This window comes from Peromyscus eremicus, chromosome 2 (assembly GCF_949786415.1).
Source record: "Peromyscus eremicus chromosome 2, PerEre_H2_v1, whole genome shotgun sequence".
NCBI classification, from domain to species: domain Eukaryota; kingdom Metazoa; phylum Chordata; class Mammalia; order Rodentia; family Cricetidae; genus Peromyscus; species Peromyscus eremicus.
In genome coordinates, this window is record NC_081417.1 from 133,498,883 (window position 1) to 133,606,499 (window position 107,617).

The window sequence follows — 107,617 nt, forward strand, 5'->3', positions numbered from 1 at the left end:
GCTACACAAAGAAATCCTGTCTTGAAAAACAAACAACAACAAAAAAGAAAGAAAGACCGTCTTAGCAGAGAACAAAGTCCCTGAGATGGGAGCTAGTGTAGTAGTCAGAGGCAAGACTTGAGTATGGTTTGAGGCAAACCATGGTAGAAACATTGTGACAATTCTGAAAGAAATGGGATGCCACTGCAAAGTTCGGAACCGAGAGTCAACACGATCCAACTTCTACTTTTAGTACACATACACAGCATGCATATGGAAGTCAGGATAACTTGCAGGAATTGGTTCTCTCCTTTAACCTCGTGAGTCCTGGGAATCAAACTCAGGTCACCAGGCTTGGCAGCAAGTGCCTTCACTCCCTAGCCCATCTTTCCAGCCCCAAACTTCTGTGTTAGTATAATCAGACCTCTGCTCTCTCTAACCTGTAGTAAATGCAAGGCTGCAGTAAATCAAGTGAGAAATGATACTAGCAAATCGTTGGTAGGTGACAGCACAAGTGCTAACGAGTAAAAGTCTGTTTTAAGCTAAGCTAAAACACTCTCGTGTGACTCCATACTAGTGCATGTGTGTAGAGGTCAGAGGGTCAGCCTCAGACATCATTCCTCAGGATTCATCCACCTTTTTGCTTAGGACAGGGTCTCCCAGTGAGCCCCAGAAACTGGTCTATCTCAGCCTCCTCCAGCCATTGAAATTACAAGCATAGGTACCATTGGGTTTTTGTTTTGTTTGTTTGAGATGGGGTCTTACTATGTAGCCCTGGCTGGCTTGAAATTTGATATACAGACCAGGCTGGCCTTGAACTCAGACACCCACCTGCCTCTGCCTCCCAAATGCTGGGATTAAAGGCATGTGCTACTACTCTGGGCTGTGCCTAGCTTTTTTACATGTATTCTGGGGACTCTATCTCATGTCCACATGCTTGTACGGCAAATTATATACTGACTGAACCCTATCTTCAGGCCAAAACACTATCTTAATAACTTAATATAGTTTATTAGTGTTAATTATATCCATATTGTTATGATGCAGGTCATATAATATGTGGTGGAATTGATGGTCCAAAATTCAATGTAAAATTTTGACATCTGTTAGTACTAGTTTATTCTACCATAACAATGCAAAATAATATATTTATTTGAAACAGCATTTCTAGAAATGAGCCAACTAACATTTTTATTAAACCTCTTCTCTGTAAACAAAGGGCTACAGTGAAAGCTTGCGTTGCATTCCCTTCTAATTCATTAAAGACAATTTAGAACAGTAATTCTGAGAAATTAATCCTCAGAAACAACCCAGATCCATCATCAGCATCACCCATTCAGCAAGGAATAGTTGCTGATACCAGGGACCAGGTCCAGGGGATCTGAGAGCCCAAAAGCAGCTCCCCCCATCCCCTGGGGGTTGGGCAGCTCTTTGAAGTCCGGGGGAGGGGAGGGGAGGGGAGGGGAAGATGAATGACTGAGTGTCCAAAGAGACCAGAGCTGGTAGAAACAGCCCCAATACGTAAAAAGTCTCTTTACTAAGTGCAGAAACTTAAAAACACTTTAAGTCGGCTAGTTGACTCAAAGTGTTTTTAATTTTTATGTATTTGTGCAGATCAGCTTCAGCTCTGTAAAAGGGTTGGAAGGAAAGGAAAGGGAAAAAAGTCATCAGTGGGGAAAATGGGCAAAAGATCTGATTAGCCATGGCCTAGGAGGGGAATCAAAAGGGCAAAGAATGAGGTGTGTACTGTACCCAGACTGGCTGCTGTGGCAAGTGGGAGTTAGAGAACTCCTACACATCCCTAATAGAAGTGAGCACCCCCGTGTGTGTGTGTGTGTGTGTGTGTGTGTCTGTCTGTCTGTCTGTCTGTCCTCCCACACACATTGTTTTTTGGGGTTTTTGTTTGTTTTTTGTTTTGTTTTTTGAGACAGGGTTTCTCTGTGTAGTTTTGGTGCCTGTCCTGGATCTCGCTCTACAGACCAGGCTGGCCTCAAACTCACAGAGATCCACCTGCCTCTGCCTCCCAAGTGCTGGGATTGAAGGCATGCGCCACCACCGCCCGGCTTCAGCTTTTTAATAAAACAATTAATAGTAAATCTCGTCACTTGACATATCTCCAATGACCTTTTCTCAGTGAGGAGACTGGAATTGCTTCTCAGTTTTAAGGGGGTGTTATCTGCAGGTAGAAGAAACTGGTTTTCACAGATGTTCTGCTGTGGTACAGGCCCCACTGTGAGATACAAGTCACCTGCCAGGTACAAGTCACCGTGCTGCCTGCGTCCTGTGTGATGGCCTCGGCGTGCACTTCATACTCTCCTCCCATCTCCGAGTCTCCCTGTTGCTTAACTGCGTATTGTTTTGACATAATACAGAAACAAAGACTTAAATGTCTATATAAAGTATTTCTATAGTCTTAAAATGATGTAAAAATTTTTTAATGTTAAAAGGTTCATTAAAAAAATTAACCTAAAAATAATAAAACAGTTCCACTAAGTAAAGTGATCCCTTTGAAAATCTGTAATTTGGGGCTAAAGAGCTGTCCCAGTGGTCAAGCCGACAACATGCAGGCAAAATACCCACACACAAAAAGCTTTTTAAAATGAAAAATACAATGTGTAGAGTCCCTTCTTAGCAAGGCGGTGGCCCTGGGTTTGGTCTAGCCACTACCACTAGAGGGAAAAGAAGGTTATGACCAAAAGTTCAGCTTCCACCAGGCATGGTTGCAAAGGCCTATTATCCCAGCAGCGAGACGGGAGTTTAAGGATAGCCTGGGCTACATAGTAAGGTGGTTTCAAAGAAAGAAAGAAAAAAGAAAGAGGGATGAAGGCATCTGACTCGGTGTCATACAAAACAAGTTACAAAATAACCTCCCCTTACTCACGGTCTTCCTTTCCTGTCTCCTTTCCTCCACTTCCCACCGGTGTTTCCTGAGTTTCACAAATAAACGACTTGTGTGCTCTTCTTTATCTCAGGGTCTGCTTCTGAGATAACCCAGATCAGTCCCTGAATGTGTGAACAATGAGCTGGAAGTCACCCTCTCCTGTGAAGTGAGCTATCATGTCTAACCAGCCTGCATACCCTCCCCAAATAATAGTGTCCTTGAAATCTTGTATTTAAGGGGCCTGAGATAAGGATAGCACACCCTGGAAAGACAATTCGCCAAGCTATCCATGGAACAATTTGTAGTTTCCTAGACACAGGACATACTTCAGTTAACATTTGAAAGGGTAAGTTCCTAACACTTAAAATCGTCCTTTAGAGTCAGTTTACACCGGGTCTGAGCTTCTGATGCCAGTGAATTCGCTCGGTTCATTTTTACTTATTTTTGACACAAGACCTTGTCATTGAGCCTACATTGACTTCAAACTCACAGCAACCCTCCTGCCTCAGACTCTGAAGTGCGGGGATTTCAGACATGCCTACTTTCCATTCAGCTTATAGATCAACCTTCCACCTCACTTGAAGACTCCACAGTTTTTATGGGAGCCTTTTGTCTTGCAAGGAACAGTGTTCACTAGCACACGAGGGCAAGCAGGGTTACCCCTCTTCATCTTCTCTGGACAGGGGTTTTATTCACAGACATAAATCGACAGGACAAGTTGAATGAGAAAGGAGAAAAGTGACATTTTAGAAACTGGCAAACAGGGAGGTGGGTGCTAAATAGACTTGAGCCCTGAAAAGGCTGAAGAAGCATCGAGAAGATCCGGAAGGGGCTTCCCTTGCAGGATCCCAAGAGGCGGATTGCCTGGGGGCACACTGGAAATGGGAGAGAAAGTGAGGCTAAGAGCGGAATTCTCATGAGACACTGTTGAAGCAGTGCTGATTCCCAGCATCCCTGTGCTCTGGGGTCAGATTGCAATCCTCTGTATCTTTTCCAGAGACTGGAGATGTCATCTCAGAGGGGACTCAGAACTAATGGGCACCAGGCACAGAGGAGGACGACTTTTGTGTTGAACATGGAGGATAGGATGGGGTGAGGATAAATGAAAATATACACAAAGAACTTAGGACTCTCAGCCTTCTTTCCAGAATGTTCCATCTGGTCTACACTTTATAGATATATCTGAAAACCCTCTCTGGTGAATCGAATGCGCCTGAGGGAAGAGATCTAAAGATACCAACTAGACGCCACTCAGGACTTGAGGTTCTGTCAGAGAGGCTGAAAGTCCTGTTGCGTGAGGCTTTCTTAGGGCAAACCTTTCATTACCTGGGCTCCATACTGTCTCTGAGATAACTGGGCAAGGGAATTACATACACCCAGGAAGTGGCAACAGCTAACAGCTGGAATGCACCTTGCACAGTCACCTTTGGAGAAGATCAGGAGGGAGATGCATACACACACCAGGAGTACTTTAAGTCCCCCTCTCAGGATGGCAGCCTTGCCTTCTCAAGGAGGCTCAGAATCTGCCCACTAGCTCAGGTCCAGCAGCAGACTGCAAGGCTTCATTTCTACCTCAGTACTGTCTGTCTCCAAAGCTGGGGACATTTTAGCTACATGAATAAAGTGGGACTTTAGTAATCTGCCATTTATTTGGGACCCTATTCCCAATTATCTATCTCCAAAGATCTTGGTATTTATTCTGGTTACCATGGGTTTCAGGCAGATGATGATTGTTGTTAAAGGCAACTATTGGGAATTTCACAACTCCATTGAAAACAGGAAATAAATTTCATCAGCATTATTTTTTTAAAATTTAATGTGCATGCATGTATGCCTGTGGACCACATGCATACAGAGGTCAGAAGAGGGGGTTGAGTTCTCTGGAACTGGAGTTACAGTTTTAAGTCACCCTGTGGATGCTGGGAACCGAGCCTAGGTCCTTTACAAGAGCAAGTGCTTGAACCGCTGAGGCATCTCTCCACCACTTCATCAGCATTCTTGCTCTATAGGGGAATGGCTACTAAATGATGCTTAAAGATTCTATGTGGACTGGGTCTCACATAACCTAGAATGGCCTCAAACAATATATAGCCAACAATGACCTTGAACATTGGATCCTTCTGCCCCACTTTTTGATTATAGTGATGGGACTATAGGTGTGCACCACCATGACCAGTTCATGCAGTGCTGGGGATTGAACTCAGGGTTGCATGCATGCTAGGCAAACACTCTATCAACTGAACTATCCTTCTTTTTCTTTTTTCCTTCTTTGAAACCACCTTACTATGTAGCCTGGCTATCCTTAAACTCCCGTCTCGCTGCTGGGATAATAGGCCTTTGCAACCATGCCTGGTGGAAGCTGAACTTTTGGTCATAACCTTCTTTTCCCTCTAGTGGCAGTGGCTAGACCAAACCCAGGGCTGTAGCCTTGCTAGCACTTTTACAACTAAGTGGGACTCAAGACTTTAGTAAACAAAATGTCTTTGGGTTCCTACCAGTGGCAGGTGACAGAGGAATGACATGTTTAGTCATTCATCCCATGCTTTTCTTTGATATATTTTCCTGTATATACAAAGCGAAGTCTGTTATCTCGGCTTCCAGGGCAAGCCAATTTATGTTGGGCCTTGTCTATTAAAAATATGCCCGCTGGGAGAGAAACCCTGTCTCAAAACACCAATAGAAAAAAAAAAAAAAAAAAGCCCATTTGCAGGAAGAAAAGGGGAGAAATGCTGTAATTACATTATATTTTTTAAAACTTCCCAGCTGGCTCGAAAAAACAAAAACAAAAAAAAAACAAAAAACAAAAAACAAAAAAATTTCCCAGCTGGGGCTGGAGAAATTGCTGGTCTTCCAGGGGCCCCAGATTCAAGTCCTAGCATCCATCTTATTTATGTCTTTAACGACCATTTTTAACTCGTCCCAGGGAATCCAATGTCCTCTTTTGGCCTCCATGGTACCACATATAATGCACACAGACATACATGCAGACAAAACACCCAAACAATAAAATAAATAAAAATTTATTTTTAAAAATAGGTCCAGCTACTGGCTCTAGTACATTAAACCACAAATCTGTGGTGTGTCCATGTGAATATCACCAGACTGTGGATACATGTTTCTCCTGAGTGAACAGCCTCAGTATTTTATATAAATTCCTCACCATTTCCCCCACAATGGCAGAACACACCTCCTTCAAGTCTCAACACTTAACTACCAGTTTCTTTTTTCTCTTTATAAACACCTTGTTCTGTGTGTGCGCACGTGTGTGTGTGTGTGTGTGTGTGTGTGTGTGTGTGTGTGTGTGTGTGTGTTGGTGTACACGGGCCAGCAGCACACATGTGGAGGTCAGAGGACAATTCGCAGGAGTAGATTTTGTGCTTCCACCATTCGGGTCCTGTGGGTTGGACTCTGGTCACCAGGCTTGGCAGCAAGTGCCTTAACTCACCCAACCATCTCACCAGCCTAACTTACAGTTTCTTAAACAGCTAAAAAAAAAAAAAGTTGAAATTCAGGGCTGGAAGATTGGCTCAGTGGTTAGGAGCACTTGTTCTTGCAAAGGACCCAGGTTTGATTCCTAGCACCCACATGGAGGTTCACCACCTCCTCATACACCAGACATGCATTCGGTGCACAGATGTACATGCATGCATAAAAAAAAAACACTCATACACATAAAATAATAAAAATAAATCTATTTTTTTCTTTTCAAGGTAGGGTTTCTCTGTGTTACAGCTCTGGCTGTCTCAGAATTCACTTTGTAGACCAAGTTGGCCTTGAACTCACAGAGATACTCCTGCCTCTGCCTCCCAAGTGCTGGGATTAAAGGTGTGTGCCAGCATACCCAGCTAAAATTTTTTTAAAAATTGAAATTCCTACCAAAAATTAGCTGAGCCATTCAAGAAGTCAATGTACTGGAGGGAAAAGCTGGAGCCACTATTCCAAACTAAAAGCAAACAAAAAATAAATAAATAAAAACAAAAACCAGGTATCATAACAAAATGCAGTTCATAAACTCAGGATTAGGTCCTGGTTTGAAAGGAAACGCAACCCTGTGCTGTGCTGGCTCACCCTTGCAGCCACAGCACGCTGGAGGCTGAGGCAGGAGGACTTCAAGTTCAAGGCCAGCCTGGGCTTCATAGCAAGACCTGGTCTCGAAATCAACAAATCCCAGAACACGAGACATTTTTGGAATAACTTGTAGCAATGGAGAATAGGCTGACCTTAGGTGGCATGAAATTATTTGCACAGGATATCATTCTGAGGAGGAATATACTCAAATACCTAGGGGTACAGCACACTTTGAGATGACACAGTGAAAAATGTGTTCAGCATTAAGCTCGTGAACTCCCTTCATGTAGTTACATGTAACCACGCTCTAATAAGATAATTTCCATTCTCTCCAGTAATCTATAGCATGAATATACCATGATTTAGTTATCCATTTTTCTGCGGATGGACCTTTGGATTGTTTATGGTTTGGGTGAGATTATGAATAATGCTCTCTCCTAAACACTTTTATGTTTCTAATGCTCAGAAACAGGCATTTCTATTTATATACACCTAGGGGCAGAATTGTTGCCTATTAGTAATCTTAAACTAAAGCATTCTTCCAAGAACTTGGATCAGTATACATCCCCACCTGCTCTAGTTGCTCCACATTCTTTCTAACACTTGGATTTGTATTCTTTCTCTTAGTCATTCTGGCACATGCACGCACACACACACGTGTGTGTGTGTGTGTGTGTGTGTGTGTGTGTGTGTGTGTGTGTGTGCGCGTGTGCGTGTGTGTGTGTGTGTGTGTGTGTGTGTGTGTGTGTGTGTGTGTGTATTTGGGACAGGGTCTCACTATGTAGTCCTGCCTTGTGTGGAACTATTTAGAAAGGACTAGCTTTGAATTCACAGATATTTCCTTGCCTCTTCCTCCCTAGTGTTGGGATTAAAGACTTGTGCCCTATTTAGAGATACCTTGCGGCTCTCATTTCTACTTCCCCAACTTCTAGTAATACTGGACACTTCTTCAAATGGATATGCTGGTAATTTGGTTATCCCTTTAAAGTGCCCATGCAGAGGTGTGTGTGTGCATGTGTGCGTACTTTTCTCTCCTTTTTTGGTATTGGGGCTGGACCCCAGGGTCTCATGCATACTAAGTAAGCACTCTGTCACTAAGCTAAATCCCCATTCCTCTGGCCTTGAACTCACTCTGCAGCTAAAACAGGCCCTGACCATGCAATCCTTCTGCCTCAGCCTCTGGAGTAGCTGCAATTAAAGGCCTGTGCCACCAGATTTGCTTAACTTTTTCCTGTTTGAAATGATTTCTTCACGTATTCATTGCCTTTAGCACATGCTCAGAGCATCTTTTCCTGTGTTCTGGCAAGCCACACACACACACACACACACACACACACACACACACACACACACACACACGTTTATTGAGAGAAACTACTCCTTAGAAGCCTGGAGGAAGGCATATGGCATGCTCTAGCTAAGCTACCAGCAAGGTTGAGAAACTTGGAAACCTAATGGCCTACTGCTGTTGAGGTCCAGCTTCTTCATGTCAAGGACAGCAGGGTCCTCCTACATGAAATTTTAAAGTTGCAAGTAAAAAAAGCAAAGCAAATTTTTTTTTTTTTTTAAAACAGGATCTCAGTGTGTAGCCTTGGCTGTCCTAGAACTTGTTCTGTAGACCAGGCTGGCCTGGAACTCACAGAGATCCACCTGCCTTTGCCTCCTGAGTGCTGAAATTAAAGGCGTGTGCCACCACTGCCCAGCACGAGAAATAACCTCATTTGTTCCTGAGTGAGGCAGACAGTTGTTATTTGCTTTTTCCCCATTGGTTTGGAACTTATACTCTATTTCTTACAAGCAACCCTTGAAATCCACTGTGTACATTTAACTTCACACGGCCTTTTTCTCTACTTTCAAACTTATTTCAGTTTAGTCTTTGGCCCACATTAGTAGGTTTCTGGCCCTACCATCCCTACGAAGATGCTGGTGCACGCTGTCACACGCTGAGTCCAACAGTCCCTTCCCATCCTTATCTGCACTAGCTTCCAGGGTTGCCTGTGTCTTTTTTCCCCCAGGATGCTCTGATTTTACATCTTTACCTCCACCCCATCTTCTCTCCTTCTTGGGTGTTTCCACTTCAACCTCTACTCAAACTGAATTGTTTCCCCAAGGTTCTCTTCCTAGCCCACTTTTCATTTTACTAATACAGTTTCTGATCCCATCCTCTCCTTCCATGGGGCTAACTCTCAAATTAGTATCTCCAGTCCAACCTCTTCTTTGAACCTCAGACTCAAACCCAATTTCCAACTGTCCAACCAACCTGGAGACAAGACAGGCAGCCCAAATACAGCATGCCTGTAGTCAGTGATTACCTGCTTCTCCCACCAATTCATGCCTGGAAGCTCAGGTCCTTTCACTCCTTTCTCTCCCTCTGTCCCACTTCCTAGACATTGTTATGATCTTCCAGCTCTACCTCCTGGCGTATTTTTCTGGTTGCTTTTCCCAAGTGGTATTCTATGGATATTAGATATTTTAGAAAAAAAAATGGATTCTACTGTAAAGTTAGGCTGCTAAGTACTAGGAAGCTATGACAAACTTGTTTCCACAGGACTTTCTGGAGGCACTCTGTGGCTATTAGATTCTAGATACATAGGAGGTGTGCAATCTTTCCCAAGATTATTTTAGGATTTCTACAGGACACTGGGTAGCATCTCAGGTGCCTCATCAGGCATGAAACTGCTGCCTTGAACCAGTCCATTCTTCCTCAGCCCCATGCCAGGACCCTAGCACGGCTTTGCCATCTTTCTGGCCCCATGGCTCTCATCTTGCTTCCTTAGACATGCTATTCACAGTGGTACAAGAGCAAGCTATTTAAACTCAAATGGGAAAATGACATCTATTGTTCACCTGGAGTATGGGAAGCACTCCTGTGACCTGGTCAACTCTACCTGTCTCATCTCACACCACAGACCCACTTATACCTTAGGAATCTCCACCTGCTCTCCTCTCTCCAAATGGTCTTTGTTCACATTGTGCTATCTGGAATATTCCTCCTCTTTCATCTACCCATTGGCTAACTGCTACCTCTCTAAGACTCAGCTCGGATGCTACTATTCTCCAACCCTGCTCATGATGCACCATCAGCAATTATAAATGTATTGTGCAAAGCTTAAGACCAGGGACAATATTAATTTCTTTTTTTGTTTTCTTTGCTTTTCAAAGCAGGATTTCTCTATGTAGACCAGGCTGGCCTTGAACTCAGAGCTCTACCTGCCTCTGCCTCCCAAATGCTGAGATTAAAGGCATGTGCAACCACTGCCTGGATAATTTTTTTTTCTTCTTCTTAAATCCTAAAACCTAGTGGGTCCCAAGGCTCAGCCCTCGTCTCTTGATACCACCTGCAAGATTAATCCATCCATACCGACACCCCCCAACTCATCCAGCCAGCTCATTTCCAGTACACACGTTTGCTTTATTCTTCTCCCAGATCTCCACCACACTGGTGGCTCACTCAGGTCTATTAGGACATAACCTCCTCTGTTACACTTCATCCAAATCCTCATGCTCACGATCCTCTTCCTTTAATACTCTCAGAAATTAATTTGATTGTCCATCTTCCCTACTGAATCAGCCCAGACAACTGGAGCAGCTACTTACTGTGCTGTCTCTGATGCCTCAGACAGCGTCTGCACAATGTTTACACATTCAATCTGTGTTGGATGAATTAATGTCTTACATGTCTGGCACATAATTCTTACTGACATTTGAATGTTTGCTAACTGCCCTATATTGTATTAAATGAACCACAGGAATTACTTTGTCTTAAGGCTACAATTAGCTCTTTTATACTGAGACCCTTGGGAATGGTAGTTTGCTGGAATTCTGGTTTAAAAGGATATGGGTAGCAATGGTCTCACTGTGAGTGGCTACTGTGCTACCCTCATACTTACACAGGTAACACTCAACTGTGTGCTCTGCTCAAAAGGATGGTGGAGGTGGGAGATGGAGATACAGGAGGAAACACACTGCAGACCGTTGTCCAAGCAGAGCATCATCCCATTTCACGGTGGAGAAGTCAAGTTCCTCCTAGTTTTCACTGCCTAGAGGGCTGGGGCACCTTTAACCCGGCAACCAAAGGGAGCTACTGCTCCCTTGCTAGGGAAGAGTTTAAACTACCTATTTTCTCCTCTGGGCACAGGGAAAGAACAAAGCGTTCACAAATCAGAGTCTCAGAGTCTCAGGGCTCTGCCAAGGAAGGGTTGACGCCTGAGAACCGCATTCCTTCTCTGAGTCTCAGCTTTCCACCGATAGGGAAACCACTCCAGATTTGAATGTTCCACGACCCTTACAGTACAGAGCCCCAGACCCTTCTGCTCACTGCTCCGGATACCACTGGAGAAAGGCCTCCTTCCTGTCTTCTGGACTGGGCCAGCCCTTGGCATACCAAGAACAGAACTCTTTAAAATGCGAGTGAAGGTAGCAGGATGCTCTTGGAAAGCAAAAGTCCTGGGTGTGTCTTACTGTCTTCCAAGAGTGACACAGTGACAGCCGAGCGAAACGGTCCTTCCCTGCAATATTTATTAAGGAATTTACACATACACAGGAGAAAGGCAACCAGGCGCTGTGGTTCCCACACATGAGATCTTTGAAGCAAAGTTTTCTTGTTTGAGTTTTCAAGTGGGGTGAACAATGGCCGAGAGGAAGCTGCCCAGGCTCTCTGCCTCTTACACCTGGAAAAGGTGGGCAAACAGCACTCAGACACGAGGACCTTGGAGATGGTGGATGGGAGAAGGGAAAGGAGGAGGAGCTATCGATGAGATGGCAAGTTCTAAACTGTACGGTAACCTGGCAACAGTTTTAGCTATTGAGAAATTAATTCCTCTCTGCTGCAAACCTAGAACTAGAAAACAAAACGCCCAGAGCAGATGGGGAGGTGGCAGGTGGGTCCACACATCCACACGCACACAAGCAGCGCACACGCTAAGCTCTGCACTTCCTTGTAGGGGCTGGTCTTTCAGCCACAGGGCTGGATCCTGCTCAAGGCAGGCAGAAGGTGGGCAAGGGATGTGTGTTTGTGTGTGGGACCTTCATGGAGTCTTTGGTGCTAATAAAGGCAGACTGAAGCAGCAAGTCCTGAAGCTCCAGATCCTGACAGCACTCAGAGTCAAGTGGAATGATATTTTTGCTCATCCTCATAGGAAGGGGCTTGCTTCACTCTAGGGCCAGGACCAACTTGATCCAAGACCCAAGGATTATCTGACTACACAACTTCCTTCATTCCCACAAAGCTGGGAACAATGCCTTCCTCTTCAAGCAGAACTCCCAACACTTAAAAAAAGCTTAAAACAAAGGACCGCTCCACTTCCCTCTGCCAAGCACTCAGCCTCTACAGACCTTTCTGGGGGCCTGAGAGGAGGCTCAGCCTCAAGGGAAGGTACTGAGCAGCTCATGTACCCTCTTCTGCCAATAATTTCTAAGGTGCTGGTGCCGGGAGAAGGTGGGGTGGGAGGAAATCAGGAAGTCAGGGGACATGACCAACACAAGGCAACAGAGAGGTCTGTGAGTGGGGGAAGGGACTGGGTTGGGCAGGACGCCAAACCCCAGATGACTTATGAGCAATTTCTAAACCAAACAGAGAGAGGTAGGAAAAAGAGGAGGAGGAGAGGACTGGGAAAGAAGAGAAAAGGGAAAGCAAGGGATGAAGAAGAGTGGCAGCCATACAGGCGCTTTGCTTTTATTTCCACATCTGAGGGCTGAGAGTCTGATTGGCTGCCTGGCCATTTCCACCGCCCATTGACTGTCCATAGTTCATCATGCCGTTGGCTCCGTAGAAGTTCATCCCAGCCATCTGCTGGGTCATCTGAAAAGGACAGAGATTTTCAGATCAGGCCTTGGGCACTCAGCCAGTTAGTACACAGAGCAGGGGAAGCAGGACTCCTGAGTCTAGTCAGCAGAGAGGCCTCCAATGAGTGTCTCCTCTTCTTTCCTAGGCCCTCTCCTCACACTCTCACTGTTGAAGCCTCTTGTCAGCTGGTCCAGTCTGCTCTGAGGAGTCTAAAAACAGGCCCCTGCTGCAGTGCTCCGCCTCCCCCCACCCACCTCCCAGGCAGTGCCAATATCAGCTGTGCGTGCTTGCTTGGACAAGTCGGGTGATGGGGGCCTCCCACTGGACGGCCAAAGGAAGAAATGGGAGAAACAACCTACGTGTCTGTCACCTATGACAACCAGAGAAGCTGGGCGAAGAGTCAGTGGAAGGCAGCCTGGGTGGGACAGTCTTCTTCTTGTTGTTCGGTTCTGAGAGCGGGTCTCACTGTGTAACCCGACTGGCCCGGAACTCACTATAGAGACCAGGCTGGCCTCAGACTTGCAGTGATTATCCAGCCTCTGCCGCAGGCCCACAAGTACTAGGATTAGGGTCATGTGCTACTAGGCTGGGCCAGTAAGGACTTCTCCGTAATTAGATTAAAAGACAGACTTTTTCAAAGAACTTCAGTTTTCCTGAGAACTGAAATTTAGGGGAAAACTGGAAGAAGAATGCAACAAAACCCACGTTTCATCTTTAAATTCACGAGCTGTTACATTTTAGCCTGCTTTTTTCTGTGTACACATACATACATAGACATGTATACGTATAAATTTGAGGTGCAGGTATCATACCTCTGCACCCCGTGGAGGTCAGGAGGCATCTCATGAGGATGAACACTTTCTCAGAACCACACCCCAGCACACCCGAGAAATGTCACGCTGCTACAGTCGTCTATACTGCCTCACTGTCTCCACTCTTTCCTCTCTAATCTGAAGCCCGACGTCAGCCTGGGTGTTCACTCTGTCTAATGTGTGACTGACAGACTTGTGTGGGGAGTGACGGACAGAGGCAGCCTCAGCCCAGAGAATTTTCTTGTTCTTTGGTGCACTCCTTTAATCCCAGCACTTGGGAAGCAGAGTCAAGTGGATCCCTGTGAGTTTGAGGCCAGCCTGGGCTACATAGTGAGTTTCAGGGACGCTAGGACTACACAGAGAAACCCTGTCTTGTGGGTCAGTTTCCCCAAATACAATAAAAGGGATCTTCTTGCTGGACAGTGGGGGTGCACGCCTTTGATCCCAGCACTCAGGAGGCAGAGGCAGGCGGATCTTTGAGTTCAAGGCCAGCCTGTTCTAGGATAGCCAGAGCTACACAGAGAAACCTTGTCTCAAAAAACAAACAAAAAAGGGATCCTCCTTTTATATACTATGTATTATTATATCATTATAATATATTATATAATAATTTCCAGAACTATTCATTTATTTGTTTTGTTTGTTTGTTTTTTGAGACAGGGTATCACTATGTAGTTCTGGCTGTCCTGGAAGTCAGGATGTGCTCACACTCAGAGGTCCACCTGCCTCCTGAGTTCTGGGATTGCAGGTGCTGGCTGCCACGCCTGGCTTCAAGCAGTTTTTCCTATCTGAAAATGTTTGTTTGAGGAGACTTTATTCAGGCTGGTGAACTGTGTAACAGTTTTTTTCTGCTTCATGAATGGGGCAGGGGTTGGTTACCTGAAATCCTTTTAAAAATTAGTTCTTTGGGTGGTTCGTGTAGCCTGTTTTGATCATATTTACCCCTCACTCACTCCAACACTTCCCCAATTCACCCAGCTTCCCTACCCTCTCGACTACGTGTCTTCTTCTTTTAATTCTTCAAGAACCGTTTGTGCTACCCGGATATTCTTAACGCGGTCTTCTACTGGAGAGCGGTCAGCTTACCAAGTCAACGCTAACTCGGTCTTCTACTAGAGAGTGGTCAGCTTACCTACCAGGGCAACGCTAACTCGGTCTTCTATTGGAGAGTGGTCAGCTTACCTACCAGGGCAATGCTAACTCGGTCTTCTAGTGGAGAGTGGTCAGCTTACCTACCAGGGCAATGCTAACTCGGTCTTCTACTGGAGAGTGGTCAGCTTACCTACCAGGGCAACGCTCTCAGAAAGCTCTCTCCTCCCCAGCTCCATGCCGAGAGCTCCATAGTTTGGGGTGGGGGCATGTGCTCTGACTTCTGTTTTCTAGTTTCTCCTCATAGGTTTTAAGAATGCCTGCCACCACATTCTGCTTCCTTAGTAGCGCCTCATTCTTCTGAGGCAGCAATAAGGCAGACAGATAGGAGGGTTTGGGAACATTACGAGACAGGCGTTAAAGGAGCGCCCTCTCTTGTTAGTGGAATAAGGCAGACAGATAGGAGAGTCTGGGGACATGACAGGCGTTAAAAGAGTGCCCTCTCCTGTTAGTGGAATGACTGCATAGACGAATGGATGGTGTGTCCTCTGATTTATGTGTCTCTATTCCATTCCTCACTTGTTTCCTTCCCATCACTTTCAGATTTTCAAAGACTTTCCTCTTCCTATGTCACGCTCGCCTCCCCGCACACAATGTCTTTCCAAGCTACCAACCTAGATGCCTGCGTGTTCCAGCTCCCATGTTTGTGAGGCCCCCGGTAACCAGAGCTCTCCTCTGCCATGCCTTCTGCCTGTTCTCAGGATGCCTTCACCAGGATGGGCCTTTCTTCTTCTGGCTTTGTCACCTCAGGCCTCTGCTCCTCCTCTCTGGGGACTTGGGGCCCCTATGCCTAATGCCGTGACATGTGGAGCCATGCGAACAGTTTTGCTTGTGCCCCTTGCTTGTCTGTAGAGGTTTGGTTTTCTTTTTAGAAGGTGTGGAGGGACTCAGACTTAGTCTACAGGTCTTATTCTATAGGCACTCAGGAACCCTCAAAAAGTCTGACTTCAGCCAGGCCTTCTACGGAAATAAAACGAGGTATATCTCTGGCATAACTTGTCCACATGGAAAGGATTTGGGGGATCAGGAGGTGGCACCAGGAGCGACACCGAGCAAGGCTCTGAAGTCCCACCGCAGGTACAGTGAGGCTGCTTACCTGAGTAAGGTTCCACTGCAGCTGCTGAGCTGGCTGAACCCCATACACAGTCTGGGGCATGGCTGCCATGCTTGCCATGTAGCCGGCCTGCTGAGTGGTCATCATCCCGTTGGGCACACCCATCATGGAAGCCTGCACACCCCCCATATAGCCTGCAGGCATGGCCATGGGGGCAACCATTCCAGAGGCTCCTGGCTGAGCTACCATGCCTACTGGTGGGGGCATCATGCTGCCCATGATGCTGTTAGGTGGTGTAACGCCGGGGAAACCGGGGTAAGCTGTGGGATATGCCATCTGAGCAGGGGCCATGAACATTGCTGCCAAGAAAACACACATAAGGATCTGATAAACAGGGAAAGACACAGTTAGCCCAAACACACACCAGCTAGTCCTTTCCTGGAAGGAGTTCTCCAATTACTCAACCTGGAATCCTGTTCTCCAGCAAATCAGCAGCGTGAGCTCTCTACAAGTCTCTCTGGTTACCACTGGGCCTCACTCTGACCTAGTCATTCCTCTTTCCAGGGCAGACCCTGACCTTGAGTCAGACTCCACGGAAGTATAGCTCTGATGACAGTGTATCTATTTGCTGACACTTTGTGGCTTCCCCAGCAATGACATGTTCAAGTTTGTTGTATACATCATGTCCCTGGCCTCAGAGTTACTATTCCTTGTCACAACAAAGTAATTCTCTTTATAGATTAGCATACAATGGAGCAGGTTTCTCTGTGGCATTTTTCATATACACTCACTTTTGGTTGATTTCCCCGTACACACTCCTCTCCCAGGACCCATCCCTGCTCTTCTCTCTCCATGACTCCTCCTTCCTCCTTCCATTTTCTATCCCATGGCTCAGCAGAGACTCTCCTCTCGTGGGGCCTTCCTAGTTTCCTGGACTCTAGCCACAATTACTCTCCCCTATGTGGATTCCAGCACATAATTGTTGTACATGTTTACTTATGTGAGAGTAAAATTAAACACGTGGTATCCGTATTTCTAAGCCTGGGTTATCTCACTTAACATAATATTTTCCAGTTCTGTCCATTGCTTACAAATTTCATTTTCTTTATGGCCAAACACAATCCTAATACATCCTTGCGTGTTTGTTCTCGGTCTTGCCCTGGAGCACCTCCATGGCTTCACGGACTTTACCTTGGGCAGGCATTTGAGGAGTCTGGGATCCATACAGTGAGAGGATGGAGTCCTTGGAGAGCTGCTTCTTGCCTGTTTCTTCTGATTTGCTCCCTGGCTCAGGAAACAGGTTCAGGTTTTCAGGAACAGAACCAGCACTGCCTGCAGTCGGCATGGAACCTACAGCCTGGAGCACAGAGGACAGTGGGAAAATCAGTCACATGGAACCTCCAGCCTGGAGCACAGAGGACAGTGGGAAAATCAGTCACATGGAACCTCCAGCCTGGAGCACAGAGGACAGTGGGAAAATCAGTCACATGGAACCTCCAGCCTAGAGCACAGAGGACAGTGGGAAAATCAGTCGGCATGGAACCTCCAGCCTGGAGCACAGAGGACAGTGGGAAAATTAGAATGGTCTTCTGTGTAAGAACCCTTACACTTTCTGCTGCTTCTAGCATTCTTATAAGAATTAATGGCTCATGAGCCAGGTGTGATAACTCACACCTATAATCCCAGAATTTAAGAGACTGAGGCAGGAGGTTGGCTGAAAGTCTGAGGCTACCTGGGCTACACAGTGAGTTTTAGGTCAGCCTGGACAACATTGTTAAAGTGTGAGACAACAGGGGATAGGCACGTAGAGAAAGAAAGAGAAGAATTTATGGCTCATGTTAAGTTAGCATCTTCCTGAAAATTTTACCATAAAAATACCCGACAAACCCTGCAAGTTAAGCTCTGGTACAAGCCTTTGTTCTTCAACAAAATATGACTTGATAAGAAAGAAATAAAAACAACCCCAAAATGATGCAGCACAGAACTAAGTTTAGTTCAATGTACAGGCTCAAGATAGCTCAGTGGCAAAGTGTTTGCCTAGCATGAATAAGGTCCTGAGTTCAATTCCCAGCCACTCTCACACATACAAAGATCCCAGAGTAGCTATTTCTCATAATACAACCAGAAGCAACTTCCACAACTAAGTGTTTTCATCTGCAAAATATACATTTTAGAGAATTCTTGTGGGGAAATGAAAGTGAACAAAACACACAAAGTGACACTGTGGTAATTTGAATGTAACTGGCCCCCACAAGTTCATAGAGCATTATTAGGAGGTATGGCTTTGTTGGAGTAGGTATTGGAATAGGCCTTGTTGGAGGAAGTGTGTCACTGTGGAGGCGGGCTTTGAGGTCTCACATATGCTCAAGCCACACCCAGTATCTCAGTTCATTTCCTGTTGTACTTCCTGTGCAAGATTTAGAATTCTCAGCTACCTCTCCAGCACCATGTCTGCCTGCTTGCCACCATGTCCCACCATTACGATAATGGACTGAACTTCTGAACTGTAAGCCAACTAATGAAATGTTTTCCTTCATAAGAGCTGCCGTGGTCTTGTTGTCTTTTCACAGCAAGAGAAACACCTAAGACAGAAGTTGGTACCAGGGACTAGGGTATTGCTGTGATAGGCCTGACCATGTTTTTGTTTGGAGTAATATGGACTTTGGGAGTTTGGGTTAGGGAAGCAGTTGAATAATTTAAGTATGGCTTAATGGGCCTTATTAGTAGGAATATGGAAGACAGAGGTGCTAAGAGTGATTTGAACTGTGGGGGTCTGGCTCAAGAGGTTTCAGAGAAGAATATTAATATGTGACCTAGAGATCATTCTTGTGATATTTTGGTGAAGAATGTGGCTGTTTTTTCCCTTGTCCAGAAAGTCTGATTGAGGATAAAGTCAAGAGTTGGATTAATTCCGTTGGCTGAGGAAATCTCAAAACAGCCTAGAAGAGACTTGGTTGTGTGGTTATTAGTGTTAACTCTAATGAAGATTTATAATGAAAAGGAGCAACTGAGCAAGGTAAAATACAAAACGTAAAAATTTGAGAAGAAAAATAGCACCAGGAAGTAGAATGGAGCTAAGTCCTATGTTCAAGAAGATAAACAGATTAAGAAATGAAATAAAGGGAGAGGTGACCTTAGGGCAAGATCTCATTCAGTTAAGTTTCCAACTTGTGAAAAGGAATTAAAGAAAAGCTTAGAGCCAGGTGTAGTAGTGCACGCCTTTAATCCTAGCACTCCAGAGGCAGAGGCAGGGGGATCTCTGAATTTGAGGCCAATCTACAGAGCAAATTCCAGAACAGCCAAGCTTAGGCAATGAAGGAAACCATGGAAAACAGAAAGCTGATGAAGATGTAATTGAACAAGGAGCCATGTTCTAGCCCCAGAACGCAGGAGAACCTGGCAGGTTTGGCCACATGGTTCTGGCTTTACAGTCAAGGGTAGAAGGAAGGCATTATGAAATCTCCTTCTGTGACTAAGGAAGCTGGTGATGCCAGGCATGTCAGGGTGTCCCTGCATGGATGCCTAGAGAGGCCATCGCATGAAGCTGTGAAGTTGAAGCCTGGATTGCCTTGGAGACCCCAAAGTCATGAGATACCTGCTGAGGAGAGCTGCTAACACAGTGGACCCAGCCCAAGAGAAACAAGTGTGTTTCCATCAACAAAACTGAACAAATTTGAGATCTGAAGAGCATTTTGACATCAGACACAGAGAATCAGAGTTTGGAGTTTGTCCAGGTGGTTTTCAGTCTTGCTTTGGTTCAGTATTTCCTCTCTATGTTCCCTTTCCTGAGTTTTGGAATGATAATGTATATCCTGTGCCATTATGTGTTAGAAGTATGTGATCTGCTTTTTTATTTTGATTTTACAGGGTATTACAGTTAAGAAAGTGCAAGAATCTCAGAAGAGCTTTTGAACTTTGGACTTTAAAACATTGTTGAGACTGTGATGGACTATGCAGACTTTTGAAGTTGGACTAAATGCATTTTTAACTATGATATTGTTACAATCTTATGGGGGCCAGGGAGTGGAATATGGTAGTTTGAATGTAATTGGCCCCCATAAGCTCATAGGGGGTGGCATTATTAGGCAGTGTGGCTTTGTTGGAGTAGGTGTGGCCTTGTTGGAGGAAGCATGCCACTGTGGAGGCAGGCTTTGAGGTCTCATACATGCTCAAGTCACACTCAGTATCTCAGTTCACTTCTTGTTGCTTTCTTATCAAGATGTAGACCTCTCAGCTACCTCTCTAGCACCATGGCTGCCTGCACACTGCCATGTCCCACCATGATGATAATGGACTGAACCTCTGAGCTGTAAGCCATCCAATTAAATGTTTTCCTGTATAAGAGTTGCTGAGGTCGCCGGGCGGTGGTGGCGCACGCCTTTAATCCCAGCACTCGGGAGGCAGAGGCAGGTGGATCTTTGTGAGTTCAAGGCCAGCCTGGTCTCCAAAGCGAGATCCAGGAAAAGGCGCAAAGCTACACAGAGAAACCCTGTCTCAAAAAACAAAACAAAACAAAAAAAAAAAAAAAAAAGAATTGCTGAGGTCATGGTGTCTCTTCACAGCAATAGAAACCCTAACTAAGACAGACACAGACATCATTTCTGGGACATAGTAGCAAGCACTCCACAAATTAGAGCTGCTGAAGTTCAAGTCTTTCATTCCCACACACATTGATAGGGGTTCAGGCCGAGGGGCTCACCTCAAGTATCAGCATTTAAAATACGACATCCCTGTGACATAGACCCACTCAACTAGTCACTCTTTTGGGGCAAAAGACAAAATACTATGAAATAGTATCTTGGATAACATAATACCAAAGAGAAAATGAAGAGAAACAAAAGTTTAGCCTTACCAAGGAAGCATGACTCAACTCCATGTCATGTTTCCAACTTTTCCAGAACGTTCTTTAATCCTGAGAAGTACAGAAGACTCACCTTTCTGGAAACGGAGGAAGGGGATGGAACAGAGGCCAAGAGATCTAAGTCCTTTTCTAGGGCGTTGCTGGTCTTACTGTTCGCAATTGAGCAAGCCACCGGGGCATCTGAAAGGAAGGACAGAGTCAAACACAGATCAGCTACGAAGACGACACGTCCTCTACGTGAGACAGGAAGCAGACACAGGGAGACCACAGGGTTCAGCCCAGGGAGCCTGGACAGGGTTTTCAAAAGAGGCCTTGCCCCACATTCCCACAAGTGCTCTGGAGTAGGCTACAGCCCACTGTCAGTCAGAGGGCAGCAGAAACTCAGAGCTGAAGGCTGTATCAGCGCCACAGCTGAGAAGCTGGCTTCCTCCTGCCTACTGGAAGGACAGGTGTGTAGGACTCTTTTTCAGAGAGAAATGAGGTATGGAAATCAGAGCCATGGTAGTTAATGACCTGAGTCGGCAGCAGAGACCTGATGGCACAAGGCCCATGAGAATGTAGAACAGCTTTCTCTTTGAAAACGGCAAAATCAGCAAAGAGAAAACTGACTATAAGGTAGCAGGCCGTCTCAGAAAAGGGTCCACAGGAATCGTGGCTGGCAGGAGAGTACAGGAAAGTGGCAGAAGGCTCAAAGGTGTCTTCAGTGACACTGCCAACATTTATTTAGGGCTTGCTATGAAGCAGGAGAAGGGCCGGGAGCCTCAGAGGTAATCCTTCAGCAGCATCGGAAGTAGACACTGACCTGCCACACCACATGGCTATGAAAGTAGCATTCAAAGGTTAAGTAAACTATTCAAAATCCCAGACAGTAGTGGTCGCACTTCGGGGACAAAGGTCGTATCTCAGCCACTACACTGAGCTGCTGCTCTGAAAAAGGCCTAGGGAACACTTTCTTAGAGTAACTGTTCAGAACTCAAAAGAGAGCAACAGAGGACAATCTTAGTCAAGTAGACACAAATGTAAGCCCTGATTCCCTGTCTTCCTACAGTGGCTGCGAATTCACCAAATCTGCAAGAACACAGGAGTTGAAAAGCCTAATTCTTACCAAGGCCCAACAAGTCCATGACAGGGGCTGCAGATTTTGGGGAGCTTTTCCGAGGTAGCTGTGCATCTTCTTTTTTCTGTGGCTAAGGTGAAAAAAACGGTATAAGAAAGAGCAAGCAGTTGTTTTTACATACACCCCATCACTGTAAAGCCACAGGTATTCTTGTGGTATGGTTGCTTGTCAAAGAAACAAGACTCAGGAAGTGCCTGGAAGCATGAGTGCATGAACTGGACCTGAAGTGAAAAACAGCCCCGGGCAGCTTGTTTTAGCGTTCTGGAGACGCTTATCTTTCTGAAACCAGTCTCCACCAGCAGGCACCAACAGAAACAGTTTTCGGTCCCAGGGGAAAAGAACCCTGAAGGGACAATACAGCAGATAAAGGCAAATCTGACAGGCTGAGTTCAACTCCCAGGACCCTCAGGGTGGAAGGTGAAGATGGGCTCTCATTAGTCTTCCTACTTCTACATACATGTTACAGCACATGCACCCCACAAACAAACAAATACATTGGGTTTTTGTTGTGTTTTGTTTTTTGAGACAGGGTTTCTTTGTGTAGCCTCAGCTGTCCTGGAACTCACCATGTAGACCAGGCTGGCTTTGAACTCATAGAGAGCCACCTGTCTCAGGTGCTAGGATTAAGTTTTATTTTTCAATTAAAGAAAAAGTCAGGAACCAAAAAGTTTCTCATTTTGTTTAGAAAACCTTTTACTTTATGCTAAAGGAGATCACTTTAAAGAGTCCCAATCTACTCTACCATAGTCACCTTGGACAGAGTCTACAGACCAGCTTCACAATGATGTAAAGAACTTCTCCTTAGCAATAGTAAAAACAGAAAAAAAAAAGAAAGAAAGAAAAGAAAGAAAAGAAAAGAGGCTGGAGAGATGGCTCAGTGGTTAAGAGCACAGGCTGCTCTTGCAGAGGACCCAGGTTTAGTTTCCAGCACCCACATAGCAGCTCTAGTTCTGAAGGACACAATGCCTTCTTCTGGTCTCTGCAAGCATCAGGCATACATGTGGCATACACATATATACATGCAGGTAAACATTCACATATATAAGATAAAAACAAATGATCCTTTAAAAAATAAAAAATAGACCAGGAGGTGGTGGTGTACACCTTTGATCCCAGCACTTAGGAGGCAGACATAGGTGGATCTCTGTGAGTTCAAGGCTAGCCTGGTCTACAGAGTTAGTTCTAGGACAGCCAAGGCTACACAAAGAAACCCTGCCTCAAAAAACCATAAATAAATAAATAAATAAATAAATAAATAAATAAATAAATAGAATTTATTGGCCATCTTTTCTCTTAAGACTATATGCTCCCAGAAGATCTGCTACACAGCCAGTGTCCTACGGAAATGAAGTGGGTATGACCTCACTTCTGGACTGCTTCATGCTGCAGCAGGGGAAGGAGGTAAGAACTTTAACAAAGTCTAACACAGAGGGAACATCTGCTTAGAAGGCATCGCGTTGCCATCCCACATTGGCAGGAACATGTGCCTTGCTCAGAAGAGAAAGCTGCAGTTCCCAAGCTTCCATCTAGCCTCCTCCTCTCCTAGAGAAGAGCTATAAGCTAGATGCAGTGCAGCACACCACTAATCTCAGCACGTGGGAAGCAGGTCTACAGAGTGAGTTCCAGGACTACATAGTGGGACCTTCTCTCAAAAAGTGGAGGAGGAGGAAGGATAAAGGGAGAAGGAGATGGGGGTGGGGGAAGGAAAGAGGGTAGGGGTGCTAGAGAGAATGAGAGAGAAGCTACAGAGCACATCAGACAGTATTAGGCAATAGGCAAGCTCTGCTCCACATGTGGGCCGTTAGTCCCAGTGCAACTGTGCAATATGGTTGCAAACCCACTCACAGCCATGAGGTCTCCCACCTACCTCCTCCTCCATATATGTGAACATGAGACCACCCACATGGTGAGAGGTTCCCACTTACCATTTTCACTTTCTCAAAAACAACAGGTTCCATCTTTTTCTCTGGGGCGGGTTCACTCCCTCGCTTCCACTTGTCGTCCTTCTCTTTCTAAAGTGATTTAACAGGACAGGGATGTCTTAGTGTTAGCACAATTAGTGTTTCAGGAGCTACAGTCCAAAGCAAGCAGGACATCAGAGGTCCCTAAGATTCTGATGCAGCAATTCAACCGACTGGGTGTGGGTGTGAGCACTGACCTTCTCATTAGTCTCCACACTGCAGGGGCACACTACATATTTTAAGTAGTCACTCTTCTAATCAGCGTGATCCATTCATCACCCTTGACATTTATTTTTTTTTTAAACATTTTTTTTTTAAAGATTTATTTATTATGTATACAGTGTTCTGTCTGCACGTATCCCTGCAGGCCAGAAGAGGGCACCAGATCTCATTACAGATGGTTGTGAGCCACCATGTGGTTGCTGGGAATTGAACTCAGGACCTTTGGAAGAACAAGCAGTGCTCTTAACCTCTGAGCCATCCCTCCAGCCCCACCTTTGACATTTATAATACAGGCTATCTATGGAGGTTTAAAAGTTGCCACCCATTTATGCCCTTTTAGGATCTCTTATGTGTTCTAAATAACTATACTAAGCCAAAGGAATATTAAAAAATAAATATTAAAGACAGGCATGGTGGTAAATGCCTATAATCCCATCATTTGGAAGGCTGCGGCAGGAGGATTTTGAGTTTGAGACTAGTCTAGACTATACAACAAAGACCCTCAAAACAACAACAATCCCAAAACAAAAATATCTTTTCATGGGGGCTGGGGAGGTGGCTCAGAGGTTAAGAGCACTGGCTGCTCTTTCAGAGGTCCTGAGTTCAATTTCCAGCAACCACATGGTGGCTCATGACCATCTATAATGTGTTCCGGTGCCCTCTTCTGGCGGGCAGTACAGATAAACATGCAGGCAGAACACCGTATAATTAATAGATAGATAGATAGATAGATAGAATCTTTAAAACAAAAATATCCTTTCAGTGTTTGCTGCTCTTTTGAACTCTGGTCCTCTGTAAAAGCATCAAGTGCTCTTAACCACTGGGCCATGTCTCCAGCCTTTTCATCTCTATTTTTAAAAATCAGGAAACGAGACTAGAGGCTGGGCATAGTGACACAACTTGCCTGTGCTTAAGAAGTTTTCGGGCAGCCTTGGCTACATATCAAGTTTGAGGCCAGCCTGAGTTATAGGAGACCTTGTCTTAAAAAAACAGAGGGAGGGAGGGAGGGAGGGAGGGAGGGAGGGAGGGAGGGAGGGAGAGAGGGAGAGAGGGAGGGAGAGAGGAAGGGAGGGAGGGAGGGAGAGAGGAAGGGAGGGAGGGAGGGAGGCAGGACCAGGCATAGTAGCTGACACCTGTAATCCTAGCAGTTATGAAATTGGTGCAGGAAGCTCACTCAGAGTTTGAGGCCACCCTGGGCTACAGTGAGATCTTGCCTCAAACAAAACAAAGAAAAGCCTTAGTTTCAAGATTAACAATTAGAGAAACAAAACTTTATAAAGCCTATTGGTCACATTTTAACATCAAATAAACATCTCAATGAAAAACACAATCACAAAATAACTTTTAGAACAGAGGCACATGGGGGCTAACGGGGGGAGGCCTCAGTGGAGCACTTGCTGCTCTTGTAGAGGACCTAGGTTCTGTTCCCAGTACCCACAACGGGCAGCTCACAGCCACCTGTAACTCTAGTTCCAGGGGATCCAATGCCCTCTTCTGATCTCCATAGATACCTGTATGTACATGGTGCACACATATATAAGCATACAAGCAGGCACACCCATATACACATAAATAAATGAATAAAAATGTGAAGGACACAGGCATACATAAAGTGTTCAGTCTTGCTAGTGACCAAAGGCCTCAATTTAAAATGCGTTTACAGAGAAGATACAGTAATAACCTACTGCTTGTAGGAATGAAATAAAACGCCAGTTTTTATACAATGCTAAGAAAACAGCATAAAATGCTTTAACTTCTAGAAAGCATGTTCGCAAAGAGAGAAGTACTGGGTTTGACTTTCATAAAATCATAACCTACAATTAATCTTAAGGAACAATAATCGGGGCACGTGGCGTACACCTTTAATCCCAGCACTGGGGAGGCAAAAGTAGTCAGATCTCTGAGGCAGTCAGATCTCCCCAGAACTGGGGAGGCAGAGGCAGTCTGAGCAGTCATCTGAGCAGTCCAGCTTGGTCTAGAGAGAAAATTTCAGGGCAGCCAGAGCTACACAGATGCTACAATGATGTCTCAAAAAGAAAAGAAAAGAAAAGAAAAGAAAAGAAAAGAAAAGAAAAGAAAAGAAAAGAAAAGAAAAGAAAAGAAAAGAAAAGAAAAGAAGGGAGGAGGGAGGGAGGGAGGAAGGATCAATCTAGCAGGGCTTGGTGGTGTAGGCCTGAGATCCCAACACTCGGATGCCGAGGCAGAGGATCGCCAACTCAAGGACAACCTGTGCTACAGCGTCAGTTCCAGACCAGTCTGGGCCATAGCAAGATCCTATCTCAATAAATAGCCTCCCAAAAGAATCTAAAACATGCAAAAAGTTGTATGTACCAAGTTGTCCATTCCAGAAATGCTAACAAAAACCTAAATGACAACAGTCTTGTGACTGAGGGGAAGAAATGGACTCGTCTGCTCACCAGGAGATGCAACAACTACCACAGTAATAATAATAAAGGTCTTGCACGGATGACCTATTAGGTGGGATACAAGGAGACATTCTTTTTTTTTTTTTTTCCGGAGCTGAGGACCGAACCCAGGGCCTTGGGCTTGCTAGGCAAGCGCTCTCTACCACTGAGCTAAATCCCCAACCCCCCAAGGAGACATTCTTTATAACTAGATTTTGTTTATGCCTCTGAAGAAGGAACACACCCAGATGAGTCATTGGGGGAAGAGACAGTGGAGTAGGCATGAGATCCTCCTCTTAATTTTCATATTTCCTGTAAAATAATTTTATCATCACAATGCTTTCTTTTTGTGTATAGAGTGGCACTGGGATTCAGAAACACTATTCCTTTCTGTCTCTGGTTTTGGAAATAAGAGTCTAATGTAGTCCAGGCTGCTTTTAAACTCACTATAGCTGAGTTTGATCTTAAACTCCTGATCCTTCTGCATGTACATCCAAAGTGCTAGGATCACAGATGGGCACCATTATGCTCAGCAGAACACTATTTACATACTGAAGTTGAAAACGGTTTGTCTATTTTTAAAATGGACCTTTGAAGGGAGTAGTGTACATGCCTTTAATCCCAGCTCTAAAGAGGCAGAGGCCCATGGATCTCTATGAGATTGAGGTTAGCCTAGTCTAGGTAGTAAATTCAGGCTAGCCAGGGCTATCTAGTGAGACCCTGTCTCAACTACAACAACAAAACCAAACAAAACCCAAACAAACAAAAACAAAAAGCAGACATTTGAACTCAGGCTGTTGCTCAGCAGAACATGTACCTAATGTGCACATGACTGTGGTTAGACCCTTAGCACTGCACACTAACAAAATGATCTCTTTAACCAAGCCAGTTGCTTTTTGTTTAAAATTAAATGTTTTCACTTAGCAAATGTTTTTTGTTTTGTTTTTATTGTTTTTTTATTTTCCTTTTTTAGAGACTGACTATATAGTTCGTGTTGGTGTACACCTTGTGGCAATCCTCCTGCTTCTGTCTCTAGGGCTGGTATTATAGGTGTGTGCCATCATCCTGGCTGCTGAAAATATTCTTTTTCTTTATGGTGCCAGAGGCTAAAGTAACTATTGATTCTTGTTATAACAAGAATATGAAAACATCTAAGCACAGTAAATAGAAAAACTGAAAGCTTCAGTTAAAAGGAAGTGTTTCCTTCCCAAACGGAAACACTGTTTTGTGGGGGCAGTGTGGCAGCAATGTATGACGAGTGCTGAGTGTCTCCCTGCCACAGCCCTACCTCCCCCATCTTCTGGATCACTCTACAGACTCTCTCGTTTAGTTTACACTTCAACACAGTGAACACAGCTTTTACTTTCTATAAATAAAAGAAAATGTATGTGCTTGGGTTTAAACTCTTTTTGAAAAGATTTATTTTATTTTAAAATTATGTGTGTGTGGAGACAGGTATGTTGTGCACACAAGTGCAAAGCACCCACAGAAGCCAAAAGCAGGTGTTGGATCCCATGGAACTGGAGTTACAGACAATTGTGAGCTATCTGGAGTGGACTAGAACTGAGCTCTCATCCTCTGCTATGGAGCACATGCTACTGACTGCTGAGCTCTCTCTCTCTTGCCCTATGAAATTCTTTTGGATGGTGCTCTCTGGGGTGTAGCTGGACAAGCGGTTAATTCTTTCTTGGAACAGTTATTCTAACTGACAAGCCTTATTTTTCCAGATGACTGTGAGGAGTCCTTTGCATTAGGTTGGGAAGGAATTCCTCGTCCCTTACTGCCTGCACTACCTTGCATTTACCTGCCTGTCGAGACTCACCAGGTAAGGCCCTTCCCATACACTGCCAAGCATCCTCCTATTGCTGATTCCAATGAGCCTAACTTAACTATCTGGGAAAGCTTTTACATGAGATGGCTTAGGGAGCCCCATGCAAACATGATTTCACTGGCTAGCTATCATGTCATCCACTAGAATGAACAAGTAAAGACTGGGAAATGGAGCTCAGTGGTAGAGTGCTTGTCTGGCATACACAAGGCCTGGATTCAATCCCTAGCAATGCAAACAAGAAAGAGAGCAGTTGAATGAAAACTAGAAGACAGACAGATGATGGGTGAATGTGACCTGTGCTAGGGCTACAGAATTTCATACTCCCTGTAATTCTATGGCTAGGAAAAAAATATCAATTATTCTAAAGAATCTTGCCAAAAGTTGACTGAGGATCTAGAGTGTCATCTTTACTGCTTCTTAGTCATCATTATCGGGCACTCTTATCTAGAAACTATGTTGCATTCCCTCCTGTGAGCTGTAATTGTGCCAGTTATACACATGGCAATTGGTACCCATCCATCTCCCTCTGAAACTCTTCTTGGGAAAAAGGAAGTGTCCCATTGGCAATTAGTTCAATGACACAGACCATTATCACATCACAGTGGAAGAATATGCTGGTCAGACTGAAGGAAACCCTAATGATTTAACTAGGACTGCTTCTTCTGGCTTCATTTATGTGCATATGTGCATGCTATTAATATATACATATAAATACAATATCATTCTACTTGACCTATTACCCTTAACATGACCATCTATAAAAAATAATCTGGGTCCAGCCAGACGCTCAGTGGGTCAGGGCCTTGCTAACGATCTTTCTGAGTGAGTATACTCTCTGGGACCCGCATGGTAGCGGGAGAGAAGTGACTCCAGTAAGTTGTCCTCTGACTTCCACATTTGCAAACCTTGTTTGTTTTTCGAGACAGGGTTTTTCTGTGTAGTTTTGGTGCCTGTCCTGAATTTTGCTCTGTAGACCAGGCTGGCCTCGAACTCACAGAGATCCACCTGGCTCTGCCTCCTGAGTGCTGAGATTAAAGGTGTGTACCCAGCTAAATAAACAGTTTTTTAAGGAAGGAATTTGGAGTCAGACATAGAGGAGATTTATAATCTCAGGACTTAGAAGGTACAGGCAGGAGTTTGAGGCCAGGCTAAGCTGCATAGTGAGACCCTGTCCCAAATATTCAAAGAGGGAGGGAGGGAGGGAGGGAGGGAGGGAGGGAAGAATTTGGAACTGGGAACCAGTAGCACTTCTCAGTGTAGATCAAGGCAGAGAATCCACTGGTAACTGTCCTACCTGCCCACAACTTAATCTCTAAGCAGGGTCCACATCATGGCCTTGACTCAGCACCTGGCTTTCTCCCACTTTTACATTTATTTATTTGTTTATTTATTGTAGCCTTAGTTTGTTCATTTGTTACAGGGTATGACTATGTAGCCCTGGCTGGCCTGGAATCACCATGTAAACCAGGCTGTCCTCAAATTCACAAAGACTGCCTGACTCAGCTGGGATTAAAAGTGTACACTGTCGTGACAGGCTACTTTCACATTTATGAACTGACCATTTGGGACCATTTTGCTGTTTCACTGGTATTTCCTTTATTAAGTGAAAGTCTTTCAAATTCTTTCCTGGCCTGATTAAAAAGTAAACCACTAGTAGAAATCAAATGAAAGATTTACGACCAACCCTAAGGGCGTTGATGTCCAGACTTCGGTCCATATATTTCTTCTTCTCATATTTATCTCGAATAAATCCTTCAACAGCTCTACAAATGCTTATTAAGGACTGATCAAAAGAGTGTCTCCAACAGTGGGAATGTGAGAGAGCAATTGTCCCCATGGCAACACTCTTCCTTTCCCCTGCCTGGTTCCCCACAGGACTCCGGGCTCCTTATATGCAGCTTCCTTCCCTGACCAGACCCTGAAGCCCCTCCTTCAAGTGACTCCCCTTGGACTGATGGCAAGAGCGAGGGAACCAACCTTCACTGAGGGCAGCGGCAGCTGTAGCCGCTGCAGGATGCGGGGAAGGCAGTCGGGGATCAACAGACTTCAAAGGCACTAAAAGCCTCCCCCAAACAAGCTTAGGCCCTGCTGCCAGGTTCTGAGGATGGGTCTCTTTCACCTAACAGGCTCCACCAGCACCCACCAAAGTCAAACCCAGAGAGGTAGTCTGCAAAGCACCCCTTGAGAAACACCACCTTCAGATGGGCTTGCTCTGTGTCTGTCAGCCCTGCTGAGGGAATGGAGGAAGAACAATATTGATAAGCTGGGCAAAAACAGTCAATACTTTCTACAAGCTATTTTAAAAAAAGCTTTAAAAATGAGTGCCAGTTTTGTGATTGCCAAGGTTCAACAGAGCACAGTAAACCATTCTTTTCATCAAACAATAGTTTCAGAGATTCAGAAACTACTGGAGCTGTCACTCTATGGAAGAATTCACAGTGAAATCACTGCAGCTCTAATTACCGAGCTTTCCCTACATGACACTACATGACATCCCATCAGCACACAAGCGCCTTTTCTGTCTCACTTGAAGGAGAAAGAAAAGCCAAAGTCTTTGACTAATCCACACAGAGATAGATCCCCAGTCCTGTCACAGCCCTTGAAGGTCGCCTGGCTCTCCCCAAATATCAAAACTGCATTCAGCTATTGCTCCAGAAAAGATACGGGTCTATCTGAGGCCGCCGGAAGGTCTCAGGAAGGTAGGCTTCGTAGAGTCGGTTTGCCTTTCCATTCCCCATCTCTTGCATGCACTGCAATAGAAGAGAAGGAAGAGCAGGTCAGCCCAGAGTGCATCGTCTCACCCAGTTCTCCCGCCATGCGGAGGAAGAGCTAACTTCAGAAGGTGGCAAGTGGCAGATCCAGGACTGAAACTTGTGGGGTCCGTTTTCCCGACACGCGGTTGCTTTAATTGGTTTCTGTTTTCTTTCTGTGTATGGGTATTTTTCTAGCACCACATGTGTGTCTGGGTAGGCCAGAAGAGGGCATCTGATCCCCTGGAACTGGAGTAACAGACAGTTGTGAGTCCTCTGGAAGAGCAGCCAGTGCTCACAGTCTCTCAGCCTCTCAACAGTTTTTGTTGCTGTTTTTAACTGAAAGATGTGTCCAATAAGGGACAAATAATTCTATAAAAATGCATCTGAAAACCCACGCTATATAGCTACCCATCAAATTTCTATAGGGCCCTCACTAATGGGTGCTATAATTCTAAGTTAATACAGGTTTCTTTTGGCAGTGCTAAGAATTGAACTCAGGGCCTTGTACATTGTAGGTAAATAGTCTACCATTAAGCTACATCCTCGGCCCTTCTAAACTTCTTTTTAGCTAATGTATTTATTTCTATTATCAGTAAATGTGTATTTCCCATTAAGCATTTAAATAGACCCCTGTGCTGTGTTTTAACTATCAACTTGATACAATCTAGAATGGCCGGGGAAAATAGTCTCAATTGAGGAATTATCTAGTTCTGATTGGCCTACAGGCATGTCCGTGGAAGACTGTCTTGATTGTTATTGATGTAGGAAGACCCGGCCTACTTTGGGCAGCACCATTCTCTAGGCAGAAGTTCCTGAACAGTATGAGAGAGGCAAAAGCTAGATGAAAGGCATTTGTGCTTTCTGCTCTGACTGCTGGTGGGGAGTGACCAGCTGCTCAAGTTCCTGCCTTGACATACCCAAAACAGTGGCTTGGAACCTAGAGTTATACACTAAAGAAACCCCTTCTTTGCTCCTTTATGCTGTTTTTGGTCAAAGTGTTTTATCACAGCAACAGAAATGAAACTAGAAAAAAAAATGTCACTTACCATTTAGACCTACAATGGCCTAGAAATACAATCTGAGATCATTTCTAAAGCCTCTTCAGACACAAAGAAAACAAAATCTCTGATTTCTACCATTAACTTTTAGCAAGTGGTTTTCTTTGGATCCTCCTCCCTTAATGCCCCTGCCCAAGAAGAAAAAAAAAATGATTTCAATAAAGTGCTTCAATCTAGGAAGAAAATAAAGAACAATGAAGCTACACCAAGGAGCAGATCTCAGGCCATCTGGCAGCACTCATTCATGTGTCACCGCCAGGCCACCAAGCTAACAGCATGCAGAATTTATGCATGCATTTTAGCAATATGAGCACAGCTCAGAGTATCAGCCTAGTATGTGTGAGGAGGCCCTGGCCCAATCTGTAGACCAAGGAAGAAAAATGAGTAGTCTACAGTTTGGAAGGTTGTGGGTTCTGTTCTCAGAGCTGGGGTCAAACCCAGCAAACTTCCTTCAGGCTAGGCAAACACTCCCTCACTGAGCTCTACCCTCAGCCCAGAAGGTGTGTTTGTTCCTTTGTTTAAATGACTGCCTACATCTCAAACTACAAATGCTGTATCTGTTAATGCAGAAGTTCTAGAGGATCACAGACGTCTTCAAAGAGTAATCATTTTATTATTAATCATTGTGACTACAATGACACACCTGTAATCTCAAGGTAAGGCTCGGGAGGCTGAGGTAAATGCAGAAAGAGAGAGAGGCCAGCCTGTCCCAAAACAACAACAAAAATAACAATTTGCTGGGTATGGTGGCATATGTTTTTAATTCCAGCACCCAGTGGGTAGAGACAAGGAGATCTCTGTGAGTTCTAGGCCAGCCAGGGCTACACTGTGAGACCCTGTCCCAAATAAATATAAATAAAATAAAAATTAGAATTTGACAAATGTGTTTGACAACTAAATTTCCCTCACCTTCATAACCAGTTGAGAATTCACCTGGAACTATTCCTACTCGGGGATAAGAGAAGCTGGCCATTCACTGTGCTCATACCTGAATCTGTTCTTGAGTCCACTGGTCGAGGTTCACTGATTTCACCCTGGATATATGTACCCCCAGATTCCTGTGGATCCCAGCACACCGAATGCAGATAAACACGCCGATGTTCCAGGAGGCCCATCGCGGCCCTGTGAAGATCAAGACGAGACAATCAAGTACAAATTATGAGACTGTCCCAGGCCATCTGTGCTATTTAGATTATCAAGCAACATTTCTGCTAAAACCAAATGAGAGAGATTTTACTGCAATTACCTTTATATTGAGTTTATTCATTCCTATGGATCAACGTTTGAGTTTCAGCTTAAATAGTTCCCAGGATGTCACAGAGCTGTGCAGGGTCACCACTCTAACTCCAGAACAGTTTGATCACGCAAACCCCAAACCTACTAGCAGGCACTCTGCCTCCCCTCCCCAGCCACCCTTAGCTCCCAGTTCCTGACAATCACAGATCTATTTTCTGACTATGACTTGCCAATTCCAGACATCTAATCTACATGGAACTACGCAATGTGCAGACGCAGGACAGGTTTTCAGGGTCTGAGGAGTGCTAAAATGCACGGTACTGTACTTTGCTACTTGTGTGAAGAACACTCTAGACAGAGTGGTGGAAAGCCAAGGCCCATTCTCTCTAGCTTGCACTTGATACTGTGAAGGTGGGGGGCTTGGATTCAGCTTCCTCCTAGGAAAAAGGATACACGCATTGCAGGCCAGCAGGCTCATGCTGGAACTGAAGACGCTGTAATCCTCTCTGCTCCTCTGGCCTATGAAATATGCATCCACAGTAACCTAACAGGATCCTCTCCCCTGGGCTGATGTCCCTACTTTACCCAGCTACAGAATTATCTAGATTCAGAATTGCCAAATAATGTAGTTACTTGAATGCTTATTGGTACAAAAGAGAAACTTCAGATGTGAATTTAATAAGCTGTTTCAGAATCCCCCATCCCCTGACAGTTCTCTTCACCCTAATAATATCTCTGGAAAATCCCCAAACTCCTTCTCATAATTTTATGTGGAAAACCTACTTACTTCTATAAGACAACTGGCAAGGAATAACTGAAAAACCTGACATAGCTCCTTCTCCATCATCCTCAGAAACTGATGGCATAACTTAAGCACAGCGTCAAAACTAGAGGCTGTGATAAAGTGTTGAAGGAACACCAATGGAATATGACTCCCGTTCTCCGGGATACAGACAGTTGTCCAGCCTGTGCATTTTCACAGCAGATTTAATGAACAAATTCTAGAATCCCGTGGGAACTCTTAGAAACCCGAATCCATAATTATTACCAGAAAGATACAATTTAGATTCAGGTAAAGTTCATTATGGCAAAATACAAAAGCACAGGAGGCGCACATCCTCCTAATCACCACCAGGGGGTGCTCTCTGCTTGAAAGGTTATTGCTAGTCTCTTGACAGGCTCAGGTTAATCTTCTAAAAGATGGTCAGTCTCTCCAGGTCCCTAGCCGATTGCACAGTCTTCCATACACTAACAGACACACAAAGACTCGTATACTTGTTTCTGGTAGTGGGGTGTCATACAGATGCAAAATGAAAGAGGTTTCTCACAGTGCCAAATTCCTGTTTTTATGAACAGTTTTCACAACTCCCCTATGATCTTTAAAATTTGTAATCGGACCAATTATCAATATTTTGTGTTTCTTTGGCATTTTCCCTTTGTTCTAGATTCTTAAGTCTCAAAATCAATTTAGTTAAGATGGGGCAGGCGAGACAGGTCAGCAGGTGAAGACGCTTGCCACCGAGGTTGGCGACCGGAATAACCTCGGGTTCTATACAGTGGAAGGAGAATGCACCCCCACAAGTTGCCCTCTGGTCTCCACACACATGCAGTGGCACCCTGCACACACACACACACACACAGAGTAAATAAGTAAATGTAGTAACAATGTTTGGAAAGAAGTTAGCTGTGGAATATGAGGCTATCTGCTTCCTGGGTCTAAGTGGAGAGCAGGCAGTTTCCAGTCATCTAAGACACTGGCACCACTGGGATTTCTGCAGACACTCCTGGATTGGAAGTCTTTCAATTGCAAAGGCCTCAGAACAGAAACACAGGCAACTACCTTTTAATAAGCAACCAGATGGCAGCCTTCTCTTCCTCTCCCACCCCCGCAGCCCTCCCTCCCGCTGGCATTCCTCCTCCATTTCCAGTGAAATAGTGACACTTCTCACTTCTACCTCACTCAGTCTCTTTCTCCCTCACCCAGCCTCCCCAAAGCTGAGTCTGAACCAATGACCTCACACAACTACGGCCCTACAACCTGAGTTCTCTTTTATTTCTCAGCAACTAAACTTACTGGTCACCAACTGCAAAATCCATAAAGGACTGTGAAATCGGGGAAGAGACAAAGGTTACTTACAGGCTAGGAGCAGAGCTCAGTGGTAAAGCACTTGCCTGGTATGCTAGACTTTGGGTTCAAGCCTCAATACCCTCCCCACAACTTATATGGCTGAAAATGTGAGTAAATGGTGTAGTTATTAAAGTATAATTTGTGAACCCAGAAAAAACCTGGGTTTGAATGCAACTCCATCAGTGATTACATATATGGCCTTAGTTTCCCATCTATGAGATGGGCATAACATCTACCTCCAACTGCCCAGAACAGAGAGGAACAATAAATAACAACTGCACACAAGAGCACAGCACAGAATGAGGGTTCGAGAGCATATCCCCATTCATCTCCACTGAAGGGCCAGTCAATGGATTCACGTGTGTACCCCAACGCTGAACAACACTACAGAATGCTAGGGGTTTTATGCTGTTTTCTCTCTTGAGACAAGATTCCACCATGTAGCCCTAGCTGGCCTCAAACTTACAGCAATCCTTCCTCCTCTGCTTCTGCAGCATCAGGATTATGGGCATGTACAACCACACCTGGCTTCCCCCACCCCCTTTATTTTTGAATAAAACTTATTGTGTTTTATGATATACACTAAATTGTAAAATACACAAAAATAGTTACTACAGTAAAATGGACTCAGTTTCAGTGTTCTAAGAAACATGAAAATGTAAACAACCTCAGTTCCTACAAAATAGTCTAAAATATATCACCCTAACCCCCCACTGGCTACAATCCTTGTCCTTATGCCAGCACATGCCCCCACTCATACACAAAGGTCCAAGCTGCCTGCTTGCGTGGTGGGTGCTCAGATTCCATGGTATTTGACACTACTACTGTGAGGCCAGCCTACTTCTGTCTGGCATCCCTACAACTGCTCACTACGCATTGGTCACAGCAAGCAGAAAATACAAAAACATCATCCTGAAATTAAGCATGGAAAGAGGTGATGCAAAGTAATGCTCTCAACAGTTTTGAAAGCAAAAGAAGTAACAAGTGATATAAACAGACAGTGATCGTGAGCATAAGAACACGGTCACAGCTACTGAGTAAATTCACAGGAGCTAAAGAACACCTCAGGGTGGACTAGACAATACTCAAAATGGACATGGAGTCACTCTGTAACAAAAAATACACGTAGATCTGGTTGATCACCTAGTTTGGAAAACTCTGGACTTATACTAACCGCAGGCATCTGATACTCCGGGCTGGTGTCTCCATATGTGAAGTGGAAAGCATGCAAGCAATGCCCAGCTTATAGTCCACTCTGGACAGCATCTGCATACTGAAAACTGCTGCAGTCTTCCTGCAGCTTGCCTCGCATGCCCACCAGTGCAGCAGCGTTAACAAGTGAGAGAGCAGCAAGAATCTCATCACCTTCTACCTAAGCCCTGTCCAGTGTTCCCAGAAACTTCCAGAATCTATCAACTTCTTTTGTAAAAAGATTATTTATTTTCATTTTATGTGTATGAGTGTGTTTTGCCTACATGTATTTAAGTATATTATATGTGTGCCTGGTGCCTTTGAAGGCCAGAGAGGGTACTCCATTATTCCCTGGAACCGGTGTTATAGATGGTTGTGACCTACCACATGGGTGCTGGGAACTAAACCCTAGTCCTCTGCAGAAGCAGTAAGAGCTCTTAACCCCTAAGACAAAGACAAAGATGTCTTTGTCACCCAAAACAGTTTTAAACTCACTGTGTAGTTTAGGATCCCAGGTCCACCACCACACCTGGTGTCATGTGGCACCACGCATCATAGCCAGGCCTTTGGGACTGCTAGGCAAGCAGTCCACAGCTCCCCCCTCTGCCCCAGAATCCCCATTTCTACCTAGTCCATCTCGTCTCTCCCCAGCAAGCAGTCCTTCTCTCAGTATTACTTACTGATTACTTAGGTCCTAGGTCTGGGGATACAAAGGAAATGCTCTCTTTCTTTTGCAGTCCTGGGCATTGAACCTCGCACCTCAGACAGGTTAGACAAGTGCCCTACCTCTAAGCTACACCACCAGACCAATAACAAATTGGGCCTCAGACTCCTGGCAGAAGAATAATCTCTCTAAAATACAAGTCTATACCGATAAAAGACTTCTGATCTTCCATGGTGTTTCATATAGACATAAAGTAACCTGGTGTGAATTTCATGTGCAGATGGGAACACACACACACACACACACACACACACACACACACAGAGAGAGAGAGAGAGAGAGAGAGAGAGAGAAAATGGAAAATAATTGTTTTGTTTTGTTTTGTTTTTTGTTTTTTGAGACAGGGTTTCTCTGTGTAGTTTTGGTGCCTATCCTAGATCTCACTCTGTAGACCAGGCTGGCCTCAAACAGAGATCTGCCTGCTTCTGCCTCCTAAGTGCTGGGATTAAAGACATATGCCACTACTATCCATCATTATACTGACTTTTAAAATTAAGTATTAAAACAGCATACATGAACCCATTCTAATATTGCTTAAAGATTAATCTATATGGCTATCCAGGAAAGGTGTCTAAAGTACATACTAAATACTAAAAGTTATTTCTGGGAAATGGGATTAGAAATTCTTTTTTTTTTTTTCTCCATTTATTTGGCCTATCTTTTTTTCTGCCTTGCTCAGTGAGGGACATAGTAGTTGCCAACATGCTGAGTACTCACAGGAGGGAGTTGAGCTAGCTGATGAGGCATCAAAGGTAGAACTTCACCTGTGCGTAGATAGTGGCTGATGCTCCGGGAAGAACTTTCTAACAATCAAGGTGAAAACAAATGCATCCAGAAACCAGGGGCAGAGGCTAGATCATCAGCTCTCGGGAATGAGCCTATGTGGCAAAATCAGTGAGCAGGTGAGCAAAGAGACTTCCCATCCCTTCTGTTGCTACAGTTCCTGAGGATGGCTCACGGGATTTTTTTCTGTGATGAGCCGTGCAGCCTGAGCCTCCTGTGAGCATGCGAGGCCAGCACTCCACCACTGGGCTATCTTCCCAGCACTGTAGGGACTGGTTTTTAGGTTCTTCCCTATGTTGAGTCACTATGACACTGTCTGAGTAACCGCGCAGGGAAGAAGGACTTATTTGGGCTCAGTTTCAGGTCTCAGCCCACCATGGTGAGAAGAGGACAGCGGAGCTCGCTGACTACAACATGGTGGTGAGGAAAGAGAGAGGGAATGCCTGCACCAGACAGGTCCCATCCCCTTGGGACCCACCGCGGGACAGTGCTACATACACATCTGCAGATCTTCCTCTCTAAGCTTTACTAATCTCCTAGGTAGCTCACAATCCATTCAGACTGACAAGATTAACTTCATGCTTCTTGATTACCATTAATGGTTTTACAAATGCCAAATGAAGATGTAAAATGGCTCAGCAAGTAGAGACATTTGTTGCTAAGTCTGATGAGGAACCCACATGATGGAAGAGAACTTCTGAAAGTTGTTTTCTATCTCCACATGTATGCCATGGCTTGTGTGTGCATGTATGTGCAGTGTGAGTGTGAGTGAGTGTGTGTGTGTGTGTGTGTATGTGTGTGTACAAGATAAGTACATGCCAAATGAAACGAAAATGCTAAATGAAATAATCAATTATAGACATATTAACTGTTACTGAAACTAAAGCAGTCAAATTCAGTTCATGAGCCTGGAACTGGCACTGAAAACTGGATTAAATGTGATAATGTCCTGGTTGGATTTTGTCAACTTGACACAAACCTAGACATATCTGGGAAGAGGGAGAGAAAATGCCCCAAGAAGGCTGGTCTGTCGGTAAGTCTATGGGACATTTTCTTGATTAATAGTTGATGTGGGAAACTAAGTAGGCCTACAAGAGGTATGTTTACCAGCCTGTTTTTATTTATTCAAAAAGGCATCTGTCCAGTTCCCTATACCAAAGTAACAGTAAGCAGTAACTTCTGTAAATACGAGCAGTTTAAGGAACCATGAGACTAAAATAGAGCTTGCTCAATCAAGCTCTGCTCACAGAATGATCTGCAAGAGAAGCGGCTTGTTCCCTCTGGGCAACAGACGCAATGTTGTTTCTGTCTGTCCAACAGGGACACGCCCACGTCCACAAAGTCAAGGAAAGAGTAGAAGTTGAATTTCCTAAATGTCTGAGACAAAGAGAACAGACACATTTCTCAGGCCACTTAAGGGATGAAGGAGAGTACTACACTAAGGAGTTAAAAAGTCAGAGGTGTGGCGGTGCACTTTAATTCCAGCGCTGGGGAGGCAGAGACAGTTGGATCTCTGAGTTTGAGACCAGCCTGGTCTACAAAGCGAGTTCCAGAACAGCCAGGACTACACAGAGAAACCCTGTTTCTCGAACAAAACAAAAAAACAAAAGTCAGAGGTACAGGGGCTAGAGCAATGGCTCAGCAATTCAGAGCACTGGCTGCTCTACCGGAGGACCCAGGTTCAATTCCCAGCACCCACATGGCAGCTTTCATACATGCATACATGCAGGCAAAACAACGCACATAAAATAAAAATAATTTGTAAGTCATTAAAAAAAAGTCAGAGGTACAAAGAACCTTGGACCTCAAGGAGCCCAGCTTCCCCTGGATGTAGGAGACCCTTCAGGTCAGCAGATCTCAATCTGTGCCTTGAACAGTAGCAAAATTAGTTACGAAGTAGCAACAAAAAGTGATTTTATAGTTGAGGAGATGCACTAAAGGGTCGCAGCATTGGGAAGGTTGAGAACCACTGCTTCAGGTCATCACCTGACTATGGAGTGACCAGCAAGTTAGGGACCATCTCAAAAGGTAGCAGCTTCCACTGTTAGATGGCACAGACTGGGGCTTGCTCTCTGGCTGGGTTCTATTCATCTGTCTAGCCCTCTTCCCTCTCCCAGGGGAGCTCTTCACTCCTAGATTACATGAAACACACAAGACAAAGGTGGAGGCTAGGAGATTCTAGAAGAGGAGAGCAGCGCTTCTTACATTCCACCAAAACACCAGCCAGCTGAGTCAACTTAATCAAGGTGATCAATAAGCGAACAGATGCAGAAACTGGATTGCTATGACGTCAGTGGAGGGGCAAAGCAACCTTACCTTGTACCAGGGAACCAGGAAAAGGAGGTTAATGAAACAGAACACTGCCAAGTACTCACTGATGAAATGATAATCACTGTAGATCTGTGCCTATTTCAACAGCCAACAGGGCTTTTCTCAAAACTCAAAAACTTAAAACATCAAGAAATCACTGAGGTCTTAGGCACAAAAAGGAGGAGGATTCTTCCCCTTTCTCGGTAGCCTTGCGGACAAACTGTGACGCTCTCTTGACTTTCCTCAGCTCCAGGCAGGGGAGGGTCACAAAAGGAAACTGAACGACATGAAAGGATTACAGAAAGGAATACAAGTCTACTCGATCTAACAGCCCAAGTGCCAGGAAGTATCACCAGCAATTCCCCATGAATCCTAGGAAGCCCAGTACTTGCTCTAAACTAGTCCTGAGGTTATCTGCCTGATCCCTAAAGATAAGATACGCTAATCCGTTATGTGATTTTTGTCAACTCAATTCTTCCAAAGCCAATTTCCTTGCTTAGATTAGATTATCTCTAAAATCTACCTCTTTTGAAAGATAGTACAATGCCTCTAAAAATTCATTAACCTGCTAGGCCTGGTGGTGTGGTCTTATAATACCTGCTACTTGGAATCCTGCAATCCCAGCCACAGAGGTGGGAAGATCGAAAATTCAAGGCCCACCTGAGTAGCTTTAGTTTGATAATGTCTTAAAATAAAAATAATAGTAATAATATTTTCTTTTTGGTTTTTTGGGACAAGGTTTCTCTGTATAGCCCTGGCTGTACTGGAACTCACTCTGTAGACCAGGCTGGCCTCGAACTTAGAGATCCATTTGCCTTTGCCTCCCAAGTGCTGGGATTAAAGGTGTATGCCACCACTGCCTGGCAATAATAATAAATTTTAAGGGAGAGGTAGCATTGGTAGAGTGCTTACCTAGCATGCTTGAGGTACTGAGATGGATCTCTAGCATAGACACACACAGACACACACACACAGACACACACACACAGACACACACACACACACACACACACACTGAAATCCTAAAATGCAACACCAACAAAACATTAAAGTACTAAACCGGGCAGTGGTAGCGCAGGCCTTTAATCCCAGCACTTGGGAGGAAGAGGCAAGTGGATCTCTGAGTGCCACCATGTCCAGCAAATATGGTAAAATTTATTGAAAGAGCCGGACACGGATTTCTATTCTTGAAATCCCAGTTCTCAAGAGGCTAAGGCAGAAGGATAGTGAGTTTTAGGTCAAGTTGGACCAAACAAGATCTTGTCTCAAAAAAAAGGCAAAGAAAAAAAAAATTGATAAACTTTTAAACAGGCCCACTCTTCACTTAAGCACACAGTACTTTCTTTAGAAAGAATAAAAGCAAAAGCCATGCACAGTGGCACACAGAGGCAAGAGGATCATAACAAGTTCAAGGCCAAGCTTGGTCTACCTACTAAGTTCCAAGCCAGACAGAACTAATAGATCTTGTCTCAAAAACAAAGAGAAGTGAACCCCTAACCTTTCACTTTGTGCAGTGACAGGAGAGTGGCTAACCTTTTAAGAGACCTAGTCACTCAAAAATGCCTCAAAAGCCCTTCAGTTCCTGGAGACTGGCATCCAGAACACAGACAAGAATCACAGGAATGAAGAACTTTCAAGGGTACTAATGGATGGTGAGCTTGAAACAGCTACTCCCCCCACCCCACCCCACCCCACCCCCCAAAAAAAAGAAGAAGAGAAAAGAAAAGAAGGCCTTGACTGAATTTGTGCTGGGAGGTGAAGTTTGCCTGCTGCCCTTGGAGCTTACTAGGTGGATGATGGAAATTTGGGACTAGAAAAAAGTGAACCAGAGGAGGAGCGCACCTGGACTGGGGATCATCTAGTGGCTCCCTGATGCTGTGGACTTGGAAAGGCTTGTGAAACTTCCTGCCCTTTCCAGATTGGCTGAAAATCCCTCCCAGAAGCCTTCAGAAGGCCACTCTCTCTACTGGAGACATCCTTTTGTGAAGCCCATGCTCCTGGCTGCTTTCCCCAGAAAGCCTTTCTCTTTCTAATGCGACTCCCACAGCCTCTCCTGGGTACTCATCCACAGTTGTTCACTGTTGGGTTTTGTTTTTGTTTTTTGTCAGTTCCTTTAGATAACAAAACTTTCTATTTAGGTAACTCTTAAAAACCTAAGCCAGGGCTGGAGAAATGGCTCAGAGTACAGTATTTGCTGTGCAGGTGTGATGATGACCTGAGTTCAAATCCCCAGAACCTGTAAAGTAGGGTACAGTAGAGCACATCTGTATCCCACTGTTCCTACAGCATGATGGGAAGTGGAGATGAAAGAATTTCTGGAAGCTCACAGGCCAGTTAGCCTGGGGCATGCAAGGTGAACAAAGATGTTCCTCCTCAAACAAGGTGGAAGGCAAGGGCCAACTCCTGAGGTTGACCTCTGACTTCTAGGAATGTGCCATGGCATGCACACACCCATACATGTGTATGTACCTGTACCCTCTCAATCTCTTTTCTCTCTCTCACACAAACCACACACACACACATACACACACACACACACACACACACACACACACGCACGCACACGCACGCACACGCACGCACATGCACACACACAAGCACACACAAAATAAATAAAACCTTGGGGGAGGAGCACAGACAACAGGGCTGGAAAGATGGCTCAGTAGTTAAGAACACTTGCAGAGGTCCTGGGTTCAGTTCTGAGGGACCTGGCACCCTCTTCTGGCTCTGTGGGCATTAGGTATGCATGCAGTACACTTACATACATACATACAGGCAAAATACTCATACACACTAAAAAAAATACATTTAAGAAATCATATAAAATAGTAAAAAAATAAAGACCTAGTAGGATACTTTTGTGAAAATTACTTTTTATAGAGGAATGACACAAAGTTAATTTAAACAGGCCACATAGAATGTCAGAGGAACAGATGTCTATAATGTTTCGTGTTCCCTGGCCAGCCCACGACAGTTAGACTCCAGCTAATTCCCTCTGACAAGTATTTATGGATCCCCCGTCGTAAGTTTCTCCACCGACGCAATCAGTCAGATCAAGCCGAATCAAAAAACACCAGGTTTAATGAGCCAAGCACCCCCGGGGGACTCTCAAGCCCCCAGAAGTGAGGCGAGGGAGGAGGAGGAGAACTCACAGGGCAGGTCTAGGGACCGGAGTGTGTATACTACAGACTACTCTGCAGGCTTGGTCTTGAGCAGCTCCGGGAGAGACCCCACTTGGCGGGCTTTCTGAGAAGAGAGGGGTTTGGAATGGGGGGAGTGAAGCCAAGGGGAGCTTCCAACTGAGCACCCTCTACACAAAGACCCTGCTTAACGCATTTATGAATAAGCCACAAGAGTGGTGGCTGAGGCGTGCTTCTCTGCAAAGGGGAGGGCAAACAAAAAAGAGCTGCTTTCATGGAGGGCAGGAAGGAGGTTCCTTCATGAGGAGCCAAACAGTGAGACTATCTCAGTGCAAACGATTGTGTTTGGCTTGAAGGCTCCATGTGGGCAATTACTCCAGCAAAGGCTCAGCTGAACCAGAAGCAGAGCCTGCCAGAACCCCAGGACAGGGACTAACACAGGCTCAAGTGTCAGAATCATGGTACTGGGATCCCAGCGCATCCCTGCGAGGATGCCCACAGAACACGGCCTCCTTTACTATGCACCAGTCTGAACCCGAGCCAGTGAGACTGAATTTAAAGAGCCAGAAAGAGCAAATTCAACGTTATCCTAAACTGACATTTGTAGCTGGAGTTTTCCTGCCTGGCCCACAGTCCGGACAAATCTCTCTCACCTGCTAGTCCCACAGCCACTCAGACCCGACCAAGTAAACACAGAGACTTATATTGGTTACAAACTGTATGGCCGTGGCAGGCTTCTTGCTAACTGTTCTTACAGCTTAAATTAATCCATTTCCATTAATCTATACCTTGCCACATGGCTCATGGCTTACCGGCATCTTCACATGCTGTTTGTCATCGTGGGGCTGGCAGTGTCTCTCAGCCTTCCACTTCCCAGCTTTATTCTCCTCCTTGTCCCGCCTACACTTCCTGCCTAGCCAATGGCCAATCAGTGTTTTATTTATTGACTAATTAGCAACACATTTGCCATACAGAACATCCCACAGCAGACATTTCATAGCAACTGTCAACAAGTAGGAAAGTTTGTCTCTTAAGAACAATACCTCTGGAAATCCAATATGGCTCGATCATCATTTCAAGGAATAGCAGCAGACTGGTGGAGATGGGTTACTTAACAGCTAGACAAGTGCAGCAGATTCGAACCCATACACGTGACATTTCAAAGCAGCATATTAAGCTATATTCCTAGTACTAATGGCCTCACTTCAAATCATAAAGCTAGCTTGGTTCACCAGGAGTCACCGTCTTCCCTCTGGGGACATCCAGTTCTCTGGTGATTTTTAGGTTACTTTGGGTTAAAATTTCTTTACTGTAATAATTTTATAATAAATTATTTTAAAATTTAATAGTTTACTAAAAAAATAATCTATTCATGTCCTTAAAAAAACACCACACAACAACAGAACAACACTGGGCATATCAGTGCATGCCTTTAACCCCCGAACTCAGGAGGCAAAAGCAGGTGGGAAAAAAAGCCACCCCTGGAAAAAAATATATGTAAGTAACATTATACAAAGTAAGCAGGTTGTATTAAGGAGTGAGTGAGTGTGTGTGTGTGTGGTGTGTACACATACATACATGTAATGACAATTAATGAATAAAGAGGTCCAGTATTTGAAAGAAAGCAAGGAGGGACATAGGGGGAGGTATGGAGGGAGGAGGAAAAGGTGTCATCAAATTACCTTAAAAAGAAAAGAAAAGAACTGAAAATGCAAAGAGAGCATGCCCACTGGGAGGGAGGGCACAACTTTTTGGAAGAAGCCACTAAAGAAAGAAGATATGGAATTGACCCATGAGTTGCTCTTCATCCTCTATCCATAGGACAGATTCCTCTCCAGTGATGACATGTTAATTTCTTCCCTGGGTAGCTGAAGGGCTAATGGTCATAGCACTGGATTCTCACACAGGACCCAGTCCTGACCCAAGACTCACATGGCTGACTTGATAGTCTCTGCCAGGAAATGCTTTCATGCATGTCAGCACTACCTCAACCAGGCACTAACAGCAGACAGGGGTAAGCAGATGAGTAGGGAGGGATGGCTGAGCTGATGGCTACACAACCACTTCAAAGCCAGCCAGAGGCACCTACATTTCAGAACCTAGTATTATCTGAATATTCCTCCACGAAATACAAACTTCTGATGAAACAGGTAAGAGGCAGCAGAGGGACAACATGGAAACTGACAGTGACCCCACCCACGTCCACAGAGTCCTCTCTTCTCCCTCCGGACCTATGGTTCCCAACCAAAGCAATCTCTATTTTAAGAAGATGTCTCTAGAAATTTTTGGCCATCACAACTGACAGGAGGTAGAAACAAGCTAGGCATCTAGAGGAATGCTGATAAATGCCCAAAATACACAGGGCAATCCCCACAAGGAATTCCCAAAAGGTCAAGAAATGCTGCTCTAGAGGAATCAGTCTTAAGCCTTTAGTTTGAAACAGGCAAGATAGAAAAACATGCCAATTCTGCAGACGTTTTCTCTTGTTCTGTGACAGACAGGCAGGCATTTAGAGTTGATTGTAGCTTGATGGGTACTCTACGGGCCCAAATGTCAAAAGCTTGGTCCCAGAGTAGCACTCCTGGGAGATGATGTAGCCCTGAGAAGTGGGGCCTTGTGAGAAGTCTTCACATCATTGGTGTGTGCCATCAGATGGGTTGTGACACTCGACTCTCATCCTCTCTGGTGCTTCCTAGTTTGGTCAAACCACATGCTCCAGCCATGATGTACTGCGTTTGTCTTGGAGGAACCCTCCAGAACCACGAGCCAAACAGAGCTTTCTCTTTTTAAAAGAGTATTTTAGACGTATTTATTTTATGTGTATGTGGGTTTTGCCTGCATGCATGTATGTGCACCACGTGCACATCTGGTGCCCACGGAGGTCAGAAGAGGGAGTCAGATCCCCTGAAACTGGAGTTATGGATGGTTGGGTGCAAGCTGTCATGTGGGCACTGAGAACTGAATCTGGAACCTCTGCAAAAACAGACAGTGCTCCTAACAGCACCCCTGCCACCCCAAACCTTTGCTCTTTATAACGTAACTGCCTTGGGATTTTTCTTTTCTTTTTTATTTGTTTTGTTTGTTTATCTGTTTTGAGACAGGGTTTCTCTGTGTAGCCCTGGCTGTCCTTGAACTTATAGAGATCCACCTCCCTCTGCCTCCTGAGTGCTGGGATTAAAGGTGTGCACCACCATCGCCAGGCTTTGGATTTTTCATTATAGTGACAGAAGGCTGACTAATACAAATATACTATTCTAAAATTGGAAAAAACCTTAGAGATTTTCTAGTTCATGCAGTTGAGAAACTGAGCCTCAGAGAGTTCAAGGTCATTAAAGAAATGATCATCAGTTGACCTGGAATTAGAATCATCTTTACACACCCCACATGCATCAGATGTGTTATAAAAGGTAGATACTCAACAACAGTTACTAAATCAATACCTCACTCTTTCAGTGGTCTTTTTACTATAACATGATTGCACAGCTAGGACGTGGAGCATCCGAGACTGAGTGTGAAGATGTAGTCTCAGGTTTTCCATCCACACTCCTCCGCTTCCTCAAAGGAAAGTCCAGAAGAACAAGCGTGACACACTGGCTCTCAGGACCCATCGGCCAGGCAGGAGGGGTCTCTCAGCCGTTCTCAGCAAAGCACGGGCTTCTCACCCAGGCAGGAGGGGTCTCTCAGCCGTTCCCAGCAAAGCACGGGCTTCTCAACCAGGCAGGAGAAGTCTCTCAGCTGTTCCCAGCAAAGCACAGGCTTCTCAACCAGGCAGCGAGCGGCTCTATACAAAACCTTCTGAGCCAACAGATGAGCTCTGTGAGCCAAAAAGGAGCACAGCAACTTTCCCCACATGCCAGAGGAGACCCAACGCACGGCAAACACACGGAAAAGCAGTGCCATTTACCAAATCACAACCATATCTAAACAAGTTAAACAGCTTTCTAAACAAACAGCAGCTTAGAAATGAATTCTGGGATCAAAGTACAAATGGCTAGTCCAGCGGCATGCTGGGTGTTAGTCACAGGAACAGCCCTGCCTGAAAGGAGGAGGTCAGAAGGTGGAGGTCTGCCCCTTCACAGAGACGACCCATCACGGTGTCTCAAAGCTAGGCATATCAGAAGCAAGTATGACATATACAAAGGCATGGGATAGGACAAAGACACCAGCTCTACAGAGAAAGATCTGCACAGGGATCTGTGAGCAGAGACCAGGACAGGTCTCTAGAAAAATAGTCACAGCTTCCAAAAAGCCAAAGCAAGGTTCTTCAATTAAGCAAACCTCTTCTAGTGGGGACAAAGAGAGCTTCTAGAACTGCTATAAGGTTATTATTAATTTCACTGGAACAGTGTCTAAATATTTACTCCCATCCCACAAAAGGGCTATTTCAGCCTCCACGTTCACACCGCTTGCTACATTTTCCCCAAGATGATGTGTCACCCTGAAACCTCCTACAGAGCGCAAGGGATCAGCTTCATGACTGGTTCCAGCTTTCATGTGGCACAGATGCCAGGAGCACACAAATGAAATGCTGCAAAGCAGCAATTACCACAAAGCAGCCACAAGATTCACCTCTCAGCTTCCTAGAATGTCACAGGTCTCCAACTAGCCGAGCCAGTGTGAAGGGGACTGTTACAAACCCAGAGAAGAATATGATCTGAACACAGGGTAGCAGAACGCCACTACGCGTGGTGGGCCCAGAGACACTGCCGACAGTGTGCATCCGCTACGCACGCACAGAGACATAGTCCTTTGTCTTTGTTTACAGTCTAGGAAACCCCTTGCTCAAAAAATAAGAACTGTAACAATTATCATTCCCTTTCTCACAATGTAGGACTCTAATCCGCCTTCCCAGTGGATGTGTCTGAGCACAGGAAGACTGTGAACACCTAAGGGGCTAATCATGGTGTGACAACACTCTCCCACACAGGCACCAGGACTTCCCAGCTCTCCATTCCTTGCCTCAGCAGATGTCTACCACAGCGAAGCGTTTCAGAACGATAGCCCCTACAGCAAAGCCACCTCCCAGATGGTTCCAACCCAGGAGACGTCACCCAACTTCTTTAAATTAGAGGGGCCCATGGCTACTCAGGGTTGAATATGTAAAGCAGCCTAAAAGAGCACAAAAATTTACACTGCACTATTGTCTGTAGTGATGAAAACTGAAAACCCAAATGTCTAACACTTAGTGTTATGTAAAAAATGACACCCTCCCATGACAGAGTATGTTTTTTAAAAAGGTATTACATGTTTTAATACCATGAAAAGACCTATGACAAATGTTAAATGAAACACTAATGTCATAAAAATTGATGAAGTACAAACTTAAGTAAATAATGAGAACTCTGGGAATTCTCATTTCTGTGATTCCGTTTTTTCATATTTCCCAATTATTTTATCATGAATACAGGAAAGTGCCGTGGTCAGAAAAGATGGCAGCTGGTGGCGCTGCTTTAAAGGCAATAGCTTCTAATGTTTAGAAAATAAGCACACCTCCCCACTCCACAAGTCTCATAAGATTAAATAAAAAAAACAAAAACCCTGCTCTAGAAGTCTGTTCCCATGGCAACAAGTCTTCCCCTCCCCCTTAAATACACGAGCAGTCTAATGAAATGAGGATCTATTTTTACTCTGCCATAATGTAGACCCTCGATTGGAGTCATTTGTGCCAAGCTGCTTCTGTTCAGACAAGGCGCAGAACCAAGGGGGATGCTCAAGGGAGCGAAAATGCATCCTCCTGGCTCGAACGCTTCATTTGAAGATGTGCCTTGCTCTCTTGTATGAGCTGGAAACACACACAGCAGCCCCACTACAGGAAAGACCTTTTCTTAGATTTCCCTTGCATGCAGCAATTCCTCTTGCCAAAGTCCCCATGCCCACTTTCAGAGTGACAAAGCCAAGCCCTGGCCAAAGAGCTACTCTGAGCAAATACACTTTCAACCCAGCCTGAGAACCTGACTGAATCTTTTTCACTGTTTTCTTTATCTAGTCAGCTGTCACACTGGAACTGGTTTCCAGCGGCTCTGCTGTTTGCTGCCGGGTAAGGACAGGGTCCTTGCTAGCTCTGCTCTAGGGGCTTCTGTCAGTTATCACACAAGCTAAGGTATCAATAGCAACAGAAAGACCCGGAGGCTGCAGACTAAGATCGCACAAGCTGCATGCAAAGTTCTTGTGAGAAATCACTTTTCAAAAGTATAAGAACTGCTGGGTGTGGTGGCACACACCTTTAATTCCAGCACTTGGAAGAGGCAAAGGCAGGCAGTTCTCTTAGTCTGAGGCCAGCCTGGTCTACAGAGTGAGCTCCAGGACAGCCAGGGCTACACAGAAAAACCCTGTCTCGAAAAACCAACCAAACCAAACCAAACCAAACAGCTTAAGAACTACAACAACTAGTGAAGTTGACACTAAATAAATTCTTTCAAGTCAAAGCCAGAAATGCCAGAGAAGTCATTTCTAAATCTGCACATTCGGGGACTTCCAGTCAGATAAGAAAAGAGGAAGAAGTTCAAAACAACATCCAGCTGTGTGCACTTGGGCAAACGAGGTGCAGGAACACAGCAGGACTTGCACACAAACCCACAGCGACAGGGCTATTCTGGGGTGACTGGGGATTTACAGTCTAGCCTTCACTAGCAACTGTTGGAAAAGACAGTGTGCTGGCTGGTTTTCCTCAACTTGACACAAACTAGAGTCATGTGGCAGGAGGGGACCTCAACTGAGGAAATGCCTCATCAGATTGGTCAGTCTGCGGGCAGGACTGCTGGGTTCTTTTCTTGATTGTGGACTGATGTGCCAGGACTCAGCCCACAGTGGGCAGTGCCACCTCCGGGCAGGTGGTTCAGGAAAGTGTAAGAAAGGCGGCTGAATGTGAGGCTGGCAGCAAGTCAGTGAGCACTTTTCATGGCTGCACCTCGGCTCTTGCAGAGTTCCTTCCGGGATGTTCTTAACCACAGGCTCAAATAGGACGTGTAAACCATCAACCCTTTCCCTCCCAAGCTGTTTTCGGTCATGGTGTTTATCACGGCACCAGAAAGCAAACTGAGACAAGCAGTTCTCTGGAGAAGGGACAGGACAAGTCACTGCCCTGGGACACAGCTAGGCCAGTGAGTGCAGGCTCCTTCCTCCTCTGTCCTTTACTATACTCAGTGTGCCACAAAATGGGACCATCACACACTCATTCAGCTGGGGGTGAGAAAAACAATGACAGGAAGCCAAAAGGATCCAGTTTAGGACTAAGAAATTTCCTGTAATAGCTGAGTGAAATTTTTTTTAAAAAGAAAAGGAAAAAGAATACCAACAAAATCTTCTGCCGGTGGGCTTGTAAAACCTAATGTGTTTGTTGTTGTTGTTGTTGTTGTTGTTGTTATTGTTTCAAGACAGGGACTCACTCTGTAGACCAGGCTGGCCTTGAACTCACAGAGATCCTCCTGCCTCTGCTTCCCGAGTGCTGGGATTAAAGGCATGCGCCAACACCACCCGGTGCCCTAATGAGTTTTTAAACTGTATAATCTATGTATCTAAAACCAACCTGGGATGAAAAAAACTGTCCCAAGACTCCACTCATTGTCAATGAACAATAGAAACTCCCATTCCTCCGCAAGCCACATGTTAGGAAGGTGGGATTCCGAGGCTGGATTCAGCCTCACAAGAGGGAGCGTGGGGGAAGTGGAGAGTTGACCAACTGAATATAACCCCCACAGCAACCTTACACGGCTGGATGGCCACAGCTGAAGGCGAATTTGGCTCATCTCTGGGGCTTTCCACTGGGGAAGGACCTGCCGTTCAACCATCAACGACCAGCATTCACAAAGCCTGTGGAGAAATACGGGATCCAGAAGAGCGGGGTAGGGAAGGAGAAAGTTTGAGAAAGGGGAGAGTCAAACAGAGTAAGAAATAATTATCATTATAAAACATGAAGCTTTACAAAGGCGCAGATGTGCCTTTAAGATGTACCTTTAAAACACAAGTGGAGCCGGGTAGTGGTGGCGCACACCTTTAATCCCAGCACTCGGGAGGCAGAGCCAGGTGGATTTCTGTGAGTTCGAGGCCAGCCTGGGCTACCAAGTGAGTTCCAGGAGAAGAGCAAAGCTACACAGAGAAACCCTGTCTCGAAAAAAAAAAAAAAAAAAAAAAAAAACACAAGTGGCCCGGCTGAAAAGAACTGTATCCTGGGGAACAGTCAAGTATTTCAAATACCAAATCACAAAGTATAGTTCCAGCTTGGGAGGTGGTTACAGAATGATCAAGAAGACAAGGCATCCCCAGCTATGCAGGGAGTACAAGACAAGCTTGAGCCTCCTCAAAATTATTTACTGATTTATTTAATTAAAATATAAATCTAGCCAGGTGTGGTGGCACATGCCTTTAATCCCAGCACTTGGAAAGCTGAGGCAGGAGGATCTCTGTGAATTGGAGGCCAGCCTGGTCTACAAAGCGAGTTTCAGGACAGCCAGGACCACACAGAGAAACCCTGTCTCTAAAAAACAAAGCAAACAAACAAACAAAACGTGTGTGTGTGTGTGTGTGTGTGTGTGTGTGTGTGTGTGTATAAAAATCTAAGCCAGGCATGGTGGATCCTCAGGTGATCCCAACACTTAGGAGGCTCAGACAAGAGAACTGCCACAAGTGTTTAATCCCAGCACTCGAGAGGCAGAGGCAGGCAGGTTTCTGAGTCTGAAGCCAGCTTGGCCTATAGAGTGAGTTCCAGGACAGCCAAAGCTATATAGTGAAACCCTGTCTCAAAAAAACAAAACAAAACAAACATACACACACACACACCAAAAGAGAGAGAGAGAGAGAGAGAGAGAGAGAGAGAGAGAGAGAGTGTGTTAACTGCTACAAGATCGAGGCCAGCCTGGGCTACACGGTGAGTTCCGGCCAGATTGGTCTACACAGTGGGTTCAAGGCAGCCAGAGCTACACGGCAAGGCCATGTCTCGAAAGTAAATAAATAGTGAATAAATAAAACCCAAATTGCATTTAATTATATCTGTGATTTACAGGAATACCCATCAAGAAGAAATTAATTTTTCAGAGAAAAGCGGAAAAAAAACAATGAAACTCATGTGATTTTCATAGTTGATGACAACTTAAACAATGATGTTCCCTTAATCTGTGGAAAGTAACAGCCCAAAACAAACATACTCACACTGAACTGAAATCTTTGTTGGCCTACTTCCACCAAAACCATTAACGTGGTCAGAACCCAAATGCAGGTGACCTGATTGACAAAAAAAGCACTTCTAGAAAGTGCGAACCAGAATCATGTAACGCAAATGCTTTTATCATCAGGAAGGAAATTAGCGACCCTAACTTGACAAACTTTGCCTTTGGATGGAGCAGTGACATTCCTTGTAAGACTATAATACTTTTCAGGTTTAGTGCACAAGAAGATAGATCTAGTGATGTCACCCTTTTCACCCAGTACTAACTAACCTATCTGAAGTTCTTGGGAGACACTAGCCACTGGCCCCCGACTCATCACTCAACATGCCTAGACACAGTGGTGCAAGGCACAAGGAAAATTTACCCCACTGTAACGAATTCAATTATCAAGGAGATTAAGTCGTGTCATGTTTAAGGCTGCTATTGACAAAACTCTGTGCATCTTTGTATTATTGACTCAAGCCACTCAGGTGAAGATGGGGCAACATGCCTAGACCCTAGGATTCCCAGAATTGGAAGGGCGGGAACTTATTTTCTGAGTAACCAAATGATAAATCGATGCATAGCTCCTGGTGGCCAGTGATAGTCAAACAGTTTCAACCTGGCACACAGCTTGCAGGCTATGACTTATTGTCTCACTACCGGACTAAGTTTCAGCAATAGCCACGATCCCTTAGAAGCACACAAGGCGGTTTCTACCAGAAACCCCCGCCTATCTCTTGTCCACATTTACCTGAAAGACTTTTGTATCCCTCCTCCCTAATAACTAAGGGGAAACGATCACATTTTGGAGATGGTTTCGGTGTCTGTGTGTCTGTCAGTACTTGGATCTTACCCTCATTCTACTCTATCACAGAGAACCAACTACATTTCCCAGCCTCCCTGCCAAATGATTTCTGGATAAATTCCCTCAGCGAGAGAGCCTAGTAAGGAAAAATGGCAAAAAGAAGAAAGACGTCAGAGTGCTCGTATTCGGCCTGGGTTTCAGCTGCCACCTAACAATCCCTCTTTCCATGCCTCTGGATCATACCACATGGTTTCTGGCACTTTCTAATTTCCTTAGCCACATGGTAGCTCCTGGACAGCATGAATACCTAGGTTTCTCAGTAACCACTTAGCTGTAACTGATTCCCTGACCTATTGGTTTCTGTTTCCCTGACTGGCCTCGATTGAGGAGACCTTCCAATAGGTATGTCAAACATATTGGTTTAGAAAATAATTTTCTTTTATCCAGATGTCCTGTAAAAAATGTGCTTCTAGGAAACAAAATGTACAGATGATAATACACATTCATCCATTCAATATTACTTAGGCCTTATCAAACCCCATCACTGCTCAGAAAATTAGTGGATGTAGTCCCAAGTCCTTGCCCTTGTGGGCTTACATCCTAGTGGACACTTCAAGTGCAGCGAATCACAATTTAAGAAGCTAACTGTGGGCTGGGGAATGCAGTGTAGTTACTAAGTTCTTGCTTAGCATGAATGAGACATAAACGGGGTGTGATGGCACCTGCCTATATCACTGGGGAAGAAGAGGGGAAAAGATCAGAAATTAAAGCTAATCCTCCGCTACATATTGAATTCAAGGAGACCCTGGAACATACCAGGTCCTGCCTCAAAATAGATAAATAAATAATACCGTTATCTGAGCTGGGTGTGCTGGGTCTAGTGACACAGGCCTGTAATTCCAGTGACTTAAGAGTCAGAGGTGGCAAGTGCAATAGTTCATACCAACCTGGGCAACCTGGAGAGGCTCCGTCTCAAAACGTTTAAAAGGCTGGCTATGGTGGCACACCCTGTATCCCAGCACTCAGCAGGCAGAGCAGGAGAATCTTCACAGGGTCGAGGCTTCATCCTACATTCTAAGTTCCAGGCTATCCAGAACTACATAGGGAAACCCTATCTAAAAATGGGGGTGGAGGGGATGGCTGAGGATATAGCTTAGTGGTAGGGTGCTTGCCTGGCATGTGAGAAGCCAAACCTCAGCACCACAAAAATAATTAAGCAATACAGAATTACTGTCTTCCCAGTAGAGGAATGTGGTAAATGAATAGACTACTAAGGTGTTCTACAGAGACTCTTCCCTACCTTTTTGGTATGGTGTGCTGAGCTGAGAACTCCAGGAGCCATACAGAACGTCCTCAAAGTTACTATCTACCTAAGTAAACAGGCCACTTGCTCCAACGGAAGTACAAATATGGCAAGGGTCTAAGTAGACACCATGTGCTTAGAATGCACAGCAGGAGAGCATGGCAGACTTGCTGGGCATCTTTTTTAACAGGGGATATCAATTGGAGAAAGAGTCAAACTGCTTAATATGTCACCCTTTCTCCATAGCACAGGTAGAGTCCACTAACATAGCATGCAATGTGCGTAATTAACAGTGTGTCACAGCCAGCAACTGCATATTATTTTCAGGTTGGAATTTGCAGGCAGAAGAACAGAAACAGACAATGACTCATGTGATGAACAGTTACATAGACAACTGTGCCCAAGAAAGCTGCCACCTACATCCCATAATGACATTGGATGACAAAGGCAGAAAGGGGGTAGTTTTCAGACTTATCTGGAAACAAGATTTGCTACCAAGAAAGCACCTGACACAATCATGAAGACACAACAAATAATCGACACACGGTCCTGCTTGAGCATAAGAGCATGCTCAGCGTCAAACCTGGCAGCACTGGCCGCAGAGATGACAGCACATCTCCTGCTGGCGTTCCACTAGACTGCTCTAAGAGGATGCATGTGTCCACGAAAGCACACACACAGAATACAGGCGCAATACTCAAGTATCTTTTACTACTCGGCAACAACCAAGTACTTCATGCCTGTGAGACTTATAATCCCACTGGAGAAGCAGGTCGACCTACAACACTAGATGTATACAAAGGCTGAAAGCATAACGCAAATTCATAATCTCAAAACCATAAAAAGTCCCCTGGACAGCCGGAATTTTAACCTTATGGTCCTTTGACTAGCTACTGAATTCTAACCCTCACACTATACAATATGTAGTCAAATCACCCTAAATACCACATGAGGGCGCGCGGGCTCTCACACGCTCACACACACACACACACACACACACACACACACACGCACACGCACACGCACACGCACACGCACACGCACGAATGCACACACTCATGAGTACAGCACAGCCAGCACACTGCAGAGTCTCTGTACATTTCTGCTTCCCTTTCCTACAGTGTCGCTCCCTAAGTTCCCCTCACAGAGCCCTATGTACCCTTTCTGTCAGCTTAATTGCCTCTTTGAAGACCTTTTTCCCTTCTTCAGTGCTATAATGATTATTTGCTTTATACATCTACTTCCACACTAGAATATAAAACCTTTGAGATCAAAGACTTCATCTTTGCATCCTTTCATATGTCCCTGCACAGTGTCTGGCACAGAGTGAAAGCTTAAAACTTCTGTTTTGTTTTATTGGAGTGTTTTGTTGTTGTTTGTTTTTGTGTTTTTTGTTTTTGGTATTTTAAGACAGGGTTTCATAGCCAGGCATGGTGGTGCATGTCTTTAATCTCAGCACATGGGAGGCAGAGGCAGGTGGATCTCTGTGAGTTCGAGGCCAGCCTGGTCTACAGCGTAAGTTCCAGGACAGCCAGGGCTACACAGAGAAACAAAAGACAGGGTTTCATGTAGTCTAGGCTGGCTCAGAATAATCTTGAATTCCTGATCCTCTGGGTGATGTGACTGCAGGCAGGTACACTCCACTCCACACTCCACTTTAGGATAATTACTGAATACGTATATCATACACATACATACATACATGCACACACACATATAGTGTGGAATGCCAATCTAAAGTGAGCCCTTCCTAAAGGAACTCTGTCCTCTTTTCCTGCTTGCCACAGGGTGCTATTTAAAGGAAATGCAGAATAAACAAGGCAGTGTCTCCCAGAGAGCAGCCTCAGCACACGGAAACTCGAGACGATTTAATGGTGGCTTTGACTAATTCCTTTCAGTAAAACGTGTCGATAGAATCCTGACTGCCGGTATTAATGTGCATCAGCTGTAAAAGCTCAGAAAGTTATTTGATCTTGGGGAGAGGAGGATGAATGGAGAGGAAACCGGAAATGGAAGCACAACTTCTGTCTGTCTACAGCTGGTAGATTTTTTTAACCTCTCCAGAAGGTTAGAAACTATGTTCCTGCATTATCAGATGCCACTGACACATATCTAAAAACAACTTCAAATTGACAGGAAAGTTTGTGTTCTAGGAATGATAATTAAAAAGCAATGGTGTGGCCATTGATAAAAAATCAATAAAGGGAGAGCTGAAGATTAAAGCGCAAACGTTAGAACCGGGCGGCTGCTGGGATGACTCAACGGGAGAAACATCCTGCTGCTGTGTCTGCCCCTCTGAGCTCGCTCTCAGACCCACACTGCAGCAAGCCAGAACCGGTTCCTACAAGGCATCCTCTGACCATCACACATGTATCGTAGCATGTGGACACACACACAAATAAAAATATAATAAATTTTTAATTTTAAAAGGTTAAAATTCAGGGTTACTACTAGAAAATCTCCACACAAAGAAATTCCCTGGCCTAATCTTTCATACATGTCTGAAGAGGCAGGAAACATGCAGGCTATCCTCAAGGGTCTTGTAAAGCACATTTGCAAAAATGCCAGAACTCCCATATATAGGAAATGGTTTTGGCTTACGGACTAGGGGATTACAGTGAGTCATTCTAACCATGACTTCCAGTAACCAGAGTATTTTTAAGAATACAAAGTTTAAAAAAATGAAACTAATGAACTCAAGATAAAACATGTAAGACCAAGAGCGGTAAAAATAAAGGAAGCTTACATCTTTTGTTTACAAGGCACCTTCATTTTTCCACTTAAGAAAAGGAAGCTGACAGAGGTTAAGAGCACTGGCTACTTTGCTGCTCTTCCAGAGGTCCTGAGTTCAATTCCCAGCACCTACATGGTGGCTCACAACCATCTATAACAGTATCTGATGCCCTCTTCTGGCATGCATGTGTGCATGGGGAAAGAGCCCTCGTACATTTAAAAAAAGACCAGGAAAAGAAGCTGCGACAGCGGGGTGGAACGCTAAAGGTCAAACTAGCTGCTCCATCACCAAGGGGAGGAGGCCCTTTCCACCACTACCTCCTCGGCTCCGCAAAGCCGGCCAAGTGCTGTAGATACTTTATTAAAAGATGTGTTTGTTGTGGGATATTTGTATACTGTGAAAATGTGTTGCTGTGATTGGTGTCATCAAAAGCTGAACAGCCAATAGCGAGGCAGGAGAGCTAGGCGGGCCTTCCAGGCAGAGGGGGACCTGAGAGGAAGAAATGCAAAGTCACCAGCCAGACTCAGAGGAGGCAGGATCAAAGTACAGAGTAAAGATAACAGAGCCACATAAAAGGCCGTAAAAGTAGATAAATAGATACGGGTTAATTTAAGTTATAAGACTCGTTAGGAACAAGCCTAAACCAAGGCCAAGCTTTCATAATTAATAAGAAGTCTCCATGTCATTATTTGTGAGACGGGAAAATCCATCTACATGTGTTCCTTCTTATTTTGTGTGTAAGAATGCTTTACATGCATGTTTGTCTGCACACCACATGCACACCTGGTGGCCATGAAAGCCAGAGGAAGATACTAGATCCAGGAACTAGAGTTCCAGATGGTTGTGAACCACCATGTGGGTGCTGGGAACCAAACTTGGGTCCTCTGCTCTTAACCACTAAGCCATCTCTCCAGCCTCTGGGCCCACTTCTCAAAGACATCTTCCATGAGAGAAGCTGTCTTCCAAATCTTTCAAGAATATCTCCCAACTTAACGGAAGTAGTCTTGTGTAGAAGCTCTTGAGTGTACATGGACAGAGTCTTCACTGTCTCCATGTTAGGCTGTTGACTGACAAATCCAAGAGACCAAGAGCAGGGGTAACGTGCTATTGGCACAAAAGTGCTGAGAAACCTATCCATTTAATGTCATTGTTTAATATCCACATGCGCACATACACAAAACAAAGAAAACTTCATTGTTTGTCAATGCATGTATTACCTCTCATACATGGGCTGGGGAGGGAGGCTGGGGAGGAGACTCAGGAGGAAAGCACTCACCCTGCAAGTGGGGGGACTGGAGTTCAGATCTCCAAAGAGCACCTAAAACCCAGCTGGGCATGGCAGCCTGCTTATCATCCCAAAGTTCAGGAGGCAGGCACAGGGGATCTCAGGACAGGGTGGCTAGATTCGCCAGAATCAGTTACAGATCTGTCTCAATAAAAAAGGTGGAGATCTATTGAGGAAGGCTCCCAAGGTCAACCTTGGGCTTCTACAAGGAGACATAGACATGTGCACAGGTATCCCCACACACATGGCCCCACACAGACATTTAAAATGAAAGTCAGGTAAGGCAAAGTACTTGGGAGGAAGAGGCAGGAGGATCACAGCAAGTTTGCATCTAGTCCGCTCTACATGGTGCTGCCAAAGCTATCTAGAACTGTCTCAGATACATAGGTAAGAAATCAGGTACAGGGAGGGATGCATGCCTGTAATACAAGCTTTGGGGAGGAAGATCAGGAGTTCATTTACTCAGCTACACAGAGGTTAGGGCCTGCCTGGGCTACAGGACCCTTTTCAAACAAAGAAAAAGGATAGGTAAGAAATGGCCAACAGTGGTTATCCCCAGGAAGAGAACTATGGTGGCTGGGTCACCTTAGGACAATGACTTTTCACACTCTGTTGTCTTTTGGAGGTTTTGAATTTTGAACCACATGAAAATCAACTAAATGAAAACACATACAATGGGGATGAGACAGAGGCAGTGGTTAGTTAGAGGGAAACATCTCACAGACAGGATGTTACAGAAGAGGGACGGGAACCTAAGAAAGCCCTCAGACGCCAGAACTCCAGCAGATGCTCCAGTCTCTCCCATATTCCATAGGCCCATCATGTGCCCCCATGTCATGAAACAGTTCTCTGCTTCTCACAACCCTTGACACTGGAAATGTCCCAATGGTGGACAGGAGTATGAAGGTCTTCAGAAAGGCAGACCCTCCAATGGTAAATGATAGATAGAATCTGGTTTTAACCAGTCTCTGAATCGGTTAATACCCACACACTGACAGACATCTGGAGGTACAGAGCTGAAGGCAAAGCCTTGGGCCACGGTGACCCCAAGTACCAAGGAAGTAGGATGCAGCCAGGTCTCCAGCAGCCGGTAACTATGGACATATCTGGTTCTTACACTAGTTTTGCCCTCTGTTTATCATTACTGAAGTCAGTCCATTTAAGATATTAATGTGGGAGCTTTCATGACAAGGAAACTGTTTCTTGGACTAAGAACAAGTCACAGCATTTGGGAAAGTGAGCTTTTTGAGACAGGGTCTCACGTAGCCCAGGTTGGCCTCAAACTAGCTGAGGATAACTGAACTGATCTTCCTTTCTGCCTCCAACTTCTGAGTTCTGGGATTACAGGCGAGGCCACCTCGGGTGGTTTAAACTGTGGCTTTTTTTTTTTTTTTTTTCTTAAAGCAATGCCAAAGCAGTTCTGGACATCCTGGGCATTTGGGAGCCTGGTCCAACAGATCCTCTACAACAGTGGTTCTCAACCTTCCTAATGCTGCAACCCTTTAATGTAGTTCCTCCTATTGTGGGGACTCCAACCATAAAATTACTTTTTTTTGTTTGCTTGTTTTTTGGGGTTTATTTATTTTTTTTCCAAGATAGAGTTTTTCTGTGTAACAGTCCTGGATATCCTGGAATCCTTGTAGATCAGGCTGCCTCAAACTCACAGAGATCCACCTGCCTCTTCCTCATGAGTACTGAGTTTAAAAGTGTGTGCCACCATGTCCAGCTCCATAAAATTATTTTTTGCTACTTCATAACTGTAATTTTGCTACTGTTTCCAATCGTAATGTAAAAATTTTTGGAGACAGAGGTTTGCTAAAGGGGTTGAGAACCACTGTTCTACTGAATAAAGAGAAAAGGGCATCAACTTGTTCTCTACTCTGATGTTTAAATTACAACATTTTAAGGGTCATCTACCAGGTAATCACTCCCAAATAAGATGTTAAAAAGAAGAATCAGGGGACTAGACAAGTTACTCTGTGGTTCAGAGTTCATACTGCTCTTTAAAAGGCCGGAGTTCAGTTCCCAGCACCCACCTCAGGTGGCTCACAACCACCTGGGACTCCAGCTCCAGGGAATCCGACACCCTCTCCTGGCGTCCATGGGCAATGCACTCACATACACACATAATTAAAAGTAAAATAAAATTTTTATGAAAGGTAACTTTTCTAAAAAAATAAGTAAATAGGAAAGTCAGGGTGGCAAGATTGCTAAGTAGATAAGGAAGGGTGTTTGCTACCAAGCCTGATCATTTGAGTTCACTCCCCACATGGTAGAAATTATTCTGTCTCTTACACATACACACACACACACACACACACACACACACACACGCACGCACGCACGCACGCACACGCACACACACATACACATAAATTACAACATAATATAAAATTTTAAAAAGAAGAGTCATTGCCAAAGAGTTATTTTAGAACATTACAAAGGTATCCACTTATAGGTCTGTAGTCTAAGCTACATCAATAGACTAAATATTAATAGAATACTCTAAAGACCCTGTCTGATGAGCTCTCAATTTTCTGAGAAAGGATAAGATTAAAAAAAAAAAAAAAAGGTAAACTCAAACCCAAATCTTATTTAGTGAATACTTTTTAAATTCTTCCGCCAACTTTTTTTTTTTTTTTTTTTAATCAGAGCTGAGCAAGTCACATATAGTGACACAAAGGTCTTTCCTTCCCACCCTCTGAGAACTGCCTACATGTTCATTACAAAAGCAGAAAATAGAAAAGAGGAAGAAAACGAAGAGGGGTTAACCGGCAGACTGGACTGGATCATTCTCCAACTAGATAAACAGAGGCCTCAGCAAAAGCCTGTTTAACAGAACTGAAAGGTAACGGGCACATGGCATCTCTTTTTTAACAGTGGTGAGATGTGGGGAAAAGAATCTCTGACTTTGGAATGTTCAGGATCTAAGGCTTTAGCGTCAGCAGCTACTAGCTTTTGTTGTTGTCTGTGTTTTAGTTATTGACTGTAGGGCTTTGCACATATACTACAGCATCCACACAGAGGTCGGGGACAAGAGTGGGAGCTGGTTCTCTCCTCTTATCCTGTGAGTCCTGGGGATCAAACTCAGGCCGTCAGTCTTGGTGGCAAGCACCTTTACCCACTGAGCCATTTCACAGACCCGGGTTACTAGTTCTCATTAGGAATTAACTAAAGCTTCACGTCTGAGTTCTCAGTAGGACTATTAAAAAAGGGTAATAGGTCCCAGCACTCAGGAGGCAGAGCCAGGCGGATCTCTGTGAGTTCGAGGCCGGCCTGGGCTACCAAGTGAGTTCCAGGAAAGGCGCAAAGCTACACAGAGAAACCCTGTCTCAAAAAACCAAAAAAAAAAAAAAAAAAAAAAAGGGTAATAGAGAATTTGGAGGAAGAAATGATAAATTAACCTCTCTCTTCCATATGGTATATTTTATTGGAATGAGTAAATATAAGAGCAACATGAGAAATGGGGGAGAAGGTGGTTCTAAAAATCACCAAAATGGCATCTGACTCTCCAAGTGTGGTGATGCCCACTCAGGGGTGCCTCACTGTGACTTAAGAGCTGTCAACTGAGGACACTGGAGACTTTGAGTGAAACCAAGATGCTCCTAAGTTTTAAATCAAACCTTCCAGTAGATCTAACAAGAATCAATCTAGCCAGGTGGTGGTGGCCCACATCTTCAATCCCAGCACTCTAGAGGAAGAGGCAGGCAGATCTCTGTGAGTTCGAGGCCAGCCTGGTCTACAAAGCGAGTTCCAAGACAGCCAGGGCTACACAGAGAGACCTTGTCTCAAAAAACAAACAAACAAAAAAACCAAAAAACAAACAAAAAAACCCAGCAAACAAACAAAAACCAAAAACCAAACCAAAAACCAACCAATAAATAAATAAAAATTCAGGAGATAAATCCAGGGACCTGCTTTCCTAATAGTACATTCCATTTGCCTACTGATAGAGGTCAGTAAAAAAAATCTTACTAGGAGTCTAAATCAATGCACCATCATTCGTGGTGCCCTCCTTACATAACCCTACTCTAAAATAAACCATAATCACATGAATCATGGGTTAAGCATCTACTGCTTTTCTCAAAATTAATACACACACATTTGAATTTGTTTTATACTACATGCCCATATGCTATACAGCAAATCTGGGAAATGGAACTAAGGTACATAAACAACAGCTCCCCAAAATACAATTGCGTGTATCTACAAAGCCAAGTACAAATATTTCACTAGTAAATTTTACTACCATATTGACCTTTAATTGTATTAAAGCACGAACCTTTAAGAGCACAGGAAACAAAGGCTAAGTGGTCGTGGCCAATTTATGATGATCCTTCCTCTTTCGCCTCTGGAAGTGTAAGCACCAAGGAAGCAACGAATTCGATGAACTCCTTGCTTCCTTTTCTCCCTGCCTGGATGGGTCCTGCACTACAGCCCAGATCCTGCTAGCTTCAGCCACCCCACAAGCATGAGGCCTCCACAGACCAGGCTAGGCTACCTAGAAATCCGCACTGTGTCACTGCGTAAGGCAGCTTCCCACTGCACAAATCCTGAGTGAAGAAGGCCACCTAAGCACGCTGTCAGAGCTCAACAAGGTGGTAAAATGGCAGGAGTTGCTAATGAAAGAGCAGACAGCAAGGAATACCACCTTTAAAAATCATTTCGACAGTGTTCCTCCTCGTCATCTCACCTTCCTCCTCGCCACCCCCGCCCCCACCACCACACTGCAGCTCACCCACAGCTTTGCCAAGTGAAAGGCTGCCAGCTCTGGGTGACAGCGGGCCCAGAAGCCATTCAGAGCCTGCAACACAGACATTCCCACCTGAACACACCGGGCCACCCCACCCCCTACTATACCAGCCTCACCACGCTCACACACACACACACACACACACACACACACACACACACACCTCTCTCCCTCTCCCACATCAAACCCCGAGCCCCAGGAAACCCAGCAAGCTCTTGAGCAAGGGTGGCACCCGTTGCCATCCGAAGAGGACTTGCCCCTGGGCTCCAGAACCCCCTCTCCACTCAGGCCACCCCCCTCCACGCCGCTGCCTCCCCCCACCCCACCCCCCAGCAGCCAGCCCCTAGCCGGTGCCGCGGATGTGCTGCTACCTTTGGACTGGCAGTCAGCACAGAACTTGTTATCTTCCTCCAGCAGCAGGTTGGCCAGGACCGCTTGGTACCGATCCACGTCCTTCACCGACTTGCCCGTCATGGCCAGGGTGCCGGCGGGGGCAGAGGGCGACGCGCCCCCCGCGCCCCCAGGAGCCCCTGCCTCGGTCCGGGGCTGAGGCCTCGGGGCCCCCGCCCAGGCGCACCTCCCGAGCTGGACGAGCCGTGTCCTCCCGCCCCGCCCCGAGCCGTCCCGGGGTCAGGGCCGTCTGCCCCCCGCCCCGCAGCCCCCTCGGCGCGGCGCCCCCTGGCGGGCTTCGGGCACGGAGGGGACCCGCGAAGACTGCAGGACCCGGGACGCGGCCTAGGAGGAGCGAGCCCTCGGCCTCAGGCGTGCGCCCCGCACACCTGACCCCGGTGCGGAGGGTCTGCCGCCGCGCTTCCCGCCTCGGTTTCCCTGGCAGCTGCGGCCAGCTCTGCGGCCACCTCCACCGCCTACTTCCGGCAGCTCTTCCTATCCTCCTCCACCCAGCCCAACCCGCGCATGCGCCCCGCCCACCGCACCGCACTGGGCTCTTCCCTCGGCTCCGCCTCCTGGGAGCCAATCCGGGACGGGACGGGGGCGGGGCTTAGGTGAGAGCGGCAGGAGGAGGGCACGCCCCCTTCGTGTCCTTGGAAAAGAATGAATGAAGCCTGGTGGGAAAGGGAGGAGAGTGAAGAGAATAAAGTGACATTTACTGAGTTCTTACCGTGTGCGAGGGACTGCTCTGAGCACTTTATGTCAACTATCACCGTATGCTCTTCACAGCAACCTTTATGAAATGCGTATTTATTATCTTTATATAACCCAAGGGTTGTGGATCTCCCAGACTCCCTCAGCTTAGTCTTGGACTCACCCTCTGACCCAAGTTAAAGAGACATTACACCCTCCCACATGATCTCTTCTTCTTCTTTTTTCTTTTTTCTTTTTTGGTTTTCCAAGAGAAGATTTCTCTGTACAGTCCTGGCTGTCCTGGAACTCACTCTGTAGACCAGGCTGGCCTCAAACTCATTCATTATCCTTCGTCTTGTGACTGCCGTCCTCTCTGAGCATTGTTCTGCAATTTTTCTTTCTTTTTTTTTTTTAATTGTTTATTTATTTTTGAACAGGTTCTTCCTATGTATCCCTGGATGGCCTGAATTCCATATTATGGACCAGGATAGCCTCAAACTCACAGAGCTCTGCCTACATTTACCTCCAAAGTGCTGGGATTAAATGTTGGTACCGCCATACCTGGCTTTACTTACTATTATTAGTGTGTGTGTGTGTGTGTGTGTGTGTGTGTGTGTGTGTGATATATGCAGGTGTCCAAGGAGACCAGAAGAGGGCATTGCACCCCGGAAACTAAAGTTACATGCTGTTATGAGTTGACGAATGCGCTGACTGATGGATGTGGGTGTTAGGAACTGGACTAGGGTCCTATGGGAGATTACCGAACTCTCTCAACTGCTGAGCCAACTCTCCAGCCACCTTCTTACTTGAATCCTCACAAAGCAAAGGAGCAGTTTTGTGGAGAGACTTTCACTAAAGGTTGTTTGGGAGAGAGCCAGTTAAAGGTTAGCATGGAATAAGCCACTACTTAAAATGGTTATTAAGTACTGTTTTCCCAAGCCACCCTGCCACAGATACTGTGTGGTGGCTGGTCTTGAACCCACTGCCCTCTGGCCCGAGTTCTCCTTTCCTCCTCTCATTCTTTGAAGGAAAGAAAGAAATCATTCCTTCACTCAACAAATTCTTACAAGACACGGATAGGAAACGGGAAGCGCTATAGGAAAGGAGAACAATACTTTTTGTGATCTTAAAGGGGTTCCTCTGAACACTAGAGTAATAGATCAGGGAAGTTAGCAAGGCAAAGTGCTCAGTTACCACTAAGACAGCTCTCTTGTCCAGCTCTACTTTCTCCCAAGACCAGGCTCCCCTCAAAATGTTTATATTTTCAAAGGAAAATTCAATTTTTCCTGTTACTTTATTAATCAGAACAGTTTATTACTCTGTCCAAAACCTTTCCATTCTAGCTAAGCTTCAAAGACTTTACTTTCATAAACGTGTAAGTTCATAAAGTATTTTCCTAAGACAGATCCATCAGACTAGATATTATCTTAGGCATTTTTAAATATTTACTTTATTTTATTAAGATAGAGTCTCACTATGTAGCCCAGGCTGGCCTTGAACTCACAGAGATCTGCCTGCCTCTGCCTCCTGAGTGCTGGGATTAGAGGCATTGCAACATCGTGGCCGAGAGATTTAAATATTTAGTGATTGTATGTATGTCTATATGTGTGTCTGTACACATAAGTGCAGGTGCCCTTGGAGGCCAGAAGAGGGTGTCCAATTTTCTGGAGCTAGAGATACAGGTGGCTTTGAGCCACCCAACATCTCTTGTATGACAGTCTCACTGAACCGTGCTCACCCATTGAAAAAGTCTTTGGCAGATTCTCCTGTTCTCCCACTTGGTGAGAGACTGCATAGTTTGGTGATGACACACACATGCCATGAGGTCAGATCACCTGGGCTGGGAGCCACAGTTTCAGTCCTATCTGTGTGGCTTTGGCAGGTTGCTTCACTTCCCCGCGCCTCGGTACTTCATCTACGAGGGGGAATGGTAGTGATGCTAACAACCTGTTTCGAAGGCTTGATGCAAAGCTTCGCTGGCCTAATAATACCTGTAACATATCTAGAACAACGCTCAGCACATAATGAATGATAGGCAATTAACACCTCTTGCTAAATGTGTCTGGCTTTTGGCCTGATCACTCTATGGTAGGGTTTATTTCCTGATCTGTTTATGGTCAGACATGGTCACTGGGCCAAGCAGAGATGTGTCACTTGATGCCTGAAGCCTCTCTTTGCTGCTTTGGCTGGGACACACTATCCACAAAAGACAGAACGGTCAAGACAGAGTGAAGCACCACTAAAGAAAACAGAGGCAGCTTCTGATTCCTGTAAGGGCAGCCCTCAAAGTTCCAGACTGGGCTGCGTTACGAAGGCCTGAATTTATTTTAGATAAGCAAGAGCTCTCTGCTAGTCCACAAAAGATAGGAGGTGATGAGCAACGGAAGTCTTTTTTGCGTTGAGTTATGAGTTGTTTTCTCACCAAATTGTAACTTAAGTAATCCTACATAATGGTGGCACATGCCTGTGATCCCAGCACTTGGTAGATGGAGGCAGGCAGATCAGGAGTTTAAGGCTAGCCTCAGCTAGATGGTGGATATTAGGATCTCCTAGGCTACAGGAGAGAGAGAGAGAGAGAGAGAGAGAGAGAGAGAGAGAGAGAGAGAGAGAGAGGAAAAATCATTAGTACTCGGGTGTATTTATTCATTCGCTCCCTTTTGTGTTTATTTTTGTAGCAGAGTGCCTTGCACCATCATGCCTGGCTCAGAAATCAGTCTTCTCCTAAGTGGCTATGGTAGAGTAGGCATCGCAGTAAAATGCCTGGAACTCGACTCCAGAGGCGCTGTGGTGAACGCGTTTGGACTAATGCCACACAGAGCTTTCCATTCCTGCACCTTCTAACTAAGAGAGCAAACCTCTTGAGTCATATCTCGAACTAAAATAGTTTCCAACCCACTGGTTAGTCAGGCTACCAGTTTAGCGTAATACTAATTAAATGGCTCTGTCATTAACAGGCTGGACTGATGTTCTATCTCCCTGTCGTCTCCCTGTTAGTTGTCACAGGAAGTGAGCGCTGGCTCTCCAGAGAGCTCAGGGCCGTTCAGCTAACTCCAGCCAACCTGCACTTTTCTCTAGATGTGGCGAACTTGCTGTGACGTCAGCACGACCCTCACTTTTCTTTAGAGGTAGAGAACCTCCTGAGACTTTAGCACACGACTGCACTGGCAGCCTTGAAAACGTGACTGTCCCGAAGCCAGCTGTGAGCCCTGCCTCTGGCCCTTCTTGCCTGCTCGAATTCCCGTCTGTCCACTTCCACAGCCTGCCTCTCAGAAGGGCCTCTGCTTGCCACTGCTGGAGATGCCCGGTAGGACAGAGTCAGTGCTTTTCTTAGTGGCACTGTGTCCTGATGTTCACACTGCTTGGGATTCCAGAAGATCAGCCACAGTCATTGGTCCCTTCCAGACAGAGAATGGCATCCCCTTATCTGTTTACACGTTGTACTCTGGACTCCAAACATCCCTGCTTGTGGACAGTCTCATGAAGTCTTTCTTGTGAGCATGTTGGCTGGCCCCCTCCAACATGGAAGCCCAGGCCCAATGCCAGGACCAGGGAACCTGATGGGAACGGACTTCATGCTATGCCAATCTGCCATTCTCCTTAGATAACTTGTGCACCCCATCTCTCACACCCCCTTCTCTGCCTTCCCTTCTCTGCCCTAATTTCACTAAAACCTTCCACATTCAGTGATGCGGGTCCTGGGAGAGGAGGCTGGACCAGCTGTGTGTGACTCTGGCTAAGCACCTCACTGCTATCACCGTGCCATGGTGATGTTGCTTACATCACCTCCAGCTACATGATAGTGCAGACAGCATCCCAGAGCATCCTCGTTACCCTCTGCACTGTAGCGTGGCCAAGGCCTCCTGGGAGAGACAATGAAGTGCTGTGAAAGGAAGTCACCCCACAGCATATCAACTGTAAAAAGCAAAAGACTCGGGAGGTGGGGGGGGGGGGGGGAGGTAAGACTAGAAGTTTCCAGAAAGGAAAAACAAGTCACACGTAGAAGGACCAGGAAGGAGAATGGCACAGAGTTCTCAGCAACAGCTGTGGAAGCCAGGAGACATGGAACAGTGCCTCCAAAATTCTCAGAGAAAGAGTTGCCAACCCAGAATTCTAAGCTAGCTACCCTGCTGTTCTAGAAGCAGCGTGGAACAAGGGCATTTTTTTTTTTTTTTTTTTTTTTTAGCTATACTTGCTTTCAGAGTTGTACCTCCCCCTGTGGCTGTGTTCTCCCCTGCCCCCCACTCTCTCGGCCCTTCATCCCTCCCTGGGCCCCAGAGTCGACTCCAGCGTTAAGCATCAGCCAGGTCCCTGGCAGGCTGGTTCCTGGTTGAGCTCAACCATTAGCCAACAGGAGGCGCAGGCAGGAAACCAGAAGGATGCTGAGTTACTGATTTTCTCAGCTTTCTTGCTGCTGCCAAGAGCACTTCCTTCCTGCACTGGCAGCCAGCATTCCGGTGAGGACCGCTTCTCCCACAACGACAGCTCTTGCCATGACCTTCCAGAACCCTCTCCTGTGGCCCCAGAGTTTGAGGGTAACAGCTTTCTGCTGAAGCTGCCTTCAAGAGACAGTGCTCCCCTTTTGAGGAATCTCCTCAGCTGCCTCTTTCACACCGGCCATGAGCTTCTGATCACATCCTTACCAAGTCACCGCCTGGGCACACACTATCCAAAAGGTAGAACAGTCCATATAGAGAGCTACACGAGCTGTAGAAAACAGATAAAGACTCTTCCCAGTTATGGGAAGGTCAAGTCCAGGGTGAGGGTCCTTCGGCAGAATGGACCAGCAGGAAAGAAACTGGCATGGACCAGTCGAGAGAGTGAAGCCGACAAACTAGTTAATATGTTGGAATTTATTGAGGAACTCTCCATGTGTGGTGGCGGCACATGCCTTTAATCCCAGCACCCAGGAAGGCAGAGGCAGGCGGATTTCTGTAGAGCCAGCCTGGTCTACAGAGTTAGTTCCAGGACACCCAGGGCTGCACAGAGAAACCCTGTCTCAAAAAACTAAATAAATAAATAAATAAATAAATGTTATGTGTGAAAGTGTTTTGCCTGCATGTATGTATGTGCATCATATATGTGCCGGATGCCCTTGGAGGACAGAAGACATTGGATCCCTTGGAACTCCAGGTACAGATGGTAGTGAGCCAGCATGTGAGTACTGGGAATTGAACCACAGGCTTCTGGGAGGGCAGCCAGTGCTCTTAACTGCTCAGCCATCATTCCAATCCCCTTGAATTGTTTTTAAAACAATTTTTTTTTTTACAAAGTCAAAGAACAATTTGAGTGAGTCAGCCATTTCCTTCCCCACTGTGTGGATCCAGGAACTGAACTCAAGGGCTCAGGGTTAGAGGCGAGCGATTTTACCACCGAGCCATCTCACTCATCCTCTGAGCTTTTGATTGCACTTTGTGTGTATTGTTTGTTTGTTTGTTTGTTTGTTTTGAAACAAGGTCTCAAGTAGCCCAGAGTGGCCTTGAATTTACTGTTTCTGAATATGACTTTGAACATCCTGACCCCTCTGTCTCCACTTCCAAATGCTGGGATTACAGATGTGAGCCACCAAGCTGGCTTATTGTGCAGTGCTGGGATCTGAACCCAGAGCTTTGTGCACACTAGGCAAATCCTCTACCAATTAAGCTACATTCCCAGCTCCAAGTCCAGAGACCTTTTAAATGGAAGTGATGAGAAATCCAACTGGGTTTGAACAAATAGTGGTTTACTCTCACTGAGCAAGAAATTCAGAAGCAGGGCAGTTGTTTAACTACTCAGCTCCTTGACAAGGCCATCAGCATCAGGGTACCATCAGCATCAGGATACCATCAGCATCAGGGTATCATCATCCTGCTTTGCCTTGTTCATGTTCAGCAATCCTCAAACAGTCCCCAGAGGAACAGTATCAGCATCACCTGGAAACTTGTCTTCTCTCCAGATCTTCCAAGCAGACCCTGGGCTACATAAGACCCTGTCTCAAAGAGAGGGAGAAAGAGCTAGATGACAGATAGATAGATAGATAGATAGATAGATAGATAGATAGATAGATAGATAGATACAAATAGATGGATGGATGGATAGCATGAAGAAAGAGAGGAGAAGGAGAAGAAGTTGTAACAGCTCAGCAGGGATAGCCGGATGGCTCAGCAGGCAGAGTACTTGCCACTAAACGTGATGACCAAAGTTCGATCCCCAGGACCCACATGGTGGAAGGAGAGACTCCTGAAAGTTGTCCTCTGACCTCCACACAGACAGTGTGGCCCCCAAGTGTCCCCTCCTACTGTGTATACACACATAATAATAATAATAATAATAATAATAATAATAATAATATATAAAAAGAAAAAGGAAGGTTCCACCCAATGAAATCTGTTCACTAGTGATGATGTTTGGGCTGTTTCCCATTAATTCTTAGGTGCCATATTCCTGAGATACCCAGCTGAGTGGCCCCGCAGACCTGCAAAGAACACCCTCAGGCCTGAAATGAAGGTAGGAACCTCCCTTCAGCCAACTTGCCCAAACATATTTCATAACTGGTTTCTGAGCAGGAAGTGGCCCAGATTTGCAAATCACCGTGCACGCCATCTGCACAGTCCTGCTGTGGGTTTTGTTTGTCCCAGGACACAAGTGTGTCACCCATCGGCACCAATCCCTTTCTTTTGTTCTCAAAGTTTAAGAGTATAGTTTCCTGGGTCTCTCCTGCCCTGGCCATGGGCCCATGCTGTCATGGGGTACAGACCTCAGGTTAGCATACTGACCCCTGCAACCTTTGCTAACCTCGAAAATGGTACAGGGATTGGATTTGACTCTGCGACTCCAGTGTTGGTTCATGGGGTATTTGGTGACCCTGCTAACCCCTACTGAAGGCCTTCACTAGGAAACATGTGTTTTCCTCTTATTTATTTATTTATTTTAGTTAGACAAAAATCTCTAACCCAGACTGGTCTCAAATTACCCATCTAGCAAGGATGACCTTGAACTACAGATCCCCCTGCCTCTACTACCTCATGAGTGCTGGAATTACAGGTGTGTACCACCATGTCTGGGACAAATAATGCAACTGGAAGTGTATCCTAGGCTGGCAAGATGGCTCAGCAGGTAAAGGTGCTGGACACAAGCCTGACAAGCTAGGTTCAGTCCCTGAAACTCACATGCTAGAGAGAACCGACTTCCACAAGTTGTCCTTTGACCTCCACATGGATACACATACTGTGTGTGGCATGGCCACACATACACACACACACACACACACACACACACACACACACACACACACACACATACACACACGCGTTATTGGAAAAAAACTACCTAAAGTACACAACCCTTGTTAAGTATTTTAGCTGTAGGATGGTGCTGTAGCACACCTCTATGAATGTCAAACATCTTGTATCTGCTTTAGGATACATATTAGTGATTCTGCTTTGTGGGCGCTCAGCATGGTAGTGTGAGCTTATAGTCCCAGGAGTTGGAAACCAGCCTGGGCAATATAGCAAGCACACAGCTCAAAAAACAAACCAACAAGCCTGGGACCTGACGCTTGGGGGATGGATTATCAGCCTGTTCAGAACGCAACTGATTTAAAAATGGAAGCCTTCACCATCAGGAAAGTTTTAGAGGAAAAGCTGAGGCTATAGGTCAGGGATCTGTTGCTAATACGATCAAAAGGTCAGAGCATTTCTGAGAGAAAATGCTTTTGAGATTAAGTGTGTGATACACATATCCCTTCAATTACCTCAGTGGAAGCCAAAAATAAAAATGGATTGTCTGCTCTTGACTCGTGTGCTGGCTTGAGCCTGCTCTCAGTCTGTAGTAGGTACCCACGAGCTTTTAATGAATCTATACTTCCACTTGAAAACAGGCTAAGTTGAGAACAGTGGCCCAGCACTCAAGAGGCTGAGGCAGGAGGATCACAAATTCAAGGCTTCCCAGGATTATGTAACCTTGGGCTACTGTGGTGATATTTTATCTGTGTACCCCAATAAAGTTTATCTGAGGATCAGAGGAAAAAGCCAGCCACTATAGTAAACATAGAGGTCAGGCAATGGTAGCCTTTAATGCTATCACTCGGAAGGCAGAGATCCGTGTGGATCTCTGTGAGTTCAAGGCCACACTGGGAACACAGCCAGGCATGGTGGTACATACCTTTAATCCTATAAAGATCTGGAGGTCTGTACAGACAGGGAGTGACAGAGCTGGGCAGGAAGAGAAAGTGATGTAGCTGGGCGGAGAGAGGAAATGAGATGGCAGAACAGAAAGGCATATAGGCATGTGTATACAGGAAGTAGGTCTCTTTGGCTGAGGATCTCCAAGTGGTGAGAACATGGCCAACTTCTTTGTGCTTTTCTGATCTCTCTGTTTTAACCCCAATATCTGGCTCTGTTTCTCTGTTTTTTTTTTTTGTTTTTTTTTTTTTTTATTAATAAGACTGTTTAGCAGTTCGTCTACAGGCTACACAGGGAAACTCAAAATCCAAAAGGGAAGAAGAGATGAGGGAGGGGAGGGGAGGGAAAGGAAGGAAATGGGGACCTTATCTAGGGAAGACTCATGAAGGAATCTAATAGAGGGAATGCCCATGACACACATAAGAGACCCACAAGGTTATTGAGGATTCAATACCAGAAAAAAAAACACTAGAGTGTGGACCGAAAGGGAGAGAGTACCAAATGAGAGGGAATTCACTCCTGCAGATCCCACCCACAGGAAATGACACAGTTGCACATGTGTGCTACTTTCATGAAAAGGAAGCTGTCTGGGGTCGGGGTGGGGGACCATGAACCACAGGGGATTGAGATTCCTAGGTCTTAAACCTTATTTTAAAACTGTTTGGAACTGTTTCATCCACTTTCTCTTTCTGCACGGGATCACCTGTTCTTCTGTGTCCATCCCACTGCTGAAGTTTGGGAGCTGAGGACTCATTTCTAGCTCCATGTGTTCACAGAGGGTGAACTGTATTATGAGATGTGAAGTTCTTGTCCTGAAGAGATTTAGGAGAGGCCTTGGTTTTAGTGGGCTGAGGGGTAGGCTCCATGAATAGTTAGGGACCAGAGAGGATGGCAGTAGGAAGAACAATGGCCCTCCAAGAATGCTTATGTCCTTAGTCCCTCAGAACTTGTGAATTTGTCATATGTAGTTGGTTGTTTTTTACTCTTACTCTTTGGGGGCCTGCCATCCAGCTCCCAAATAAATACATGGAGACTTTTTCTTACTTATGAATGCCCGGTCTTAGATTGCTTGTTTCTAGCCAGCTATTCTTAAATTATCTCATCTACCTTTTGCCTCTGGGCTTTTACCTTTCTCTATTTCTGTATTTCTTTTCTTTCCTTCTTATTCTGTGTCTGGCTGTGTGGCTGGGTGCTGACCCCTGGCAATCTCCTTCTTTTTCTCACTCTTCCCTTTCATGTTCTTCTTCTATTTATTCTCTCTGCCTGCCAGCCCCACCTGTCCTTTCTCCTGCCTAGCTATTGGCTGTTCAGCTGTTTATTAGACCAATCAGGTGTTTTGGGCAGGCACAGTAACACAGCTTCACAGAGTTAAATAAATGCAACATAAAAGAATGCAACACATCTTTGCATCATTAAACAAATATTCTACAGAATAAAAGAATGTAACACATCTTTAACTAATATTCCACAATTGTCATATCAAAAATTTTTTTTTAAAAAGCAATTCTATAAGATGAGATAAAGTTAAGGTCACAGGATGGGAAATGATGGAAGAGAGAGGCAGAGGGAGATTTTATTATGGCTGGGCCAATGAGATGATTTGTAGCGTGAATTCTAATTGGTCTTAATAATAAAAACCTGGAGCCAGATATGGGGTAAATGCTGAAAGATCAGGGAGACAAAAGAGCAAGTCACAACCATCTCTTACCTTGCCAACTCCTCAGCCTGAAAGGGTGAGCTCCTGTCTTTTCCTGCCTTATATTCCTCTCTCCGCCCAGCCATATCACTTCCTGTTTCTTCCTCCCTAGTGCTGGGATTAAAGGCATGTGCCTCCCAAGTACTGGGATCAAGTGCTGGGATTAAAGGCATGTGCCACCACTGCCTGGCCTCTATTGGTTAGCTCTGCACTCTGACGTCCAGGCAAGCTTTATTTATTAGAGCATGAACAAAATATTGCCACAATGATATAAGTAGGTAAAAGTACTTATAGCCAAGCCTGATGACCTGAATTTTGTCCCCTGAATTCACATGATGGAAGAAGAGAAGCAATTCCTAAAAGTTGTTCTCTGACCTCAACACATGAGCTATAGTTCATGCACACACACACACACACACACACACACACACACACACACACAAACAAACAATTTTGTTGAGACAGTGTCTTTCCTTGTAGCCCTATTAAAACAAAATTTTATTTATTTATTTTTGGTTTTCAAGACAGGGTTTCTCTGTGTAGCCCTGGCTGTCCTGGAACTCTCTCTGTAGACCAGGCTGGCTGGAACTCAGAGATCCACCTGCCTCTGCCTCCTGAGTGCTGGGATTAAAGGCGGGCGCCACCACTTCCTGGCCAAAAACAAATTATTAAAAGATTTTACTATAGAAGAAAGTCAGAGATGTAATTTTGTCGACTTTGAAGATGCAAGGGGGCACCTTGAACAAAGGAATATTGGAAGCTTCTAGAAACTAGAAAGGATGGGAAATGGAGCTATCCATAAAGCATTGAGAAAAAATTGGAAGCTGCAAGCAGAGAGATACAATGGACATCCAAGAGTCTAATTAAGAGGCACATGCAGCTGGAATGTGACTCAGTTAGTCCAGAGCTTGTCTAGCATGCACAAAGCCCTGGGTTCGTTCCCCAACACCACCTAAAACCAGGTGATTTCAATACACAGGAGGACCAGGTGACCAACCAGCATACATACTAAGCAACCAGAGACTCTATTTCAGGGGTTGGGGGTGGGGACAAGCAATAATATAGGCAAAAAAGGCTAATGTGGTGGGGATGGAGAGAAGTGAATGGGTTAGGTAAAAATGTGTATGTAAAGTGTAGCTGTGGTGATATATTGTGTACCCTAATAAAATTTGCCTGAAGATCAGAGAACAGAACAAGTCACTAGATTAAACAGAGGCCAGACAGTGGTGGCAGAAAGGTATATAAGGCGTGAGGAGACAGGAACTAAAAGCTTTTCCTAAAGGTAAGATATGGCAGTGGCTTGTTCCTTTCAGCATTTACCCCAATATCTAGTTCCGGGTTTTTATTAAAAGACCATTTAGAAATTTGTTACATGGAGCCACTGGAATGTGGGGAAGGAGGGAGGGAAGAGTTGAGGCTGGTAACCACATTTTTGCCTTAATCAATAGGAAAGGGTGGAGCAACTTGTTGTGGAATATTATTTTAACTGTGTGAAGGTGTGTTACATTTGTTTATGCTGCAGAATATTACTTTAACTGTGTGAAGGTGTGTTACATTTATTTATGCTGCAGACTATTACTTTGACTGTGTGAAGGTGTGCTACATTTGTTTATGCTGCATTTGTTTAACCATATAAGGATGTGTGTTTATTTATGTAAAGATGTGTTGCATCTGTTTCTTCTTGCCTGCCTAAGGTGTCTTGATTGGTCTAATAAAGAAGTGAATGGCCAATAGCTAGGCAGAGAAAGGATAAGCCGGGCCGGCAGGGAGAGAGAATAAACAGGAGGAGAAATCTAGGCTTGAGAGAAGAGAAGAAAGATGATAGAAGAGAGAGGAGACGCCAGAGGCCAGCCACTCACAGAGTAAGAAGGAAAGAAAGACATACAGAATAAAGAAAGGTAAAAAGTCCAGAAGCAAAACATAGATAAAGAGAAACAGGATAATTTAAATTAGGAAAGCTGGCTAGAAACAGGCCTAAGCTGAGCCCGGGCATTTATAACAAAGAATAAGAAGTTTCCATGTCTTTATTTGGGACATAGGTGGTAGCCCCCCAAGAGAAAAGGTCTGGTACAGTCGCTGGCTGTACAGGTCACACAGGAAGAGGAGTTGGCCTGTGGGCAAGAGATAATTTCATTCTGCACATGGGGAGTTGGTGGTTCATGTGGAACATTCCAGAGGCAGTTGCAGAAGTAGGTCTGGGGTTCTGGGAAAAACAAAGCAACTGATAATTAAAGCCACTGTGGTGGATCAGATGGCCTAGGGAGAGGGGTTGAGGGTGTAGCTCAATTGGCAGTGTGCTTTCCTAGCATGCTCAAAGCCCTGGGTCCCATCCCTAGCACTATATAAAACAGGCATGTGGTGTATGTCTGTAATCCCAACACTCAGGAGGCAAAGGCAGGAGATCAGAAGCTCAAGGTCATCCTCAACTATATAAGGAGTTTGAGGTCATCTTGGGCTACATGAGATCCACTTGGGCTACATGAGCTTCTGTCACAAAAAAAAAAAAAAAAAAAAGCAACCAACCAACTAATATATAGGGTCATTGAGGTGGTTCACTTAGGTAAAAGAGCTTGCTATGCAAGTCTGGTGAACTGAATCCTCAAAGGTGTAAGGAAAGAACTGGCTGCACTCTATAGTCACACACACACACACACACACAAATAATAATAATAATAATAATAATAATAATAATAATAATAATTTTAAAAAACAACCAATCCATACATAGTTCTAGGAGAGCATAAGTGAAAAGAGAAGAGCCGGACACACCTTTGAGGAGCAGCCAAGCCAGGGTGTGCAGAGGAGAAAGTCCTAAAAGGAACAGCTGAAGAGACAGAAGGAGACCAAAAGAGCAGAGCAGGCGGTCGGTGCTGGCTCTGGACCAGGGAAGAATCAGGTGCAGCCTGTGGGCGGCCAGACTGAACCAGAGCCAGCTGTGACTGTTCAGAGAAATCGGGAGAAACTGGATGTGGTGGTGCATGCCTTTAAGTTCAGCACTAGGAAGGCAGAGGTAGATGGAGGCTAGCCTGGTCTACATAGTAAATTCCAGGCCACTCTGAACTACATAGTCAGACCTAGAAGAAAGGAGAGGTGTAAGCAGGTAATTGGTGTTTGGGGTGTTTCCTGAGCACAAGAGACAGCCACAGCCAGGGGAGTGAACCTGCTGAGGACTGAGCTCACCTGAGGATGGGGAGCTGCCCCAAGGAGGGATCTGGATCCTCTCTTGATATATATCTACATATATATATATATATATATATATATATGTGTGTGTGTGTGTGTGTGTGTGTGTGTGTGTGTGTGCCCGTGTATACAACTATATGTATATATACACATATGTATACACACATGTATATATGCACACATATATGTATATATATATTCCCCCCCTTTGAGGTAGGTGTGGCAGGCATGCCTGAAATCTCAGCACGCTGGATGCTGAAGTGGGAGGACTGTAAATTCCAGGCTAGCCTAGGCTACAAATTAAAATCAAACAGAGCTGGAGAAATGGCTCAGTAGTTAAGAGCACTTGCCACTCTTGCTGAGGACCAGAGTTTAGGACCCAGCACCCGGGTGGGCAGCTCACAACTGCCTGTGACTACAGCCAGGGCCTCTGATGCCCTTTCTTAACCTCTGAGGGCACCTGCACTTACATGTACACACACACACACACACACACACACACACACACACACACGTCTTTGAAATAAACACTTCCAAGGAGACTCATCCGCTGCCCTATCTAGCTGAGACTCCTCTCCAGCAGGGAAAAAAGAAACATCTCAAGCTTTCTGGGCACATGTTAAACTTGTCCTGGATACAAAGAGGGGCTGGTACGCACACACTCGTCCCTTTACAAATGAGGAAAATGATGATCAAAGAGATGAAGTGACTTGCCCAAGGTCACTCAGCTAATATATAGTGGAATGAGGATCTAATTCTATTTGAAGCCAAATTCCAAATTCTTTTTTTAAAATTATCTTTAATTATGCATATATAAAAGATTATGTGTATGTGGGGGTGGGCTGTGGTTGCACATGTGTGCCTGTGGAGGCCAGAAGTGGGCTTCAGATCCCCTTGGAGCTGCAGTTACAGGGAGTTGTCAGCTGCTCAGCAAGGGTTCTGGGAACCGAACTCGGGTCTTCTGTAAAAGCAGCAAGCTCTCAGACGGCTAGTACTGGCACTTGCCTTTAATTCCAGCACTGGGAGGCAGAGGCAGATAGACCTTGAGTTCGAGGCCAGCCTGGTCGACGGAGAGAGTTCCAGGGCAGCCAGGGCTACATAGAGAAACCCTGTCTCAGAAAAGAGAAGAGGAAGAGGAAGAGAAGCCAAGACAGAAAAGGCAGCAAGCTCTCTTAGCTTCAGTCATCTCTCAGCCCCAGTTCTGATTTTCGAAAGCCGTGATCTTTCACGAAACTGAGTTCTTTTTCAAAGATACGCCATTTATTTGTGTGCTCACACACAGAGACTAGAGAACAGTTTGTGGGACTTGGTTCTCTCTTTCCACCCTGTGGGGGTCCCAGAGCTGAAACGCTGGTCCCCGAGCTTGGCAACAGGTGGTTTATCCGCTGAGCCATCCCACCAGCCCGTTTCTCTGACTCCTTCCCCTAGAGCTCCAGCATGGTGTAGTGCAAATGGTGACCACGAGGTGGCGCCAGAGCACCAGCCAGCCTGATTTGCCATCCTGGACGTGTCTGGGCTGTCGTCCCACCAGAGCTGGAAGAAAGGTCCAGGAGATTAGCCAGTTAGAGTGTAGAAGTCTGAAACACTCCTAGAGTTTCCCGGGCCTCACATCAAACAAAAGATTCCAAGGAGTCTTCTCTGAAAGTCTAGGACCAGCTAAATAAAAACTTGAAACAATCTTGTGGTCCCTCTGCCCTCTTGACCTCTGTCGTCCATCTCTGTACATAGCCCCAAATGGATATCCCCATGCTGTGGCCTCAGTGGAAAAGGGAGCAAGCGTAGGTCACTGGGACCCACGCTGAGCAGGAAACAATGGTAATCATTCAAGTGTGTGGTCTCGGGAAAGTCCGCTCTGCTAAACTTGTTTCCCTTGGTATGAAACAGACATAAATAAGGGCTGGAGGGATGGATCAGTGGTTAGAGCACTTATACTCTTTCAAAGGCCCCTGGTTCGGTTTCAACACCCACGTAAAGGCTCACAACCACCCATAACCCCAGTTCGAGGGAATCTGACACCCTCTTCTGACTTCTGTGTGTACCACGTGTGTGGTACACATACACATCTGTAAGCAAACACTCATAAAACAAATAAATCTAAAAAAGAAATTAAGGAAAAAAACCCAGACATATCAGGGGTCCTGCTCACTGAGGAGTAACAAAATTCAGGCTGGATATCTAGGGAGTGCTGCCTCTAAAGAGAATAATCACATGGCTAAGGCAGGGACTCTGTTGACAGTCCCCCCACGTGACCACAGAGTGGAACAAACGGTGTAAAAGTCACAGATTTGTACACAGTGTATTCTTCAAAATACAAAACCAAGATTTCCTAAAGAGGGCGGAAGATCCAGCACAGACGGCTTACCCAGCGTGAATGAAGCCCAGGGTCAGATCCCCAGCACTGTTTAAGCCACGTAATCCCAGCACTTGGGAAGGGGAAACCAGAGAGTAAGGAGTTCATGGTCATCCTCAGATACAGAGTAGGTTTGAGGGCTACATGCAACCTAGATCCAAAAAAAAGGAAGGAGGGAGGAAGAGAAGGAAAGGAGAAAGGAAGAAAGAAAGAAAGAAAGAAAGAAAGAAAGAAAGAAAGAAAGAAAGAGAGAAAGAAAGAAAAGGTGTGTGTTCACACATACATTCACAGGCACACATAAACATAGTTGAAATTTTTTTAAAAGAAAAATAGAATTCCAGATGAAATGTGCTAGCTTTCGCCAGGAAGTCGTGGGGAAGTTGGCATGAATCTACAACACTGTAATAAACTACATATCACCACTGGAGTAAACTGCACGTGTTTCCAGAAGGAAGCATGGGAAAGAGGAAGAAAAGGAGGCTCTTTAGGTGAATTAAGGATTACTGAGATGGAGGTTACAAAGATGGTCTCCAGCAAAATGTTTCTAGGGTGTGGATATCTAGGTCCTCACAGTCCTCTCCAAGTTCCCAATTTCAGCACACTTCTGTCTTGCTGGATCTGAAGCCACAGCATGACCTCAGTGGAGCACATCTGCTTTGCCTGATGCAATGCGCACCTAGTATAAGAAGATACTCAATAAAGGCTAGTATATTCCTGAATGGGGCGGCGTTCCCTTCTGGTCTTGGTCGGGTGAGCTGCATATTGCTAATCACCCACAGATAACAATGATAAACTCTGGTCAAAATGTATAGCAACCATACCTAATGAAGTGGGGCTAGAGAGGCTCAGCAGCTAAGAATACTTGTTCTTGCAGAGGAGCATGGTTCAGATCCATGGCTAAAAACCATCTAGTTTATAATTTGAGTTATATGTATATATATGTATATATAACTCGAGTTATAAACTAGTTATAACTCTAGTTTCAGAAGATCCCATGCCCTTTTCTGGCCTCTGCAGGCTCCTACATGCATATGGCACACATATATACACCCAGGTCAACACATGCGCTAGTGTGCATGTGCACATGTACATGCACACACAGTTAATTAAGCAAATGAAGTGAACTAAGACTCAGGAAGGTAACCCAATGTAGCTAGCAATTAGAAAGTGATTCGTCATTTAAAATGAGAGCCACAGCCGACAACATGAGATAAAGTCAGCTGCCACCAGTCTGCCAACCTGAGTTCAACCCCAGCAACAATGTGATTGAAAGAGAACATCAACTCCCACAAGTCCTCTGGCTTCCATACACTCGCTGTGGAGTGCAGCCCCCCCCAAAAAATAAAATAAAATGGAAAAATGAAAAAATGTTTTAGTAGGGGTTCTCTAGAGTAACAGAACCAAGAGGATGTGTGTGTGTGTGTGTGTGTGTGTGTGTGTGTGTGTGTGTAATCAATTTAAGTGAGCTTTAAAACAGTTAGCCCAATCATACCCGAGAACCCAGCAGTTACTCGGTCCTTGAGTCTGGGAGCTTCAAGAGTCAGAGTAGCCCCAGAACAGCTGGCTCTCACTGGTGGGTGACAACCAGTATCTACCCAGTCCACGAGGTTGGCTGCCTCAGTAGTTCCAATCTGGCACCAGGAGCTCAAGGTGTCCTGGAGAGCTGCTGGTCCCTATTCCACCATAAAAACCTGGAGGCACTGGTTCTATTGTCAGGGAAGGAATTAGCAGAGAAAGCAACAAGAGGGGAAACCGACTCAGCAAAGAGAGGGAGGCCGAGCAGGAAGAGAGGAGAGAAATTTTTCTGATAGACCCCATGTGGTGGTATTGTGTTCCCCAAAATATTGTGAACCCTAATAAATTTATCTGGGGTCAGAGAACAGAAAAGCCACTAGATACTTAGGGTAGGCAGTGGTAGCACACACCTTTAATCCTAGCATTCCAGAGGCAGAGATCCATCTGTTCAAGGATACAGCTAAGCATGGTGACTCACGCCTTTAATCCCAGAAAGCAGCCTTTAATCCCAGGAAGTGGTGGTAGAAAGCAGAAAGGTATATGAGGCGTGAGGACCAGAAACTAGAGGCATTTGACTGGTTAAGCATTTGGCTGGTTAAGCTTTTAGGTTTTGAGCAGCACAGTTCAGCTGAGAGCCATTGGGATGAGGACACAGAGGCTTCCAGTCTGAGGAAACAAGACCAGCTGAGAAGTTGGCCAGGTGAGGTTAGCTGTGGCTTGTTCTGTCTCTCTGATCTTCCAGCGTTCATCCCAATACCTGGCTCAGGTTTGATTTTATTAATAAGACTCTCTAAGATTCATGCTACAGACCCCTTTTTTTCTGGGTAGCTACTGAAAGGTGCTGTCCCCAAATGGGGCAGGTCTTCCCCATCAATCAAGGCAAACGATACAGTTCTTCAGGTGAGGCTCCTGGTCAGGTGGTTCCAACGTGTGGCGAGTTGACATTAAAACCAACCATCATAGCAAGGGATCCATCAGGGAGTAGTGGTGCGTAGCTATAATGCCAGCACTTGGGAGATGGCACCAGAAGGATTGGGAATTGAAGACCATCATCTGTGTTTCAGTTACTCTTCTATTGCTTTGACAAAACACCATGACCAGGAGCAACTTATAAAAGACAGCATTTAATTGGGCTTACGGTTTCAGAGGGCTAGAGTCCATGGCGGTGGGCTGAAGGCATGGTTGCAGGAATGGCTGAGAGCTCACATCCCGCAAGCAGGAGGCAGAGAGCACACTGGGAATGGGGTAAGTCTTTTGCACCCTCAAAGCCTGTCTCCAGTGACACATCTCCTCCAACAAGGCCACATCCTTCTCAAACAGTTCTACTCCTGGTGACCAAGTATTCAAACATGGGGGTCATTCTTATTCAAACCGCCACACTAAGCAAATAGTGAGTTTGAGGCCATCCTGGGCCACTTGAGACCCTGTCTCAAAACAAAGCACCTGTAACTGCAGCTCCAGGGGATCCAGTGCCCTCTTCCAGCCTCACTGACTAACTGCAACTGTGCTGTCACAGGCTGAAAGACAGAATCTCAGCTGAGAAATCAACTGCCTCCATCAGATTGACCTATAGGGAAGCCTGTGGAGCATGTCTTGATTAACGATTGATGTGGAAGGGTCCAGCCCACTATGGGAGGTGCTATCCTTGGGCAGGTGGGCCTGGGCTGTATAAAAAAGCAAGACAGTGAGTTGTGTGCCTCTAAGGTCTCTGCTTCAGTTCCTGCCTCCAGCCCCTGGCCTAGCTTGATGAACTGTAAACTGGAAGCTGAAATAAACCATTTCCTCCCCAAGTCGCAATGTTTTATCGCACCAACAGAAAGCTAGCTAGAGCACCGACTAACTAATTAAATACACAAATCTTGCTGCCCTAGCATTCAATTTCTAGTGGAACAGTATTGTAGCTGGAGAATTTCTCTCCAGCTCCAGCCAAACCCCGCCAGTCCTGGAGCCCACTTATAAAATAAACACACTGATTCTTATATTTTTGGTTGTGAGCCTAGCCTTTAACGGCTGAGCCATCTCTCCAGCCCAACACACTGACTCTTATATTTAAACTGCTCAGCCATTAGCTCAGGCCTACCATTGTCTAGCTCTTACTCTTATACTAAGCCCATTTCTGTTAATCTATATGTTGCCACGTGTTCTGTGGCTTTACCTGTTGCCTCTACAAGATGCTCCCTGAACGGCAGCTGGTGTCTCCTTTTTCTCTACCTTCCTCTCTTTCCTCTCTCCTCTCTCTTAGTCCTGCCTATACTTCCTGTCTGGCTACTGGTCAATCAGTGTTTTATTTATACAGAGCGATATCCACAGCACAGTATTTCAAAAATTAAGAAATTTCAGAAAAATTAAAGCTTGCACTTGTCACCAGAGGAACTAAGTGTTGGAAATGATGAAGTGAGAACTCAAGCTTGGATGGGCGTTGTACCAAGCCTGTGGATTTACAGAAAGACAAGGACCAGAGACAGTAAATGTGCTGAGAAATGAGAAAGGTGTTATTCTTTACTTTGAAAATTCTTTAAAAATCAATGGGCTCTTAGGTGATGATGTGAGTAAAATGGTGGGAATGCCCAGACTTTGTTCCCCAGTGGGGACACCAGTCTAAGAGCAAATAGGCAAGAATTCCAGAACTCAAAGCTGGGGATACAGCTCAGGTGGTAGAGCTCTTGCTTAGCATGCACAAAGCCCTGGGTTCAATCCCCAGCACCACTTATACTGGGCATGGTGATGCACACCTCTAGTCTCAACACTAATGATGTGAAGACAGGAAGATCACAAGTTTTAGGTCATCTTTGGGTATATTGCAAGTCTGAGGCTAGCCTCGGACACATGAGACTGTCAAAAAAAAAAAATTCCAGAATCCAGTTTGGAAACGACAGGGCTGTAGGCAAGTACAAAATGAAGAATAGTTGAACTGAAATATGATATATATATGATGCTCTATCTGCATATAGCCCTGCATGAAGTCAACCTCTGGAAAAGCTGTCAATGCTCTTAACTGCTGAGCCATCTCTGCAGACCAGCTGGAATAGTTTTATGTCAACTTGGCACAAGCTAAAGTTATTTGAAAAGAGGGAATCTCAACTGAGAAAAAGCCTCCATAAGATCCAGCTGTGGGGCATTTTCTTAGTTAGTGATCGAGGAAGGAGGGCCCAGCCTACTGTAGGTGGGGCCATTCCTGGTCTGGTGGTCCAGTGTTCTATAAAAAGGCAGGCTAGCTGGGTGGTGGTGGTACATGCCTTTAATCCCAGCACTCAAGAGGCAGAGGCAGGAGGATCTCTGTGAGTTCCAGGATAGCCTGGTCTACAGAGTGAGTTACAGGACAGCCAAGGCTACACAGAGAAACCCTGTCTTGAAAAGCAAAAACAAAGCAAACAAACAAACAAACAAAAGGCAAAGAAGGCTGAGCAAGCCAGTAAGCAGCACCCCTCTGCATCAGCTCCTGCTTCCAGGTTTCTGCCCTGCTTGAGTTCCTCCGATGCTGAACAGTAATATGGAAGTGTAAGCCGAATGAACCCTTTCATCCCCAAGCTGCGTTTTGGTCATGGTGTTTCATCATAGCCATCAAATTCCGTCTCTGTTCAAATATGAAATAGCCCTGTAACTACAACTTAAACTTGAAGTAAAGAAAAGGAACCCTGCATGAAATCTGAGGAGATGTAAAGGGACACCTGCCTTCCTTCTCAGGGAGACACTTCATGTCCTGTGGGTTCACTGTCAACATTCCCCCTGGGCCAGGGCCTGACTGACCCTGTGGGCTCCCACTTCCGGGCTTATTCTAGAAGGGAAAATTTTTGTGGTGCGCAGGGCATAAGAAGGAATTCCAGTTTTGATTTTTTATATCCTTGGGAGGCTATTAACTATCCTCCTCCTCCTCTTCTTCCTCACCATTTTGAATCAGTCTCCTGTGTAGCCCTGGCTGGCCTGAAATACCCTGTACATAGACCAGCCTTCAACTCCCAGAGATTCACCTGCCCCTGCCTGAAGAGTGCTGTGATCCTCAGATAAACTTTATTGGGGGACACAGAGAAAATATCAGCACAAGTCCTAATACAGGAGACACGGTATGAGGTGCTGCAGGGGACCGAGGCAGCCCAGTCGTGGATCACTTGACACTTGCCTGATAATGGACCTCATACATGCAGGTGGTTTCACAGGATTACAGAGTCGGTACAGTTGAGTTTGTGTGACTACACTGTGTGATGTTTGATAGTCTAAGGGACACTCTCCACAGAGTGTGTACTCCTCCTTAAGATATAATCGTAGGGACCTGGAGAGATGGCTCTGTGCATAAGAGCACTTGCTGTTCTTTCCAAGGACCTAGGTTCTGTTCCCAGCACCCACATGGAAGCTTATACCCTTCTGTAACTCCAGTTCCAGGGTGTCTGGTCCCCCGTGGGGCACCAGGCATGCATGAACTGCATAGTCATACACAAAGGCAAAACACTCATACACATAAATAAAGATTAATTTTTTAAAAGACATAATCGTAGAAGGTCAAGTGGAGTGCCTATGGATGTTTGGGAGGGGGAGACTTGAAGGACAGCATGGTCAAGGCCAGGTCCAAATGCTAACAGTCTCCTGCCTCAAGGATGGAAGATACTTGGGTCTCACTGGTGGCCTCCGGAAGATCATCCTCCTAGGTTGATGGAAGCAGGGAGACAAGAAGAAAAGAGGTATAGACAACTCCACTGGAATTAGTAGTGGAGGGCTAGAACAGAAGCAGATGGAGAGTTCCGGAGGAGGCTGGCTCAGGAAAGATTTTGGTGTGTTTTAATATGGCAGGGACCCATTTGTCTGTGGAAAGGACCAAGCCAGTTAGAAAGGACCCAGTAGGGTGGGGTCCTGGCCAGGTATGCAGAATGGTGAGCTTGGGCCCCAGAAGATAGAGGACTCAGACAGGCCTGGCTCAGGCAAGAGTAATGGACCGGGCTGCCGATCAGGAGAAAGGTGTTGATCCTGGAGGGCAGGGTGGAAAGGGACTTCGATGGCCTTCTGTCTTTCAACAGAGAAAGTGGGTCATCATTGTTGGTCCGGCATTCCAGGATGCTTCTGGGACTTCCTATCTGGCGCCTCCAGTCAAGCTCAGAATGAGGTCCTAGGGTGGGCGCAGAAGACCCGCCCCTGGCCGGGCGGAGCTGGACACCTCCTTCCCGCAGGGCTCTCAGGTGACAGGCCTGTGGGTCCCTGCCCCGCCCCGCCGCGTATTCAGGAGGTCCGTGGCTCAGAGAGCAGTCCCTGCTGCCTGTGCGTGCGTGGACCTCGCTTCCTCGCTCCCGAACCCGCTGCTCGCCATGACCACCGCTCCCACGCCTCGCAGCCTGGTCATTTTCCTCCAGGTGCTGGGGCTCGCCCTGGCTCAGATCGTAAGTCCTGCCGCCTCTCTGGCACCCGAGTCCTGGGTGCGGAACGTGGGTTTAGGATCCAGGAGTTTTGGGACCTGCTCCAGTGCGTCCCTAGCCGGAGGGGCAGCTGAGGACAGAGTCGCTGGGAGGGTGCATACCCGACACCCAGCGGGCAGTGAGGGGAGATTGACCAGCCCTGGAGCCAAAGCGACCCTGTCCTGGGATGCTCGGCCTTGCATGAGAGAGGCAGCGTCGGGCAGGAGCTGGCTCAGGGTCCTGGCAACAGGGAGAGCCCAGGTGGTGGTGGAGACAATGGTGGCCATTCAGTCGACAGCGGAGCCTCCGCCTCTGGAGCCTCCTAAGGGGCCCGGACTCCAGCCAGACTTCCCTGTGGCCCCTCTGCACCTCCTCTGACCGACTTGTGAGCTCCCGTCTCACTTCAGAGGGACGGCTGGGGGCTGGGAAAGATATGCTCCGAGTGGGACCTAACGGGGACCTTGGGCCTGATGCGGTCCCCCGACCCCCCGTGCCAAGTGATGTTGGTTGTGGGGTGCAGCATGCCTATGGGGATCCAGTCTGGCACTTCTTGATCTGGGGAGGGTACCTGGCGCCAGTGAGACATCTTCCTGACTCTGGGCTGGCCCATTAGGAGGACCACCTCAGGGAGGACCAAGTGAGAAGAGTCCCAGCTTTCCTTCTTCACACTTCCCTTCTCTGTGGGCATCTAACCGACACCGGGGGACAGGAGAGGTGTTCGTTCACCGCTGTATCTGTTGTTGGTTGGAAAACAGTAATAGTTCCAAGTGCCATTGACCGAGGGCCAGGCACCACCTCACATCATCTGTGATTTGAGCGAATGGTATCGTCATCTATTTCCCACCACGACAGTGCAAGAACAGTGTGGTCCAGGGGAAGACGTCGGCCGACCTAGGGTGCATTCACTCTGTGACCACTTACCTTTAATCTTTCTGTGTGTGTTTCTTCATCCTCAGCCTGTCACCCCCAATAGTACCCCCGACAGTTCTGAGTAGTTAATAAGATAATGAGTGTGATGCACACAGTACCTGGTACACAGTAGCTTCACAACAAACTCCCCATGGAGTTCCGTTTCCTTGGGGGAGTTGTGGCCCTAGTCACTTTCAGGGTTTCCAGCAGCCCCGGGAACCCAGTTCTGCTTACTGTCTGAGGGCTGCATTCTTGTGTGTGTTTTCAGAGAGGTCCGCCGGGAGAGCCGGGTCCTCCAGGGCCACCAGGGCCACCAGGAGTGCCTGGTTCTGATGGCATCGACGTGAGTATCTAACTTCAGACTTGGGCGGAAGGAAGGCTGTCCACAGAGGAGAACTTTGTGAGCGCAGGGGTGGGGACGCCTGGAAGTTGAGCACCCCCTGTTGCCAGCAGGCGGCGCCTGCAGAGACCACAAGGAGCCGTTTGTTAATGAAAACCCCAAACCAACCCTGAAATGCAGAGTCTGTCTTAGCCACCCTGCAACAAGAGCCTGCTGTTCTGTCCCCGGCCTCAGCTCACGGCGTGTCCTCATCCCCCATCCTCCCTTCCTCCTCTTAACCCCTCACGCTGTCTCCTGACACACTAGCACTTCTTTAAGGTAGCAAAGGAGCCTCGTGTAGACTGCTCGTCTGCTGGGGCCACACTCCCATCTCCTCCTTTGCTTTAGTTCCCCGGCTTAGAATCCGCTGGGCTTGTCCTCTGCTCTCCTAGCGTGCTGAGGGTTAACCACCTCATTCTGGAGGCTCCCCCAGGAGGTCGGCTGACTGTTTACCGTTTGGACAGACTTCTATTCAGTCTGGTGCCCCCACCCCCAAACGCAGGGCGCTGGACCCCAGCCAGGCTCTGGCTGCTGCAGGCTCCGGAATTCTCGGGGGGCCTCTCTGGGGCTAAATCTGACTCCATGGCCATGCCAGTCTCCCACCAAGGGTCCTTTGTCACATGGAAAAGAGATCCTTTTCTTGAGAACATTTTGAATCTCTTCCCTTGCAGGCCCCCTCCATCCTTGCCTCTGCCGCAGTCTCTGGCTTTCCTGACTGAGGGTCGCTACCCACCCCATTTCCCTCCCCATCAGCTTTCTCTAAAAGCCTTTTTAAAAAATTATTTGTCGTTTGCTTAACGCATCAGTTCTCTCAACTAACTTGAACCCCGGGGACTTCAAAGCTAGTACCTTACCAACACCAGCATGTCTAAAATCTACTTGACTAAATATACTTCGTTTTGTTTTCATTTCATTTCATTTAGACAAGGTCTCTTTATGTAGCCCTGGCTGTCCTGAAATTCACTGTTAGACTAGGCTGGCCTTGAACTTACAGGCTTACCCGGGTCTCTGCTTCCCGGGTGCTGGAACTAAGGCCTGTGCTCAGCTGAATTTTGTTTGTTTTGAGCAAAGGGAGCTTTTTAAAAAAAAGAAAAAAGTGCAAATCTCAGCACAAGGGAGGAGAAGGCTCTGAGACCATCAGCCAGACTTGTCTACACCCACCTGGGGAAGCATGAGCCGTAGATGCTGTCTCATCAGCTTGTATCTTACAGGGTGACAAGGGGCCTCCAGGAAAAGTTGGTCCTCCGGTGAGTGCTTTTTTTTTCTTTGACCTTTGACTCTCCCAGTACTTACTGCCCTCTGCCTAATATGCTCTGCTTCTAATTTCAAGGGATCCAAAGGAGAGCCTGGCAAACCGGGGCCGGATGGGCCAGATGGGAAGCCTGGCGTGGATGTGAGTACCTGAGGCTGGGGAGAGTCTGATTCTGGCTTCTTCGTGCATGTCTTGTTAGAAGGGTAGCAAGATGGCAGCTCTATGGCCATTCAGGCCTCTTTTCATCTCATAGCTACCCTGACTGGAAGCCTTGGATCTCTGGCAACTGGGAGCCAGAGAGGGGCTTTGCTTTCTGTGAGCTGCAGGACTGTCCCACTTGTCTGTGAGGACTCAGTCTCATGTCTCTAGAGACTGCGCTGTCTTTGTGTATCCTGTCTGCGCTGCCCACACCCTCACCCCCATCCCCATTGCCTTGCTTATCCCCTCTGCAGTTCCTGCCCAGCTCAGGGAAGGAACACCATTACAGAGTTCCCAGGGACCTCAAAGCCACAAATTCCTGAGGACTGACAGTCTCAGGGAGGTGGGGACAGTTATTTGGTGGAAGTACATGGGCAGGTTCTGAAAGATGGGGCGGTAAGAGAAACCTCTTTGAGCTTTGTCTGGTCTGCTGATTCAAGGGGTGTGGCCAGGGCTGCAGACAACAGGGCCTCTTTAAACTCCTCATCCATACCCTACAGAGATTACAAAACACACTGCCTCACTCTAGTGAGCCAGTGCTTATGTCTGCCCAGAGAGCTAAAGGTGTGAATTCATCTGCAAATGAGAAAATGAAGGTTTTCAGAAGTTGCCAAGAGCAGACATTGAGCACATCACTGGTCCAGGTCCAGGTCGGGGTACCCTAGACTCGTGAGGAGTGAGGCTGAGCCCACAGGTCTTGGAGTCTTAGTTTCTAATCTCTTAAAGGAGGGTAATTGGGTTGAGGGTGTAGTTCAATGGTGGATTGCTAGCATCTGGGCATGGTAGCACACATCTGTAAGTCCAGCACTCAGGAGGTGGGGGAAAGAGAGTCAGAAGTTCAAGTCATCCTTGAGTACATAGTGAGTTGGAAGCTACCAACTCAACAACACAACAAAAGGATAATTGCCAGGCATGGTTGGGAACACCCTTAACCCCAGCACTCAGAAGGCAGAGGCAAGTGGATCTCTGAGTTCCAGGCCAGCCTGGTCTGCAGAGCAAGTTCCAGGGCTACACAGAGAAACCCTGTCTCAAAAATAATCAAAATAAGGGCTGGAGAGATGGCTCAGCAGTTAAGAGCACTGGCTGCTCTTCCAGAGATCCTGACTCCAATTCCCAGCAACTGCATGGTGGCTTACAACGATCTGTAATGAGATCTGGTGCCCTCTTCTGGCCTGCAGGGACACACGCAGACAGAATACTGCATATATAACAAACAAATAAATAAATAAATAATTTTAAAAGGAGAATAATGGTTTTGCCTGCCTCTAAATAAATAAATAAATACTTTTAAAAGGAGAATAATGGTTTTGCCTGCCTCCCAGGATTCCTTTAAAAAGAAAGGGGAGAGGGGAGGTTAAGGTCCCCAGGCCTCCAGCCAGTATGGGAAGCCTAATGAGTCCCCTAGACTTGACCTTCCCTGTGAGCTAAGGGTAGGTGCGCCTCAACAATCCTACCATCTCTTTCTTCCCCAGGGTTTAATGGGGGCCAAGGGAGAGCCTGGACCCATGGGGACCCCTGGAGTCAAGGTAAGTGACTGCTGGGTGCTCATTGAAAACAAATTAAGGTCGGAGTTGGGAAGCACTACAGTAGAGGGAGGTATGGACCCCAGAAGACTCCAGCCTCTCAGTCTCTCCCATTGCTCCTGCAGGGTCAGCCTGGCCTCCCAGGGCCCCCTGGCCTGCCGGTGAGTAGCTCCTGCAAGGGTGTGGAGGGACCCTCTGAGGATGGGAAGACCTGGGGAGCGGAGCCGTGAATCTGATTTCCTTGATTTCTATTGCAGGGCCCTGGTTTTGCTGGCCCTCCCGTAAGTTCTAAGGGGTGGGGCAGGGAGCTGGGGAAGGAGAGGAGGGCTTCTAGGGGAAGTCCCCATCCTGAGGAATGACCTGCATGCTGTGCTGGTGCCGGAAATAGGCAGCTTGCTGAGTCTGGAATAGTTTGGTCCTTCTAGCCCCGCAATCCGGTCTCTCTGGAATTGTTTAAATAGTCGTGTGGAGAAGACACTTTTGGTGCCTGTCCCTACCTTCCTATCTAAGGTGGCTGACCTGGTGAGGCATCCCAGAAAACTGCCTCTCTGCCCTACAGGGACCACCTGGACCCGTTGGCCTCCCTGGTGAGATTGGAACCCCAGGCCCCAAGGTGAGCCCACTGACCCTCAAACTCTGCCCCTTGCTCTGCATGCCTAGGCTGGCAGTCTGGGGCAGGCTTTCTGGGAGTGTCTGGGTTGCTTCTGGCTCACAAGGAGCTCCTCCAGGCCTGGGGCAGAACCCTTTCCTGCTGAACCTGGGACTGCAGCAAGTCTTCCTGGGAGTCTGAGGGATGGTGCCACCTGCCGATGTCCTGGATCGCCTTACTGTGACAGCTCTCCAGAAATGCCCCAAAGGGCGGCGGGGATGAAACAGTGGTAGGAAGTGGAGGAAGAGCAGGATAGACTGGGGCAGGCAGGATGGTGTTGTGACTTGGGCTCTTCTTGTTTCCAGGGGGACCCAGGACCAGAGGGACCATCAGGGCCCCCAGGGCCCCCTGGGAAACCGGTAAGTGTCCTCAGCCCTCCTGAATGGCCACGTGTTCCTGAGGAAATGGCTTGCAGTGGGGATGGGTCAGGTCATGTCTCATTCTTATATATCTCCTCTCAGGGCCGACCAGGAACCATCCAGGGCCTAGAAGGGAGTGCAGATTTCCTGGTGAGAGATAGGGTCTGGAGAGACTGACAAGGGCTTTCAATGGGAGATGGGGAGGGAGTTCTGGGAAGCCTTGCTCAGCTGGCCCTGGCCAGGCAAGAGACCTCTGGCCTTATAGAATTTTCTTTCCAGTGTCCAACCAACTGTCCAGCTGGTATGAAAGGCCCCCAGGGGCTGCAAGGAGTGAAGGTGAAGAGGAGGAGGCTTGTCCTGGGAGGGTGGAACGGGTGCTTGGAGGCGACCTGGGACTGAGTTCCCTCCTTCTCTTCAGGGGCATCCAGGCAAACGGGGGATTCTGGGTGATCCTGGTCGCCAGGGGAAGCCGGTGAGTATGAGGGCTAAGGGCCAGGCATGAGGGTGAGGATTATGGGGAGACGATCCTACAGAGATCTACCTCGTTCTTCATCCCTTCCCCTGTCCGTATGGGTGCAAGGGACAGGTCCTTGAGCTGGGAGCAGGAGGGCCAATGTTACACACCAATGGTCCCCCCCCCCACCTCCTTTTTTGGTTTTTCAAGACACATTTTCTCTGTGTAGCCCTGGCTCTCCTGGAATTCACTCTGTAGACCAGGCTGGCCTTGAACTCAGAGATCCACCTGCCTCTGCCTCTGGGGTGCTGGGATTAAAGGCGTGCGCCACCACTAACGGACCCAATGAATCTCTTGTTGAGTCCCTTTTTTCACGTGATCAGGGACATTGTGGTTTCTAATTGCTCTGCCTGGTTGTCTATGTTGGGACAGGTTGCTGGTGTCTGTTTGTCTTGTATTTCCCTGTCAGTCTGACAGCTCTTCCTTGCTCTTAGGGCCCCAAGGGAGATGTGGGTGCCTCTGGAGAACAAGGCATTCCCGGACCACCGGTAAGAAACACCTCACTGTTACGCCCTTTATCGTCCTGGGGGCCCTTTAATGGGGCTATTCACCTGCTTTTGGCCTCTGTAAAAGAAATCTGTGTCTGGCTGGGAGTGCCTGGGTAGGGTGAGAGACTGAGACTGGCCACTTGGATAGAGTGGACTGGACCAAGGCTGCCCACCAGAAGGCCTGGCTAAGGTCCAGGCCTTGCACTGTTTCCTTAAGTGCCCCTGGGAGGTTCCTCTCTACATCTGAGCAACTTTGTACAACAGGAGATAAAGACACTGCACGTTTCAAAGGGGCATTGTGAAAAGGAATGGGGGTCAAAAAGACAGCTGTCTTCACGGGCATTTGTTTGTCTGTTTGTTTTCGACAGGGTCCCCAGGGCACCAGGGGCTACCCAGGCATGGCAGGACCTAAGGGAGAGATGGTGAGTCTATGGGTGTCCTACAAGAGTTGCTGGGACCTTCTCCGGCCTTCCGAGTCCAACCGGGACTGACACAATCTTTTCCTTTCCCCAGGGTCCTCGTGGATACAAAGGCATGGTGGGTTCCGTCGGGGCTGCTGGGCCACCGGTAAGCCTGCTCCTGTCCCCAGGCCCGTACTCTGGAGGGTTTATGGCTTCAAAGTGGGTGGTGGTCTTTATGGGGTCATGTGACTTGGACTCTTGTCTCCTTCATGCCAGGGTGAAGAAGGCCCCAGGGGGCCACCAGGCCGAGCTGGTGAGAAGGGGGATGTGGTAAGTTCTCAGGCACCCCTCGTCTGGTGAGAACCCCAGGAGAGTACTGGGAAGGGATCATCTCCATCAAGGCTACTTACTGTGTGTGCACACATAGGCATTTATGTATGTGCCTGGCAGTTTGAACGGGGGTGACTTCTGGGTGTTGGGGGAGTGTCTGATGACCTGTGCTAAGAACCCATTTAGCTTGCTATGGTTGGACTTCACTAGAAGCCTTGGAATCCAGTACTATTGCCGACACTGGAGCCAGACAATGAAATTCCAGCAAATTAACCACAGAACTAATGGGATTTGGTCTGGATCCCAAGGCCTCTACCACAGTCACTTAACTCTTACTTCCTTCTTTCCTTCTGATTCATAGACCCTTTTTCTGAGCAAGGTTGTTTGTTTGTTTATTTGTTGTTTGTTTGCTTGCTTGCTTGTTTTGAGACAGGGTCTCTCTGCATAGCCCTGGCTGTCCTGGAACTCCCTATGTAGACCAGGCTGTCCTAGAACTCCCAGAGATCTCTCTGTTTCTGCCTCCCGAGTGCTGGGATTAAAGGCGTGCACTGCCACTCCCGGCTTTCTGAGCAGTTTTAAAATCACAGAAAACTGAGCAGTGTGTGAGGGGTGGGGAGCCTGCATGGCTGCCTGGGGAGGAGGATTGATTTTCTTCAGTGTGGCAGCCTCTAGTAAGTTGCCGTATGCTAGTAAATAATCCCCACCTACACACCTACAAAAGCAGCTCTCACCAAAAAAGGGATGGCAGTGGCCTGAGTTCAGATCCTGGAACCCACCTAAAGGGGGAAGGAAGGAGAGAAGTCACTGCACAGAGTTGTCTTCTGATCTTCACACAAGTACTATAGGACGTGCGTGTTCCCTAACACGCACGCACGCACGCACGCACGCACGCTAACAATAATACCACCAAACAAACAAAAGAGTAAGGGGGAGCTCACTGAGAAGAAGGAGGGGTTCAGCAGGGGAGAGGGGTGGTGAGAGAGGGTGATAGGAATTGAAGGTGTGCACCACCACCGCCCAGCCCTTAATTTTATCTTTAAAAATTATTATGTTTAGGCTAGGCAGTAGTGTCAAATGCCTTTAATCCCAGCACTTGGGAGGCAGAGGTAGGCAGATCTCTGTGAGTTCAAGGCCAACCTGTTTTATAGAGTGAGTTCTAGTACAGCCAGGGCTGTAGAGAGAGACCCTGTCTTAAAGAACAAACAAACCAAAAATTATTACATTTAATAAATTTTTTTGAGGTCTGGAGAGATGGCTCAGTGGTTAAGAGCACTGGCTGCTCTTCCAAAGGTCCTGAGTTTAATTCCCAGCAACCACATGGTAGCTCACAACCATCTATAATGAGACCTGAAGCTCTCGCTGGCATACATGTAGACAGAGCACTCATACCTTTAAAAAATACATAAATAAAATAAATTAAAAAATAAATTTTTTTTGAGACAAGGTCTCTATGTAATAGTCTTGACTGTCCTGGAACTTGATAAGTAGAACCAGGCTGACCTCAAACTCATGGACAGTCACCTGCCTCTGCCTCCTGAGTGCTGGGATTAAAGGTGTGTGCCTAATATTTTAATCAAATTTAGAAATCTATTATCATTATTATTATTATTAGTAGTAGTAGTAGTAGTGTGTGTGTGTGTGTGTGTGTGTGTGGTATGTATGTGCACAGACGTGCCTCCGTATGCACACCGGGGTCAGAGGACAATTTAACAGGAGTCAGTTCTTTCCTTCTACCTGAGAATTCTGGAAACAAACCCAGGTCATCAGACTTTCATGACAAATACTTTTACCCACTGTGCCACCTCACCAGCTCTTAAACTGGGCAAAAGGACACATGTAAAGGAGTGGGTGGGTTTTTCTGTGTGTGGTTTTTTGGTTTTGGTAAAGGTAATTTTTGTGTCACCATTTGTAGTGGTGACAGAGTACATAAGTCACCACATGTTATAAGGTATTATTTTCTAACATGGTAAACAAAGGGCCTTTTACTGTTGTGGGTAACTTCTAAGATGTATTGTTAACTGGGGGGAGTGAGATTAAGGTAGAAAGGAAATTTGTGTTACATTAACAGAATGAAAAACATAAATAAATAAAGACAGATGATTTTTTTGGGGAAAAAAATAAACCACAAGCAGAATTTCAGTTAAACTGTATTTTTAATGCAAGTTTTATAATACATAGAAAAGTAGAGAGGCCACTACAGGGAGCTTAGCCACAACAGCCTTCTCTACACCTCTTTCCCCTCCCACCCATACCTCCTTCCCTGCCCCCCTTCCTTCCCTGTCCCCCACCTCCTTCCCTGTCCCCCCACTTCCTCCCCTGTCCCCCTACTTCCTCCCCTGTCCCCCCACTTCCTCCCCTGTCCCCCCACCTCCTTCCCTGTCCCCCCACCTCCTTCCCTGTCCCCCTCACTTCCTTCCCTGTCCCCCCACTTCCTCCCCTGTCCCCCCACTTCCTTCTCTGTCCTCCCTACTTCCTTCCCTGTCCCCCCACTTCCTTCCCTGTCCCCCCCACTTCCTCCCCTGTCCCCCCACCTCCTTCCCTGTCCCCCCACCTCCTTCCCTGTCCCCCCACTTCCTTCCCTGTCCCCCCACCTCCTTCCCTGTCCCCCCACCTCCTTCCCTGTCCCCCTACCTCCTTCCCTGTCCCCCCACTTCCTTCCCTGTCCCCCCACCTCCTTCCCTGTCCCCCCACCTCCTTCCCTGTCCCCCCACCTCCTTCCCTGTCCCCCTCACTTCCTTCCCTGTCCCCCACCTCCTTCCCTGTCCCCCTCACCTCCTTCCCTGTCCCCCCACTTCCTCCCCTGTCCCCCCTCCTTCCCTGTCCCCCTCACCTCCTTCCCTGTCCCCCCACTTCCTTCCCTGTCCCCCCACTTCCTCCCCTGTCCCCCCTCCTTCCCTGTCCCCCCCACTTCCTTCCCTGTCCCCCCACTTCCTCCCCTGTCCCCCCACCTCCTTCCCTGTCCCCCCACCTCCTTCCCTGTCCCCCCCCACTTCCTCCCCTGTCCCCCCACCTCCTTCCCTGTCCCCCCACCTCCTTCCCTGTCCCCCCCACTTCCTCCCCTGTCCCCCCACCTCCTCCCCTGTCCCCCCACCTCCTTCCCTGTCCCCCTCACTTCCTCCCCTGTCCCCCCACCTCCTCCCCTGTCCCCCACCTCCTTCCCTGTCCCCCCACCTCCTTCCCTGTCCCCCCACCTCCTTCCCTGTCCCCCTCACTTCTTCCCTGTCCCCCCACCTCCTTCCCTGTCCCCCCACCTCCTTCCCTGTCCCTCCCCTTTCCTTCCCTGTCCCCCCCACTTCCTTCCCTGTCCCCCCCACTTCCTTCCCTGTCCCCCCACCTCCTTCCCTGTCCCCCCACCTCCTCCCCTGTCCCCCCACCTCCTTCCCTGCCCCCACTGTCCTTCACTGGTTGACACTTTGCTCTGACATTTTCAAGAGATCCTTGGCTCATCTCATTTGCCTGCACACACTTCTGAACGAATCTCTAAAAATTAAAGACGTTTCCTCACAGAATCGTATTATTGTAAAGGGCTGGAGAAAGAGGGCTGGAGAGATGGCTCAGAGGCTAAAGATGCTTGCCCCTCGGACTGACAGCCTGAATTCTTCCCCAGAATCCATGCTGTGGAAGGAGAGGACCAGCTCCCGAAAGCTGTACTCTGACCTCCACATGTGTGCTGTGGCATGCGTCCCGACCCTGCCCATGGAAATAGATAAATAAGTAGATAGATAGATAGATAGATAGATAGATAGATAGATAGATAGATATGTAATCTAAAAATTACAAAGAAAATTAACAAAGGGTGCAATTATTCTTTAACATCACTAAGTAGCGAATCCATCTTTAGCTTTTTCTAATTTTCCCCATACTATTCATAGCTCTTATTCAAATCAAGACACCCTCCCCACTATGAAGCCCACCCATCTCTCTTGGTGACTGTTTACCTCAGTGACCGCTGTCTAAGAGTGCAGGGCTCCCAGGAACCCCTGCAGTGCCCTCCCTGGCCCAGGTGCTTGTGCCGATCTGGACAGCCTTCCCTTAGTGTCAGGGCAGAAGCAGACTTGTGAGTGTCTCCGTTCAACCTCTGCAGTCTGGCCCCGGCCACAAGGACTCTGGGACCCGGAAGCCATTGTCTCGGCTGTGCCAATCTCTCTCCATGGCCAGTTAGGCTCAGCACTCTAAAGGTGACGGATCTCTATCTACTTTGCAGGGCAGCCAAGGTGTCCGAGGACCCCAGGGGATAACAGGCCCAAAGGGAACCACGGTAAGGGACCAGAGTCCAGGCCCTGGCCCTGGTCAGTTTGTCTGCATCCCGGGATGGAGAGGAAGCTGGGGGTCTGGACTGAACTCTGGCAGACTGCTGGCTCTGTAACCTGACAAATACGCTTTCTTTTAGTTTAGCCCCTTTACCTGCAAGTAGTGGGGAATCACAGCGGAACAGTGGGAAGCTTGGCACCTGAGCAGTCACCCACACAAAGGAAGGGTGTGGCCTGTCCCTCTTAACCCCTTAACTTCCTGAAGTGATCAGAGCCTCTTTGCTTGCACACTGCAGCTGTCACAGAAGCTCATGTCACAGGGTGGGTGGCTTGACCCCATGGGTCTTCCCATTACGAGTCTCCCTTGAATTTCCTTCCTGAACAGGGTCCTCCAGGCATTGATGGCAAGGATGGGACCCCGGGCATACCTGGCATGAAGGTAAGAGTCAGGAGCATTGGTGGAGCTGGCCAGGGTCAGGCCTGTTCCTCCTCAGGCCAGTGAGCCCTGTCACACCAATGCTTCAGAACCAGCCGCTCTCAGTGTGTTCCAGGCAGGCCTCCTTGCTTCTGGGTCTGTTTCCCTGCCTGCACATAGGTGGGAGCCATGAACCCCCTCAGGTTGGGGCTCTAATTTGTCCTTCTGGTTGTTTGTCCCCCCAGGGCAGTGCAGGACAGGTGGGGCGGCCAGGAAGCCCAGGCCACCAGGGCCTAGCGGTGAGTATCAACTGAGGCTACCGGGGCTGCCCACAGGCAAGTTGATCCTCCTGGGCCTCAGAGAGCTGGTCACTCAGTTTCCTGCCTCTGTGTGAGGGCACGAGAGACTGAGGAGGTCAAAATCTGCACCTGAGCTCTGACCCCGTCACCCCGTCTCCTCATTACCGTCTATGTGGCTCCTGGCCTGGTGTAGACGGCCTCATCATTTGGATAATTTTTGTTTTGTTTTGTTTTTCAAGACAGGGTTTCTCTGTGTAGCCCTGGCTGTCCTAGAACTCATTCTGTAGACCAGGCTGGCCTTGAACTCACAGAGATCCGCCTGCCTCTACCTCCCGAGTGCTGGGATGAAAGGCGTGCGCCACCACTGCCTGGCCACAGTAGCTTTTCTATTTCCGTATTATTAGGCCTTTGCTGGTCTCTGGTCTTCTTGATTCACCTTTTAGTTCAGCCTGTGACGCTCACCCTCTTCCCTCCTGAAAGCGCAGACTGCCAAAGCCTGCTTCTCTGTGCATGTGTAGACTAGTGTTCACTGAACATGGACGCTGATAGACAGGCCATTGTCCAAAGCCCACTCCTCTGCCACTGGGACTCTCAGAAGGGTGAAAAGCCAGCCAAGCTCACGATACCGCGGCTGGATCTTTGATTGTTTAGCTCTCACAAGGAGGAGAAAATCTGGATTGGACATGGAGGAAACGTGGCAAGTACCCATCCCCCCATGCCAGGGCAGAAACTGACACCATCTTTTTTCTTTAGGGTGTGCCCGGTCAGCCTGGGACAAAAGGAGGCCCTGGGGACAAGGTGAGGAGACCCCTAAGCCAGGACACTTGGTTCTACTTGAACAAGGGGACCAGAGAGTGAGAAATGGGGCATGACTCAAGGATTATGAGGCCCAGTTCTCACCCAAGGCTTGAACAGCCCAAACCACACTCCCTTCTGCCACTGCCTTGCCCCTCCCTCATCCTGGCGTAGCAGAAGCGGGAGGGATATGGTCTGGAATCCAGAGGAGAAACAAACCCAGGAAAAGCAATGGAGCCCAGAGGATCGGATCAAGAACACCCTGCACCCTTCCCTGCTTATTTGGTTGTAGACTTTGTACAGGGTTCCTGGGCCTACCTGAGGCTAAGGGCTGACTGGCAGCTACCCCCTTGACCTGAGAATTGTGTTTTCCTGCAGGGCGAACCAGGTCAGCAGGGCTTCCCTGGAATCTCTGGTCCTCCAGGGAAAGAAGTGAGTATCCCTCGCCATTCTCGATGGAGGGCTTTGGTCCTTCCAAGTCTAAGGTCCTGACCTCAGTGCAGGGCCAGGGTGAGGCTGCGGGATGGAGCCCAAACCTGGGGAGTGACTTGAATCTGGTGCCCTGTCCCACTGACCCAAGCAAGCCTGTTCTGCTTTCTGGGCCAGCCTCCTCAGTTGAAGCCAACTAGCTGTTCCAAGGGTGGGGGAGGCTGAGCCAGGGCTGGAAGGAGGGTCTCACCAGGTCTGCTGATTATTCTCCTTTCTCCTCCCAGGGGGAGCCAGGGCCTCGAGGAGAAATTGGTCCCCAGGGCATCATGGGACAGAAGGTAAGCGGCCCCCCCTCCCCCATCCTTGCAGCGGCTGGCACTGGGTCCTCTCTGACAAGGCCTCAAATGAGCGTCTGTGAAAAAGAGTAATAAGAAGGACCCCTGCTGGTGACAACCAGAATGGACGGCACTTGTCTTGCTAGAGCCGGATCTGACCTAAAAGGCTGGCCCTGCTGAGAGACCAGGTGTGACCTCCTTTTTCCATTTCAGGGTGACCAGGGGGAGAGGGGACCAGTAGGGCAGCCGGGCCCTCAAGGACGACGGGTGAGCATAGGCCAGCTGAGGGGGGCAGTGGGCTCACAGCTGGGTTCTTTAGTTTACTTCATTGTTTTGTTTTTTCCACCACCTCAGGGCCCCAAGGGAGAGCAGGGTCCCCCAGGTGTTCCAGGACCCCAAGGCTTGCCAGGCATCAAAGGAGATAAGGTACCACCAGAGGCTGGAAAACATCAGGGAAAGGGACCCAAGTCTGGGCTGCGGTGGGCCGAGTGGGGAGGGGTTTAGACCAGGGGGAGCAGGGAGCTCGGGGCCTCCCTTCCCTGGAGAGGACATTTCACTATGTCCCGATCTCTTTTTCCAGGGTTCCCCAGGGAAAACCGGGCCCCGAGGCGGAGTGGTAAGTTCCAACGCCCCAGCCTAGCTCACAGGCGTCGGATGCCTGGGGCGTCGGGTCTGTACACACCTGCAGACCCTGCGCCCCTTGTCTTCGACACCACGGCGCTTGACACCAGGTTCTCTTTCTGCAGGGTGACCCAGGGGTGGCCGGCCTCCCGGGTGAGAAAGGGGAGAAGGTGAGCGGGCACGGGAGTGGGACGGGGAGTCGGGGGCTGGTCTGGGATCCCATCCACTTCTTGACCGTGCTCCTTCTGCAGGGCCAGCCTGGAGAGCCGGGGCCCAAGGGACAGGTGAGCCTCTCCCCTCTATTCTCCCTCTGGCCCCGCCCTCTCCTTTCTCCCCACTCTCCCCTCCCTCTGGATGCCGTCTTACTCTGCAATTCCATTGCAGCAAGGAATCCGTGGAGAGCCAGGATACCCTGGCCCCAGTGGGGATGCAGGCGCTCCAGGAGTGCAGGGCTACCCCGGGCTTCCTGGACCCCGAGGACTGATGGGAGATCGAGGCGTGCCAGGACAACCTGGGAGACAAGGTGTAGTGGTGAGTGGACCCCAGGGCTAGGGGATTCTTTAGGAAGGACATCTTCTTGGGGGGTGCAGCAAATTGCCCAAAGCTGGGAGTTCCCAGAGGTCCTCTGGCTGCTCCAAGACTGGCCCCGGATCAAGAGAATGGGTGTGACACGTGCCCAAAAATGTTGGGATAGATAGGGGCGGGGTGCGGAGGCAGGTTGCTGGAGTGGGTTGGTTCTGGCAACCAGGGCTTGCTTCATGAGTTTTATCCTGTGCTCTTAGGGCCGAGCAGCCAGTGAGCAGCACATCGTGGACGTGGTGCTGAAGATGATTCAAGGTGAGGGCAGGGCTGCAGCCCCTCCCCTCAGTCCATTTCAGTACCTGGTCACCCTTCACCAGCCTCTCTATGTGTCTTTGCTCGAGGGTCTGGAGTCCCTGGTGTGCATTCCAGCTCTGCCTCCCGGAAACTGTGGACCTTTGATAGACCCATAAAACAGGGCCTAGGGAAGGGGACGCTCCGAGTGGGGCTTGTCTGTCTGCAAGCTCAGGGGCCAGGGGCCATCAGCATGCCCTGTCTTCTCCAGGCTCATCTCAGACCCTTCTTCCTCCTCTTCCCTTCAGAGCAACTGGCAGAGGTAGCTGTGAGTGCCAAGCGGGAAGCCCTGGGGGCAACCGGAATGGTGGGTCCCCCAGGACCTCCTGGGCCCCCTGGATATCCAGGCAAACAGGGACCCCATGGGCATCCTGGCCCCCGAGGCATTCCTGGCATCGTGGGAGCAGTGGGTCAGATTGGCAACACTGGACCCAAGGGTAAGCGCTGCTCTGGGGCTGGAGCTGGGCAAGGGGGACTGGGTCAAAGGCAGCTTGGTACAGGAAATGTCAGTTCTTTTTTTTTTTTTTTTTCCAAAGATTTATTTATTTATTATGTATACAGTGTTCTGCCTGCATGCCAGATCTCATTACAGATGGTTGTGAGCCGCCATGTGGTTGCTGGGAATTGAACTCAGGACCTCTGGAATAGCAGCCAGTGCTCTTAACCACTGAGCCATCTCTCCAGCCCGAAATGTCAGTTCTTATTGGATACTTTCCAGAATACACCTTATCTGATATGTAATCTCCCACATTTTATCTGGATCTCCCTTTATCTAAGCAGCCCTCTGTGGTCATTTCTAACTTTCTCCAATAGTATACTGGTGCAATGGATGTGTACGAAACAAATTAAGTAGTGGGAGAGATTTCTCAGTTTGGGGAAAAGACACTCCTTTTTGTCTGCAGGAAAGCGTGGAGAGAAAGGTGACCAAGGAGAAATGGGACGTGGGCACCCCGGGATGCCCGGACCCCCAGGGATCCCAGGTAATACCTTGGTCCTGTGCAGCCACCCTTCTGTCTCTGAGCTTGGGGAGTAATGATCCTGGGTTTTCCGCATGGAAGCCTGGCACTCAGCTAAGTCGGAGCACCTAGGAGTCTTGGGGTTCTGGCCGGGAGCTGGCAGCTGGTACTGTTGGGCAGTGTCTGTGTCTTCCTTCAGGGATTGATATTTGTGGCCTAATTTTCCCTGCCTGAACAATTTCCCAGTGTCTTGCCTCTCCTCACAGGTCTTCCCGGCCGGCCTGGTCAGGCAATCAATGGCAAGGATGGAGACCGTGGATCCCCAGGGGCTCCAGGGGTGGCTGGCCGACCTGGCTTGCCAGGCCCAGTGGGGCTGCCCGGGTTCTGTGAGCCTGCCGCCTGCCTGGGGGCTTCAGCCTATGCCTCTGCTCGCCTCACGGAGCCTGGGTCCATCAAGGGACCATGAGCAACCAGCCAGGACAGAGCCTATTAGCATCTTGGGTCCCCTCTGGGTGGATATGCACCCCAGCTCCAGCCCGGGAGGCTAGATTTCTCAGGACCTTTTTTGGAACCCAGAGGTCCTGAAGACAAGTTCAGTGAGGGAGGGGTCGGTGAGGGAGAGCACTGGAGTAAAGGTGAAGGCCAACAGAGCAAGTACTGGAGAGCCACCACTCCCGAGGGAACTGGGTGGCCTTTCTTCCCAGAGTACCAACTATCCCTCATCCATGCCATTCTGCACTGGCCTTCCCACTCTCGGGGCAGGTAAACTGAGGCCTCTGATCCTCCTCCCCTTCTTACTGTCTGGACTTCTTTTCATTGGGTGTCTGCTGAGGGTGAGGACCCTGAGTTGGCAATCCTTAGGCCAGCCCCATTATTTCCTTTCCGCCTCCCGTCTGAGTATTTAAACACCCATCTCCTTTGTTTCTGACATCACTGCTCTCCAGTCCCTTCGCCCACACCCACTCTGGCCTTTGTGTAAATAAAAGTTCCCAACTTGGTTACAAACTGACTTCTTGTGGATGAGGATGGGCAGCTGTTGCTGGGTCTCCACTGCTTGGGCCAGGTGGCTAAGGGCTCACAAATGGGAGGGGAAGTCTGGGCACATCTTAAGTCGTGGGCACTGGGTAGGCAGGCTTATTTGAGGAACTTCTGTGGTGAGAACCAGAGGGTCAAGGCAGGGTGTTGATCCACCCAGTAACTTGGGGCAACTTCGTTAAGTCTCTTTGTATAGTGGTGTTTATATACTGGGTGCCAGAGCTCCCTCCCTCCCTTCCCTTCTCTCCCCCCTCCCCCCTTTATCCTTTCCCTTCAATTCAACCAGGTCTCATGTATTCAGGCTGGCCTTGAACTTGCTATATAGCTGAAGATGACCTTGAGTTTCTGAGTTTCTGCCGTCTGCTGGGATTGCAGGTGTGCACCACCACACCATTTTTGTGGCACTGGGGATCAAACCCAGTGCTTCATGCATTGCCTATTAGGCAAGCACTCTGCCCGCTGAGCTACATCCCCAGTCACACACACTGCCACCCGCTGGCCGGTCTCAGTGGCCCCTGCGTGCTAGCTCTGGAGCAGGAGCTTGGAGTGGAAGATTGGCGGACTTGGCTGTTGTCTTGCAGAGCTCCTGTGTGTGTGTGTGTGTGTGTGTGTGTGTGTGTGTGTGTGTGTGGTGGTGGTGGTGGTGGTGGTGTTGGGGAGATGGGAGACTTAGGCCTTGATGAAACGATAAGGGGCATTGACTCAGATCTGCTGTCTCCCCAACTATGACCCTGCAAAGCACCAAGATTACTTGCCACAAGGGTTAGAAGATCCCACCACCCTCCCACTTCTAATGTAGAAACCAGAGCAATCCTGTAAAACTAAGCCACATCATGCCCTTAACCTTCACGTCCAAAGCTTCCTACCAAGTAAAACTTTAAAGCCAGGCTGTGGTGGCACACACCTTTAATCCTAGCACTAAGGAGGCAGAGGCAGGCGGATCTCTGTGAGTTCGAGGCCAGCCTGGTCTACAGAGTGAGTTCTAGGACAGCCAGAGAAACCGTCTTGAAAAACAAAAACTAAAGTTTAAATCCCCTCCATTCTTGGAGTTTTGGGGGTCAAACCCAGGACCTTGTGCATCCTGGGCAGCTACTCTTAATTGAGCCTCAGCCCCCGAAGTCTAAATTCTCACAGTAGCCACAAGGCCCAGTAAAACCTGTCCTTCCTGTTTCAATTTCTAATCCCTCTAGCGCTCACCCTCCCCACCCTCTAGCTTTCTGGTGTTGCTCATGTTTCAAGGCCTTTGTAGCTACAGCTCCCTTTTCGTAAGATGCCTTCAGATACCTACAGTATCTGTAGTACCTGTCACTGGGCCCTATTATAGTTTTTTCTTCTATACATACATACCTGTGATAAAGTCTAGCTTCTAAATTAGTCATAGTGAGGGATTAACAGTAACTAATAGAACAGTTATGACAAAACATTGTATGTGGGGTTTGGACTGTGGCTCAATTAAGAGTTCCTGGACTCTGGGTTCAGTCTCCAGCATCATATAAACATGGTGGCACATGCTGGCCACCATGTAATGGCACATGTAATCCCAGCACTCAGGAGGTGGAGTCAGGAAGATCAAGGTCTGAGGCCAGTCTGGGATATATGTGGCTGTATCTCAAGAAAGTTTCTCTTTCATAACTTGACGAATGTTATTAGTATTTCTGCAGTGGACAGAAAGAAACACTACAGGAAGAAGGGACTACTGTATCTTAGTCACTGATAACTATAACTGAGCATCAGAGGCGAGCTCTGACCCAGACAGGCAGTTATCTCTTCACTGGTATAGGCAATCCTGGTTTCTTGGGCCCTAGAATACACAGAGGTATCTTCTGATTGATCTGGATGATGGAGAGGATCCAAACGGAGGCCAGAACAATAAAAATGCAAGCCCAAGACAATCTGAGGTTACAACAATGGAGAAGGAATAATTCCAAGGCTGCTTCTGAAGTGATGTCTGTAAGAACTGGTGATGCTCTGAGGGATGTCTGTAAGAACTGGTGATGCTCTGTGGGATGTCAGTAAGAACTGGTGATGCTCTGAGGGATGCAGTAAGAACTGGTGATGCTCTGAGGGATGCAGTAAGAACTGGTGATGCTCTGAGGGATGTCTGTAAGACCTGGTGATGCTCTGAGGGAGGCAGTAAGAACTAGTCATGCTCTGAGGGGATGCAGTAAGAACTGGTGATGCTCTGAGGGGATGTCTGTAAGAACTGGTGATGCTCTGTGGGATGTCTGTAAGAACTGGTGATGCTCTGTGGGATGTCTGTAAGAACTGGTGATGCTCTGAGGGATGCAGTAAGAACTGGTGATGCTCTGTGGGATGTCTGTAAGAACTGGTGATGCTCTGAGGGATGCAGTAAGAACTGGTGATGCTCTGAGGGATGTCTGTAAGAACTGGTGATGCTCTGAGGGAGGCAGTAAGAACTAGTGATGCTCTGAGGGGATGCAGTAAGAACTGGTGATGCTCTGAGGGGATGTCTGTAAGAACTGGTGATGCTCTGTGGGATGTCTGTAAGAACTGGTGATGCTCTGTGGGATGTCTGTAAGAACTGGTGATGCTCTGTGGGATGTCTGTAAGAACTGGTGATGCTCTGTGGGATGTCTGTAAGAACTGGTGATGCTCTGAGGGATGCAGTAAGAACTGGTGATGCTCTGTGGGATGCAGTAAGAACTGGTGATGCTCTGAGGGAGGCAGTAAGAACTAGTGATGCTCTGAGGGGATGCAGTAAGAACTGGTGATGCTCTGAGGGGATGTCTGTAAGAACTGGTGATGCTCTGTGGGATGTCTGTAAGAACTGGTGATGCTCTGTGGGATGTCTGTAAGAACTGGTGATGCTCTGTGGGATGTCTGTAAGAACTGGTGATGCTCTGTGGGATGTCAGTAAGAACTGGTGATGCTCTGAGGGATGTCTGTAAGAACTGGTGATGCTCTGAGGGATGTCAGTAAGAACTGGTGATGCTCTGAGGGATGTCTGTAAGAACTGGTGATGCTCTGAGGGATGCAGTAAGAACTGGTGATGCTCTGTGGGATGCAGTAAGAACTGGTGATGCTCTGAGGGATGTCAGTAAGAACTGGTGATGCTCTGTGGGATGTCAGTAAGAACTGGTGATGCTCTGAGGGATGCAGTAAGAACTGGTGATGCGTGTGCTGGAAAGAACAGGAGGCAGCCATGAGTGGTGCCTGTGTCACTCAGACTCAGGGCTGGTCACAGGATCTGTGGACAGCACTGTCCCTGTAGGCAATCAACACATCTGGGTAACATAACATCTGATGCACAAATCACAACACAAAACCCAACATCAGGACATAAATCTGCATTGGCAACTTTTAATGTCTCACTTGTGCAGAACGGAAAAGTGTATTTAAAGGCACAGAGGAAGGAAAGGCAATTATCTGAGCATGAAGTCATAGGAAAGGACGCTGCAGAGAAGCCGTGGGCTGCTCTGCTGAGCTGTAGGAAAGAAAGAATGCAGCGCTGAACTAGAGCTTGGGGCTGTTATGGTCCGTGTGAAGGCACCACTCACACGTCAGCGGAGCACAAGATGATCACAGTGCCGTCAGCACACTGTGGAGTAAATGCCCAGGAGAGGCGCACGCCCGGTGAGTGGGAGTGGCGGGCGCAGCACGGTTCTCACTCAGCACACGGACAGACTGGAAGCAGTCAAGCTCACACCTTTACCTCTGGAAATCTTCTGTGCTGCTGTCTCTGAGAGTAAACATCTGCCTGACGACCAAGAGTTATAATTAAAAACATGGAATCTTGTGAATAAAAAGATTA

General features: G+C 46.9%; 2 protein-coding genes and 1 long non-coding RNA gene across 5 annotated transcripts; 2 read left to right on the forward strand and 1 right to left on the reverse strand.

The window, feature by feature from the left end:
• Positions 1-11,424: 11,424 nt before the first annotated feature.
• Positions 11,425-64,375, reverse strand: Smap2 (small ArfGAP2). Of its 3 annotated transcripts, none has more exons than XM_059254892.1 (11): positions 63,843-64,374; positions 32,925-33,058; positions 30,790-30,875; positions 29,810-29,888; positions 23,632-23,718; positions 21,695-21,776; positions 20,663-20,769; positions 16,920-17,085; positions 15,771-16,087; positions 12,590-12,728; positions 11,425-11,598 (listed from the first exon to the last, which is right to left on the reverse strand). In XM_059254892.1, the coding sequence occupies exons 1-10, from the start codon at positions 63,943-63,945 to the stop codon at positions 12,603-12,605; spliced, it is 1,287 nt and encodes a 428-aa protein (XP_059110875.1). In that variant the 5' UTR covers positions 63,946-64,374; the 3' UTR covers positions 11,425-11,598; positions 12,590-12,602. The 3 variants fall into 3 exon arrangements, 2 of the variants coding, with proteins under 2 accessions (XP_059110875.1, XP_059110874.1); XR_009377647.1 differs by lacking the exon at positions 11,425-11,598 and adding an exon at positions 15,289-15,464 and having other exon boundaries at positions 12,587-12,728; positions 63,843-64,375; XM_059254891.1 differs by having other exon boundaries at positions 11,425-12,728.
• LOC131903993 (uncharacterized) lies at positions 17,065-33,159 on the forward strand. Its single transcript, XR_009377648.1, has 5 exons — positions 17,065-17,321; positions 21,638-21,748; positions 23,005-23,107; positions 28,022-28,119; positions 32,991-33,159. It is a non-coding gene; the product is annotated as an uncharacterized LOC131903993 (long non-coding RNA).
• Positions 64,376-86,748: 22,373 nt separating the features above from the next.
• On the forward strand, positions 86,749-103,289 carry Col9a2 (collagen type IX alpha 2 chain). Its single transcript, XM_059256096.1, has 32 exons — positions 86,749-86,820; positions 88,013-88,087; positions 89,335-89,370; positions 89,454-89,516; positions 91,046-91,099; positions 91,222-91,257; positions 91,354-91,377; positions 91,656-91,709; positions 92,051-92,104; positions 92,207-92,254; positions 92,384-92,440; positions 92,523-92,576; positions 93,053-93,106; positions 93,475-93,528; positions 93,620-93,673; positions 93,784-93,837; positions 98,042-98,095; positions 98,473-98,526; positions 98,748-98,801; positions 99,555-99,599; positions 99,975-100,028; positions 100,310-100,363; positions 100,574-100,627; positions 100,715-100,786; positions 100,941-100,976; positions 101,107-101,151; positions 101,233-101,265; positions 101,366-101,512; positions 101,764-101,818; positions 102,103-102,291; positions 102,757-102,834; positions 103,077-103,289. Exons 1-32 carry the CDS (start codon positions 86,749-86,751, stop codon positions 103,274-103,276), a joined length of 2,067 nt encoding a protein of 688 aa, XP_059112079.1. The 3' UTR covers positions 103,277-103,289.
• The last annotated feature ends 4,328 nt before the right edge of the window (positions 103,290-107,617 follow it).

What these genes read in the sequence shown, in the direction of transcription:
- Col9a2 (XM_059256096.1), top strand. Translation starts at nt 86,749, where the DNA reads ATGACCACCGCTCCCACGCCTCGCAGCCTGGTCATTTTCCTCCAGGTG. An exon ending in ATGGGAAGCCTGGCGTGGAT is followed by an intron (nt 89,517 to 91,045) that starts GTGAGTACCTGA and finishes TTTCTTCCCCAG; the next exon opens with GGTTTAATGGGGGCCAAGGG. An exon ending in CAGGCCACCAGGGCCTAGCG is followed by an intron (nt 98,802 to 99,554) that starts GTGAGTATCAAC and finishes TTTTTTCTTTAG; the next exon opens with GGTGTGCCCGGTCAGCCTGG.
- Smap2 (XM_059254892.1), bottom strand. Translation starts at nt 63,945, where the DNA reads ATGACGGGCAAGTCGGTGAAGGACGTGGATCGGTACCAAGCGGTCCTG. An exon ending in CGGCGGCCTCAGATAGACCC is followed by an intron (nt 29,889 to 30,789) that starts GTATCTTTTCTG and finishes AAGCATTTGTAG; the next exon opens with AGCTGTTGAAGGATTTATTC. An exon ending in TGGACATCAACGCCCTTAGG is followed by an intron (nt 23,719 to 29,809) that starts GTTGGTCGTAAA and finishes AAATCACTTTAG; the next exon opens with AAAGAGAAGGACGACAAGTG.